General features: G+C 48.6%; 5 protein-coding genes across 13 annotated transcripts; 2 read left to right on the top strand and 3 right to left on the bottom strand.

Annotated features, from left to right (window-relative positions):
• Positions 1-5596: 5596 nt before the first annotated feature.
• DGCR2 (DiGeorge syndrome critical region gene 2) lies at positions 5597-79173 on the bottom strand. Of its 8 annotated transcripts, none has more exons than XM_016120129.2 (10): positions 78853-79173; positions 53456-53578; positions 33198-33323; positions 30648-30858; positions 28883-28959; positions 23081-23257; positions 16774-16977; positions 10847-10999; positions 9634-9870; positions 5597-8324 (listed from the first exon to the last, which is right to left on the bottom strand). In XM_016120129.2, exons 1-10 carry the CDS (start codon positions 78929-78931, stop codon positions 8068-8070), a joined length of 1644 nt encoding a protein of 547 aa, XP_015975615.1. In that variant the 5' UTR covers positions 78932-79173; the 3' UTR covers positions 5597-8067. The 8 variants fall into 8 exon arrangements, with proteins under 8 accessions (XP_015975615.1, XP_015975614.1, XP_036076035.1 ...); XM_016120128.2 differs by having other exon boundaries at positions 30648-30867; positions 78853-79172; XM_036220142.1 differs by lacking the exon at positions 78853-79173 and adding an exon at positions 53909-54128 and having other exon boundaries at positions 30648-30867.
• Positions 79174-81387: 2214 nt separating this feature from the next.
• Positions 81388-82744, top strand: TSSK1B (testis specific serine kinase 1B). Its single transcript, XM_016120134.2, has one exon. The coding sequence runs from the start codon at positions 81484-81486 to the stop codon at positions 82597-82599; it is 1116 nt and encodes a 371-aa protein (XP_015975620.1). The 5' UTR covers positions 81388-81483; the 3' UTR covers positions 82600-82744.
• A 4471-nt stretch (positions 82745-87215) lies between these two features.
• TSSK2 (testis specific serine kinase 2) lies at positions 87216-88527 on the top strand. Its single transcript, XM_016120136.2, has one exon. The coding sequence runs from the start codon at positions 87323-87325 to the stop codon at positions 88397-88399; it is 1077 nt and encodes a 358-aa protein (XP_015975622.1). The 5' UTR covers positions 87216-87322; the 3' UTR covers positions 88400-88527.
• Positions 88528-90337: 1810 nt separating this feature from the next.
• Positions 90338-99961, bottom strand: ESS2 (ess-2 splicing factor homolog). 2 transcript variants are annotated; one of them, XM_016120132.2, is made up of 10 exons: positions 99798-99961; positions 98645-98813; positions 98451-98552; positions 96425-96597; positions 96201-96318; positions 95750-95883; positions 94780-94882; positions 93451-93560; positions 91385-91500; positions 90338-90891 (listed from the first exon to the last, which is right to left on the bottom strand). In XM_016120132.2, the coding sequence occupies exons 1-10, from the start codon at positions 99936-99938 to the stop codon at positions 90612-90614; spliced, it is 1446 nt and encodes a 481-aa protein (XP_015975618.1). In that variant the 5' UTR covers positions 99939-99961; the 3' UTR covers positions 90338-90611. The 2 variants fall into 2 exon arrangements, with proteins under 2 accessions (XP_015975618.1, XP_015975619.1); XM_016120133.2 differs by having other exon boundaries at positions 96425-96594.
• A 3058-nt stretch (positions 99962-103019) lies between these two features.
• GSC2 (goosecoid homeobox 2) lies at positions 103020-104463 on the bottom strand. Its single transcript, XM_016120116.2, has 3 exons — positions 104205-104463; positions 103848-104101; positions 103020-103299 (listed from the first exon to the last, which is right to left on the bottom strand). The coding sequence occupies exons 1-3, from the start codon at positions 104461-104463 to the stop codon at positions 103195-103197; spliced, it is 618 nt and encodes a 205-aa protein (XP_015975602.2). The 3' UTR covers positions 103020-103194.
• Between the last annotated feature and the right edge of the window lie 2613 nt (positions 104464-107076).

Below are 107076 nucleotides of genomic sequence, written 5' to 3'. Positions count from 1 at the left end.
TGGGTCTCAGCCTTGCTGGGGTTCCCCGGGCCCCAGGCAGAATCCTCTGAGACCTTGGTCGTTCCCCACAGCCATCCCTGGGGCCCCCTCCACGGCGCGTCGCCCGGGCCCCAACAGTCGCTAGGCTGCGGGCTGAGCCTCTCGGCCATGCCTGGCGTTGGTAGCGCTGGCGGTGGCGGCGACAGCGAGATGGCAGCGGAGCCCGGGCGCTCGTGGGCCCAGGCGCGTAACGCGTACGGCGCGAACGAGGCACTGCGGCGAGGCGTGGGCCGCCGGCGAGACCCCGGATCGCAGCCCAACGGGCCGGGCCCTGAAGAAGCCCGCGCCCCAGGCCGCCTGGCTCGCCTGCGGGGCCAGCTCCGGGCCGAGGCGGAGGCACGGGCTGACGCGCCCCGGCTGCTGCGGCTGGTGGAGCGCGCTGCGGCCGGGGCCGGAGCGGCGGGGGCCGAGGCGCGAGCGGCGGGGGCCGGGGAGCGGGCGGACACGCGCAGCCGCGGCTCCGTGTGCTCCGTGTGCGGGGAGCCGCGCGGCGGGGCCACCTACCCGGCGGGCGTCCTGGAGGTGAGCGAGCGGCGGTTGCAGGAGGGCCTGGCGGCCGTGCGCGCGGAGCTGGGCGCGGGGCTCCAGGCGCTGCGCGCGGAGCTGCGGGCTGAGCTGGACGCTCTGCGCGCGCTGCTGCCGTCCCCGCCGCCGCCGCCCGCCCGCCGGGAGCCCCGCACTGTCGCCCGCGCTGCGCCCCGAGGGCCTGCCCTGCTGCGGGCTCTCGGCACCATGAATGCCCTGGCCGCTGTCACCAAGCCCACCGACGACGCCTCGGACGGCCCCGCCGATGGCGCGAACCCGGCTCCTGCCCGGAAGAACCTCAAGAAGACGCCGGTGCCGCCCCGGGCTTCGCAGGGCGGTGGGGACTGAGCGCGGGCGCGCGGAGGGTGGCCAGGGGCGCGGTGCTGGAGGCGCCGCAGGCTGGAGGGGCGAATGGACAGATCTGACCCCTCATGGAGCCTGGCTGGGAGAGGAAGGGTCCTAAGACGTCTGCGAGCTTTCTAGTATCGGTTGTGGGAGGCGTGGGATGGCGGCTGGGAAGTGCGGACAGCTTTGCGCAGCTCATGAACACCGCTGGAGACTGAGTCCGGGTTGGAGTAGAGCCTCCTCGGTCCGGGAGGGCAGGAGGGAGAGCTCCTTAGCCTAGGTGGAGGGTTTTGCGGGGTTTTGTGTGTGCGTGTGCTTTTTTCTTTAAGACCCTTGAGGAGGAGGCAAGGCCTCCTTGCACTGGGATATAGAGTGTGACCCACACACCAAGCAGCAGACAATCGTGTGACACCTGGACTCCGTTATCACTCAGATCAGTGTCACCCGGATTTATAACCACATTGCATGGGATACCAACTGGATAGCAGCCTGGCTCTGGCCAGCGTCCCTCTGCTGACGGCCAGACCCAGCGTCCACAGAAAAGCCGCCTGGACACAGACCATCTGGGCAGCAGCCACACCTGCAGCCTTAGCTTCGCTCTGGACAGTGATACCTAGGACACATAGCCCTTAACTTAGACTCACCACAGAGTCTCCCGGACACCGGTGTCTCTCCAGGAAGTGTCACCTATACTCAGATTCCACAATCTAACTTCCCAGAGTGTCACCTGGGTGTGGTTTCACTAGCTGTCCCTGTCGCCAGGACCCATCCACCCAGTGCAGCCTGCAGTGGATCCTGGAACCAGCGCTTCTCACCACCTGGCCTTGGGGAAACATCAGTTGGAGTCTTCATTTAACCACTCACAGTGACCTGGTGCCAGCTCGTTTTTGGAATAAAATGTGAATTTTAGGCTTTAGCATGTGGCATTTCTAGAACCTGCTAGTTTTTCTCCTTCCATCTGACCAGGGGTTTCAGACATAATGTATAGGTTGGGAGTGGGGGCAACTTCTTCCTGTGAGAGGGATCTGGGGGTTCTGGATGGGACTCTGAGTCTGGCTTGTGGTAGGGTTGGGGAGGGTTGCGAAGGCGTCTCCCTGTTGCATGGACAGGCACATTTTAACCTCAGTGTGGTTAAGGCCAGGAATCCTGCTTCCACGAGAGAAGCATGGCGTCCCAGTCCTCTTCCTCTTGCCTTCAGCTACATGAGTCCAAGGTCACTCTGTGAGTCATTTACTGCAGGAAAGTTCTCGTGTCTAGATTCTTAGGGTCCCTGCCAGAGCCCCAGGCCCAGCAGAACCCTGAGCACAGAGGATGAGCACGAGGGCCAACGGGTGGGTGTGGGGAGGGGTTGTTGCATGGATGGAGGTGCAGGAGGTCAGATGTTGTGCCTCCCAAGAGGCTGCTGCTGTGGTTGGAATTCTCCATGTGGGTGCAGGGTGGGAGCCTGGGGGCCCACCCTGAGGCAGGTCTGGAAATGGGCCACCTGAGGGTACAGAGCAGAGAAAGGTCAAGACGCAGACAGGCCAGGCTGTGGGAGGGCAGCTCAGCCCAGGAGAAAGGAAGCGGCTCCGCCTGCACGTGCCCAATGGACACCACGTCCTTGACAATCCAGGGCACCACCGGATCGCAGCCAGGCATGGTCAGTGACACAGCATCGTGGCAGTGGCGTGAGAGGCAGAAGACACCTGGCAGCAGCTAGGTTAGCAGACAAGTCAACAACAGAGTCAGAGACGCCTGGTAAGTGACAGAGGCGGGATTGGAACCAGCCTCCCTGGTGACGGAGGCCGTGCTCAGGGCCTGTGGAAGCGCAGCTGCAGTGGGCGGTAGGCAGGCGGGGGCAGCCCAGTTCCCACATCCCCAGAAGCCTCTGCGGGCCAGTGTCTACACTGGAGTAGCACTGATGGTGAGGGTGCACGTGACGCCTCTCTCTTCCCCTACCTACAAGCCTTGTGCCATTAGGGCTCCCCTCAGGCCAGTCTGCTCTGTGGAAAGAGGACCCACTTGGTGTCCAGGTCCCTCTGTTGACCAGTGGGGTGGGACTCCAAGGACTGCAGTGGAATCTCCACCCTGCATGCAGTCCTGACCCACCACAGCTGTGTGTGACTGTGAGGGCTGTGACTACTTCCAGGGCATGCTGGCACCTGACTCATGGTCCTGGGGGCAATGGCTGACTGCTGTTGGTAGGGGTCCTGCCCCATTGGGGGTGTCTGGACCCACGTCTGTGTGGGTTCCTGTGCCGTTTCCGAAGATTTTGATTCCTGTGTGCATGTGCGTGTTAATGGCAGGGTTCCCATCCTTGTGTAGAGGTGTTTAACCCATGACTTCTATTCGTGGAGGTTTCTGATTCCTGTGCATGTGGGGTCTTTGACCCTTGAAGTGTGAGGGTTTGCTAACTCTGTTCTGACCGTTTGCTGACCTATATGGCCATTATTTAGGATCCGTGGGCCTGGAGGTGCTGAATCATAGCTTTGGAAGATAAAGGATCCAAGCGTGGGGTCACACTGGACCGTGTGAAGGTCAATGTTGATGGAGAACTGGGCTGAGCCCCACAGGCAGGGGCCCTCTCCTTCCAGTGGGTGAGGCCCGAGGAAACGAGATCTGGGGTCTGTGGGGGTGGTGATCTGGGAGACAATTTGGAGGTATACAAAGGAAGGTGTCCCTCCCTCCCTCCCATACATAACCAGAGAAAAGTTCAGCTCCCCACTCTCCCAACACAGACAGGGTGCGACTACCACCCCTGCCCCAACCTGGCCTGGCCACAAAGCTTATACAGGCAGACACCACCTGACCTAGGCCATTCTCAGTTAGTCACCCAGGGAATGAGGGCAGAGGGTCTCCTAGCACATGGTCACACACCCACTGGTGACCTCTACCACCCACTCAGATGTGAGCTGGCCACACAGACAGGCTTACAAGCAGCTTGGCACACAGCAGGACTGGAGATCACAGCAGCCATGGACATGGACACATACACAGAGGGATGGTCACATGCATGCTGCCTGGTGTCCAGTTAGTTGCTGTGGCCCAAGAACCCACAGAAACCACAGAGGTGCAACATGCTGACCGTCTTGGGGCTATGAATGCACCAGACTGTCTAGTGGCCCAGGACACAGACCCATCCCAGTTTCATACAACACTGTCCTCACCACACTTCGGGGCGTGGGAGTCATAGCTCCAAGTGCCTGCGGACAGTGGACGGGGGACCGAGCTGAGGGAAAACCATCAGGGTCCTTTCTGAGCTCCATCCCAGCCAGGGTCCAAGAATGGGAGCGCAAGGCTTAGGCCAGGAGCCGCCTGCGCAGACCGAGCTCTCCCACGGCCCCAACCTCAGTATCTCCTCCTTGCAAGGAACTCCCCAGTATTGGGACTTAACGGGGGCAGAAGCAGCAAGGCAGAGTCCCAGGGCTCACCCTCCACTCCCACCACCAGCGCCACTGCAAGGAAGGCGGGTGCAAAACTGGGTGCCCATTCTGTGGCCTCTGGAAAAGGGCAGGAGGGGTGGTGCCCAGGTACGGCCACCTGCAGGGAAGAGGGAGCTCTGGGCTCGCCGGGCTGATCCCAGGGCCTCCTGCCGGTAACAGGCTCCAGCATTTCCCAGCGTTAAATGCTTTACGTGGATTCCCCCAATTAACCCTCCCAGGAGGGGGAGCTACAAAGATGCCCGTTTGCAGATTAGAAAATGAGGACTGGGGATCAGGAGTGACAAGAACAACAGCAGGGACAGAAATTCAAGGGGCAAGGTGCCTTGGAGCCCAGTGCCCTTGACTTGAGGGCTTGGGGTGGAGAGGGCATAGGAGGGAGTCTCTCCCGTCTGCCGAGGGCCTGGGATACCCCCTAGACCATAAGCCCTCCTACCCAGGCCCCTGCTGACCAGGCGCGGTGTGAGATGGAGCCATTTCCGGCTGCCCCCATTGGAGGACCTCTCCATCAACGGGTCACCGTGAAGTGCAGCCCACCCCCTTCATCCAGCCCAAGTGGGAACTCGACTTCCTCAGCAGCTCTAGAAGGGACCCCGGGTGGGAGCGGAGCCTCAGTTCATTCTCCTGGAAAGCGTGGCTGATTTCTCTGCCTCTTAGTATGACCAGGAGAGAAGGGGACACTGTCTGGAAAGGGATGTGAGCACCAGCAGGTTGAGTGCACAGAGGCAGGGTGGGTGGGGGTGGGGTACACCTCTGCACCGGCATCTCCTTACAATCTCCAGGTTGGGCTCTTCCCACTTTGGGGAAAGCGGACAGCCCCTACGTAGTGGCTGGGCACTGTCCACAGTGCTGACGACACCCAGGGTGCCTAGGACAGCCTGCTGCCCTGCAGATGTGTTCAGGAATGAAGTTCCTATTCCTGCCAGAGGACCCACCCATTCCTTTCCAAACCATGATCTCTTCCCCAACCCCACTTGGAGCACTTGGGCCAGGAGGCTGAATTAGGAAGGCCAGCACAAGGACCCGTCCAAGGTTGAGTCCCCTTGGTGCTCTCTTGTACCTCCTGCCTTCCTGTATCTGAATCATGTACCAGGAAATTATTGAAAAGATCATCGTATAAGAACGGAAAGGAAAAGACAGAGGGTCTCAGTGCCCTGAGCCTGCCCCTGGCTTCCACACATGGCCCAACTCCCCCATCCACCCATCCCCACACCCATGCCTTGGCCCTAACTTTGCCAGAGCCTCTCACTCTACCAAGACTAACCATGTCTCTTCCAGAACACAAATTTATTTGGCATTTGGATGAAATGGTTCTCACAGCATCTTAAGGATTAGTGTCAACCCAACCAAAAATAAACCCAAACTAAAAACCCTTAGTGAAAGGAAAACATAAAAAACAGGCATTGAGACAACGTACAGATTTAACATCCACCTCCACCAGGCAGGTCAGGTCTTGGGGAGGAAGCCCTGCCCGAGAGCTTGGACTGTTCCTCGTGGGGCCCAATGCATGTGGGGCGGGGCCCTGCCTCTCACAGGAGCACAAGAGTTTTAACCAGGGTTGGACCATGGAGCACAATCAGATTTTATAAAAGGTGGTGACCGGGCGGGAGGCAGGGAGGAATGGGCAGACCCCAGTTTCCCCCTCACTACCTCCCTCCAGCAGAGTTTGGCTACTGGGGCACCAACTCCTGGAGACACACTCTCAGACAGAACCCTAGCCAGTCCAGAAGCAGGCCCACTCTCTGGAGCCCCCATGGTCTGTTTGCTTTAGGCCACCCTCTCCTCAGGGCCTATGTGCTGGACCGTTCCCAGTAGTCCCTCATTCCCACACATTTCGTCCAGCCACCCTGCCCTGTACACATGGCCAGAGACACAGGCTGGAAGAGACCCTGGGCTGTGGGGTCCCAGCCCTATAGGGCTGTTGGGGTGGTCACCCCAAAGCAGGCCCAGTCAGGACCCACACCTGGTAGCAACAAGACCTGTGAGTGCTGCTCTGGAATTCAGCTGTCCTGTGCCTAGCATATGTTGGAGGCATGACAAGCTTCCTGCTTTATCTTAAGCAGCCAGTGGGGTACATGTGCCCAGACGCCACTCTCAAAGTATCAGTCCTTTGGCAAAGGGGGCCTCCTGTAGGCTGAGCCCAAAGATGAGTTCAGTGACAAAACACGTACCTCCAGCCAGCTCTGTGGAGCAACTCAAAAATCTCATTCCACACCTGGAGAAAACGTACTTCCAGTTAGAATACGAGAACACACCTAGAACTAGACTGTGCCACTGAGGTCTGTCACCACAAAGCACCACCACGGAAGGACCCACTTCAAGTCAGCCCTCCCCTTGCCGCATGCTGGTCTGGAAAGGCTGCAAGGGGGACCAGGAGCAGGCCTCTGCACTCTGACGAGGGGGAGAGGCACGGACCTGGCCCAGGAAGGCAAGGCCCAAGTTCCTGTGTTACTGCCACCACCTGCAAACACTTGGACACATACACACACACACACGGACACACACACACACACACACAAAGATCCAGACAGTCAACGTAGAAAAGATATGGATGTGCTGAAAATCGCACAGAACCCGCTTAATCTCCAAACCTCAGAAACGGTAAAAGTCCCATGTCAGGAGACAAGACCACTGCCCAGGAACAGGCAACAGGGTCCCTCGGTCAAATGGCCCCCGGGCAGGGCACCCAGCACTGTGCTGCTGAGGACAGGAAGGTGGCATGCAGTCACTGGGCACTCTGCTCTAGTGGTGGCGTGCAAGAAGTGGACTTTCGGGAGATGGGCAGAGCCCAGAATGTTAGTTACAGCCACCCCTCCCCCCAAAGAAATAACCCTTTATGGCACGAACAAGGTGGGGGTGGGTGTAGGCCAGGCCCAGGGGCAAATTCAACAGGAAGGGGGCTCCAGAAGGTAACAGGCAAGAGCCAGTTAGCCCCCAAGCCCCAGCAGAGGGTCCAGGGCCAGGACACTCATGCATAGCTAAGAGCTTCTGCCCAACTCCAGAGCTGCCTTCTGGGGGAGCCATGCACAGCAATGCTGAGGAGGAATCCGATAGGGTGAGGCCAGAGCCTCCTGGCACAGGAATGGGCTTCGCAGAGCCCAGCTAGAAAGATAGAGTGGAGAGTTCGACCTCCTTCCAAGCTTCCCTTCTCAGGGCTTTGGGCACCAGAGACCAAGGCCAGCCCCCAGCCTAGGGCAGGGTCACCTGCCATGTTCACAGCTGGACTTGTGGGGGCCATCCCCAGAGAAACTATTGTAGCAACCTCCAGACCCACCGCAAAGACGATCCTGACAGTCCACAAACACCCCGGAGCCAGAAGTGCAGCCCCGGGGCTCGGTGGCTGGGCTGCAGACTCCTCTGGGTGGTGTGCTGCAGTGAGCAAGCCCACCAAAGCCAGGTGTGATCTGGCCCCTGCCCAGGACCACAGTGACTTCTTTGTTCCCTACTTCTGAAACGTGTGGTTTGAATAAACTTTGTCATTCTTCTGCCATTTAAAAAGAAAAAAGCAGTGACCCAAAGCTATGCATGTCTTTGAAGCCCTCAAGGAGACTGGGTGCAGGTGCCTGCTCCCTCGGAAGGCTGGCACAGTCTCTGCACTCACACACACGCCTTCGTGGGGCGTACGGCAGTGCAGCTGGGTCCAAGCTCATGCAGGGGCCCCTCAAGTCTCTACAAGGATCAGTTTTCTTGACAACGAAAAGGTGCTCCCTGCGCCTCAGGGCCACAGGCCGGGCATCCTCTACACCACGGTATTGAGGGAGCTGCGGCTGTGGTGACCACCCCCTGACGGTGCCTCTGTGGCTGGGGCACTCCCCCTCTGGGCGGGGTCAGGGGGCTCGAGCAGGGCGCTGCTGCTGTCGGCCGAGTTGTTCAGGTCTGCCAGGGAGGCCCCTGCAGCGGGCAGAGGCTGCTCCAGGTGCCGGGGTGATGCACCTTCACTGTCACCGTCCCCTGGAGTCGGTGGACCAGCCTCTGCTGGCTCAAAGGCATTGTCATCTGCAGAAAAAGAGAAGGGTGTCAGCAGGGCAGTGGACACGGGGAAGAGGGTACAAGGACAGAACGAAGAGATACTCCCCCTGCCCGAATGCTGCCACCACTGCTAGGGGTCTGCCATGCTCACCCCTCGCCCTCCCAACAGTGGCAGGCTGTGGTGCAAGGTGCAGAGTGACAGCCACGGGCAAGCCCTGGTATGTGGTAGGGGAGAAAGAAACCCTCTCACATTCAGTGGGGGTCAAAGCAGGGGTCACTGGGCTGCAGGTAGATGGATGGAAGTGTTCACAGCTCCCAGCCTAGGAGCTGCGGCTGGAACACGGGGATGAGCATGAGCACGAGAGATGGGACCAGAGCAGCCGGCCCTGCCGCAAGCTCAGGTCTGACAGAGGCTCTGTGCAGCCCACTCACTTCGCCGGACCACTCCACATCACCACAGGCTCCATCTCTCCTTCAGCTCAGGGCTTGGAGCCCAATATGTGCCCCTCCCCTGGTCAAATGCTCAAGGCCCGAGGAGTCCTGTTGCCCTGCCCTGGGATCACTTGCTCCCCTGCAGCTCGGTTCGTGGAGGCTCTGAGCCTCGTAGCTCCCCAGCAGCATCCCTGGCAGGAAGCTCATTCTACTCTGGTCCCCATGACATGACAATCTGTCTTGAGAGCCAGGGTCAGATCCAGATCTCTCCTATGCAGGCGGACCACACAGGAGCGGTGCCAGCTAACCGAATGAATAAACAGGACCAAGAACACGGCAGTGCTGGCCTGACGGCGCCACCCTGCTGTGCTGTGCGGGTATGCAAGGAGCCGGCCGCCTCGAGGTGGGGCACTGCCTACGATGCATGGCAGGGGTGCGTGTGAGTTTCAGAGTGTGATGCACAGGAAAAAGGGGTGGGGCGTCTGCACCATACACAAAGGGTTGGGACAAGCCAGGCGATGGGCAAGGCTCCTGCATTTCCTTCCTTGCTGCACAGCCTTGAGAAACAAACTCAAGGAATCAGCCCAACATCACAGAAACAATGCCTGTTCCCCTGTCACAAAACTGCCTCAGGATACGAGGGGACGTCGAGGTGGTACCTCTTCAGTTTACCACATAGGTACATGCATCTTTACAGCCCAGCAATCACCTGCATGTGCAACCCTGTGAAGAGCTGCCCATTGATGGGTGGCAGCTGCACTTTAAAGGGAAAACTAGAGAGCAGGAGAAGGCTGGGGAGAAGCGGGGTTCACAGCCCTGTGCACTGGGGAGGCCCGCTGGGTAGCCAGCCTTGCAGGCCGGGTAACTGGTGCCAGGCTGCTCCTTCTCCCCGTGGGGGAAGCACCTGTGGGGTCGTAGAACACGCTGTCAGGGTTGATGGAGGCCTCGTAGGGTGGCGGCGGGTCATCGGGCTGGTCGATGTCCGGGTACTTGAATGCGGTGTATGGGGGTGGAGGGTCATGGAAGTGGAAAGTCCCGCCTTCTCCGTCGTCAGAAAGGTGTAGTGGCGTCAGGCCTGTGCCAAACCCGTCTGGGCCGTAATCGAAGCCAGGGATCCTGCGGCCGAGGTTGAAGTGGTGCACTGCACAATCCAAGCATGGAACAAGCAACAGGACCATGTCACTGGGAGACGCACTGCTCGGCTCCTGGGCCTTTCCCCGCGCCTCCGGGACCAGAGCGCTGGACATTCTGTTCCAGCCCTGTGCCCAGCTGCTCACCTGTCAGCCGTATTAGGGGCCCGCCTAAGAGCCCTGGAACTCGCTCAGGCCCCCTCCATTAGGACATCCTTGCCCCTCGCCCACATATATCCATCACTGCAGCCTGCCGCTTCTGCCGCCGGCCCAGCCTCAGGTCTGCCTGCTACGCAATAGCCATCGCCACGTCCCTCTAGTTCTAACATGTTTCTGGGTGTCTGATGACTGCCCTGGGGTTCTGCCCACCCTGTAGCTCAATGAGAACTGAGGGGGGTTTTGGGAAGAACTGTGTCGGCTCACACTGATGTGGGGACTTCAGACCTGGCCTGGGCTCCATGGGAGGTGCCAAGGTCCCTACAGAGTTCTCTGCATCTTCCTCAGCAGTTCTGCCATCTTGATTCTGAACCCTCCCTCACCTGCCAGCACCTGTCCCGCTCCGGCCAACATGGGACTGGGAAGGCCCAGTTTGCTCACTGAGACAAGGGGTGACTTCAGAAGCTCTACGGTGGGCTTGGGCTGCTGCAGGCAAATCGGGCTGAGGAGGGTGAGCCATACTCTCTAAGCTGTCTAATGGCCATGGTTATCTGCTGCTCCTTTACCTGGCAGGAGGCCCACACTCATGGCTGTCCTGTTTCAGAAGGCCAGGGCAAGGGCGGGGAAGCCCGGGGTGAGCTGGCACTGCAGGTGCGTCCTGCCTCCACGTGCCCGTGGTCTCTGATTTTGGGTCCCTTGGAAAGCTCCTCCAGTACCTCAGGTGTTAGCTCAGCCCAGGAGCGGGTGGGTAGGTGGGGCAGAAACACCCTGGGGGCACATTCAAGGGCCAGCTGCACAGTGACCATGATAGGCAGGGGCTGGGACACTCACGGTTTGCTCCAATCAGGGACTCGATGCGCTCCCGGCGTCTCTGGCGCAGCCGGTGAACCATGAAGAGCAGCAGGGACAGGATGAGGAAGGAAGAGATGCAGCTAACGATCAGACGCATCCCACTGGCCATGGAGTCGAACAGGCTGTTCCCATCTGTCAGACCAGGAAGGGAACCCGCCACTCTCAGAAAAAGAGGTCCTGACTCAAGGTGCTTAGTGCTATGAGAAGGCCATGGCCCTCCATTAAGCAACTACACGGAGAATGCAACTTGCTTTGTGATTCAACCTTAGGATAGATGGCAGAAACAAAATAGCTCAAGATCAAGAATACTGTGTTAACTCTACAGGAGAGCAGCAGGTCATGGGCCAGGGAAAAAATTTTTTTCAATTATAGTTAACATTCGACACTATTTTATGTTAGTTTCAGGTGTACAGCACGGTGGCTGTGCACTGACACAATCCACAAAGTGACCCCCCTCGACCAGTCCAGCACCCACCCAGCACCAGTCACCGCAACACCGCTAACCGCATGCCCCACGCTGCACCCTACATCTCCGTGACTATTTTGTAACTATCACTTTGTACTTAATCTTTCACCTTTTTCACACAGCTTCCAAACCCCCTTCCCATATAGCAACCATCAATTTCTCTGTATCTATGAGTTTGTTTCTGTTTTGTTTGTTCATTAATTTTGTTCCTTAGATTCCACATAAGTGAAATCATAGGAAAAAATCTTTTAATATGACATGGGCAATGAACCCCTCCACCTGCTTCAGGTGTCATGGGGGAGCCATCTCTCTGGTCAGAGAGGTAGCCTGGCCTTTCCCAGCTCATCTGTTTTGGGTGACTGGGCATCTTCAAGTGCTATAGGCCTCAGACACCTGCTGTGTGCAAATGCCCAGGACAGCCAGTGAGCAAGGAAGTCTTCTTCTTCCAGGATCAGCATTCCTAAGAGAGCAAGAGAGAGCCGTGCTCTACACACCCAGGGAGAAGTGACCCCTGCAGAGGCCACACGCTTCTCTCCAGGTATTGAGTATGAACCTTCCTGCTCGAAAGGTGGTCATGAGCATCCAGGAGACAAACTGAGGACCTGTCGACATCCCTGTCCTCACTGAGCTTCCATGCACACGAGACAGACAATAATGCTGTACATGAATCTAAATTATGTGAAGTACCCAACACAATGGAGCAGGGTAAAGGGATCAGAGGTGAAGGGGACATATGTTCTCTGATGTGGGGACAGGGAAGGCCTTCCCACAGACACAGGGAGGGAATGAGGGCAGGGGACCAGTGAACGGTTTGGCTGGGGCTGGGTCTCTGAGTTTTATTCTTATGTGACAGGAAGCCACTGGGGTTGGAGTAGGGAATGACACTTCCTGAGGGGTCTGGCTCAGGCAACGCTGCTCGGAGGATGGGCTGCAAGAGAAGGAGTGTGGGAGTGCTGGAGAAGCCGGTGAGGATGCACTGCAGCTCCTGTGGGAAGAAGTGACAGTGGCCTGGACTAGGGGCGCTGACAAAGGGAGAAATGACAGCAAGGTCCATTTTGGACTCGGATTTACATGCCTCACTGATGGGCCGAGAGTGGCTTCAGTCTGCAGCAACCGCTGGGGAAGGATGCTCGGCCTGGGCCTTGTCTTACAAATGAGACTCCACTGAAGCTGTCAATGAGCCCATCATCTCAATCCTTAAACCACGGCAGAGAAACACCCCTCCCATCTGACCCCAGCTCCGGGCACACACGGGAAAGTGAGCACTCACAAACATACATGCTGACCCTCACCACGCAGCATGTAGCACCAGGCCCCAGAGGCGCCCCAGCCTGGCTATGCCTCTGCTGCTGGATGTGGGGGGGGAAGGGGCCATGGGGCTGTCCGCTCAGTGTCCCTACAGTCAGCCAGCTCCATGGTGAAGGCTGTTGCACAGCAGCTTCAGCAGAAGGCTGGAGTCTGGTCTGCACTTGACATCTGGGGCACAGACAGTGGGGTTCCAGAGCCCAGGTATCAGCTCTGTGGGTGGCACTGGCCTCACCTTCTAGCCTAGCATTTTTAAGTCCTCACTGATGGGCTCCTTCTGCCTAAGCTCACTGGAGCCACAGCTAGAGGGCGCTGTCATAGGACCTGCACCCCACAACCACACAGAACAGAATCAGGCACTGTGACCAAGACCCTAGACCAAGGATTCCAGGGGTAACTCTGTACCCTCCAGGGTACATTTGGCAATGTCTGGAGGCACTTTTGGTGGTCACCAACCACTGGGGGTGATAATGTAGAGATGCTACCGGGATCTGGTGGGTAGAGACCAGGGACAATGCTCAACATCCTGTTGTGCACAAGACAGCCCCAAGACACAGCGTCTGGCCACAAATGTCAACAGTGGTGAGGTGGAGACACCCTGCTCTGCCCTGGCACACACTGGGGCATCTCAGGTGCTCAATACGGAGCCGCTAAAAGGATGCTTGTGGGACAAGGGTGAAGGAAGAAAACCTGCATTTGGCTGAGTGCCTATGATGAGATGGTCCTTTCCTGATGCTCTCACTGAGATGTAGTCCTTGGAAGCAAGATGACTCTGCATGGGTGGAAGGGCTGAGGGATGCTGACTCCCGCCTCTGTGACAGCCACATGGCAGGTTCCCAACTACCAGCCCTGGAGACACTTCACAGCCAACATGGCTTCCATGTGTGAGAGGCCAGGCTCCTAGGGCCCTCCTGCTACCCTGCTGGCCCAGCCTGGTCTGCAGGAACACAGATGGCCAGAACTCACTCTTGTCCTGTGCCCATGGAGCCAGAAAGCTTCCCCTAAAGCCGCATTTACTGCTGACAACACCTGTGGAAAGGATATGTCCTCTCACCAGTTAGCTTTCTGTGATGCCTCTGCTCCTCTTCCAATTTCAAGGGAACGTTTCATCCTTATCCATGGCAGGAGGTCTACCAGCTTGGGAAGCTACTGACATGTCTGTTAATGGGTGGCCAGCTCAGAGATCCCAGGGATGTATTTAAAGTAGTAGCCCCCCCTGCCATAACTAACTCTTAATTAGTTCTAAAATAGCCTACGGCCATGCCATCCTGAACAAGCCCGATCCTGTCTGATCTTGGAAGCTAAGCAGGGTCGGGCCTGGTTAGTACTTGGATGAAAGGCCACATAGGAAGATGCTGTAGGCATAAAAAAAATAAATAAATAAATAAAAATAAGAGTTTGTAAGCTGACAAGGTCCTTGCACTCTGTGAGGTCAACCAAGGGTTATCTCGTCTAAAAAAAATAAAAATAAAATAACATAAACCCAAGGACATGATCAAGATCCCTGACCACCCCTCCATGGTGGCTACCAGAAGGAAGCATGTCCTAGAACCAAGCCACCTGCAGTCAGGCACGAGGAAGAGAGAGGAGCCAGAGGCTGGCTCAGTAGTTCCTCAGGACCTCTGACATGGCTGTTCCTTCCACGTAACAATGGACTGTATGAGATGGGGCTGTCTTCTGTCTTCTAGGTTGCTGGTCCCTAGCTAGCCCTGGCCCCCAGAAGACATATCCTGTTGGGGTACATGCTGTTGGATTCAGGCAACATGAAGTCTACCTGGCCTGACCCTCGGTGTGATGCCTGGTCCTCCCCAGCGTGGGTGTGAAGAGCTCTACCATATCGCTGAACCTGGTTACGTGGAAATGGCTCCAAATCTCCGCTGAAGACAGCAGGGGGGGCCAGAAGCTTGTCAGAAGTGGAGGCCAGTGTCTTGGACCCCAATGTGTGCTCTGCTACTTGCTGTTGCATGACCAGGCACCTCATCTCACCTCTTTTAGACTTGCGGCCCCAGACTGCCCCAGGGCACTGATGGGACAGGAGAGAAGAGCACTGGGAGAGATGCAGTCATCTGTGACTTTACCTGCACATGGAGTTGTCAGCTATGTTATTTTAGCCTTTCCGTTACATGTGGTACCCCATATGGATTCAATTCGTTTCCTTATGAGCGCTGTTGAACATCCTTTCAGGTGTTTGGCTGCCAACCTGTATTTTCTTTGGTGAGGTATTATTTTAAATCTTTTTGTCTATTTTTAAATAGGATGGTTTGTTTTCTTATTATTGTGTTTTTAGAGTTCTTTATATACTCTGAACACAAAACCTGTCTCATTTGTGTTTTGCAAATATTTTTTCTTGATGGCTTATCTTTTCATTTTCTTAAGTATCTTTCAAAAAGTGGACATTTTCAATATTCTTAAAGTCTATTTATTTTTCTTTTTTGGGTCCTGCTTTTGATGTCATCTAAAAATGCTGCCTATCCCTTGTCAATGTCTATGAAAATGTATGCTAAAATTTTGACTGTGACTACAAAGAATCTACAGATAACTTGGAAAGAATTCACCTCCTAATGATACTGAGTCTTCTGATTCATGAACATGGTGTATCTCTCCTTTTATTTACACCTTTAGGTTTTTGCATAAGTGTTTCATCATTTGTAGCATATAGACAGTGCACACATTTTCTAAGATTTATACCTAGGTATTTCATGCTCTTTAGTGCTACTGTAAATGATACTCTTCTTAAAAATTCAATTTCCAACTGTTTGCAGGCAGCATATATAAACAGGATGGATTTTTTCATATTGACCTAATATCTGGAGCCATTGCTTATTAGTTTCCTGTAGATTCTCTGGGATTTTCTTTGCAATCATGCTGTCTGCAAAGAGAGATGATTTCATTCCCTTTCTTCTGGTCTTTTCATTTTCTGGCACTCCCCTTGATATCCTGTACAACCCTGAACAGTCTGGTGAGAACAAACGCCCTTGCCTTGTTAGAAGAAACACTTTCTCAGTGTCTCCAGTTTTGGTGGCAGCATCTTCATCCCTTGGGCCGTGTGGGTACTTCCCAAGAGAAGGCACTTGGCCTGGGAGGTTGTAAGGAACCTGCAGAAGCAAGGCTGGTGCAAGCGGCAGGGCAAGATCCTGGCTAAGCTGCTCTGGCTGGACAGAAGATGCCTGGGGGCGCTGCTCTGTTAAGTCCTCAGGGCTACATGGGCTCCCTGGAATACACATGTCCACAGACTGGTCATCCTTGTATGTGTCTGGTCATATATGGGCTCCTCACTCTCTGCAGCTGACTGTGCACCTTTGATGAGACATGTGTCAGAGCACCCGCTTCTGCTGAGCCCTGGCAGCCTTTGACTCTGCTCTGCCCTCTTGCCAGCAGCCTTCTTGGTATCAGGGACACTGACACTCGGGGAAAGCTCTCACTGTTGTGGCCCTCACATGCCAGCCCCAACTCCCTTCGCACTAGTACTAGGCAACCCAGCCCCAGGGCTACCATGTCCCACCCAAGCTGCTTTTCTGCAGGGTTCATGAGCCCGGGGGGTTTCCCCAAGCCCCTATCCACATCACTCTCATACTGTGGCAGCCAAGAAAAAAATAAAATCATACTTTTGATTTATATTTCTCCTGAGATCATGAATTCATACAGAGATGCCAACTGCACTGGTGTGGAGAATGAGCCAACATGCTACATGGAGTCTGATGCGCGCTAATGGTCCTAGAGAGCAGAAGCCCACCTGCTGCTCTTTTTTTGGAAGTGGAAGGAAGGCCACCCAGAGACCACATGCCTGCATAGTGTCCACCTGCACAGCACCACCTAGTGGGGAGTTTTACCCTGAAACTGAGGGTGATGTTTTATCTTTTTCTTTAAGATTCCAACAGTGACAAGTGATGACTATAAACAATGAAAACCATCATTCCCCACCATTTTGACATACTCAGAAAACATGAAGAGCTCAAATGGGGGGCAAGGTAACTGGAAGTCTTGCCTGTGAGATAGCTCTGTGAGCAAATGCTGCCACTGCTGCTACACCATGTGCCACAAACTCTCACAAGTCCCTGCCACAGAGGAAGCAACGTGCCATGTAGCTTCTGGCTCTGAACAAGGAGGCTGACTCATGACCCATCATCAGTCTCACCTGGGTCCAGGCACATGAACTTGCAGCACTCCTTGGGATCCTTGCGGTACTGCTGGCAGCCCTGGGGCCGCTCGCAGAGGGCGGCCACACACATTTCTGGTTCCCCTCTATGGCAGGTACAGCTCAAACATGGGTCGTCTCCTTTGGGGGTGAAGTAGAACCCTTCGTCCACCACGTTGTCCTTGATGTCGACACACGTTTGACCTGCAACAGGCACAGAGAAGCACACACATATGTGTCACCAGCAGAACTAGCCCTGACTTCTCCATGAACGTGACAACAGAGGAGTTGGCAAGTTCGACCTGAGAGCCCTCTGTGACCAGAAAAGACACTAAAGCACACTGGTAGGACAAGGCACACCTGGCCAGGGCTACGAGCTGGGACAGCTAGGATATAAGGATACAGGGAAGTGCCAGATTCCAGGGAAAAGCCCATGGGAAAGAGTCTGCTTTTAAGTTGCTTAAGCAATTTACTTACGAGTTCAATTCTAAGAAACAGATGTCATGCGTACTAACCATTTTAAAATCAGAATGTAATACACACACATACACACGCACACACACACACATACATACATACATACATACATTCATAAAAATAAAATCAGAATGTATCTTGAATGAGCTGCCCAAGAAGCTGCTGGTTCCGCTTGGGAAGATGGTCCACTCGGTCTACTACCAAGACACACACAGTAAACTCTGTGCAGAGCTGACCTGAGACTAGAGGAAGACAAATGGCCATGGCCAGATATAGGGGAGAGCTGACAACTCACAGCCTTAAGCTAGCAGGCACACATGACAGATGCCAGGGGATGGGATGCTGGATGAGGCAGAGGCAGTCTCCAAAGAAACCTGTGCTCAGTGAAAGACAAAGGGACATGAGAAGGAAGTCTGTTCCAGTCTCCAAACGTGGGTAGGAATGTCTAGAAAAGCTCTTTAGAAATTCCACAACCACAGGTCTGTGCCTCACTTAAGACTAGAGTCAAATCTAAGTGACTCTTGTAGTCAAGAACTTTCAGGGCAAGAAACTCACATAAAACTGTTCTCTGCTAGAACAGAGAAGAAAAGAATGAAGAGAAATGAGAGAGCCCTCAGAACAATGTGGGATACATCAAATGTATCAACATACATAAAACAAGAGGGCCAAGAGAAGGGAGACGAAGGAGTAGAAAAAATATCTAAAGAGATAATGACTGAAGACTTCCTAAATTCATTAAAATAAAAAACCTACACATCTGGGAAATGCAACGAACTCCAAAAGACCTAACACATCAGACAGAGACACCACAGTGAAAATGCTGAAAGTGAAAGGCCAGAGAAAAATTTTAAAAATAGCAAGTAAAAAACAACTCATTATTTATAAGGAAACCCCAATGAGATAAACAGCTGACTTCTCAGCAGAAACAATAGAGGCCAGAGGAAGTGAGATAACATTCAAAGTGTTCAAAGAAAAAAACTGTCAACCAAGAATCCTACATGCAGCAAGGCTATCTTTCAAAAAAATGAAGGCAAAATAAAGACTTTCCCAGATAAACAAAAACTTAGAGAATGTGTTGCTTTCAGACTCACCTTACTAGAAACATCAAAGGAAGTTCTTAAGGCTAAAAGCAAGTGTCTCTCAGAAAGTAATTTGAATCCATACATGAAAACAAAAAGCACCAGAAAAGGTAATTATGTAATTATAAAAGACAGTATTAATGAGTATTTTTCTTTTTATTAACTGACTAAAAAATTAATTATATCAAATAATATGTGTATAATATAGTGACCAGCCGATATATAACATATAGAAATGTAGATGTATTATATATTTCAATAACAGCACAAAGGAGGTATGTGGAAACAAAGGTGTACTGGGCTGAAGAAATGACTGAAGATGGTGATTACAACAATGTATTGTTGGGCTTGTAATGCTAAGAAATATAATGCATCTAATAATAGTATCACAAATGAATGAAAAGGAACAGAGGATTTATAAAAGTAACATTTCCACATATAACTAAAATTAACCCAGTATAAATCTAAAGCTGATTCTAACATGTATATGGCAAGATATGTAGGTATTTGGAATTAGACAGTGGCAATGGTTGCACATGTCTGTGAATATACTAGAAAACATTGATTGGTAGATAAATTTAAATGGGTGAATTATAAGGTCTGTGAATTATATCTTAATAAAGCTATTCAAAAAAGAAATAATTGCTGAGATTTTCCCATAATTAATCAAACAGATACATTTCCGGTATCCTAAAATGACAAACAGCTAGACACAATGTGATGAAATTTTAGTGTATCAAGAAAGAGAACTACTCTCAAAAGTAATAAGAAAGATAACCTCTCAAAGTAACAAGAAAGATGAAGATTACCTACTATTCTGTGTTCTTTTAGGCAAAGGTCAGTTGTGGCTATAAGAGGGGGCACAGGAAGGCTCAGGAAAACATAGTTTATTATACTCAGTAAATGAAGTTTATTATAGGTTCTAGAGAGACAGTCACCATATGCTGAGAGGGTCACATGGGAGGAGAACTAAAGGCATGGCTCAACCAAGTGAATGGGGAACTGAGGGAGAGGGAGAGGGGGACGGGGAGAGAGGATGAGGACATGCACTCATGTGCGAGAATCTGCAGCAAGGGCCTTTATCTGGAGTCAGGGTGGAGTACAAGAGCAAAGGCACAAAGGGATTTCACTGGAGCATTTGAATGTCACTAGGTCACAGTCAAGGAAAGGCGAGAAGGGGAACTTATGGCAAAGGCCAACCTTATTACACTGCTGCACCTTGCTACCTGGGTGGAGTGCACATAGCCTGTTTGTGGAGCACGAAGATAGGAAGTTTAATAGTTGATCCTTGAAAAACAAGGGGGTTAGGGGCCCTGACCCGTTGTACAGTAGAAAATCCATGTATAATTTAAGTTGGGCCTCTGCTTCTGTGATTCCCAACCATGCATCAAAACTACAGTCCATGTGTAAGTGGATCCATTAAGCTGAAATATATGTTGTTCAAGGGTCAACTGTACAGATTCGTCACACAGAGACTAAGAGAGTATAGCACTAACTCATCTCAAAGAGCTCTTGAAACTTGTATTTGAGGAATAAAACTGAGCCCAGAAGGAAGAATTGGGATGCAAGAAGAAATAATAAGCAAGAAACTGATAAACGTGAGGAGAAATCTAAATAAATATTGATCTCATAAAACAATAAATGATTCATTTGAAAAGCGTAAAAACAAATTAAGCATCTGCAAGTCAGAAGCTGGGGAACTACTGGAGCTAAAGCAATACAAGGTCCTACATTATTCGGAAGGAAGTTAGAGACACAATCTTCAGATTTAGAAAAAATCAATTATGCCCTTTAAAAAATGAAAGAGTAACCACCAAAAGGATAGGCATATATAATTTATGAACTAGAAAAGGAAAAAAAGAGACCTGAGAAAAGCTGACTAATTCCATAGAAGTCAGGAAAAGAGAAAAAAGAAGCAAAAAAAAAAAAAAAAAAAAAAAATCTTGAGTAAATAGCTCAAAATAAGATGCTAAAAATTAACTTAAATATTTAATTAAAAGAGCACAAAGACATATCAAAAGGAAGCTAACAAAAATATTATGTAATAATAAAAAGTTACTATATATTGAGAGCGTTTCATACAACTAGGAGTGTTCTTCACACTGTACATATTAACTAATTTCTCCCAACAACACAGTGAAGTGGGTGCTCTGCTACCCCCTTTCCCTGATTTGGGACCCAAGAGACAGAGCTCAAGAAACTTGCTCAAGGCCAAACCTAGATTAAACACTCTGGCTATCTGACAATTTAGCATGTTCTCTTAATACCATTTTACAGCAGCCACTGGAAAAGAACCTGAATTTATGTAAAACAAAGAGAAACTACTATGGATAAAAAGCATCATTTCATAATAATAAAAAGGTTTAATTCACCAGAAGACGTAACAATGATTAAGGGCTTACATCCCTCATAACATGATCTTAAGGCAGATAAAGCTAAAATTAGAAAATATCAGGAAAGAATGGATGAATCGATATCCATACTGAGATAGTATGTTTTTCAACAACTGATATATCATGCGGTCAGAAAACAGAGTAATACTATCAATAAGCCGGAGTTAATAAATGTATAAAGAATCCTACAGCCCAGAGTTCAAGCACATACAAAACAGTAACAAAAACAAACTCAATTCAAGGCCACAAAACAAATTCTTACAAAGAAAAAAGAACATAAATATCACCTTATTTGATCACAGTACATTTAAACCACAACATTAAATTAGAGACCATTACTAAATACGGTCTATATCTATGGTTAACCTATGATAGAATGGCTTCTGGGAAGACGGTAAATATATTGACTAGGTAGAGGCAGGAGGCTTCCTCTGGGGTGCCGGAAACATTCCACATCTTGACCTGGGAGGTGGTTATACATGTGTACAAATTAGTCAAACTTACACTTCAGATCTGGCACTTATACTGTTTGTATGTATGTATGTGTAGGGAAAACTGAAACTTAAGTGCTTCTTATTAGAAATACTAAAAATTAAGGAGCCGAGAATCTAACTCGAAGCTAAAAAAGTGTAAACCTAATGACAGTAAAAGGGTAGAGATTGGCAGCAAAAATTAATGGCACGGAAAACAGAGCACTGAGAATCAATTACCACCCAAAGCTAGTTCTTCATAAAGACGAACCATGGTGTCAAACGCCCAAGCAAGACTGAGCAAGAGGGAAGGAAGAAAATAAAAATAATATTAGAAATTAAAAGGTCATAATGATAGGCATAAAATGCTTCAAGAAATCATAAAAGAATTCTAAGAGAATTTTGTAACAATGAATTAGAAAATTTAGATTGCATCGGCAATGCCCTAAATATGACTACTGAAATGGACTCAAAAGTAACTAGAAAATTTGAATATGTCTATAATCATTAAAGAAACTAAATCAATATTTAAAATCAACATCCAAGATATCTGTACACATACACATGTGAACGCACAAACCTCTTAGCTCTGTCCATTGAGATGATGTAAAAGCAATGAGCATAACCAGTGCGCAGGTCCTCTAAGGCTCCTTGGAGAAAAGGCTGATTCTAGAGTATAATAAAATGAATCTGGAAATGCTCAAATAATGATGGGGACATGTCAAACGGACAGCTTGTAAAATAAAAACTGATAGAACTAAAAAGAGAAGTAGACAACTCCACAATTCAATTTTGTGGACTGCAATGCCTCCCTCTCAACAATCAACAGAACCCCTAGATAGTACCTTGGCAAAGACAATATTTGACTGACCACCACAATCAACCAATAAGATCTAATTCTCATTCTCTCTCTCTCTCTCTCTCTCTCACACACACACACACACACACACACATGCTCCCATGCCACACCCCCCGCCCCCCGCCTTACTTTCTCTCCACTCAACAGCAAAAAACACATTTTTGAAGCATCCATGAACATTCAGACAGTATCTGGGGGCATAAAACATACCTCAACAAATTTAAAATAACAGTTACCATACAGAACTCATTCTCTGACTATAATGGAATCAAACTTGAAATCAATAACAGAAAGACATAAGAAAAATGCTCTCAGCGTATGGAAATTGAATAACAACCCGCCTTTGCCTCACAGGCTGCATCTGGGCACGATTCCACCCTCCGTCCACAGCAGAGGGGACTGGGTGAGGTCAGGGAGCCCTGCCCTTGATAAGCACAACCACACTGCAAACCCCCTAAGCTGGAAGAGACCTCGATGTGGAATGTGGGCAAGAGAGCTGGCAGGACAGGGAAAGACTTGTGACACCACAGACTGAAGAAGGGAGTGGTCCAGACAGGGCAAATGGAGAAGCAGAGTGAGGGGTCTTAGAAGGACAGCAGAGAGCAGGGGAGGTGACCAAGGGAGTCAGAAGCTCCTAGATACCACCATATTTGGCAAGTACTCCCGTCACCATTCTCATTTAGTCTCCTAAGAACACCGAGCTGAGAAGAGCAGGAATCACTGCCTCTAGCCTGGGAAAGAGAAACGAGGGCCCGGGATGGCAATCACTGCCCAGGCCATAGAGCTAAGCAGCAGGCCGGCCAGGCTCGTACTCGCCTTGGGCCCCAGCCCAGGCTCTTGCTTTCACCCCCAAAGCACCTGTGCACCTTCCAGGTAAAGTGTGAGTCAGGCACAGTGCGCCTGCTGTCCACTACACAACAGTTACGTTCACTCGTGGTCAACATCAAGGTCCAGAAAGTAGAAAGTCACACTCACGATAAGCACTGCTCCCTACGGCTCACCACAGAAATCACGTTCAAGGTGGCTTACTTCTTTTACACAGAAACGAAGACTTCTCGTTGCAGTTCTCGGCATGCCAGCTGTGCAGATCGTGGTGGCGGAGGGTGGGGAAGTGGAAGCATTGTAGCTGGGCACAGAACATGTTGTCACTTTCTGACATTGCTGAGGCGAAGATGGGGTTTGGGGGCAGGAACACCTCTGAGGAACCTGTTGGTGAGACAAAAATGAGGGCTGGCCTTTACAACATAATGTCAGCATCCCAATCATGCGCAGTCTTCACGAGGACCACGACCCTTCCAAACTGACTATAATCAGAGAGCTCACGGACTGCTAAGTCTTAGCTGTACTGCACTTAAGGCATTCGTTCACTCATGACTTCCCTTAGCTCCTCTGAAAGTGGGTCTGGGCGCCTGGACTCCGGGGGGAGCTCCTGTGAGGCCAGGGAGGCAAGCACATGAAAGCGTCATACTGGGCCGAGAGCCAGGGGAGGACTTCCCTTTGCTGGGGACGTTTAAAGGTAGAGCAACAACATGAGGAGTGAGTGAAGTAATGGGTTATAACACAGTGAGGAGTTCATATGGACAAAATGAATAAATAAATAGAGGCAGGGATGGGAAGGTTCTCCCTGAAAACAGAGTATCAACTGAGAAATGGAGAATGACTTGATGATGCCTACTACACCTGCTAGGAATACACAATTCAGGCAGAACTGTGGCTCCCACACCAACCGGCACGTTGAACTCTTGGAAAATGCTGGCTCTCTGGGAGCCACCTCCAGCTCCAGGGAGACTCTTTGTCATCCTCTCAGCTCCTGCCTTCCAAGCTGGGGATGAGGTGATCAGAAATCACACTCCCTCGCAGCTCAGGGTGGAGAAGTAGGGGTGTTGGGGGAGAGGGCCATGAACCTCGAAGCCTTTCTTCTAGGTCCCAGGAATCTAACACAGCCTCCTAATCATTCTCCCTCTGACTGAACAAATATTGGCAAGCCCCAATCCTGGACACAGGTACTCAGGGCAGACTGGGAAAGGACAGCGGGCAAAGATCCTCGCTCTGTGGAGCCAACATCTGAGTGGGGTTTGTAAAGGGCAGAGACTGATGATGAAGAGAATAAGTGAAGTATACATGTCGGAAGGTCACGGCTGCTACAGCGAGAACGAAGCTGGAGCATGGAGGTGAGGGCAGGCCTCGGAGCAGACATGGGAGCAGAAGGTGGAGGGAGGGGGCGCAGCAAAATTCCTGACACTGCTTGTGTTGGAGGTCCCCCGCCATCCACAGGCTCACTGATTTCCTCATGGAATCCCACATCTAGCCATAGTCACAGCTAAGATTTATTATAGAGATGCAAGATACACCAGGGAAGGGACCGCTCAGATGGAGTCTGCAGGAAGCCAGGCTTCCCCGGAGCTCGCCCTGCCTGAGGGAAGGTGCCAAGGAGTGGGCCTTTGCCAGCAGCGCTGCAACATGCGGCGTTTCCGCCCAGGGAAGCCTGGGTGTCAACCCCCTGCCCACCGCAATTCCAGGCCCACCAAGGGAAGCAGGTGTTCACCAAAAATCCTACTGTTCTTGAGGTCCTGACAGAGCAGGCTCCACCTACTCCCCGGCAGGTCCCACATGCTGGCCAAGGCCAGGCCAGCCATGTTCCTTTCTTCTGCAGCAGAGTGCGCCCGGAAACGGGAAGCAGTAGCCCAGGGAGGGCTTCAGTGGGAGCAAAGGTGGCCCAAGGCACGAGCATGTGGCAAGAGCAGGCACCCCTGTGGCTGTAGAGAAGGGCTCAGGGCCTGGTGGGAGTGGTGGGCAGAGTTGGAAAACCCACTGCAGGTCTCAGTGAGGACCGTGCCTTTGTGGGGGCGGAGGAGGACCCTCAGGCAGCCATCTGAGGAGGCTGGAGTGGGTGGGGGTGGAAGCAAGGAGACCAGGCTGGTGGCGGTGGCTGAGGTAATTTAGGTGAGTGACGTCAGATCTGGGAGCTGTCACCTGGGGACAAATGATGAGATTCTGGACGTGTTTGAAAGGGTGTGAGGTGTGAGGGGTTGGCTAGGGAGCATCCGCATGTCTCCGGCTCCAGCAGATTCCTCTCCAGGGCCTGCCACTACTTCCTGACAACCTCTGCCATCAACATTCTGCTCCGCCTGAAGGACCTACATCTCGCAGGAAGGCACCGCAGTCATCCCAGGAGCCACGCAGGCATGGTGCCATCTCCTACCTGCAGACCCCCACTCATTTCTTCTGCCTTTACCTCTCCTGCACACCCATCAGGCGGCCACTCCCACCTCCTTGTCTCTGTGCCCTTGTTCCTTCGGCTTGAAGAATCACTTCTCCCACTCCCGTCCCCAATGCAGGACCTCGCCTTTTTATCTTGGTTCTGAGGCACTCTTATGGTTCACCTTCTTCACTAGGGCCCGCCAAGGGCCTGTGGATCCTCACAAATGCCCCGTCCTAGAGGCAGTGACCTCATTCCTGGGCTGCCTTCCCAAAGCGGAACTGCAGCATGATGGAGTCTAGCCTGACGGTCACCTACCGCAGGGGACATTGTCTCTGCCTTGCACCTTCTAGCGGCTGCTAGGCCAGCCCGAACCTGGTCCTTCCCCTCAACAGTCCCTTCTTCACTGCTGCTGACAGAGGCTTCTAGATCTGACGTCCCACGGGCAGGTTCTGGGTGGGTCAAGGGACACTAAAGGGTCACATCCTCCCAGGGTGTGGGCACCAGGGCTGAGAAGGGCTTCCTAAGCAGCACTTCTGATCTCAGCTCACCTGTGTCAGGAATGTGCCCCTAGAGGTACATACATGAGACGCAGTGCAGACAAGAAGGACAAAGTCGCCAAACATCTTAAATAAGCAAGTTACACAACACGTGGACACATCGAACACACAGCACGTTTGTTTTTATGTTTAAAATAAATACCAAGTGTAATAACCAGAAGCGGAAGTGACACCGTCATTGGAGGCTTGTGGGAAAACGTGGATGAGTCTCTAGGCAACATGGATCTGTTTTTTTCAAATTAGGGGCACACATGTTATGAAAACGATGGCCCCGCGTTCTCTGTGGTGGCTGCTCCTGGTCTCTAGCTTGCCAGGACCCGGCTGCAGTCACATCCTCAAGGTCTTACCATGGGGCAGGGCCGATGGGCTGGCAGACAGGGGCTCAGAGGCCACGCCTCCCATTCAGGGGAGAGGCCAGGGGACTGCGTTCCTGAAAGCCCTCTCCTGCTCAGTGCTCCAACTTAAAACGCACACGAGGAGTGCCTCGTCTGTGTTCACCAACAGTACCACTCACCCGCTACTGTGCCAATACATACCACACACACGCACAGGAAAATGTTGGACAAGATGTAGCTGAAACAAACATTTTAAACATTTTCCCATGGTAGCTTCCTACTACTATTAGCTAACATTTTCAGGATAATCTTGTCTTAGGGAAGGACTCATCATTACAGACCGAAGATTTAAACCCACTTCACACCATTTTTGTGGACATCCAACCTCCCAGACCTGGCTGGATCCCATTTTGTACCACCAGGTCACATTCCTCTTAGAAGCAGGACGGGGGCTCTGTCATTCTCTCGTTTGTTGGGGATTGTGTTCTCAGCATTCTTTTCACTCTGCAGTTTCTTAGCAGAAACCTTCAAATTACTTTTAATACAGAAATGTTCAAGTACACAGAGTAAATGAATGCCCTGCCCTCCATCCTGCAGTTTGGTTCATCCCTTCCCCCTCTCCCAGGGGGCTTCTCCCCCTGCAGACATCACACCCTACATACACACAGGTACTCATCTCCTAAAATCACACAACCACAATATTATCATCACGTCTAAGAAAATCAAGTCACTCTCTACTACAAACTCATATCTAATTCCCTTCACTGTTCCCGAGAAGTTTTTCATAACTCCCCTCCCAATCTAGGATGCCGTCAAGGTTCATGTGTTATATCTGGTTTTATGTTCCTTTAATGTCTTCGAATCTAGAACAACTCACGATGTTGAGCTGTGTCAAGTGTCCAGGCCAGTTATCGTGTACAGAAATCTTTTTTAGCCACACATTCATTTTGTGGCCACTACTTAAATCCTTAACAGAATTCCCAAGTCCATTTAAGCAGGCACAAGCAGCCAGCCACGCGCTGCACCATGCAGAGCTGCTGGACATCAGGGCCCCGCAGCGCTGCCTGTGTGGGTGGCATGCCTTGGGGCCCCCTACACACTGAACCACCACTGCCAGTGTTGACACACTCATTAATCTTTTTCTAAATTTCAGGTCCCGCTTCTCTTGCTCCCATGGGGCCACAGAGATAAGCGTGCTTATTAGAGTCCACCTAAGGCCCTTCCATTCCCATACTGCAGATAAGGGTACCACATCCCTCCTAGCTCAGAACATGCCATCATACCACGTAGACTCATGATTTCTCTTTTGAACTATCAGTATCAAGAAGATAACCATGGCCTGGAGTGTCTACACTGTCCTGAAGGCCAGCACCCTCTGTAGGGGCCTGGGCTCTGGCTTAGGATTCACCTCTGACAGCTGTGATTAGGGCAGATGAAAAACTACTAGGAGAATTATCTTCTGCAACGTACACTGTGACACTGGGGCCTGGAAACCCAAAAGCCACTTCCATTTATTTGTCAACTACTCCTGTGGGAAATCTAAACAATATTCTTACGAACTTTGGGATTGTCGGTGGTACTTTCAGTAGGACATTCGGAAGGTATGAGAATGTGGTAACATCCTAAAGCACGAGCAAGGGACAGTGGGTAAGGCCCTCTCTGCTGGGGCTTCCGTGGTCTCTACCTACACAAGCTGCCCCTTCCCAGGTGCCAGACTCATCACCCCCTGCCCCGTGGGGCCCTGCCTCTCTCCAGAGAAACCAGCTGTCCAGGGTCCTGTTTCTTCTCAACACAGATCCTATCTGCACCTTCACCCCCTCTGTGCAGAGACATAGCTGGTCACCTGCTACAAGGTCACTCAGGCTGGGGAAACAGGTAAGCTTTGCTTGAGCTCGATGCCCATTTGCTCTCTGCAGTGAGGTGACAGAACAAGATGCCTAGGGTCCCTGGGCTCCCCACTTCTCATTGGTCTTTCTCAGAGACACGTAAGACATCAACAGTAGGACTGGGATATGTTTGGGGAGAAAGAACAGGACCCAAGCTCAAGTCAGACACCCAAAGAGCAGCCCAATAGCTGAGGACTGATGAGGGACAGGGCGGGGGAATGTGGCTTGGGTGACAAGTAGAGAGGGGGCACATTCAGGGCCTGTGTGAAACCTGAGCTGGGGCAATGGGACTGGAGGGGAAGGACAGGCGGAGCAGGAGCTCAGTGCCCACACCAGCCAGGCCTCCTTCACGCTACCTTGGTATTTCCAAGAACTAAGCAAAAAACTCAAAAAGCAGCATGCTCACTCACACACACTCTCACACACACTCAATCTATTTTAATTCTATCTGCCGATAGCTTTCCTTCAAGCTTTGGTTTCTAATACTGGACTTCTCTGTCCTAGGAAGCTTGTCCTTCCCTCTCTGGTTCACGTTAGCAGCACACTTTGTATATTTATTTTGTGCCCCAATTAAAGTCCTTAACTTTAAAAGGAGAATGAACCGTCTAGAAATCTGACTAAGTGATAAGCTCCAGCCCTGCACGGAGCCTAGAAGAGGGGTCTGGCTCCAGGGCACCCACCTGTCATCACGGCCGTTCCGCGAACTGGGGCCCATTCCTCTCCATGTTTTTGCACAGGCACCCCTATTTGCCAGGAATTACCAATGAGAGGGGGGCAACTTGCCCCCTAGTCAGGATGGTATATCCAGACTTCAAACTCAACCACCTTTTTGAAAAACCAGAAAGGCTTACCTTTGAATGCGACCTCCCAGTGGCCTTCTAAAGAGCGGTTCCGGCCAGTGACGACATACCGGTAGCCAACCCACAACCTGCAGGAGGACAGAAACGCAGGGGACCTCAGCGTGGTGGCAGGGAAGCAGCCAGTGATTGTGCGTGAGTGTATCTTAATAATTACACCGTCCATTAAAGCAATGAACTTCTAAAACACTAATGATTTTTTAAACTTTTGATACTTAATTGTAATAATAAAATGCATTACAATTCTAAACAAATTCACAGGCCAGAAAAAGTTTTATCTTGGGAAACTCCTGCCAAGACTGTTCATATTAGTTGATTCAATATGGCTTTCACGTTCTAAGCAAGGCTAACCCTGTTTGGGGTGAACACAGAACCAACTGAATATAATTCTGTGAATGCACTAAAGGCACAGAATGGTACCCTCTAAAGGAGTGAATTTTATGGTATATAAATTACACATTTCAATAAAAATCAAACCCATGATTATACTGTGTGGTGGTGGATATAACATTGTGCACGGCCTCCCAGGGGGTCTCCAGATCAGAGCCAGCCTACCCATGCCTGTAGCTGCCCCGAAGTGCACGTCACAGCACTGAGGGGGCTGTGCCTGCAGACCTGGTCGACCGTCACAGCCACCTGCTCTGTGTGCGCCCCTCACCAGAGCAACCCTGGAGATGTCATCAGCAGGGCCACTGCCGCAGAGGGAGCCCTGGTACAGTGCCGCTCTGCCCGTCAGCCTACCACCATGCATACACCCACCCTGAGGAGATGAGTGTTTTCCTGCCCACTGGGACGAGCCCTCTCGCATCTCCATGGACTCGCAACTACCCTGTGAGCTAAGAGATATTTTTCTCACTTTGTAGCTGCAGAAGGAGAAATCGCACAGTCTCATGATTTGCCAGTGTCATGGTGAATGACAGTGGAGCCAAAACCCAGCTCAGGTCGTAAAAGCTCTCTCCCGCCTGACACAGTCCATCGCGCTCCTACGGCAGCATGACAGCCTGTACCATTGCTGGGAGTGGGGGGCACTGGCAATCTGGTGACCCCAGCAATTCCTGCCCGCACCAGTGGATGGGGCAGCACGAGCCTGCACACCACAAGCCTTGGCACACACCTGTCTCCCAAGCTGTGGTCTGGGAGATGCTGGCAGTCAGCCAGTTTCCATGCTTTTCCTCGACACTATATAGCCTCAGGGGTCAAGAGCCAGGCTTTGGAGTCAGGCTGCCCAGGCTGGAACACAGGCATACTCCAGCTAGTGTGTGGTCATGTGCTCGCTCACCTGGGCCCCAGTCTTCTCGCCCACTGGCCTCCTGTGTTTCTGGGGGAACTGAATGAGCAGGCCCCCAGAAGGCACAGAGCACAGGGCCTGGCAGAGCCCACTTTCTCAGAAGGAACTACTACCCACCTGCGTACCCCTCATGCTAGGCCCAGGATGGCCCATACCAAGCAGCCCCTCCTGACACAGTCCTGGTCCCCCTGCAAGTTAGCAACTAGAGCTGAACCCACATAGGGGGACCAGTGAAAGGGAGTGGCTCAAAGTGACAAGGTAGGAGCCTGTCTCTACCCCTCTGAGAGCCCCACCCCAACTCAATGCTCACTCTAAACCCCTGGACCTCCATTTGTTTCCAGTGGGAGGAGCTGTCCTCCTCCAGATGTCGACTGCTGACTATGCTTTAGGACTGCCACGGCTGCCAGGGGCCACGTGCTCAGTGGGCATTAGTCTGACCCCCAGATCCCTGGGTCCCCACCTAGAACTTACTTGTGCTGGTCCTGCCAAGCAAAACTCCGCTCCGGCTGGTCCCATTCCTGGGCCAGAACGAAGTGCAGCTCCTGGTCGGTGGAGAAGGTGGCGAGGGAGCCGTTGACGCGCTGGCAGGTCTGTGCGGCATCCCAGTAGTTCTCCCCGCCCAGGTAAACTCTATAGCAGCTGGCCGTGCCTTCGTAGTGGCGCCATCCTGTCGGGCACTTCCCTAAGAAACATGAAGGACGGAAGGGGATTGTCCCCCCCAAGTTAGGATCCTCACTCCAGAACGAAATTATCTATGCTGCTCTGAAATCGCCATCGCGAAACGAGGAAACTGAGGCTCAAGAGGAAAAGCTCTGCCTCTAAGACCATGTACTTTGTGTAATGCTCAAGTGTCTCTAAGACACAGATGCAGCCTAAGGTACAAGAATACTCAGTGATTCCTCCCATTTCTACAAGGTCTTTTAATTTACGTGGCAGTAAAGACTAGTTGCTGAATTCGTTCAGTAAAGTGAGTTTCATTCTCTGATTAAGTCTAGTTGACAAGACAGCAGAACTCCCACACCGGCTCACTGCAAGGCCTGGCAGGAGTGAGCAGGGAGGCTCCCCACCTACACTGCCCTTGCTGCCCCAATGCCAGCTCTCTAGCCACCCCGCCAGCAAGCCCACTGCTTCCGGAGCCTGGTCCTTGGCCCTCTTCTGTTTACGTGAGTGCTGGCCAGTACTCGCCTCAAACAGGCTCAAGAGATTAGAGCTGGAGGGGCCACTGAAATTGTAAGACCAACTCCTACTTCCCACAGATGAGTAAGAGGGCCAGGTATTCCATGGTGGGCAAAGGCCAAGTAGCCAGTTGGAGCCTGGGTCTTTGTCAGACAGGCCGGGCCAGACATCTTGCCAGGCAGATCCGCCCCAAGGGTTGAAAAGGCCCCCATCTCAAATGGCCAGCCTTGGGTAAGGGCAGCAGCTTGTTCTATAGAACCTAGAACTTTCAAATGCTGGGGTACTGCTTCTTAACTAAGAGTACACTGATGAAGACTAACAATCTTTAACAAAGTCAATTAACAAAATGCAATTTTTAAATAGATGGCCTCTGGAACTAGTAAACCTCTTAAAGATTGATGCTTGTGTCTTTATTACTTAGAGCACATGTGTGTGTAACTTATGAACACGAGGACAGAGATTAAAGGACAGGAAAGTCTGGTCCCCGAGCCAGTGAGGCACGCCACAGCACTGCTACAACACAGCGGGACAGCATCACCTGTCCATGGGGAGGGCCTGCTTACACAGGATGGAACACGCAGGAAGGCCTTCCCTGTAAACAGGAACCAGCCCTTAGGGCGCATCAAGCAGGGGACGGGAGGTACGCAGAGTGTGGCATGGGTGCGGGGGCAGGGGATCGTGAGGTAGCCTTTGCTGTGTGTTTCTAAGCCTCCTTCCCACAACGTGTTCGACCTTCCATACCCCCTGTGGGTGGACTCTGCCCTGTCTCCAGGTTAGAGCGGGTGAACACCGAGGTGTGCAGCAGCCGAGCATCTCGGCTGGCGAGTGGCAGTGCGGGCTTCCATCCTGGTGCCTCACCCACGTCTTGGGTCCAGAGGAAGCCCTCTGGGGACAGAAGACAGCGAGTGGGGGCAATGGAGGCAAGGAACATTAGTTTCTATTGGCGTATCTTTTTTTTATCTTTTGAATTTTGTCTCATTATTCCCTAGGCAGAAATATTACCTATTCAAAAGAAAGTAGGTAAATGACAAAAGTACACGGGACTAAGAATTGTGAGTCCATGGGGCTGAGTCCTGGAGTCACCTTCTGTGACCTCTCAGAGGTGCGGTCTCCTCACTCGCCAAGCTTACACTACACCCCTGCCAGATTGTATGTGCTGAAGCTGAGCACAACGTCGGGGCTCAGCGGCCGGCTGACTCCACTACCCTGGCTCGCACAGTTCCCATCAGAGAACCAAGGCTTCCCACGAGGTTGGAGGTATGGGGAGCACTGGTGGCCTAGCAGGGTGCAAGGAGACCTCAAAGGTACTTCCCGGTGCTGAGCGTCTGTGGGGTGAGGACTAACGACCATCCAGCGCTGAGGCTTAGGATTCCGTGTTGTTTCTTGCGCAGCAGTGAGTGTGCTCGTCATGCCTAAGCATGTCCGTTCGGCTGTGGTTTTCCTGCCTTTCAACTTTCCTTAATTTTGTTATGCTCCTTTAAAACCTTAATGTCACAGGGCATTCATTAAATACTCGTTTTTTTTTTAAAAAAAAACAGAGGTAGAGACTTCCCACACCATCAGCTGTACCTAGTCTCTTGGAGCCTGTTTCCAGCTACGGAAGGGCCGCTGCGGCCCAGCCCTGAGAGGTAGCCACCTCTTGAAAACAAGCAGCCTGGTTCCAGAGGCCAGGTTCACATCAAGGCTTCACCGCTCAGGGCCTGGATGGCCTTGCACAGCCTCCCTCACAAAGAAGGATGACAGTTCCCAACCGCCCTGAAGGGTCATTTTAAAAGACACCCTGCATACAACCATGTGGGGCCTCAAGGCTTAGGTCACGAACAGGCAGGCAGGTCTGCAACTTACTGCTGAAGCGGACGGGCTGCGCCACGTTCACCGCGTGGAAGTGCATGGGGTTGCCGCCTCGGGCCCTCCCTTGCCGCGGATCCACAGCTTCCTTCCCATGGTACGGACGAGACTCCCCAGTCACTTCTGAAAGCAAAATGAGAAGCGGGCTCTAAGCACCACCCCTACGGCAGCGCGGTCGGACTACTCGGGGCTGGGAGGAAGTGAGGTCTCCCCTTCACGGCACTTTCCAACAGGCTACTGCTGCCACAGCTCAGGGTGAGCCTTTCCTGCTGAAAACCTCTCAGTAGGCTTTAGCCCCATGGGGATTCTCTCCAGAACCCAGGCTGTCCTCCCGCCCCCAGCATGCCTGGGAGCCTCCCGTTAGCATGAAGGGGGATCCACTGTGTGTGATCCCTTCTGAAATGCTTGGCACTGGGCCCAAGTCACCGTCTGTCCACCTGACTGCTGGTCCCTCTCACAGCCCCAAGGCCAGGGCCTTAGTACATTCCTGACTGGTTCCCTGGCTCCTGCCACAGGCCCTAGTGTGTAGCGGGTCTCGATGCATGGTTGGAGGTGTGAACAGGAAGCTGCTGGTCTAATGGTCATTTGTAGGTCAGTCCTTCCATCCTCTTTTCTGTGTTCAGCCCCGAGAAAGGAGAATGACTCTCTTCCCTCTCAGAGAAGAGAACTTCGTCAAGGCATAGAACAGGAGAGAGCCAGAGGCGATGTCCCTCCTGGGCCGCCCTCCTCCCCACTCTGCCTGCATGGGGGGCATCAGTGAAAAATATCTGGTGCAAGGTCAGGACAGTGACAAATTTGGTCTGCAGAGTCACACAAACAGAACCACAGACACATGAGCCTTGATGTGCCTGGCTGGCCTGAGGCAAAGGACACAGGAAGTGGGCCTGGCTTGGCTTGGCAAGAGGGTGTGGCATGGCATGGGAGGTGGAGGAACATGATGGGTCAAGGTCAAGGCGTTGCGGGGCGGGGCAGCCTCCACTCTGGGGCTGGCAATTAGCCCCAGTGACTAAGGCTTCTCCAGCCGTCTGGTTCTGCTAGAATCACAGACTCTGATATTTTTATTTCAAAAATAATCTATTTTTTTCTCACAAGATAACAAATATTCAATGTAAAGTATTTGAGAAACATGACAGTTTGATAAGACAAAACATATTAACTATGTTAAAGTCCACCCTTCCAGTCTTTTTTCTGTATAAATCCTTAAAAATATTTGGATCACATCAAACACTACTTCAGAATTTGCTTTGTAAGCTTAAGACTATAAACTGCTTTCCATATTCTTAAATAGACTTAAAAAGATCACTTTTAATGGCTGCATAGTATTCCGTGAATGGATTTCTTTAATTACCACAATCTCCTATGGTTCAAGTTTAGGTCGTTTCTGTTCTTCCATTACTCTACAAAAGGTTGTACTGAAAAAAACTGGTACAGAAATCTGTGTGCCTCGTTATTTCCTTTGGATACCCTGGGCAGTCACGAGCCCTAGCAGCTTGGTTCTTTCCCCGACTGAGTGTTCAGGAGAGTACTTCCAGCTCCTTTCTTGTCACGGGATGGGGATCAGGTGCCATTAGATTGCGAATCACTCTAAAATATAAAATCTGCTACCAGTGTCTGAGATAAGCTCAATGTAAAGCAAAGACCTCGAAGGAGAAGCATCCTCAAGGTCTTTGGAGTGACCTTACCAACACAGCCATGTCATTTGCTGCTGACCCTGCAGAAGACGGTCTGTGGCTACAGCTACTCCCTTCTCACACCCAGCCCTAGGTGCCGGTGATACCAGTTCTCTAGGGCTGGGGTGCCCCGTGCCTATGTCCTGGCACCAATGTTCCCGGGAGGAGACTGGTGGCTCTGGAGCAGCGCTACACAGCCCTCCTCCACCCTTCCTGAGGCAGGCAGAGGATCAGGGAGATGCGTACCGGCCTTCTGAGGGAGGGTGGACTTACAATTGGGAGATGAGGGAGGGGAACGAAAGGGTGTCTCTGCAGATGGCATGGCTTGGGCAAAGGCGGGCATGTCTGGGACAGGCTTGAGGACAAGCTTGGGTGTGGTGGAAGTTACGCCTGAATTCACATCTCCCTTCTGTCTGTTCAAACGAGTAAGACCTGCGATTCTACTTTGTGTCTTGGCCTTTTCCCCAGACCGAGCATAGCACCTGGTATATGACAGGCCGTAATGCTCACAGAAAGACAGATGGATCTAGGACAGAGACGGGAAGAGAAAGAAAAGGTAACAGAGCACTCTGCTGGGTTGCATGGCACTGAACACCAGGTGGCCTAGATGCTGACTTTGCTGGAATAAAGCCATCTGCGGCCTGGGGGGTGGGGGTAAGGCAACCCGTGAAATAGTTAAAGAAAGCAAGCCTCGTGGAGATGGAGGAAGTTACTTTGTGCTGAGCAGGCTTCTCTGTGGTTCAGGTGGCAATTCTGAGCCCTTCTCTTTCCCATCATTTTTTTTTTTTTCCTATCCAAACACCCACGTCCATCTTCTCATCATTCATTTATTCGGTGCCCATTACAAGCAACCACAGAAACCCACCAGGACAGACACGGGCCTTTGCTAGCAAGAAGGGGAAGGGCTTAGCTGAGAGGATGGTGCCGATGACAGATCCTGAGTATGCTGGAAGAGCAGGAGACAGGGGTGGCCGGAGAAGAGGCAGAGCCTCCGACAATAAAGAATTTTCTTCTGAGACCCAGACAGCATTTTCCCCTTAGGCTCAGCTGGAGGGTGTGCAGCTATGTAGAGACCCCAAAGCAACTTTCCCTCCTCCTCCATCCTCTCTCCATCTCAGTGTGCCAGGGACTGTCCTAGCCATGGGGAACAGCAATAAACAGTGAAGAGAACAATAGATCACCCTGTCCCCCCTTAGAGGTGATAGCCTTCGGCCCTCCTTCTCTTGCGTCCAGCAACTGGTGGCCATTGAAATGGGGCCAAGTCCAAGTGCATAACACAACCCCGAGCCCACCACTGAAGTCTTCGAAAGAGTGCTTCTCCCTGAATCTAAGGCTGCTGTTTGTGCTCTTTTCTCTTTGGGTGTCCTCGCCAGGACTTCAGAGCAGTGCTGGCCACCCAAAACTGAATGGGAGCCCACGGAAGGAGATGTGAAACAAGGAGAAGCCAACATGGAGTAGCCAACATTCCTACTGAAGAAGTGAGGAAAAGGGAAATGTTTTACAGAGAGGAAGGCAGGCTCAGAAGTGTTGAGACTTGCTTCAGAGCAGAAGTGTAATAACACAAGGGAAGTGGGCGCTCCTCTTCCAAGTCCGCAAGACCTGAGCCACCCCCACCGACTGCATGGCCACCCGAAGTCTGTCTCCGTCTGATCCCCCAGGCAGCTGCCTCCTCTCCTGTCCTCTCCTGGCCTCCAGCTCCTGTGGGGGCACCAGGAATGCCAGGGTTTCTGCTTTCCCAGAAGAGACCTCCATGGAGACCTGGGGGGCTGCTGGAGAGCCTCAAGTCCAACAGAAAAAATGAGTCAGGGAAGGCAGTGGCATGCTTGCTTCCCAAGAGCATTTGGAGAGAAATGAGGATTATTTGCAAATAAAAGACAAAATGTGAGTGATTCTAACTTGTTTTTCTAGAAATTTAAAATCTGTCCAACTATGGCATTAGGGTCCAGAGAAGCTTGTAATTTCTCCAAAGGAAAAAGAAGGTGAGGCAGACTGGCGCCCCTTTAGCGCTACAAGGTGTCAGAACAAACATTACTCTCCTACTTTATACCAAAACAGGTTTAGAACCATGGTCAAAAATCACACGTCAGTAAGTCAAATAACACTTGCTTACCAAAGCAGGATTTCTAACATCAGAGCGCCTAAAAATATAAACTTAATGGTATTTCCGTCATGTCATATGTGTTCTTTAAATTGACTCCTTTCCCTCCCAGCTAGGGCCAGGGTGGCCTTACGAATGAGACACTCACTGAAGCTACAGGTTTGCTGGCCCAGTGACCACCACCTTTGACTCTGCCCTGCCAAGGTTTGAGACCTATGCTTTTGAAATACCAACACGAGCACTTTTGTTTCCCCATTTTACATCCACGTGGATGATATATAACGAAACAATAACTGCAAAAAGGCAGGCCTGTAAGCTCCAAATTCAAAACCTTCCTCCTTCCTGTTGCTCTTGGGTCCATGAATATCTCAGGCACAAGTTCACAGCGGGAATGTCCTACCTTCTGCTGTTGCCTAAGACAGAAGGTGAAGCTACCACACAGTCCTATGACACTCAAGGTGTGGCCTTGCATCTCAAAAAACCCATATGTATATTACAAGATGAAACAGAAAACCCTGCCTCCCCTCCTCTCAGTCTGCTTGCTCCTAACCAATTTCCCAGAGATACTTGTTTTATTTACTTCTTCTGATATTTATGGCCATAATTCCAAATTGGTTTACATGGCTATTTCTAGTTTTATCCACTTTAAATGTTACCCACTGACCTGTGCTAGGGTGGGTGACAATTTAACTCACATATACTCTTACTCACCTTCCCAACAGAGTAGAATAAATTTTGTAAAGTCAGTTGAATAATATAATAATGTAAGTATTCTTCACTTGTGAGTCAAAAAGCATACTAAAGTAATTTCAATTCTTGAACAACTTTGTTTTCTTCCTGGAGTTAACATTTTCAATTTTAAATTTTACTTGGTTTTCTGCATATCTACCAATTTTTCTGAGCTGCTACAGCAGATAATAAGGGCTAGCAATAAAAATTTTAAACACTCAACCTTGCAACAGGGTGTCCCGGCTCCTTAGTTTCCTGGGAAGCTCCTCCTACGCCCCCACCTTTCAGCAGCAGTGTAAGTGGGCTGCCCTCTGGGCCGGAGCCTGGCTGAGATCCTGGAGACCATTTGTAGCCCTCTTGTACCAGGATCCTGTTTCCCTGACCCCAGGCCATCTTCATTCTTGCTTTACCATCTCCTTTTACAAGATCGCATCTTCCTAAGAAAGGGTAGGGCAACTTTTTATGAGTTTGTCCATGTCTGAAAATTTTTTTATCCTCAGGTTCAAGTGGTTTCTCCAGGTATGAAAATCCCAGATTAATGTTTTTGAAGCTTCCGGTTAAAGATATCAGATTGAACAAACATATTTATTAACTTCTAGTTTCTCCTGAAACTCACTGAAACAAGAGTAATGGGGTTTTGAAAACGGCACAGTCACAAGGACAAACAGAACTGGGACGAAGATGACAAGGTTCTAAAAACGGGAATACAGAGGACAAAGTGATAAATAACTTAGAGAAGGCGACTATACATTGTAATTTGCCTGGGGACAATGCCTATTTAAGCTTGTTGTCCCAGCATCCTATCTTCAAGTTTACAGTATTTCTAAGTCTCAAAATGTTTTATTTTAGAAATATATCACTCTAAACTTACTTGAGGCCCAAAAGCTAAATCCTAAGCCAACATCTGGGAAAGTAAAAAAGTAGGGAATCTGGCAATATTTAGCAAAACTACATAGGTAATGACCCTTTTGACCCGGCAATCCAATATTTAAGAATTTTCACTTGAAGGTACATCTCCAACAATACAAGGTGGTGGTGGTGGGGGAAACATATACACAAGGTTATTTATTGTGGCATTACATTTAATAGCAAACCAATGAGAACAACCTGAAGGCCCACACACAGGAGACTGGTTAAATAAAGTATGGTATGTCCCTAAGATGGAGTGTAATATAGCTACAAAAAGTGAAAAAGATCCTATGAATTAATACAGAGTGTTTTCAAGATTATGTTAAATTAAAAAAAATTCAGTTGAGACAGAATATACACTGTAAGATATTTTTTATGTTATAAAGGGGCAAAGAGAAAGAAGTAAAAAATATATATATTTGTTTATCTTTGTATTAATAAAAAAAAAAAAAAGCAAAAACAAAGACAAGGAAAGATAAGCCTGAAACTAATCAAATTAGTTACCTGAAGGCTGTGAGTGGGAACAGGGCAAAGGGATAGGAAAGAAAATAAAACTTCTAAGAATATTTTTATAGAGTTATGATTTTTGAATCTTGTTTATGTTTTACATATTCTAAAAATAACTCAGTTATACACACTCTTGTAAATATCCTAAAAACCAAGAAACTATATTTTAAGAAGTAGTAAATTTTAGAGTACATGAATTTATATCTCAATAAAAAAGTTAAAAATAAATTAAATCAACAAGATGAGGAGGCAGTCCTCAAACTGGGTAGAAACAGAATAAATGTCAACATTATCCATAGAAGAAAAAAAAAGATGAATCTTAGTGATGTTTGACTTGTATACCCTCAGTGGGAAATAATCTAACAACATAAAGGACTGTAAAGAAGTCCTGGACTTTACCTAGTAGACTTGTTCTTAGTAGTGGTATAGTAGTAGTAATTCCCAAACTCTTTTATGTGTATTTTAGGATTGGTCAAATGAGTATATATACCAATGATGTTGGGAACCAGGGCACTTACTACTGGAAAAGAGAGATACAAGTATGAGATGGGAGGAGGAGAGAAGGAACTCTAGTGTAGATCAGGATCAGGGCTATCAATAAATATACACTTATTATTTTTTAAAAAAGGTTTTTTAGCTATACCCACTGAAAGTGCCTAGAAGTAGCGATATTGAAATAACCATGAGTGCAGATAACAGTCAGATCTTGGTTTTTATATACCATTACTTACTAAAAGGAGCGGGGCTCCTTAGAAAAAGGGTGATTTCATATCTAGAGAGCTAAGAAAGTACAAGATGAGCTTGGATCTTGTAGGCTATAAAATAGAAAGTTCTTTATAAAATAATATCATTTATTAAGTGTAGTGTGTAAGGCAGAATTACAAAATCACCATTTTTTAACCACCACTCTTATAAGTGATTCAGGCAAGAATCATCCACAAAACACTTGGGTGTAAGGCTGATGGAGAACACCTAAACTACTATACCACGGATTATTTATTCATTATTTATTCACTGAGTACTCTTCATTATGAAAGGGGAAAAATCATTTACAGTAGTGAAACCTGGCAGACATTAGCTCAACCAAGTGATCAACTAAACTTTCCCAATAATAGGACAAAAATGACCTCATGTACCCCCTGATGTGACAATTCATGACTTACTGAAAAAAATGTCTCACTTGAACCTAAACATGAGAAAAAAAGTCAAAAGTCAAAATTGAAGAACAATCTATAAAACTGGCCTGAATTCTTCAAATTCATCAATGTCATGTAAGATCAATAATAGTTTAAAAAAAAAAAAAGCTAGGGACACAAAGCAAGATAGCAAGAAAATACAATATGTAACTTTTGAACAAACCCTAAGGGAAAAAAAAAACCCCATAAAAGACATTTTTGGGACAACTGAAACAAATTTCAATATGCACTATCTATAACAGTATAATAGTAAGTTTTCTTGCATGTGAAAAGTATATTGTGGTTAAGGGATTATTCTTGTTCTTAAAATACAGATTCTGGAGTATTTAGGAGTAAAATATCATGATAGCAGTAACATTCTCAAAGGGTTCGGAAAAAAAAACAACTTAGGTAGAGAAAACAATTGTGACAAAATGCCATTAATTGCTGAATGCAGGCAAAAGCTATATGAGCATTCACTGTACTATTCTTGTACCTGCTCTGGAGATCTGAGATTTCTCATATTAAAAGTCAAGGAAGAAAGCAGCTAACCACCCAGATCCCACTCAGGCAACCCTGCCTGCCCACCACCCTAGCGAAACATGGGTGGGTTACTGATGAGAAGTAAAACAGATGAGTCGGGGGACAAGTTCAGCTGAAAGCCAAGGTTCTGTACTTAGGGAGGGGATGGCAGACTCCCAGCTCCCCGCCTCTGCTAAGCTCCCAGAACCTCAGTCTTCAGGCAGGTGGGAAAATTCCTCTATAAAATAATCTGGCCAGTCTAAGAAAAAGGTCCAAAAGGGGAGGAGAGCCCCAATGAAACGGTCCAGCGGGTTCACCCTCCAGAGAGGCCCATGGGCACAGAGCTTCAAGTCCCTCTGCCAAACAGCAGACAGGCCAGGACAACCACCTCTGAGGAGAGCCTTCAAAGGAAAGACCACAGAGGAAAACAACACAGAAGAAATGAGTACAGAGAGATGAAAAGTTAAACAAAGCATCCCATTGACATCCCTGAAGCGAGATTACATATATCCATAAAACAAGACAACATCTCCAAGAAAAAGCTCTCTTGGAAATAAATGCAAACACGACAACAAAATGAAAACTCCTTAAAAGACATGGTACGAGCAGAAATTTCCTGAAAGTGAAATAAAAAGACAAAGAGATAGAAAACTGGAGAGAATGAAAAAAATTGAAGATCAGTCCAAGAGGTCCAATTTCCAATAATAAGAGTTCTAGGAACACAGACTAGATAAGTGGAAGAGAACAAATTCTAATGGTTTCCTTCCTTAAACTGAAAAGTATGTTATTAAAGTAAAAAGATCCACTGCATGGCTAGCACTATGTGCCAAAATTACAATTTCCAGGAAGAAAACAGGTTACTTACATTCAAAGAACCAGGAATTATACCATCAGCGAAGTTGAAAGCTTGTTAAAAAAGAAAAAAAAAAAGGATAGAAGGACATTCTATAAAATGGAAGGACATTCTACAACATGGAAGGACATTCTTCATTCTACAACAAAATGGAGTGAAATCTTCAAAATTATAGAGGAAAAAAAATTTCTAGCTCCTAATTCTAAATGCAGCTAAATCTATCATGTGTGAGGATAAAGTTAAAGGTAAACAAGGAATAAAAAACTTTTGTCTCCTGTGTTCCTTTTCTACAGAATTACTGAAGGAGGCAGTACACCATTTAAATGAGGAAATAAACCCAAACAGGAAACCAGAAAAGAGAGGGACACACACAGGGAGAAATCAGATTCTCCCATGCTGATGGTGAAGGGAGACCCCAACAGGGCAGCTGGGAAGGTGGGCAGCAGGTGATGCCAGCACTAAACCAGACTGGCGAAGTCAGGGGGCTCTGGGAGAAAAGATTCCAAAATGGCTATGGCGGAATATGCGATGGATATACAATCGAGGAGAAATCAAGAAAGAGATCCTGCTAAGGTCACTTTTTAAAAAATGTAAATTTATAGTCACTTTGGAAAGCAATTTGGCAATATCTTAAAAATTTAAACCTAAATTTACATTAAGACCCAGAAATTCCACTCCTCCGTATTTGCACCAAGAGAAATGAAAGCATCTGTCTCATCAAAAACTTGAACACTAATGTTCATAGCCACTTTATTCAAAGTGGAAACAACTCAATTGCCCGTCACATAATGAATGGATAAACTAAATGTGGTATTATCCATATAATGGAATATTTGGCGAGGAAAAGGAGCACACTCCTGACACATGGATGAAACTCAAAAACACTACGCTAAATGAAAGTAGACAGACACAAAAGATCACAAATCGTATGATTTATTTTATCTCAAGTGCCCAGAAAAGCAAGTCCATAAGAGACAGAAAACAGATGAGTGCGTCCCTGGGCAAAGGGGAGGGAACAGTGAATAAATGCAAATGGACACAGGGATTTTTGGATGGAAATGTTCTAAAATTAACTGTGGTTAACGGCTGTAGAATTCTGTAAATTTACCAAAATTCATTGATTTGCACACTTTTAAAACCAGTGAATCTTATGGTAAATTATGTTAAAGCTGTTAAAAATTAAAAGCCTAAGAGGACACACAAAGGTTGTTTTCTTTTTAAAGTACATATACAGGTTAAAATAAAATAAAAAAATGACATGAATAAACCTTAGAAGCATTATGCTAAAAAAAAAAAAAAAAGGCATTATGCTATGTGAAAGAAACCAAACACAAAAGACCATATATTATATGATTCCTTTTCTATGAAATATGCAGAAGAGGCCAATCCAGAGAGACAGAAGGTAGATTAGTGATTACCGAGGGCTGAGGCTTTAAGAAGAAATGGTGGGTACTAGGTTTCATTTTGAGGTGACAAAAATGTTCTAAAATTGATTGTGCTGCTAATGGTTGCACAACTGTGAATATTTTCAAAAACATTTTCAACCAGCAAATTACACGGTATATGAATTACATCTCGATAAAGTTGTTATTTAAATAAACAGGATGATGATGGTGACAATGTTTGACTCTAGGGTAAAAACAAAATGTGCTGACAAAAAGGAAATGCAATCTTCCTCCATGGCCCAGCTAAAAGCAGCACGTGCAGAGAGAGAGAACTCTGGGAGTGGAAAGATGAAGGGGGAAAGAGTCAGCCACCTTGTTAAGGACAAGTCAACAGAGAATGCCTAAGACCATGGAGTTGACAGACACCAAGAAAAATATAAAATGAAATAGCTAAAGTAATCTCAAGTATTTGCTTCTGAGAAGTGGAAAGTGGAGGGGACCCACTGGGGTTGCTATTTTTTCAATACAAAGTCTTACAGAACTCTTTGAATATTCCAATCGTGTATATAAAGACCTTTGATAAAACCAAAACTAAAATTTTGATTTAGACAATTAAAATCAGTTGCTCTTTGGATCCAGGTGGAACTTACACCAGTGCTACTGTCACTCTGATTCCTGATCCTTTAATGGTGACCTGTGTTCTTACTCTTTGGGGCTGTAATGCTCTCTGTATTCCTGACATGCTGCAGTTACACAAGGAGGTATCTTGATTAGATCTTTTAAAAATTACTGTGCCCTTTTAATTCGAATCTATATGATTTCCTCGCTAACTCCCTCCTTTCCTTTTTTTTTTTTTTTTTTTCTATTTTCTTTAAAAGAACTCTTATCAATCAGATATTGAATTTTCTGGGCTCAATTTTTAATTTATAAGATCTCTTTCTATGCTGACTTGTTCCTTCTCATAACATTCTGTTTACATTTAGAAAACAGACTGTGTCTATTTCATTGTAGTAAAACATATACAATATAAAATTTTAGCTATTTTTTAAGTGTGCAGTTCAGAGATCCTGCTTTCAATTCTTTTGCGTGTATTCCCAGAAGTGGAATTGCTGAGTCAAATGGTAATTCTATTTTTAATTTTTTGAGGAACCACCATGCTGTTTTCCATAGTGGCCAAACTGTGCACAAGGGTTCCATTCTCTCCACATCCTCACCAACATATTTTGTTTTGTTTTTTATTGCAGCCACTCTTAACAATTGAGAAGTGGTATCGCTCTATGGTTTTGATTTGTAGTTCCCTAATGATTAGTCACGTTGAACATTTTTCATGTGCATATTGGTCATTTATATATCTTCTCTGAAAAAATTCAAGTCCTTTGCTCATTTACTAATTGGATCATTTTTGTTGTTGTTGAGTTGTAGAAATTCTTTATATATTCTGAATATTAACTCCTTATGAGAAATATGATTTACAAATACTTTCTCCCACTCCCTAGGCTGCCTTTTCATTCTGTTGAATGTTTCATTTAATGCAGTTTTAAATTTTGATGCAGACTAACTTTTTTCTTTTGTTGTCCCTGGTTTGGGTATCGCGTGTAAAAGGTCATTGTCAAATCCAATGTCATGAAGCTTTTTTCCTATTTTCTTCTAAGAGTTTTATAGTTTTAGCTTTTATATCTAGGTCTTTGACTCTGCAATATTGTTTTACAAGATATTTGGTCTTTGATCACAGTTCCTGGCTCACAGCTCCCCAAATCCTTAGAATTTAGAAGCTTTGAGAACGATTAAGGTGTCTTTTGTCATGTTAATGAGGCGACTAGAGGGCTGGTTGCCAGGAGAACCAACCATGAGATCAGAGGTTTGGAGCTTTCAGTCCTAGCCGCCATTCCCCCACCCCCCAACACATCTCCCGGGAGAGGAGAGGAGCTGGAGATTGAGTTCAGTTGCCAATCGCCACCAAAGACTTTGTCAATCATGACTAGGTAATGAAGCCTCCATAAAAACCCAGGAGAGACAGTTCATTAACCTAATGCGTCCATGTTGGCCTCAAGCACCTCTGTTTGAGACCCTGACCCAAGTCTCTCTTTATGTGGCTGCTGACTGTATCCTTTGCAATAAATTGGTAGTCTAGTGAGTATGGGTTTCCCTGAGTTCTGAGTCATTCATGCAAATTAACTGAACTAGGGAGGGAGTTGCTGAAACCTCCAAACTAAAGCTAGTTAGTTGGAAGCATAGGTAAGAGCCTGAGCTTGAGGCTGGTATTATGTTTAGTCTTGCCAAATGCTTTTTCAGCACCTAAACAATCATGTGGTGCCCCCGCCCCACACTGTGTTAGTGTGGTGTATTACATTGTTTTAGTTTGAACCAACCTTGCATTCTAAGAATAAGTCCATTATTATGGTCATGGTGTATGATCCTTCTAACGTGCTGTTAAATGGTTTGCTAGTACTCTGTTCAGGATTTTTACATCAGTGTTCGTGGGATATTAGCCTGTAATTTTCTATTGGCAGGTTCTGTGTTTTTAGGAATTTGTCCATTTCATTTGGTTTATCTAATTTGTTGGCATACGATTCTTCAGAGTACTCTGCTATAATCCTTTTCATTTCCGTAAAACTGTTAGTAATGTCCCAACTTTCATTTCTTGTTTTAGTTATTTGGATGTTCTCTCTTTAGTTAATCTAGCTAAAGGTTTGTCAGTTTTGTTGATCTTTGGTTTTACTGGTTTTCTCTATTGTTTTTCTATTTCCTATTTACCTTTTTCTACCTTTGAGTTTAGTTTATTCTCTTCTAGTTCCTTAAGGTATACAGTTAGGTTGCTGATTTGAGAGCCTTTTTTCTTTTGAAATTTAAGCATTTATAGCTATACATTTCCCTCTGAGCGCTGTTTTTACCACATCCCAGTTTTGGGTTGTTCTGTTTTCATTCTCATTTGCCTCAAGATATTTTCTAATTTCCTTTGTGATTTCTTCTTGATGCTGTTTAAGAGTGTGTCGTTGAATGTCATGTATTTGTGAATTTTCCAGTTTCCTTCTACTGTTGATTTCTAGTTTCATTCTGTTGTGATTAGAAAACATACCCTGTATGATCCTGATCTTTTAAATTTACTGAGATTGTTTTGTGGCCTAACATATGGTCTATTGTGGAGAATGTTCCATGTGCACGAGGAAAAAATGTGTATTCTGCTGTTGGGTGATTCTAAAAGTCTCCAAGGCTCTGTTCACCTTTCTTTGTTCATTTTGTTTCAAAGACTCTAATTTCAAACATCTTGTTTTCAAGTTCACTTAGCCTTTCTTCTGGCTGTGGGGCCTACTGTTGAACTCCTCTAGTGAATTCTTCAATTGTTATAGTATTTCTGCTTGATTCCTTTTCAAATTTCTTTCTCTTTGTTGGTATTTACATTTTGTTCACATATTGTGTTTTCCTGATTTCCTTTAATTCTTTGTGTTTTCCTTTAGCTCTTTAAGCATATTTAAGATAGTAGTTTTAAAGCCTTTGTCTGGTATGTCAAGAATAGCTTCTGCCACTTAATTTTATTCCTTTAAATGGGCTATGTTTTCCTGTTTCTTTGTATGCCTCGTGATTTTGCTGCTGTCATTGAAAATTAGGCATGTGAAGAAACAGCTACCTCTCCCAGTCTTTGCAGACTAGCTTTGCACTGAAGACCTCTACTAATTAGCAGGGCTTGGGACCAGCCTACAGTGAAAGCTGAAGGTTTTCTCCAGTCTTTTCTGCACTTGTATCTTACCTGGGCCTGTGTGTGCACTTTTTTTTTTGATTCCTAAACATACATGGCTTCTTTTAAATGCCTTAATTTCCCAGAGAGTGCCACACAGCTTCTCAAAGCCTTAGAAATTCTATTGTATTCCTCCACCCATAGTCCCTCGCCCCAGGCATCTGAAGCACTGTAGTTCTCCCCTCTCCCAATCTCCTCTCCATCTTCTCAGGGCTTTGCAGTTTTCCTGCATTTATCTTTGCCACTTTCATAGCTTTCCACAGCCTGAGTGAGATCAGAGCTGGGCTGGTTTTCTCTGTCTGAGCTCTGACTCAGACAAGGAAATCAGTCCCTAAGGCAGACAGGTCAGGCCACTGCAAATAGGGTCTGCCCTGCTCCCTCCAGTTACAGGCAGGGGACTTGTGTTGGGCTGTTGCTTTCTTAGGACCTTGTGTACCAGACAGAGAAGGGGTGGGGCAAAGGTAAGTAAAAATGCCACCAAACTTCCTGCCATGTCAATGTGGTTTTTTCTTGACGGGGTGTTCCTGTGGTTGCTGCAGACTGTTTTCCAGAGCTTCTACAAAGTTATTTTCGCCAGTCTCTAGTTGCTTTTTTAATGTATCTGTGAGGGAATGAGGGTTTGAACTTTTATAGACTGCCATTTTGCTGACCTCAGAATATACTTTTAAAGTTATTCCCTGAATAAGTAAAATAACAATAACTGATAATATATATTGAGGTGTTACCGTGTGCCATGCTCTGTTCTAAGCACTATGTGTCATGCTATTTAAACCTCATAACTTTAAAGAGGAAGGCACTATTATTTTCCTCATCTTACAGATTAGGGCGATGAAGTTCAAAAAGCATCTTGCCCACAGGACTATAGCCAGTTAAGTGGTGGAAGCAGGGTACCAACCCAGCAGCTTGGTTTTGAGCCCCCAGATTTAACCACCGTTTTACATGCAGCAGAGCTGGCAACCTCAAACCACTTTGCTCTGTCCCTTTTGGTCTAGGATGCTTTATCCAGAGTCTGGCGAGCATCCCATGGATGTTTTCTTCCAGAGTCTAGAGGGCACTGGCTGCCTTGCCTTTCATGTTTAAAAGGAAGGTAGTCCAGCCTACAAGAGGCTCTATGAGCACTAGGGCCCAGATGTTGGTGGGGTTAAGGTGAGTCTCAAGGGGAGAGCCCACAGTGAGAAAGCTGGCCTTTCAGCTGGGAACCCTCCATTACGTTGATCCCTCTTCTATTTCTTCCATGAAATGCCAGTTAATCCAGGAAAGACTCCTCCAATCTCCTACCTGGGAAAACAGACCTGGCTGCTGGCAACTGGGGAACAGCGCAGATGTGGCTGGGCGTCTCACTTGACCCCACAGAGAATTTCTCTTAATTACTTTTTTCAATCTCCATGGCTTCCCTGTGCTGGGCCTGGTATCTCCTACTTTGCTGACTTTAAGTCCAAGTTCTGCCTAATGGAAATATAATGCAAGCCACATTTCAACGAGAGATGAATTTTAATAATTTCATTGAACCCAATATACATGTATAAAAAACTAATTTCAACATGTAATCAATATAAAAAAATATTAATGAGACGTTTCACTTTTTTAAAAAAACTAAGTCTTTGATACCTGATGCGCACTTTATACTTGTAGTAGATCTTTGTTTGAAATGGCCACATTTCAAGTGCTCAACAGCCACAAGTGACTCACGGTACCATACTGGATAGTTTAGGTCTAGAAAATAAACTTCATGTCTACTGGTGGGGAAAAAAAGTCATCCAGCTTTGCGGAGTGAAGAAGAGAAAGGGGTGGTGAAAGAGAATTCCACCACCCTAATTCTATTTCCATACCAGATGCCCACTTGCCTCGGTATACAGAGCTTCCAAGCCTTTTGGGGTGCTAGTAGTCAAATGGGCCCATTTCCTGGCACTCTCTCTCTCAGACAGGCCTATGGTTGCAGCTTCTCTGCTATGCTAAGTCGGTGTTCACTCTTTCATCCATTGACTTTTCATTTAAAAAAAAATGTGTATACGAAATTTTAAAAAATATGTATAATATATATGTAAGAAATAAAGCCTAATAATACAGTTGTGAGCCCCTGCCCCAAACCTACTTAAGAAATCAAACGTCAGCTTAAGGTTTGAAGCTACATGGTTGCTTCTTGCAGTCTTATTTCTGTCTCCCCACCAGGGAGGAACCAGGGGCCTGATTTTTGTGTGTCACTGTTTTGCTTTTTTTTTTTCTTTTAGTTTATCATGCATATATATATCTACAAATAAAATAATGGTCAGTTTTGCTTGTGTTTATTGTGCTGTATGTACTTACTTTGTGGCAACTTGCCTTTGTTACCTACACTCTATTTTTAAGATTCACCCGTGTTGCTGCAAGAATCTAACATTCACTCACTGTTGTTGGTTCATAATACTACACCACGTGAATACAGACATTGGGTTGTTCCCAAGATATATATCAGTATGAGTGGTGCAGCACGAGTTTCTCTAGTTTCCCTAAATGGAAATCTAGGATCACGGAATATGAGAAGTTCCAAAGTGAGTGTATTGATTAATCCTCACCAGCAGCAGATAAGATTTCCAAGCCATCTATATCTCCCCCAACACTTGGTTTTGTCAGACATCTTAATTTTTGCCAATCTAAGTATTTGTAAGGTGATATCTCACAGTAGTCTAAGGATAGTAATAAGGTTGAACATCTTTTTATGTTTAACCACCACTCTTGACAATTTTACTGTGACATGCCATTTGTATTTTGTCCATTTGTAGGAGTTCTTCATATGTGCTAAATTATAATCTTTTATAGGCTTAAGTGTTGCAAATATCTCCACACTCTGGCTTGTCTGCTGACATTCTTTAGTGATACCTTTTGACAAAGGGAAGATCTGAATTTTAACTTGGTAAAACTGATCATTTTTATTTTATTTATAATCTTTATTTTTATGGTGACATTGGTTAACGAAATTGGGTTTCAGCTGTACATTTTAATAGTAAGGCATATATATATTTACATTGTGTTAACTTCTCAGAGACCATTTTTATTTTAGATTTAACATTTTTTGTGACTTAAAAAAAAATCCTTCCTTATCAAAGTTATAAAGGTATTCTCTATTGTATTCTAGAAGTTTTTCTTTAATTAATTTGAAACTTGATATTTCTGTATGACCCAATTTTATTCTTTTATGACTGTCATAGCACTATGTACTGGAGTCTAACCTTTGCACAGTATTATGTAATTCCACCTCTGTCATATATCAAGTTTCTCAGGTCTGTTTCTGGCAGATAAGTGCTCACTCCTTACTCCTCAATGTGCCCTAACAATATTAAGACATTATTCTTCAAACATTTTAGAACAGACTTGTGATATGTCCCAAAAAACCCTTTGGAGATGCACTGAATCCCCAGATCAACAGGCAGCTTTACCACATCAAGTCTTCCTAGCCAAGAACGTCCTGTCTCTATTTATTCAAGTCTTCTTTAATATCTTTTAATAAAGTTGTAAATTTTTCTCCATTAAATATTTTACACATCTTTTGTTAGTTCCCACTTACATCAAAGATGGTTCAGTCAAGAGAACAGAAACCATGTCAGGTATTTCGAACATGAAGGGATTTGATACAGGGAATTAGTGCTTTCAAAACAATTGAAAAGGCTACGGTGTGCGCACAAGTAAGTGAGACTCCTCGAACTGTCCATTTCACCTCTGCGGGTGTAGTCCAGCGAGCCAGGAAGCTGCCCTTGCCATCTATCTATAGATGAGGACACTGCAGAAAACTGCTGCCAGACCATGGTTACCCGGCAGCCCCGAGATGGCCCGTGGGGGATGTGGAAGCTACCGCAGTCACCTCTATCTAAAGCCCACACACCCACACCAGTGCTAGAGGAAGAAGGATTCTTCTACCTTCCTTTCACCTTCCAAATTTCATGGGAAGGATCTCATGGGTTAAATGATATTCAGAAGGCTGCTGGCAGTGGGGACTGAGCGTTATGGCTCCAGCCTTCCAGCCTTGCAATGTAGGGAATGGACTAAATGCCCAGACTATATTTAGCACGTCACCCATTTTCTGCCATCCAAAACCAGGCTGAAATTACTGATCTAGTCTTACATCTTTTCCCACTATCTTATCCCTGTGGTGTTGTATCTTTTATTGTAATTTTAGCAGGCCTTCAGCAGGGCAATGAAATGATCTTTTAAGGTCACTCCAGAAGTCCAGAAGTCCATGTTCAAAAGCGACCTGACCACGCACGGCTAAGGTTTCCTACAGGTTTAAACTCTTCCCACAGGTTGGAAGGCAAGAGCAAAGGTGATTATTAGTTAACTTCCTGTCTGCACTTCCCTCCCAAGAAAGACTTTTCTTCTTCCCTTTCTTTTTTCTTGGTAGGGGGAAATATTAATGAAGACCTGACCTTTATCCATGATGTTTTTAAAAATTAAGTTTAAAATAAACTAGAAAGAAATATGACAAAATTTCAGCAGTTATTAATTCAGGGAAGTGAGAAACAGTATACTATTCTTTGTATATTTTAACAACTTAAATTTCTCAGAATCTCAACTCTAAAAACAATCAGAAATCAACCTGCTTATCATACCTAGCTCAGCCATGGCACTATACCACAGGACAGGCACAGTACCAGGAGTCGAGGGAAAGCAGGAGGGAGCCAGGAGGTCCCACAGGGCCTCAGCCTCCTCGGCCTTCCTCCAGCACACCAGACCATCAGCCTCAGTGAGCTCAGATACACTGTCATTGTCATCACAACGACATCCTCGGGCACACCATCCACTCAGAACTCTCGGCTCCTGTAGAATAGACTTTATTTTTCTGTCTGGGGAGAAAATACAGTAACTTATGTAACTTCAAGTCAACACTTGTGTTGAGGGGACTTGTAACTCTCTGTGCTGACCATAGGACCCAAAAGAGAAAACAGAAGTAGTTGCTGCCTTCAGCACATCCACAGCACAAAGACAGATGAACAAGATGAACCATTAAGAGTACCTACCATAGTTTTCAGTGCCTATAATAGGTCAGTTATTACACACAACGTTACAAGCTAAACCAAAAGGTCCTTTGAGAAATAGATAAGCTGTGCTTCCACTTTAAAGCAAGCCAAGAACCATGTGGTCTTTGTTTAGAAAATTCTCTAGGAGGCTGGATATAAAGTCTCACCCCATTAAGTCAGGCCAGGGGATGCTCCCAGACACAGGGCTGTCCCAGAGGCTCCTGACTTGGCTGCCACCATTAAAACTCTAGGTTGGAAAGGCGATGTCTCAACCACAGACATGCACAACTCAATGAAGAATAGGCTCAAGGGACGATTAGGAAAGGTCTTGTTATAAGGGTCATCTTTACAGGCAAATACAGGCCGACCAGACCACCTCATTCCTTATGTTAAAACCCTCCCCTCAAAGAACTGTCCCAAGCTCAAATGTCACTTTCTACTTGATGTCCTACCTGAGCCCCCTGGGTTTTCTTGAAAACCTGGCCTACAGGAATTACAACACTCTTTTCACTTACTGAATGTTGCAAAGAACCCCTGTTCTAGGCCAGGTCCCTCCCCCTGAAGAAGAGGACAGGTCTCCCGCCCTTGGAGCGCTCAGTCTGGAAGGAGAGATCGAGTATGGGCACAGGTGATGGTGAGAATTACCAGCAGTTCTATGTGCAGTCAGAGAGGGACAGAGCTGGTGTTGGCAAAGCCAACCTACAACCAGAGAGCCCAGAGGTGCCCTGTTGCTGGAGCATCATCTAGCCATGTCTTGAAGGATGGGCAGGATCTGTCCATGAAGAAACAAAACAGGTGGATTCCAGGAAAAAAGAGAGGCATAAATGAAGCATATGGCTAGGAAATTCTTAATGGAGTGGGCAGCGTAGGAAACAGTTCGGCTGAGTCACTGAAGGGGAAATAGTGATAAAGCAAGTTGGCAGAAAACAAACAAGCCAGACTATGAAGAAATCCCAGGCCACAGAGTTTAGAGCTAAGATTCTCATGCTGGAGTAAGACATGCCTTCCTCTTGGGGCTTTATCAGGACCGCTTGGGTCTTGAACACATTAGTGTGTGTGTCTCTCTCACACACGCGACACTGCCCCTTCCACCCCAACCCAAGTCGAAAACCGGGGATGTACTGAACGCCATTACTCACGAGGTGTGTTACACTCCTTGAGGGTGCCAGAGCAGAAACCAAGGGGAGAGAGAGACTAACGCAGACTTTCTCTGACATCTGCACATGTCTTCAGGAGCATACGCATCACCAGGAGAAAACCCCCAAGTAAAAGATAACTAGTGACTGAGTGTGCAGGACAGAAAGGCAGAGTCAAAGGCCAGTCTGAATGACCCTTGTCAGGATTCTAGCCAAGTCGCAAAGGCGCCTACCCCCAGAGCCAGGCGCGGTGGCGGCACGAGGCCACCAGAGTACAGGGCGCTGCTCTTGGGGCCAGCAGGACCTCCCGAAATGTGGCACCCCGGGTGCCTCTCTTGCCTCACCAGAGCCCTGACTCTATCTTACGCGTTCTGAGATCTACCTGTGTTAGGCATCTATTTTTTAAAAAGATAGAAAAAGAAAGGGAGGGGAAGGGTTCAACTCAAAATAACGTTCCAGCACATGGCCACAGCACAGGGTACCAGTTGACACCATCTCCCCCCGACAGGAAGGACGGGGCCATGTGCGTCTGCCTGCCCGACACACTCACCTGGACAGTCGGCTTCGTCGCTCTTATCCTCACAAGTCACCCAGCCGTCACATTGCCAGGGGAGGGGGATGCACTGGATGGTGCCACTGCGACAGGCAAACTGCCCAGGGTTGCACCGCAGCTCTGTGGAACCAAAGGGCAAGAGGCCATTGAGGAAGTGGCAGTAGCAGTGGAGACCTGGAGTGGCCAGACCTGCCACCACCTGGTCCTGCCACTGCCTGGTCCCCACGAGCGTAAGCCAGATACCAGGCAGCCTGCCCACAGCCTGCCTCCTTAGAGGCCTGTATGTGTGCCCCGAGGAGGAGCCAAGAGCTGTGCCCACAACACAAGTCCCCAGAGCCTCGCACCCCTCAAGACACAGATCTTCATGTGCCACCTCAAACACACACTGCCACGTGTCAGGCTCTGTGCGGCCCTGCAGAGTAGACAGAAATAAGAGGGCACACCTCTCACCTCCTGAGGGATTCTGGGTCAACAGAGAGGACATACATAAACACACACTGGGGTTTCTGACAAAGCGCAGACAGAGGTCACCACCGCAGGAGTGTTCAAACAACGTGCTAAAACATGAAGGAAGGAGACACTGCCTCCGCCTCAGGGCTCTGGAATGCTTCTTAAAGAAGGTGGGATGTGAACATGGCTCCCAAGGCAGGTTGATGGCTTCAGAAGACACCTAAAATGTAACAGGAAAGGAAGAGCAGTTCAGAAAAAGCAGGCTTAAGGAAATACCACAGGGCAGTATAGCAGGCTAAACAAACTGTGTGTGAGATGACAGATGAGGAATAACTGGAGATAAGATCAGAAATATAAGAAGGTCAGATAGTGGAAATTTTGAAGGGAAGATAATTCTGACCTTTATTTGGTATGTTGTAGGGAACCAATAAATAACATGATAAGATTTGTGTTTTAAGCAGATATAACTGGCAACGGTTTCTGAAAAGTTAATTAAATAGGAGAACCAGACAAAAATATTAAATAACTCAGTAAAGTAAGGTTTTGAACTGTGGCAGGGGTTGGCAAATTATAGCCCAACGGGCCAACTCCTACTCTGCCCACCGGTTTTCAAAATAAAGTTTTATTGGAACACAGCCACAAGTATGTATTGTCTAAGGCTGCTTTCAAGCTGTTACAGCAGAGCTGAGTGGTTGCAAGAGAGACCACATGACCTGCAAGGCCAAAAATATTTACTCTCTGATCCTTCAAGGAAAAGTCAGCAGGCTCTGGAACCAAGGGGGCAGCTCATAAACGGGCAAACCTTGGAACCAAGGAAAAACAATGAGGTGTGAGGGATGGAGTCCTGCACACCAAAATGATGACACAGGAAGAGTGGAGTTACAGGGACAAATTTAACCACTCACCCACCTGAAACAACTAAGGACAAAATATAAGAAAACACCAGCTCTCCAAACAACGAAGGACAAAGATCTTGAGTTAGAGAACACGAGTGAACCTTACCACCTGAGGAATATTTCCAGGCTGCAGAGCAGAAGACTCTTGGGGCTGAGTGGATGCAACTAAAAACAGGGAAACCAAGGCAGGTAGTGCTCATAGGACAGCGCTCTGGAGAGCACACAAGAAGAAACAGCTGCATAGACAAGACTCCAGAGGTATACAGAGGGACCCCCCCCGGGGCAGTGAGCAGGGTGCTGATTAGTGCTGGGTGGGAGGAAATTACCCCAGGCCTGGGAAAGAATCACCCAACAGGACTGGAGGGAAGGAAACAAAGAAGTTCCGCAGGACCACAAACAGTGTCTATTCTGGAGCCAGACTGGAAAAACTCATAATTCGTGGGGCAGTGAGTCAAGTACTCAGAAGAGTCTTGCCTTGGTAGTGGGGAAAAATGAACTCCAGATAAAAGCTGCTCAGTCCTGCCTAACAAAGAGTAAAAGCAAGAGCTGACAAAATCATGTTACATCCTACAACAAAGCTCAAGAATATTATAGAAATGCAAAAATATGCAGCAGCAAAAAGGCAAAATTCATAAAGTCTAGCATTCAATAACAAATTACCAAACATGCAAAGAAACAGGAAATTACAAACAAAATGAGAAAAAATTCAGCCACTTAAAACTGACCAAGAAATGATACAAATGAGAATACAGACAAGTACGTTAAAAGTTATAACTGTACTGCAAATGCTTAAGAGGCTAGAGGAAAATTTAAGTAGAGATATGAAAGATTTATAAAAAGAAACTAACTTTCTGGAGATGAGAAGTACAGTGCCAGAGATGAAAAATGCACTGCGTAAGATTAATAGATACAGTTTTGTAGAGGAAAAGTTAGTGACTAGAAGATGAGAAAGATGTGCTACATTAAAACACGGAAAAAAAAAAAAAGAAACGGCTAGAAAAAATGAACTGTGAGCTGTGGGACAACTTCAAGCATCCTAACATATATGCACTTAGAGCGGGGAACGGATGAGACAGTTGAAGAAACAATGGCAGAAAAACTTCCCAATTTGATGGGCACTATAAACCCACGGATCTAAGAGTTCAATGAATCCCAAACACAAGAAATATAAAGAACACTACTCCAAGACACGTCATAATCAAACTGCTTAACACCAGTGATAAAGGAAAAAATCTTAAAAGTAGTCAGAGGAAAAAAAGCCATTATACACAGAGAAACAAAGATAAAGATGATGGTAGATTTCTCATTAGAAACAATACAAGCTGGAAGACAGCGGAGAAATTCTTTTAAGTTCTGAAAAGAAAAATAAGTTGTTAACTTAGAATTATTTAAAGCAAAATATGTACACTACATTGCAGGGTTTATACATATGTAGCAGTAAAACTCTGACAACAATAGCAACAAAAGTTATGAGAGAAGCAGGAGCATATTGTTTTAATGCTCCTATACTATAAAGTGATATGTCATGTGAAGGTAAACTGTAATAAGTTAAAGATAAACGCCATTAAACTAACACAAGAATTACAGCAAGTAACCCAACAAAGATGACAAAATGGAATAAAAATAAACCCAAAAGAAAGCAGAAAGAAAAGGAAATGAACAACAGATGGTACAAATTTAAAACAAATGACAAAATGATAGATTCTGATTAATTCTGCCTAATGGGCTGATCCAAACACGCCAATTAAAAGGCAAATTTATAACACAGGTAAAAAAGCAAGACCCAACTATATATTGCCTAAAAGAAACCCACTTTACCTAAGGACACAACTAGGTGAAAATAAAACATGGAAAAAGACATGGCATGCTAACGTTGACCAAAAGCTGGAGTGGTTATATTAGTACCACACAAAGCTGACTCCGAGGCACACAATATTACCGGGAATAAAGAAGGTGATTTAATAATGATAAAGAACAATAATCCTAAATGTTTATGCATCTATAGCAGAGCTTTAAAATACAAACGGAAAACTGTAGTAACTGCTAATAGACAAACTCATAAATATAGTCAGAGATTTCAATCTCCTCTCTCAATAACTGACAGAAACCAGCAAGGACACAGACACCTGAACACCACTATCAACCAACGGGACCTAACCAACATTAATAGCACTCTCCACTCAAAAACAGCAAAATATACAATTCTTTTTGTATGCATACATAATATTTACCATAACAGATATTATGGGCCATTAAACAAATTTCAGTAAATATATAACAATCCAAATCATACAAAGTATATTGTTTGATGACAACTGAATTAAATAAAAAATCAACTACATAAAGATATCTTGAAAATCCCCCCAACTGTATGGACACATGCCTAAATATCCTATAAGTCAAAGAAGAAATATGGGGCAAATAAGCACATATAAAATTCCTCAAAAGGCACAAACTACCAGAGTTCACTCAAAAAGAAGTCAATAACCTGTATGGCATTACAGCTATTAAAGAAACTGACTTTTTAGTTAAAAATCTTCACACAAAGAAAACTCCTAGCCCAGATGGTTTCACTGGAAAATTCTACCAAATATTTACGAAAAAAATAACACCAATTCCATACAAACTCTTCCAGAAACTTAAATACTAAAAAATTACCATAACGATTGTATTAAAAAATAGGAACTACTTAGGGACAAAGCTAATGACAGATGTGTAATAAGTCTTATACACTGAAAATTACTGAATATTACTAAGAAGAAATTTTTAAAGGCCTAAACCTGTGGGGATACATGAAGAGTTCATGAATAAACTCAATACTGTGAAGATATCAATTTTACCCAAATTCATCACAGATTAATGCAATCCCAATCAATATTCCAACAGGCCTTTCTATAGAAACTGACAAACTGACTCAAACTCATATGGAAATGCAAAGAACTTAGAATACCCAAGACAACTTTGAAAGGAAGAATGAAGTTGGAGGACTCACATTATTTGACTTGAGTACTTACTATAAAGGTATAGTAACAAGACAGAAAAAGACAATTCCCATATGATTTCATTTATATGTGGAATCTAATGAACAAAATAAACAAAATAAAAACAAACACATAGATACAGAGAACATTTTGATGGATGCCAGATGGGAAGGGGGTTTTGGGGTCTAGGTGAAAAAGGCGGAAGGGATTAAGTAGTACAAATTCAAAGTTACAAAACAGTCATGAAGATGTAAAGTACAGCATAAGGAATACAGCCAATAATATTGTAATACTATGTCGTCAGATGAGTACTAAATTTATCAGGGTGATCACTGTGTAAGTTATATAAATGTGTGATTATTAAGTTCTATACCTGAAACTAATATAATATTTATGTCAACTATAATTGAAATAAAAATTTTAAATTATTTTTAAAAAGTAAAAAAGAAGTTTGGCATAAGCATCAAGACAGATAGAAAGATCAATGGAACCAGAACAGAGTGTCCAGAAATAAGCCCACACATATGTGGGCAAATGATTTATGACAAAGGTGCAAACGCAATTCCCTGGAGAAAGAACAGTCCTCTCAACAAATGGTACTGGGACAACTGGATATCCATTTTTAAAAGAACTTTGATCCATTCTCTGTACCAAAAATTAACTCAAAATTGATCATAGATCTAAAAGGAAAACCTAAAACTACAAAACTTCTAAAAGAAAATATAGGAGAAAATCTTTGTGACCTTGGCTTAGGCAAAGATTTCTTAGATACATATACCAGAAGTACAATCCATAAAAGAAAAAGTTGATAAATTGGACTTCATCAAAATTGAGAACTTCTCTTTTTCAAAATATACTGTTAATAAAAAGACAAGTCACGTACTGGAAGAAAATATTTGTAAATGAAATATCTGATAAAGCACTTGTATCCAGAATATATATCTTGAATTTCAATAAAACCCACCTAATTTTAAAAATGGGCAAAAGATTTTAAAGAACACTTAACCAAAGAAAATATGGCAAATAAGCACATAAAAGAGTACTGTCATTAAAGAAACAGGAATTAAAGCCATGAGATACTATGACATACTTATGAGTGGCTAAAATTAAAAAGAACGATGATACTAAGTGTTGGCAAGTATGTAAAGTAATTGGAATTCTCCTGCATTACTAGTGAGAATGCAAAATGGTACAACTGCTTTGGAAAACAACTTGACAGTTTCTAAAAGGCTGAAAAACACACACACACACACACACACCCCTGCCATATGACTCAGTCATTCCACTCAGGTATGTACCCAAGAGAAATGAAAGTACATGGCCATATAAGGCCGTGTTCAGAATAATTTTATTTTTAATAGCCAAAAGCTAGAAACAATCTAAACGTCCGAAAGAAGTGAATGGATAAACAAGCGGCAGTATAGCCATACAATGGAATATTACTCAGCAATAAAAAGGAATGAAACACTGATATATACGACAACATGTAAAAACAAAACCAAACAACATAAAGTAGCCAGCTGCAGGCTGTAGTTTGCCAACCTGTGTTCTAGAGTTTAAGTGCAGGGATAACCCTCTTCCCTCCACCCCATACTCAACACCCAGCACAGGGAGGCACTCACTAAATGTCTGACAAACTGAAATGCTCAAAGATCATCCTCTATTCTTTAAGTCCATAGCAATGTGTCAAGAGCCTTCTGAAATCTCTTCTCCCTTCCTGATTCACTCATAGTGCAGGGGCTGTTCTGAAAGTAATCCAATGTGTGAGTCACTGGTTAACACATGTGAATCACTTATTCAGAAAATATTTACTGTGCACCTGCTTTGTGTCAGGCAACTCTCCAGGTGACTGGGCCAGAGCAGTAAACAAAGCAGGTAAACTCAGGACTTGCGTCGTGTGGCAGAGACTGATGTACAGTCAGCAGCATGGTATGTCAGCCAGTGATTCTGGTGGCTCTAACTGGCATTACTCTAGCTGTGAATCAGCATTCCCCTTTCTTCCTCAATATCTTCTTTAGGCCCTTTGTAAAGCATCAGCACAATTTCTGCCTCTAAGTTGTTCAAAGCAGTCGCTCCCTCTTCCCACTACTGGCTTTGCCAAGGTCCTGTTCCCGGCCTTCTGTTGTGATGACTGTCTTCTGACTATAAAAAGGGAGAGGTAGGTAGGCTCTTCCTAGCCAATAGATTGTTGACACTTTTTGAAATAAACCCATGGCCCCACAATATCAAAACGAGAATTGCGATCACACTCGCTGTTCTCAAATTTTTTCCTCTCGAGACCCCTTTACACTCTTAAAGTTTCTGAGGACCTCAAAAATCTTTTATTTATGTGAATTATATCCATTAACACTTATTGTATTAGAAATTAAAACTGAGAAATGTTTTTAAACAAAAGATTCCCAAGTACATGCTCAAAAGTTAAACAGAGCTACCATATGACCCAGCAATCCTACTCTTAGATATAACATCCAGAAGAACTGAAAGTGAGGACTCAAAACACATACCCATACGCTGATGTGCATAGCAGCATTACTCACAATTGCCAAGAGGTGGAAACAACTTAAGTGTTTATCAGCAGATGAGTGGATAAACAAAATGTGGTAGAACCATACTATGAGATATTATTGGATCATAAAAAAAAAAACAAAAAACCTGACACATGCTACAGCATGGATGAACCTCAAGGGCATTATGCTAGGTGAAATAAGCTAGACAGAGAAGAACAAATGCTGCATGATTTCATTTATGTCCATAAAGTAGTCAAATTCAGAGACAGAAAGTAGAACATAGGCTGCCAGGGGGTGGGGGAGGGGGATTTACCCTTTCATAGGTATAGAGTTTCGGTCTGGGAAGGTGAAAAAGTTCTGCAAATGGAGAGCGGTTGATAGTTGCACAACGTTGTTTACGTACTTAATGCCACTTAAGTGTACATCTAAAAATGGGTAAAGTGGTAAATTTTATGTCATGTGTATTTTATCACAAATGTTTAAAATCCCTTTAAAAAGAGAATCCCAAGTACATATCCCATTAGCTGTCACTACCTGTCAAGTAGCCTCTGGAAACGCCACCAATGCACTTTTGAGCATAATGAGAGAGGCAAATGACACCTCAGCATTATTATGAAAACAGCTTTGACCTCGCAGAGCCACCCAGGACCCCTGGCCACACTTGGAGAACTACTGCTTTAAACTCTGTAACGTGTGGAAATAAGAGGATTCACACCCTGTAGAAATTTATAAGTCTCTGCAACACAGTCTTTCTCTAGATTCCATTTCTCCTTTGTCAACAAGCCTGGACCTTGTTTTAAATTATGTAAACTGAGCTGTCTCAAATTACTGTGTGACATTTAATATGCTGCCTAAATTGTTTGGAACGGATTCTCAACATTTGCCCACAAAGAAATTGAGGAAGATAGAGTACAGTGGAAGCGTAGGTGTCCATAGCCGCACTGCTCAGGAAATCAAAAAATTTCCTGCCAAGAAGGCAGAAAAGAATTTCTACCCCATCTCTTCCCACTGCCCACAGCCCACACCAATGGCCTCCATTACTGGAGTGAGATTCTCAGATGCAGCCCCCATGTCCACCCAGGGACCAGAAGGTCTCAGATCCACAGTGTCAGTGCAGCCTCCATCAGAGTGTTGCGACATTCTTCCTTGGAAAGAGCTAACAACCACTTCCCAGCAGGGCAGGGTGTTCCCCCGGGTCCTCGTTTGGCCCTCTACACTGGGCAATACTGGGACAGAGATATTTATCAAGCATCACACTTAGAACCAGTGGAAGAAGGGCTAGGCCCTGCTGTACAAGTGACATGACAGCTCTAAACAGCCACCATGCGATGCTGGGTCTTGTCCTGCACCAGGGAACATGGGCCAGCCATCTCTCCTCTGGACACTTTTGAGAATGGTCAGAGACCACTGATGACAACATTGGTTACTAAAACACACAGCAGAGGGCATTCCTGCTAAGCAGGCCTTCCGAAGAAACGTTACCTGTGCTGAGGTAGGGGTGAGAATAGGAGCTTGAACTAGGCCTCAGGATGGACAGCACCTGAACCACCAGCAAACATGAGGAAAGCCTGCCTGTCAGGGACCAGCCTGGACAAGTGCCATCGAGCAGGAAAGGAGCACTCTGCTACACTGGGGCCCAGCGGGAGATAAGACCAAAGGGTACAGCAGGACCAGATGGCTCATGGACACACTACGGCTCCAGGAGTGGATGCCGCTGGCAGTGAAAGAGAGCTCCATCAGAACACCAATTGGCAGCAGGACGAAAAATGGATTTAGGAGGGCAGGACTAGGAGGTGAGGGAAAGCATTACCAGGCACCCGCAACAGTTCACAGGAGATCATTCCGGAATAAACTGTGACTGCAGTGAAGCCCCTATGTGCCACAACACCTACTCAATCTCAATGGCCTTCATTTCTTCACCTGTGAAACGTGGGGGTGATCATCCTTACTCTACTCTAACTTTCAGGGTGTGGGGTGGTCATGAGGCCCCCCAAAGAGAAAGCCACTAAAACAGTGCTTGGTTGCTGAACAGTTTCATGTATCCCGTTCCTTGGAATGAGTCTTGAGGCCCTCTGACAAGTCAAATGCTCTCAGAAGGACTCACAAGGGGGAAGAGAGAATGGGGGTAGGGACCAGGGACCAGAAGCTTTGTATAGCATGGTGTGCAACTGTGTCTCAGCAGCGAAGCCCAGTCAAGGCTGCTGTTAATGGTATGCCTGGGCGCCAGGGTTGCAGCAGGAATGATGCCAGTATCTGAACTTCAAGATGAAATGATCTCAGAGACCAGCTGGCTCCATGATTCTGACACCCGAGGGCCCAGAGTTCAAGAGGAAGTAAGACATGTGTGGCTCAGAGAAAGCTAAAGCACTTAAGTTTTATTACTAAAATTTAAAGGAAGACCAGAGACTGCTACAGTTATTGAAACATCTACCTAGTCCAGCCAGCTTATTTCACAAAATGGCCAACCTGTCTGCTCCATGTCTGATGTCAAGCTGGCAGCAGCAGAATGGGACCCAAAAACCAGGCTCTGAGCTCTTTCACCCAGATCTCCGTCCTGAAACCCAGTACAGCTAAGCAGGAATCAAGTCATGAATGGGACTGGAATGGCAGCTGCCCCCATCAGGAGGACCTTCTTTCTGATGTGGGGCATGGCCAACTCATTCTCCTTAAGAGGGCTGGGTTCAAACTTTCTGATTCTGACCCATTTCCTCTTTGGTAAGACAGAAGACAGGACTTAAGATATACTGTGACTCTGTAGAGCAGGTCACATAAAGCCCCAGGAAACTAGGAGTGCCCGACTACTTATGGCAACCTGAACAGCCAGGGATGTATTAAATATACTTAAAACATGAAAACACTCCTGTTATGGTTTTGAAATAGATCCACGAATTCTTTGACATGCTTTTCTAAATGCCAGTTGCTCCCCAGTCACTATGACCACCAAACCCACTTTCAAATAACCTCTGGGGCATGAGGAGAATTGCCCTCAGTCAGCCCTCCCTGTGGGAGAGGAGGCTCATCTGACTGCCGAGTCTGTGTGACAGTGCTCCCTGCTCCCTGACAGCGACAATTAGGTGACAAGTTGGGGGGGGGGGGCTGCCAAGCACAGGGGGATTGTTAGCTACTTTCTCCTATTAGCCAAGGAGTCACAGGGCTGACAGTGGAGAACGCCACACCAGAACTAAGTGACAGGGCTGAACTTCAGTATTTATTTCTCATAAATAACAAGCATTTGCTACATCCAAGAGATTAAGCTACCATCATCTGCTACATTCTTTCCTCAGACCCAGACACTGCCCAGATGGGACACTGGCTCGTCTGCCCTGCCCTCCAATTTCTCCTGATGCAGATACTTGGGGAAGGAGGCCCTGCTTAAAGTGAGTTATCCTAGAAGAGGAGAGACAGGCCTTAAGGCAAAGGATATGACTGGAGAGAAGAAGCAGGTTCACCAAGTGATTCTTTAAAATGAATAACACTTCAAGAAAAGAACAGCAACCTGCAATGAGTCCATATTTTATGAAGGTGGAGGTGGAGGATGGGGAGGTATACACTTGGGAATAAGACCAGGACAAGAGTGCAGGGCAGATCCGGAGTAATAGCTTTCTCGCATCTGGCATAACATCCAACACTCATTCCACATTTTGATGACAGTCACCAGTATAGTTCATCTCAAGAGAAACAACAGCTGTAGCAAAATCAGATTCTTGAATGCTCATTTTCCCTGTGCCAGGCAATGTATCAAGTGCCTTGAATACATTCTTATATTTAAATTCTTAAGGCAAACTGTTAACTCCTTTGAACAAACAAGGCCAGGATCAGGCGCTATGCTAGAGGCAAGCAAGAAGAGCAGAATGAAAAACACAAAGTCTCTGGCCTTCATGGAGCTCAAAGTCAAATAAGGAGGCAGAATATCTTCCTAACTTTCGGGCAGGGAAAGATTTCAGAGGGAAACATAAAAAGCATAACTGTTAAAAATTTTTTAAAAAAATGATAAACTTCTTTAAAATTATCTTTCATCAAAAGTTCCCTCAAGATACATAGATCAATGGAGCAGAACAGAGAAGCTAGATATAGATCACACAAATGTGACCAACTGATTTTTGCCAAAGTTGCAAAGATAATTAATGAAGAAAGGAAATCTCTCAACCAGTGATAACAGGACAACTGGACATCCATATAGCAAAAGCGAACCTCAACCCATACCTCATATCAGATATAACAATTCATTCAAAACCGATCAAAGACTTAAATGTAAAACTTAACATTATAAAACTTTTAGCAGAAAATCTTCGTGAACCTGGGTAAGGCCGAGTGCTTACATACATCACCGAAAGCATGATTTAGAAAAGAAAAAATGTTGTAGACTGGACTTCACCAAAAGGTCAGTGGGTGCCAGGTGGGAACCTCAAAGTAAGGGGAGGTCTGACTCCAAAGTGACAACACAAGGGAAATGGTCATGGAACGGTGTTTTGCATCTTGAATGTGGTGATGGTTACATGACTCTACACATTTGTCAAAGCTCGAAGAATGATATATTAAAAAGAGTGAATTTTAGGGTACAAAATTAAAAAATAAAACACAGATACTTTTAAAAGTACGGCTAAGCAAATACATGGGGAAGTCATTGAGAAAATATCTGCGACATATCTAAGAACTTTTATCTGGAATATACAAAGAACATCTACAACTTGATAATAAATATAAATAAAAAGGCAAACAATCTCTTAAGAATGAGCAAAAGATTTGAAGAGATACTTCTCAAAAGAAGATATATGAATGGTTAAAAAAACAAAAAAGTGCTCAATACCATCGCTCATAGGAAAATGCAATTAAAACCACATGAGGTCTCATTTACACAACACAATGGCTAAACTTAAAAAGTCTGACAATACCAAATGCTGACGAGATTATAGAACAACTGGAATTCATATAATATTGATGGGAATGTAAAATGGCACAACTACTTTGAAAATACATCTCACAGTTTCTTACAATGTCAAATCTTGTTATATTCAACACAGTATTAGAAGTACTAGCTAGTACAATTAGGCAAGAAAAAGAAAAAAAAAAAAAGGCATCCAAACTAGAAAGGAAGAAACAAAATGATCTTTGTTTGCAGATAGCATCTTATATGTCATGTCTAAAGACACACACACACATACACACGCACGCACGCATTAGCACTAATAAATTCAGCAAAATTGCAGGATACAAATGTCAGACAAAAATGAGTTATAATTCTATATACTAACAATGAACAACCTGAAAAGGAAATAAAACAATTCCATTTACAATAGCAAAAAGAATGAAATACTTAGGAATAATCCATGGAGGTAAAAGAGTAGTACATTGCAAACTATAAAACACTGCAAAATTTAAAAAGACACAATTGAAAGGCATCCCATGTTCACGAACTGGAAGACTTAAGATTTCGATACTATGCAATCTATAGATTTGCTGTAATCCTTATCGAAATGCCAATGACATTTTTTTTTTGTCGAAATAGAAAAATCCATCCTAAAATTAATATGGAAATTCAAAGGACCCCGAACAGCCAAAACAATCTTGAGAAAGAAACTAACAACGCTGGAGGCCTGATTTCAAAACATATTATGTGTCCTGACCTCAAAACATATTGCAAAGACACAGTAATCAAAACACTGTGGCATAAACATTGATATATAGGCCAAAAGAACAGAATAGAGAACCCTGAAGGATATGGTCAAATGACCTCAGACAAGGGTGCCAAGGCCATATAATGGGAAAAAAATAGTCACTGCAACAAATAGTGCTGGGGAACTGGCCATCCTCTTGCAAAGGAATGCAGCTGAACCATTACTGTACATCATATACAGAATCAACTCAAAATAATTAAAGACCTAAATGTAAGATCTGAAACTATAAAATTTCTAGAAGAAAACAGGAGAAAAGCTTCATGACACTGGATCTAACCATGATTTTTCAGATATGACACCAAAAGCACAGGTAACGAATGCAAGAGCAAACAAAGGGGATTCCATCAAACTGGAAGAAACAACAAAGTGAAAACGCAACCTACAGAATGAGAAAGTATTTGCAAATTATATATCTGAGGTATCAGTATCGAGAACATATAGAGGACTAAAACTCAACAACATAAAAACAAACAACTGATTCTAAAATCGACAAAAGACAAACATTTCTCTAAAGATGTACAAATCGCCAACAAGAATATGAAAAGATGATCAACATCACCAAACACCAGGGAAATGCAATTCAAAGCCACGAGATATTAATTATCCCATGCCCTTTAGAATGGCCAATATTTAGAAACAAAACAAAACAAAAAACAAAAATAACAACTGTTGGTGAGAATATGAAGATATTGGAACCTTTGTGCACTCATGGTGGGACTGTAAAATGGTACAGTCACCATGGAAAACATTATGGGGGTTCCTAATAAATTAAAAATAGAATTAGCCATGTGATCCAGCAATCCCAATTCTGGGTATGCATCAAAAAGAATCAAAAAAAGCAAATACTACATAATTCCACTTATATGAGGTACCTAAAATAGTCAGGCTTCTAGAAATGGAAAATAGAATGGTGGTTGCAAAGGGCTAGGGGAAGGGGGAAAAGAAAAATTGTTCAATGGGTATTGAATTTGTTTTGCAGGATAAAAGAATTATAGAGATCTGTTGTACAACAGGATGTATATAGTTAACACTGCTGTATTGTACACTTAAAAAGGTTAAGAGTGTATATTTTATATAATTTTTTTTTTTAACCACACTTGAAAAGAAAATTGAAACTTATTTCCCTGAATCTAGCCAACAATCCTCTGAGGTCGGTTTTATTACTATCTCCATTTAGAAAAGGAAAATGAGGTCTCTTCATGTCCCTCTCCAGAACAGTTTCCCATGTGTAAATGAGGGATTTTAAAGTCACATGGGCAATAATAAAACCAAATAAACTCCTGCAGGAAAGGAGGCCTGTGAATCTGAGGCATCCTAAAAAGAGATCCAGCCATGAGTGGGGAGGCCTGCCCTTGGCTCCCCGCTCAGGCTAGTTCGGCACCCACATGAACTCTCACCTGAGTTACACCTGCAAAAGCACAAAGCTTATCATTAGTGGGCTTCTTTAAAGAATGCTCAAAGATAACATTTACAGCCTGAGAGTTCATTTCATACACTTATTTCAGAACTAAAATCAAGAGTAAGAGTCAACACACCCAAAACTCTACCAAGAGTAGGGGTATAGTTAGAGTTAATTAAGTTATTGTATACCAAGTGCTTAGCAGAGTGCATGATTCTCAGCAGTAGGGAGTAGGGTGGCGGATGGTGGTGGTAGTGGTGATATTGATAACGACAACAGCAGAAGCTAAGAACCAAGACCACAGGACCAGGCCAGCAGAGGATGCTTTCAGCTCCGATAGGCCAAGTGTGAGGCACCCTGAAGGGCATTCCTGAAAACACAGTTGAGGGCAGGGGCCAGGTGAGATGGAAAGTTAGCACTAGCACTCAGTGGTAGCCAAGGCCATGGGAGGGAGATGAGAAAAGCAAGGGGGTTCAAGTTGAAAAGGCAGGAGGATAAAGATGAGAAAGGACAGATGGCCAAAGAGCTGAGGATAATGGACTTATTGAAGATGTGCAATATCAGAGCATAAACACTAGGTTGCCCAGGTTTTAAATACTGACGAGCTGCATGACTCTAGGCAAGTCACTTATTCTCCCAAGCTCTGTTTCTTCACCTGTAAAATAAGGCTGATATGAGTACCTGCATATATCATCTAGACAGAATTTTATAACACTGTTTATTGAGTGTCCTATTCACAATAATAATGAACCTATTTTTTACAAGTATTATCAGTTTTACATTTAAGTATATGAAATATTTATTTTAGAATTCCTTTTTCTGATTACTTTTTATTAATGCTTCATAAGAGGTTATGTATACACATGGTTCAAAATCCATGAGGTGAGAGGTAAGATACTAAAAAGCTTCTCAAGCTTCTCGAAACGTACATTTTCTTTGGATTGCAATCACAAGGTCGTGAAGTGACCAAGGTAGACCACTACAAGGCCAACTCCCTGAACTGGTCTGCTGGGTCCAAAGAGCTGTGACAGTGTCAGTGTCCACACAAGACGGTGGTGGCGCTGGAGGCCATGAGCACTGAGAAGGTGCCTCCTCCTCTTTGCAGGTGGGCACCAGATGGTACATCTCCACTGCTCCCTGCACCCATGCGGCTCTTTCATCTTATTTTGGAATCCTGTAGGAGACAGGGCACCTGGCTCAACATACTAGTCCTCAGTTTCTTGTTTCTGCCTCTTCTACTTAAAAGCTAGTGATGCTACCAGGTAAGATAATTATTCTCCCTGGGCCTTGGCATCCTTATCTGCACAAGGGACCCAACACGGGCCTCACTGCCTCCCCACAAATGGTGTTGTCAGATATATCATGTGTAAGACTACAGCCAAACCCCCAGGCCAAGCTCAGCCCCCCACCTTCAGACAGCATCACCCATACCCACTGCACAAGCCAGAACTACAAGAGCACAGACATGTGGCATGGGGAGGACAGGAAATGCAAAAGGTGACAGATCATGGGGCTAGGAGCTTATTAAACGAACTGAGCCCAAATGACTCCAGGACATCTAAGCCCTCCATTTATTTTCTCCAGGAAGCAACTGAGATCAAAAAGAGTAATTCGCCAAAATCTCAACGAATGACAAAACTGGGACGACCAGGTCTAAGGATTCTCAGAAATGAAAATTCATAATTAAGCATCCAATTATTATCACAAAATAACTTTTTAAATCAACTTTTGAATCTAGGATAATTTTAGGGGTTTACAGAAAAGGTCCCATATACCCCTCAGCCAGTTTCCCCCGTTGTTAACCTTGCTCTGCCAGGCACATTTGTTACGACTAGGAAAACAACAGTGGTACATTTCTATGAAATGAACTACAGACTATTCAAATTTTACTAGTTGTTCCACCAAAGTCCTTTTCTTGTTCCAGGATTAAATCCAGGACAAAACACTGACATTAGTGTTGTAAAATAATTTCTAATAAAGTCCATCAGAAGATTTTAATGTCAGAAAAATAAAACAATTAGTTAATATCATTTACTAATGCGGAAATCTAAAGAATATAATTGTTAAAATTTTAGTTGGCCTTTCTTTTTACTGATGCTAAGTGATCATTTATTTACCATACATAATTCTCTTCATATCACAGAAGCAAAATTGGGAAAAAATATTTTAAGCAAATAGCAATATATACTCATGAGAGTATTGACATGTTAAAACTGTAACTATCTATTCTAAAAAATAATTTTTTAATTCACTGAGGAAAACGGTACAACCCATTTGAAAACAAAATGTTTTCCTTACCAATTATTACTATGATGAAATAGAAGCTTGTTATAAAAATGAGATTATAGTAAATACCTCTTCTCAATATTATTTAATAGAGGTGGTTTCAAAACAATATGGTTTTGAACCTAACTGTATAATCAACATGCAGAAGAGAGAAGAGAAGGAATCCAAGCAGCTTCTGGACCCAGGACTTTTGAGTATATACTACCAGTATAAATACAAAAAGAGTTGAAAAAAAAATTTCCAAACTCTACTCAGTTGGTTTGCTGTTGGTAATGGTAATAGATGTTGCACTTCTGAAACTGTTCTGTGAGCACTGCAGGATTAAGCAAGTGAGTAAATCTACTGATGTTGGAAGCCAGAGTTCTCAACTGTTAAAAAAGGGAAATACAAATATGAAACAGGGAAAGAAAACAAGATCCCGTGATGCCGCACCAGAACTAAAACAAGTATGAAGTTACACAACAAGAGACACACAGACACATGTACACAGAGATGGACACTGTACATGCGCACATGCGCCCTAATTGGACTGCAAGTTCTAGAAGCAGCGACATCCTTGTAGGGGGTAAATACACCTAGTACCAGAATCTTGGTTTCTAAATACCATCGCCCACTAAAAGGAACCAGTGCTCTGTGGAAAAATGCCTGGGGCAGGAAAGACACAAGATGAGCTTGGTAATAAGGAATGTTCAGAATGGATGGGGACACGTCAGAAAGATAAAGAAGCCAGCCTGAGGGGTTTCCATTGACCAAATTACGATTTAAATATCAAAATGAATAATGACGATAATAGATTATAACATAGTAAATAAAAGGAATCCATGAATCCATACTGATACTAAAAAATAATCTCTTTTTTATAGTAGACTACTACTAAAAAAATAAGAGAAAATCGCCATTTAGCAAGCATCACAGTGGTAACTGATTCAGAACCACTTGGTGAGGCTACTTCCCTACCAGCTACCTGCCAACCACAAAGGGGGAAAAGCACCTTTCCAGCAGAGAAATGCAGCTGAAGCCACCCACCATGGTCAAGGTTAACATCACCATCCTGGGGCAAACTGATGAGCTGTGCCTCCAGATGCACACACTGAGGAGGACTCAGTGTCCTAAAAGATCACTCTTGCCAAAAATTCATCAACTGAATCTGATCACAAGGAACAAAATCTTAAAAACTCAAAATGAGAAATATTTGTTCCATAAAATGACTGGCCTGTACTCTTTAAAAAGTCCATGCCATGAAAGATAAAGAAAGCTATTCCAGATTTTAAAAAGAGTAAATGCATATGACAATTAAATGTAACACATGATCCCAGACTGGATCCTGGACTGAGGAAAAAATACGGTGTAAATGAACAACTGGCAAAATGGAAGACATAGCTAATAGTACTATGACCAATGTTAAACTTCCTAAACCTCATAACGGTACCATGCTTATAAGAGAATGGCCTTGTTCTTAGGAAATATAAACTGAGGGATTTAGAAATGAAGGGTCATGATGTCTACAACTTAGTTTCCAGTAGTTCCACAAAAAAAAAAAAAAAAAAAGTGCCCGTGCATACAGATATACTTTACTTCTACATGTATACACACAGAAAGCAAGTGCAAATACGTGGTCAGATGTTCACAACTGGTGAATATAGGTGAACTGTATACAGCTGGAGATCACATTACCATTCTTGTAACTTTTCTGTAGGTATAAAATGTTTCCAAAGTAAAGTTTTCTTAAAGAAGAATGAAATAGCCCCTGTTTCACTCTGAAGTAAGAGGTTTTGAAATCTCAATTCTTTCTGGAATTAAGGCCTTCTCATACAAATGAAAAAATGCAGACCATGAGCTTCTTAGGATTTGGTTTCATTTTTGCTCTTAAGGCACCTCTCGACTGAATAATTTTGCTCACGTCGAAGTTCCCCTAAATGGTCATTCTAATTCTAAATTATCTTTGGTGAAATTATGCCATTTAGATAAATAAGCACACGAATTTGAGTTATAGCATAAAGATAGTAAAAACCAGGAGTTCAACTTAGACTTGCTGCAGATACAGTTTTTGACTGAGACAAAATCCATGAGTCTTGGAACGGTCAGCTGAAAGCATTGCATGAATAACTTTCTGAGTTAGGTCTCCCAAGCATATTGGACACACCATCACTAACTATAAATTTCACTAAACTGCAGTTTCTGGTTGATGCAAAGTTTTGATAAAAGGTCTCTCCCAGAACCATATCCCATGGACAAAACAAAGTTGAGATTGAGGAAAGTTCTCACCAAGTCTTACTAAAGGAAAGAAAAGAATGAGGTAAAGCGTTATGTAGTAACTTACAAAGACCTCCAAAACACTTAAATAAAAATATCAAAAAATTGTATAAAAAGTATGATTTCATTTAGGTAAAATATGGTACGTATGAATGTTTTCCCTACTGTCCTAGGCTTTCATTGTGGCCAACCACGCAGTCAGCACGTGCGTCCTTCACACTGATGGTGTGAGAGGAATCTGAAGACCGTCTTTCCCTCCCAAGAGCCACCAAAAAACCACTGAGGGCTCAACAAAAGCCTGCCTGGGCCACTGGTGAGTCTCACCCCTTTCAGGTACTTCTGGTCCTCTTTTCTGCCTTCTAAGACTAAAAAGCTTTGTCGGTACTCAAACAGACTCAGGGACCCTAGGAGGTAACCAGTGGCACTCACAAGGCCTCTACATCAGGAGACCCGATGTCAACCTCAGTGTGCGGGGGTCCTGGAAGCTCACATCTTATGACTGGCCCTCCAGAGGCCCTCATCGGTGTCTCCTGCCTCTTGTCCAGCACCCCAGGTGGCCCCAAGAAATCCTCTCCACAGCGATGAACTCCTAAGGAAAGTGCCCCCGACAAGGAACAAGGTGTCTGAGACAGGGTGGGAGAACGATGGATGGAGTCCCTCCTGGTCCCACATACTCAACAGGGCTCTACTCTAAGCTCTGTTCTGTCCGACACAGAGCAGTCAGCAGATGAGGGCAGACAGACAGATGGTAGCTGCCAAGAATCCAGAAGCCAGCCTACGGAGAAGGATCAGAAGGGGACAGTGGCTGACTAAGGACAACGACCAGCCCAGGCTCACTGAAGTGATACAGAGAGGAGGGAGAGAAAGCCAAGAGGCAAGTGGGAACAGCTCCCCACACCACTGGCTCTTAAGCAAGGCTTGTACCGTGCAGTGGCCTGGGGAAGGACAGGTGGCTTCCTCATGCAGGGGGCGGTCCAATTCTCAGTGTCAAACAAGTCCATAAGAGAGGCAGCCAGCCCCCAGGGCTCCAAACTGCAGGAGCCCCCAGTGCCTTCCAACCCCAGGCTGGGTGGCTAGGTGAACTTTAGTGAGGATCCACATTTGTGAGAAGCTCTCACCTGCTCTTACCTCTCAGCCCAGCTACATCTGCAGAAGGAACCGCCCACGAGTGTGAGGCCCATGCCAGCTGGCTCTGCAGCATCCCCCCCCCCCCGCCCCCACACACACACCAGTACTCTATAGTTCTTGCAAGGCTGCCACAAGGCCGTCGTCCTCGCCACTACCTGCCCCCCCGCCATCCAGGGGCAGCTGCAAGGCCCGCTGGCTAAGGGAGCTGTTGATCTTTATATCAAAATATAAACAGCCATTTGTGCATTTACTCAATAACTGATTTCTGAGTGCCTACTCTGTGCCAGACCAGGCCCAGCGGACACAGCATGAACGTGACAAAGAGAAAAACGTGTCAGTATGAACAATCCTAGCCCTGTCCAAAGTGCTGTGGCTGTTTTGGGGGCTCTCTGCAAGCTACACACACACCCTCTCAGAGCATTAAAATGGCTAGACTCATTTAGCACTCACCATGCCTGAGACACTGCTCAAAGCCACTGTGCTCTGTTGCATCCTGGGGCAGGGAATGGAGGACAGACTGGACCCTCTCCTGAGATATATGCCCTTGTGTGGCTTACATGCACATGCATGGAGTCTTGCTTACAGTTTAAGGGGGGAGGGTCCCTATACTCCCTGAAGTCCATTCGTGGATAACATTACAAAAGTTGGCCTTTTTGAAGTATTTGGTTTATGTCAGACACTTCTTAGAACATTATACATACCCACTTTAAATCTCAGATCTCTATGAAATAAGTTATTATATCCACATTACGGACAAGGAAACTAAAGCATAAAGGAGTCACAAAGCAAGACTTGATCCCAAGCAGTATGACACTAGAGTCCATGTTCTTAAACCACCATCCTGGACTTGCCTTAATCAAACTGCGGCCACTCCTTCTACAGACAGCTCATGTAAAGTAACACCAGACCTCAGCTTTCCTTCCTCCCAGGAGGCTTGCCCAGAAGCCCCAGGATACTCTGGATCTCCTGCTCACTGCGCTCTGACAGTAGCCCATGTGCCATTCACCCTCCCCTGGTCCTGCCCTGCCAAGAGTGGCCCATCTTGGATCAGCAGGACTGTCTTTTACTAAGCATTCCAAGTCAACTGGTAAATCGCACCAGAAACAAAAATATTGATGTCACATAAAAACCATGTTGTGATCACACCCATTCCTCTGGCAAACTGTTGGCCCAAAACTGAGCTCTCGAAATTACTGACCTGCACTTTGGACAGGAGGGAGAAGGGGCTGGTCACCACCTCTTTAGTACCTGAATAGAAAAGCACATATGGGGAGGTAACAGTCTAGCAGCACCAAAGAAAAGACATTTAATCAGTCTCTTGCAATCTACTAAGTCCTAAAGGTTGCCACTGACACATTCCACCTAAGAGTGAAGAATCTACTAGGTGTCCCTGAGCCAAGGAGAGGAAGAGGTAAGATCATGCATGCAGGGAGAGCCCACAGCTAGATCACCTCCTCAGAAGTGTTAAGTGCTGCGGAACAGCAGTGGGGGTGGGGTGGGCGGGGCAGGTGATCAGCTGGGCCTGAGAAACAGGACAAGGCTGCAGGGAAGAGTGATCTGGGCCAGAGGAACAGAAAAGATGCGGCTCTAACAGTGGCGAGAAGGTATAAGCACATTTGCCAAAATGTGCAACAGCAGCACATCCTTCATTCCTAAAACTAGAACCACAAATGAAATATTAGCCCTCACTAGCTGCCACCTGGGGCAACCAGAGCTTTAACCCCGGCATGGCCTGTGCCCTCAAGACCATCTTGTGGTGACAGAGTGCCTGGCACACAGATTGTGGTAGTGAGGGTTCGTTACAGAGGGAATGCAAGGGTGGGGAACATCACCTTACATCTCCCAGAGGCACCAAGTCCCAGGAGCCTCCTCCTGCTTTCCGAAGTGACCAAAGTGTTCAGGGGGAAAGAGCCATGACATATGCAACTTACTTTCAAATGGTTCAGAAAAAAATTATATGTATGTATATGTATCTATGCAAGAGCACACAGACATGGAGTGGGGGGATAAGACAAAATAAAATGCTAACAACAGGTACATCTAATATAGGATATGCAGGTGTTCTTTGCACTGATGTTATTCTTGAGACTTTCTCGTAAGTTTAAAATTCTTGTAAGTTTAAAATTCTTCCTGCAAAAAATGTTTCTTTATTTTAAAAAAACATACAATTCATTAGCTAGTGAGGTTGGAAAGTGTTACACTACTTTCCAACTAAAAAGAATGAAACTGTAAAGCCCAAAGCCCAATCTGCCAGTGAGGCAAGTTCTACAGTGTTATGGGCGAAGTGGTGAGCTACAGAAGGAAGAGCTCCAAACTCAGAAGGCACCTGGCAAGCCCAGGGCAGGCTCAACTTTCCAGCTACTGTATGAGCTTTGGCCACTTTTGCTCATAAACTCATCCTATTCGCTAACCTACGTGTTGCCCCAGAAGCAAGGTGCTACAGCCACTTGTCAGCTTACTGAGGACTTACCAGTTTGGCACAGCCAGAAGGCCCCTCCTGGTCCTTAATGGCGAAGAGGAAAGAACCCTGAACTAAGAGCCAATTCACCCGGGGGGTCTGAATTCCAGCTACGTAGCTCACCAGCTGTGTGACCTTACGCAAGTCATTTGACTCTCGCAGCCAGTTTTCTTTTTCCCAAGGAAGACAGCTCAGTACTGTTACCTCACCAGGCGGCCTAGCCAAGCATAAGACTTTTACAGGGCTGGGGACCTTGGCCAAGGCAGTGCTCACTCAGGGAAGACAAATGGTTTTTAGCCATGTATGGTGGGGTCACCCTGGAGGCAGCTGTGGATGAAAACCGTGGCATGATTTTCTTTCATAACTCATGCTAGAAAAACATAGTTTTGGAATTAGCAACTGATGCTGCACTCCTTGTACATTAGAGAAACGGTCACTGAGATATCAGTCAGCTGGCCCTTAATTTCCCCTCTATGTTTGTTGGTCACTGACAGAAGTCTTCAACCTTTCTTTTTCACTATACTCCCGGGGGACACAATTCACATCTTTGTTGGTCACTGTGGCTAACCATAGAAGGAATCTGGAGGTAGGAGGGTTGGTTCTCTCCCTCAGACCAGAGTATTTAGATGGAAAAAGGTTCGCTGTCTCCACCGGTAAAACCACTGCGTCAATCAGAAGAGAAGCGGCCTGGGGCTCCATGGTTGGGGTTAAGGATGGCCAAGGCAGGACACTCACAGCTGGAGTGAACAGAGCCCTAGCCAAGAATGCATGAGAGGACAGGCCAGACTTCTAGAATGAATCTTGCCTCAGCCACTCAGCTTGATGAGTTCTCTGTATTTCAATTTTCCCATCTGTACATGGGGCTAATAACACAGTATCTACCTCACAGAGACCGCCTGAGAGTTAAATTAATCAATACGTGTGTTAGAGCTAGAACAGTACCTGGCAAGTAACTAAGATCAGATACACATTTAAAAGAAACTTTGACAAAAGGTCAAGGTCAGCACTTTGTGTTGCCCACTGCCCCCACTCCATGAAAGGCCTCATGCTCTGGCCTGCATCACAGAGGAGCATAAAGGGGCTTGGTCCCTGTCCAAGTAAGGGTCTAAGCCAGTATAGTATTCCAACAGAATGAATGCAGGCTAAGACCAAAGCAGCACTCCCTCGAAAGTGCCAGCAGACACCCTGCGTAGGACACAAAGCACACACAAGCACACAAGGAGATTATCTGATCCAGAGAGAGAAGTGTGCCCTCAATTCCCAAACTCAGGCAGGCAGTTGAAGCCCCGCAGATTTTGCAAGGTAAGTCAAGAAACCACTAAAGCCACTATAAAGTTCTGCTCTGGAGAGTCATGGAATGGAATGCTCCCTCTGCCAGAGCCATCTCCTTGCCTCGACTTAGACCTAAGCGTGACATCTTTGGTGAAGCCCTCCCGTGCTTCACAGGTACAAACAGTTGGCCATGTCTGCCACCTGCCTGGACCCCCACACTCAGTGAACTGATTTATACCTTGTCTGTTTCCACACCCAATGGGCACTCCCAGAGAGAAGGGTTTATCTTTTTCATTTGAGAATTCCTAGTGATGGGCAGACAGTAAGCACTTGAAGATGCTTGCTGAATTACTGCAGGCCAGTTGCCAGGATATGTGGACAGACAGTAAAGGAAAAGGAGTTGAGGACATTGGTCACCTCCATCATCTAGGCGGGAGATACTAGACTTGGAACCAGAGGCACCCCAAGAAAGATAGGCATGATGCATGGCTTCACCCTTCAGGGTCCAGTGACCTAATATGCAAAACTGAGACCCAGAAGCCAAAACAGATCATGTCTCACCTCTTTACACAGGTATAGACATGTTTTCTGAAGGACTTAACACAACAACCCACAAATGCACTGACTCTGGTTCCCAAGAGCCTATGCAGTAACTCCCTTGAAAGGTGGCCCTTTTCCTGGCTTCTATTCCTACCAATGCTCTCCTACTGTCAGAAACTGGTTAGCATAGTAACCCTACTACTGAGAGAATAGCAAAAGCAGTGAGCAACCAGTTCTACTTGGGAAGCCCAGAGGGGCATCACTGGAGAGACTCCAGGTTGTATGTGGGTCCAGGGCCTTGGCCACCAGTAGACACTGGGGAATAGAGGCTTAGCGTGTCTAGAATGGGAGCCTGGCTAGGGCATGCTGGAGACCCACACACCGCTGTACTTCCCAGCCTGCCTTTACTCACTGGCAGTACTCAAAGATGGCCCTGGGCACTTCTACCTTCACGGCCCCTACGTGCATTAAAAGAAATGTTAAGAATCATACCTTTCAACTATGTTGTTACAGAGATGAATGTGTTTGTACAAATGTGTTTTCCTGCTGATTTTAAATCAAACATTTTCACAGGACACTAAAAGCATTGTGGGGCCCCCAGCACCGGGTCTCCTGTGCCTGAGAGATAAATCGGCCCTGCATCAGGGTATTTGATTTTCTTGCTGTAGTTCAAAGGAAGAGCAGTGGACCAGATACAGAGATAAAAATTGTCTGGGATCATCTAGCTGACATGATGCTGATACCCTACCACATGCTTTCTTATAAAAACACAGGTTCCAAAGGAAGTTCCAAAGGAATTTAATGATCACATTCAAGGAGTACTCCTAAGTACGTGGCACTGTCCAGGCTCCAACCGACGGCGACGACACGGCCTCGGGGCAGCGCGTCAGTCTCTGCCCCAAGAAGCTTGCTTCCCGCGCGCGATGCTAGACAGACTTCTAGTACCTCCTCGGGGCCGATGTCTGAGCTGAGTACTTCTCAAGTGCAACACCTCACTGAGTGACAATAAGCGACACGGCTACTGCTTTCCAATCGAGGGATTCCAGGGTTGAGACGCCAGAGGAGGCACCAAGCCACTGCTGGGCAGAATCAAGGGAAACCAGGTGCCTGCCTCCGCGAGCTGCTCTCTCGACCCCCAGCACTCTAGCCTGACCCAGCCGCTGGGCTAACAGGGAGGGCATGCCCCAGGCTCAGCCCCTCGGCCAGAGAATTCCCAGGCCCCAGAAGTTAGGTCGAGCCCCGCACATGACTCTCGCTTCCGTCAACCTCAAAACACGCAGTGCTCCACAGACGTGGATCCAAAGGCAACATCTCTCGAGAACAAAGTTCCACGGTGTATGGGGCTCTCGAGCCCAGGTAAACTCACAGCACGGTCCCGGCGGGCCACGGACCCGGGCGGGGGACGCGGCGGCCAGCAGGCAGGCCTCGGCTGGCGCCCTCCCTGGACGCGGCCCCGCGGGGTGGAAGGAGGTCCTGGGCGACCACAGCCCAGCACGCCATCCGCCCCGCCCCCAGCCGCCCGCCCCGCCTCGCCCCCCGCGCCGCGCACCTGGTCGCAGCGGCTCGGTGACGGTGAGTACGAGCAGGAAGAGCAGCAGGAAGGCACCGCTGTCTGCCTTGGGCACCATTTATCCTCCGTTCATCGTCCCCGGGGCAGACGCGTGACCCCGCGGGGAGGCTGGGCCGGGCCGGGCTGAGAATCGGGGGGCTGGAGTGGGTCTGGGCGCGGGAAGGCGGCGGGAAAGAGTTCCGGCCGGGCCACGGCTGCACTGGCCACGGGCTCACGCACACTCTCGGTCGCAACCTCGGGTTCCGACTCCGGCTCTGCGCAAGATGGCGGCCGTCCTGTTCGGCCCCGCACCACCCCGCCTCTTGCCCGCAACGCGGCGCCAGCCAATGAGCGCCGAGAGGGGGCGGGGCCTACGCGTTCCCAGTGCGTGCGGACCAGTAACCTAACAGGGGCGGAGCCTGGGCAGTAGTGTACAAAAGGGGCGAGGCCTAAGGTCGGGACCGGCCCGGCGGGGGGCGGGATTATAAGAAGTGAAATGTGCCATAGGCTAAACAGAGAGGTGGGGCTCGGAAGGACCTAGGATCTGAGGGCTAAGGGCGGGGGGGAGGGGCAATGGACCCTAGATGACGGACACAGAAAGGGGCGGGGCTCAGTTAAGCCCAGGGGTAGGGAGCAGAGGAGCCGGGAGTGGCCCAAGGGGCTAAGCATAAAGGAAGAGGACAAAAAGGGAGCCGAGAGGAACGAGGACACAAAAGGGTCTTCCTTCCCACTTTGCACACCTGCAGGCCGACCTCCGGTCTGTGACCCAAGAGTGCTCCCTAAACTGGTCTTTTTAAAGCCGAAGCGCAGAGAAAGGATGAGGGAAACTGGAGGGGTCCACACTATCCTTGAGGTGGTTCTTGGGGTGGGGAAGGAGAATCGACGCTGCACATACAACTGAAAAATGTTTCGAAACAGATGAGGAAGTAGCCTAAAGGCGTGTCATACAAAGAGAGCTGACAGAGAAGCGGTGGTTATAGAGACTGGAGCAAAGCTGGCTTCTGGAGAAAGCCCTGCCTACACAATGGCGGAGGAGGGGAAGGTAAGGCTGGACACAGCTGGTGCACGACCATGAGAGGGGACAGAGCAGATAGTGTCCTCAGCAGGAGAGAGGAGCAAGCTGTCCAAAGGAAGCTGTGCCAAAGCCTGACACAGGGTGTCAGGATTGGAAAAGAGTGTGAAGATGGGTGCAGACAAAAGGGAGACAGGCCAGAGGTGGTACAGGCCTATTCTTGCCCCATCCACCTCCGGCCCCACCAACTCACTCCCCAAAAGCAGTCTTCCCAAGCCCCATCAAGGTATGATTCTTTTGAGTGTCCCAGAATTCAAACCTGTGACACCCAGGGTCACCTGAGAGAGAGGCATCCACACTCCCTCTGGGTGGATATGGCCAAGGTTAAACCCAAGGCTAGGCCAGACCTGCCTGTTCCTGTTCCTCAGGGCGTGGCCTGGAGCAGGTGCTAGACAAAGGGGCTATCACAATAGAGAGCCTCCACTGCACACAGAGACTAGTCCTTGTCCAATGCTGACCTTTCTATTTGCGCCATCCTCAGGGAGCATTCCAGGAGCAGCTGCTGGCACTCTAGGCCTGGCCTTCTGCCTCCCAGCCCCAGATCTGCCCTGGGAGTGCATCGAGGGCTACAGTCTGGGAAGAGGCCCCCAGGAAGAAACAAAGCCAAGAGCAGAAATCTCTTCCAGTCATCCCCTGCGCAGCAGAGCCACTGTCAGGCAGACTGGCAAAGGTTTGAATGAGAAAAGAAAAGTAAAAGGAGGTGAAATGTCCAGCCAAACCATGCAAGAAGGCAGAGCCCCAGCTTTCCAAAGTCAGTGACCCCAGGCCACTGACCCACCTCCAAACTTTCTCAGCCTGGCAGGCCGCTTGTGTGAACACCAGTAAAAGTTTCCAGGACTAAAGGGAGGGAGAAGTTAAGGATGTTTCTCCTCAGCTCCTTCCCTGTGGAGTCACTGCGGCCTCCACTTAAGGTCACTGCCTCTCTCAAAGTGGCCCCATTTATACTCTCCCCAGGTTCCAGTGACCACTGCTCCCTTCTTTTAGCAATCTATGACAATCACTGGAGTTTCCTACACTCTGCTCCCACCTTTGTAAATTATGCCCTTAATAAACCCTTCTTGGACTGCCCTAACTGGAGTATGTCTTGTTTGCTGCTGGGACCCAGAGTGACACAAACACCTGCCCTGGATTTCCTGGGATGCCTGAGTTGCAGAAATCAGCCCCACCACTCCACAAGCAGTCCTGGCTCCAGATCTGGAGGCATGGGCAGACTGATGTGTCCCCACAGCCCTCTCCTACCTCAGGTCCCAGCCAAATGCAAAGCCACTCTCCAAAGGCCTTCGGTCTGCTCCAGCTCACTGGCCGGCATTCCGGGGATCCACGTTCAAGTGGCTCAGGCCAGAGCCTCATTCCCCCAGGGCACTCCTCCTTTATGACTTCACCCACTGAAGTCACCTGGGAGACAATGCCGAACCTTCTACCCTAGAGTATGGGCCTCTAGGAGGCAGGGACGGCAGGCCCAGCCAGCCCAGAGGACACTCTGTCCACAGTTTAAATGAGGACGCTGCCGGCCCACGTCTCGCAGGGCAGCCTCAGAGGCACTGGGTGCTCCTGGAACCATGGATGATGCTGCCATCCTCAAGCGACGAGGCTACATCATGGGGATAAATTTGGGAGAGGGCTCGTACGCAAAAGTCAAATCCGCTTACTCTGAGCGCCTGAAGTTCAATGTGGCAGTCAAGATCATTGACCGGAAGAAAGCCCCCACAGACTTCTTGGAGAAATTCCTTCCCCGGGAAATTGAAATTCTGGCCATGCTAAACCACCGCTCCATCATCAAGACCTACGAGATCTTTGAGACTTCGGATGGCAAGGTCTACATTGTCATGGAGCTCGGGGTCCAGGGCGACCTCCTTGAGTTCATTAAAAACCGGGGAGCCCTGCATGAAGATGATGCTCGAAAGAAGTTCCACCAGCTCTCCTCGGCCATAAAGTACTGCCATGACCTAGACGTTGTACACCGAGACCTCAAGTGTGAGAACCTTCTCCTCGACAAAGACTTCAACATCAAGCTATCTGACTTTGGCTTCTCCAAGCGTTGCCTGAGGGATGACAGTGGCCAACTGACACTGAGCCAGACCTTCTGTGGGTCAGCAGCATACGCAGCCCCTGAGGTGCTGCAGGGCATCCCCTACCAGCCCAAGGTCTATGACATCTGGAGCCTCGGCGTGATCCTCTACATCATGGTCTGTGGTTCCATGCCCTATGATGACTCCAACATCAAAAAGATGCTGCGCATCCAAAAGGAGCACCGTGTCAACTTCCCGCGCTCCAAGAACCTAACAGGCGAGTGCAAGGACCTCATCTACCGCATGCTACAGCCAGATGTCAACCGGCGGTTGCACATTGACGAGATCCTCAGCCACTGCTGGGTGCAGCCCAAGGCCCAGGGCCTGTCCTCTGCAGCCATTAACAAGAAGGGGGAGAGTTCCCGGAGCACTGAGCCCTCATGGACCCCTGAGCCTGGCTCCAATAAGAAGTCTGCCACCAAACTGGAACCCCAGGAGGAGGCACGGCCTGAGGCAAGGCCTGAGTCGAAACCCGAGGAAGAGACGCTGAAAGAGCAGGCATCAAGGCAGTTGGAGACCACAGGCCTCACCTTCACAGGCGAACAGATGAATATGGAGATAGCGGAAGAGGTCCCCCCACAGCCTTCAGAGATGCACACCCAGTGAGCCTTTCTCACAGCCAAGGCGATGAGGCAGAGGTCACAGCTTCGAGCCTGAGCTCCAGAAAAGCCAAGAGATGAGCCAGAGAAGGAAGACAGTCCCAGATAAGGCACTATTTTCATCAGTTTCTATACCCTCCCGTTGAACTTGGTAATCTACATGGCTAAAGAAGCAATAAATCACTATATTAGTGCAGTCCCCTACATGAATGTCTTTGCCCTGGCTGACTGCGGTCATCCAGGGAAAGGATCCCCCACCCCCACTCCACCAACACTTTGAAAAATATATTTCAGTGTGCCCAGCCCTGACTGTGACCTGACCATAACCTCAGGCCCTGCACCAGAGCCAAGAGCTGAGTGAGGAAGATGCTGCTTCAAGAGGGAGGCCATGAGTACAGTGCTGGGGGGTGGGGGAATAGGAATAGGACAGGAGGATGAAAAGGCTGTCCGAAGAGGAGGGGTGGGAGAAGGCCCCACAAGGCTGCCAGTGGGGAGGGACGTGCAGAGGGCAGGTGGACCAGCCTCTCAGCCTCTCTTGGGCTCCCCACCCTGATAAGAAACTCAATTTTTCAGTTCTGTCCACCAGGGGTTCCCTCGTGTCCAGCTGGCATCCAGTTCTCAATGATACCCTGAGTTGTCCTGCCCCATAGTCATTCCCCCGGCTCAGGGGAAGCAGGGGGCTCTGCTGGACAGCACAGCCACACTCCAGCCTGCATGTCCCACAACAACTGTGTGGCCCTGACTACACTCTGTTCCCCTCTAGTCCCAGTCTGTCCCCAGGTACGACGCTCCCCGCCAGATTAGATAAGCTGACACTGGTGAGGAGACAGGACAGGTGTCCTCACAATGCATGCCTGGCCACCATAGCCACTGGTGTCCCACAGAGGCAGCAGGCCTGTAGTTAGCATCACTGGCTGCTGTATGTGGCGGAGCCCTGCCCACCGTTTCTTAGGCAGTCCTCACCTCAGCGTGATGGCCCTTTCTCCTCCTGCTCTGCACTCACTCTGATAACCTCTTGTGGACCTGCGGGGTTAACACACCAAGAGGACAAGAACCTTCAGATTCAACCCCCAATCTCCACGCCCTTTCCCACATCTCTGTCTTGGGGTGACCCCCAACCACTAGCCCTCTGGGAGAAGGGAGACCCAGTGAGTGCCTGAGACCTGCCTTCTGCAACCCTCCCCACATCTGGGCCACAGCTCTGGCTCCTCCCTCCCTATAGCCACTTTCACATATTGTGTCCTCATACCTCTGTTTCTATGTGTCACGGCTCAGCCACCACCGAGGCTTCCATCCCTGCCTTCCCATCACCTCAAGTAGCACCCAGTCTGGCTCCCTCTGCCCACAAAGGATCCCAGTGCCCTGCCTTTGAGGTCTTCCCAATTCTGGTCTCCTAGCTTCCCAGCTCCCTCCCTCACCTCACATCCCACTCATACATACCATAATCATGCTTGTGGACGTGTCCTTGCAGATCTTGCCCATATCTCCAGGCTTGGTCGAGGGGCCGTGCCCTCCACGAGGCCTTCTGTGGGCCCCTAACAGTGCTCAGCAGCCAGACAGCAAGTGCCCAGGGGCCAGGCACAGAACGGGCTCTAGAAATACTGGAGCAGCCACCCAGTTTTTCCAGTGAAGACTAAAGGCCCCAGGAGCCCAGAGTCATGCAGCTAGTCTGGTGATGGAATGGAGTTGCAGAGCACTTAGGGCCAGCTGGAATGGGGAGGTCTTGATGAGATGCTCATGAATTCCTCCCCCTGGTCATCTCTGCAGCCTTCCTTGGTCCTCAGGGCAGTGAACAGTGTGAGGCAAGAGGGCCTGGGAGTCTAACTGTAGCCCAGCCAGGAGGTGAGCCTGGGTGGGAGGAACCACAGGAAGGAGCACCTACTGTGTGCTTTCCAGGTAGGGATTATTTCAGAGAGGGTACACACCTGCCTGAACCGCACAGCATGGAGTGACCACCTCGGGTGACTGAAGCCATGCCTCCCCAGGTGGTCACATGCTGGCCACTCCTGTGAGCTGCTCAACCCACTGGACTTGGTCCTGGCTTGGACCCCTTCAGTGAACCTCCGCGCCACCCCCCGCCCCGCCCAAGGCTTTAGGATCAAGACCCTCATAATGGACACTGAGGCCCACAGTGCTTCCTCCCACCCCCACACTCTCTCACCATGCTGTCCTTTCAGACCAACGTGTGCACTAGCAGTCCTCATCCTCCTCTGTGCGGCTGACTCAGCCCTCAACCTTCCCAGCCTCCCCAAGTCCAGCCCTCAGTTCTGTCCTCACTGCTCCATGTTCCTCAGTGTCATGGCACAGTCACCACTGTGTATTCACATTCATTAGTATGACATTGAATCTCCCAGGTCTCTGGGCTTCAGGAAAGCATAGGCCCTGCCTCGTTCATCAGTGTACCCCAGTACCTGGAACTGACCATCGAATGCCTATGGGGTAAATAGACAAGTGGGTGCTCACTCTACAGAGAAAACCAAAGCTCAGAAGGGGTGGCCTACCTAGAGTCTACAGGTCTTTGGCTCACAGGAATGCAGGTTGGGAGTCTCTTGGAGGTCCCCTGGTCCAACTTAACACTCTCACCTCCAAGACACAAGGAGACACTGCCTCAGTGTGCACATGCTGTGTGAAGCCACCCACTCCAGATGCTCCAGCTCTACCTGCATGGTGCTGAGACCTGCCTCCTCCACCATGTCCCCAAGAATCAAAGAGGCCAAACTGTCGGGGCAAGGGCAGGGTATGAGGGGGCAGACTCCACAGAGGGGGTCCATGGAGTGAGCCAAGAAGGCAGACATGCAAGGGCACCCCAGACAGAACATTTGGGACACAGGAGAAGGGGGGGTCATACTACTGGACCTAGCTGCGAATCCCCACAGCCCCTTCTGGGACACGAAGGAGTGAACTTCTGGTCATTTAAGCCAAAAAGAGCCCCCAGGAGAAAGGTAGGCATTAGCTAAAGCTATTAACAATGGAAGTGCTAATGAGCTGAGATCAGGCTTCAGAGAGGCCTGGCTGCTAGAGGGCAGTTGCTGCTGTGGGCCTGCCGTGCTGGGGCCAGGCACCTGGACTCTGGCTCCCCTGCTCCCACCATCTTCCACACAGACCTCCAGACACAGGAAGCTCCCCGTGCGCTCTAGGTACATCCATACAGCCATGCTCTGGCCAACACATTACGTCTGCCTGGCACCATCTGCCTCCTGTCAACCTGGAAGAGCCCTACTGATCCTCTGTGTGCCATCTTCATCATCAGCACTAACTACCCACACAGAAGCAAGCCTTTTCCCTCTTTCCCATACACCAAGCACATGGCGCTCTTGTCCTGGCAACTTACTACATGTCGGCACAGGATGCCTGTGACCGAGGACAAATGAACAGCGGGGCTTCAGAAGTACCTAAAGAGATGCATACAGGAGGCTGTTTTCCAAAGCAGAACTGAAAAAGGGGTTTCACATTGTTTCCAGCTGCAAAAGATGATCTGAAAATTGCAAACAATGTGCTTTCCCAGGGTTCCAACAGCCGCACCACACCACACCTCACCAAGTCCCAGAGACATAATTTAGGACACCTCTTCACCTAGGTGCTTGTTCTTAACAGTCGACACTCTGGGTGCCGCCAGGAACCCCAGCACTGCCCGGGGCCCCACCCACCAGCTAACCAGAGTGCCAGAGCCTCCTCTGTCTCCCTCTGCTGTCTGGTCTTCAGAGGGCCATGCTGGTCCAGCCTGCTCTTGCACGGTCAAAGGCTTCCACTCACCCCAAAGGCCTTTCTCTAAGCTGACATCTTAAAACATGACTTGAGTCATGGCTCTTCCTGCCCCGAGCCCTGCAATGACTGCCCATCACTCAGGGAAAAGCTTCCACTTACCTTCTCTCCACCTCCATCCTGATTGTGGGACTCAGCCATTCTCCAAACAAGCCCTTTCCTCTCCCAGGCTCTTCCCTGCCTGGATGCCTCACTACCTTCTCTACTTAACTGAAGCCTAGCCCATCCTCCAGGCCTGCCCCAGCTCTCAGAACGCATATATGCCGGCCCGGGGTCCACAGCACCCCAAGGCTGCCTGCTCTTCCACCCCACACACATCTGCTCACCGCAGCAGGAGCAGCGGCACTTATCCACCCAGCTCTCCACTCCAAACAGGAGTTGCTCTTGTCCACCAAGTGTGGAACCACCACGGGCCTAACCAGACTAGGGCAGTCCCTCCCAGGCACCGCTAGCTCCAAGGACACAAGTCCTAGATGGGGTTTTCCTCACATCCCAAAGAAGCTGCAGGAAAATCAGCCCTAGTGCGACATGGACCAATGCAGGGTCAGCCCCACAGCCAGGAGAGGGAAACTGGGATGAGGCTGGCACTCTGGCTGGACCTGGGAAGCCCCACTTCGGGCCTGACTCATGGCGGGGAAGCCACGGCAAGGAGGAAGAGCAGGGAGGGTTACCGCAGTCCTGAGTGTTGGCTTTTTTCCAGTGGGTGGGGAGTGAGCGTTCCTGCCAGGCCAGCTGGGCTTCCATGGTTCCAGGGGCCCCATTCCCCCCAGCCCAGTCCCCACTCCCGGCAGCCTGGCTTTATGACTTCACATGCTGAAGTCACGCGGAGACAATGCTGAACGTTCCACCCCTTTAAGTCCAGGCCAGCCCAGCCAGACCGGCTCCCCACACTGTAAATGAGGACAATGCCTGCTAGTCCACGTGGGGAGGGGATGTAGAGGACAGCGGCGCCAGCCGTTCCTGGCACCATGGACGATGCCGCGGTCCTAAGGAAGAAGGGTTACATCGTGGGCATCAATCTTGGCAAGGGCTCCTATGCAAAAGTCAAATCCGCCTACTCTGAGCGCCTCAAGTTCAACGTGGCAGTCAAGATCATCGACCGCAAAAAAACACCCACCGACTTTGTGGAGAGATTCCTTCCTCGGGAGATGGACATCCTGGCAACTGTCAACCACCGCTCCATCATCAAGACCTACGAGATCTTTGAGACCTCGGATGGGCGCATCTACATCGTCATGGAACTCGGCGTCCAGGGTGACCTCCTTGAGTTCATCAAGTGCCGGGGGGCCCTGCATGAGGATGTGGCACGCAAGATGTTCCGCCAGCTCTCCTCAGCCGTCAAGTACTGCCACGACCTAGACGTTGTACACCGAGACCTCAAGTGTGAGAACCTTCTCCTCGACAAAGACTTCAACATCAAACTATCTGACTTCGGCTTCTCCAAGCGCTGCCTGCGGGATGGCAGTGGGCGCATCATCCTCAGCAAGACCTTCTGTGGGTCAGCGGCGTACGCGGCCCCCGAGGTGCTGCAGGGCATCCCCTACCAGCCCAAGGTCTATGACATCTGGAGCCTGGGTGTGATCCTCTACATCATGGTCTGCGGTTCCATGCCCTATGATGATTCCAATATTAAGAAGATGCTGCGCATCCAGAAGGAGCACCGTGTGGACTTCCCACGCTCCAAGAACCTAACGGGCGAGTGCAAGGACCTCATCTACCGCATCCTGCAGCCAGATGTCAACCGGCGGCTGCAGATTGATGAGATCCTCAGCCACTCGTGGCTGCAGCCCCCCAAGCCCAAGGCCATGTCTTCTGCTTCCTTCAAGAGGGAGGGTGAAGGCAAGTACCGAGCCGAGTGCAAACTGGACACCCGGCCAGGCTCTCGGCCTGAGCACCGGCCTGACCACAAGCTGGGGGCCAAAACCCAGCACCGGCTGCTGGTGGTGCCTGAAAACGAGGACAGGATGGAGGACAGGCTGGCCGAGACCTCCAGGGTAAAAGAGCATCATGTCTCCGGAGCTGAGGTGGGGAAGGCAGGCACCTAGGGTGCTGAGGGCCGGGGGGTGTGGTGCATGGTGGCGCCCACATAAACTAAGTAGGCAGGTAGGAGCTGAAGAAGGCACAGGTGCAAGGAACAAGTAAAATCCATCAATTAAACCACTATTTTGATTACGTTCTATTAGCTTTCTTCCACTTAGTAGCAAAGACAATAATTACTGACCACCAAATAAACCACAAAGTGTAAACAAGCATTGAGAGTGCCCCCTGAGGAGTCTTTTTCTCTAGGACCCAGCCAACCACCCTCCCTGCGGCGCGGGGGTCTTCAGTGTAGGGGTCCATGGACCAGTGCTCAGGCACAGGTACTCATGGAGAGGCTTCCTGGGAGAGGAGAATATTATGGCTAGGGCCCACCTGCGAGGCCCCAACTGGTCTCCCTCTGACCTGCCCATGCCCAGTGCCTCCAGGGCTAGCCAGGTGTACATGTCTCCACCTGAGGTGCAGCACAGCCCACCCTGACCCTGTTCCACTCCCTCAGTCAGCCCTTCCTTCCTCCTCCTCTCCCTCCCTCTCTCCCCTCCTTCCCAGCACCCCCTCTGAGACCTCTGACCTGTACCTTCTCCACTGCTTCCTAATTACACCACACAGTAGCCATCACTATTTTGTTACTCATCACTACCCAGGGCGCACTCCCTACAGGCCAACCAAGTGTGGGAGGTGGTCAGCACCTGGCCTTAGGATGCCTTACCTGGACAGTTTCCCTCTCCGCCCCTCACTTATCCCCACTAAGACCTCTGTCTCCTCCCCACTTCCTGGAGGCACCCTTGGACCCAAGGCCACCCTTCTCTAAGGGAGAAAAGCACCAAAACCCAAATTTTCCTGACCCCAAGCAGTCCCAGCCCTTGCTCCAAGCTCACCTGCTGAGCCCATCCCCAGTCCCACTGGTGGTTCACAAGGCAGAGCCAGGGCACAGCCCTGGGAGCTTGCAAGAACTGTCAAGGAGCGCAGGCTAGCAGTACCCAGGCAGGCGGCAGGCCCTGTACCAGCCTCCAGAGGACACTGGCATGCATGGTGGGTATAAGACTGATGCAGGAGCACCTGGGAAGATGGCGTGTGCTCAAAGCAGGACTCCGGTCTAAGCAATTCCAGGTTGTCTCCCTGAGCAGTGAGCTCCCCCAAGGGTACAACCTGACCCCACCTGAGGCCAGAAGAGACCCATGTGGCAAGAAGCCATGGTCCTGGGACTCCCCCGCTCCATGTAAGGCAGCGGGCCTCAGGCCTCTTGGGGATCAGGCACCAACGGCCTCAGACCAGGTGGCAAGTGCTGTGGCACACATGGCACTGTCAGGCCCATGGAGCCAGGCCCCATTGTTTTTGACTCTGTGGCCCAGGTTACTGTTACCTGGGGCTCTTGCTGGTGGGAATGACAACGAGGTGACCAGTGACTCAGCAGCCTATGGCAGTTAGTGCCTGGAGCACTGTGGGAGGGCAAGAAGATGGAGACAGCCCTGCCCCACCTGAGCTGGAACCAGGTGTTTGGAAGTCTTGGTGAGGATACTGGGAAGGTTTCTCACTCAGGAGTGTGGCCTGACACCCACTTAGGACCCATGCAGCCCTGTCACTGGCAAACCATGCAAGCGAAGCCTAGCTAGGGAGGCTATAGACCTGGGTCCAGAGTCCCAGGTAAACCCAAAGAGCTCAACTCCCAAGGGCTCTTTCTCTCCCTCAGACAAACTAAATTGGGTGCGGGGAGGGGGGGTGGAGGGAGGGGTGGCAACATGATGTGAGCTAAGGTCAGAAGGCAGGTTCCAGTTTCCACGGAAAGCTATGTAGGTGGTGGCAGAAAAGACCAGACACCCTGGCCCTCCAAGGGTCACTCCACACAGCAACTTCTTCCCTGGGAGGCCCATAGTCCTGAGACCATGATGTAGGTACAAAGGCCATGTAGGGGCCACGTGAACAGCAGGATGAAAAGGTGGCCTGCAGACTGTGCTAGGTGTTATTTAATGCTGGTTAAATAGAAATGGGCAGGGGTTCCATAGAAAAAAGTACCAGCAAGGCCTTGGGATGAACCCCAAGGGCCGTGGGGCAGGTCCTGTGCCAGCCTGGCCAAGGCATGGCATCTTTCTTCTGTGGCTCCTGGGATAGTTACTGCTTTTGGCCTGGGCCTGGGTCTCCAGAAGGCCAGAATCCTCTGCTGGGTGGATAGCTGCTCTGCAGGCTCCACAGATCTCCCACAGGCCCAGCCCAGGCCTGGCCCTAAAAGAAATCTGAGGCTTTGCGCCGGGCAGGGAGCTGCAGCAAGTTGTCTGTGATGGAGGCTGGGTCCTGGCTGAGGGGGGTGCGTGTGGCAGAGCCTGGAGCTGGTGTGCTCGTTGGAGTCTGGGGCCCTCCGGCTGGGGTCTTGAGGTGGGTCGAGCGTGCTGGAGATGGTGTGTAGCTGGCCCGCAGGGCCCGGTCTGTGTACTTGCTGGCCGTCCTGCTCACAAGGCGCTGCAGGGCTGGGGACATGGCTGGGCTCAGGCCTTTGGGGGTGAGGCTGAGGTGGAAGCGGTAGGCAAGAGAGGCAGGATTAGCCCGGATGCGGAACCACCAGCAGCAAGCCTGACACAGCTCCACAGGAAGATGCATGGGAGACTTGTGGTAATTCTGGGCTGAGGACACCGGTAGACTGGTATTCATCAGTGTGGCCAAACAAGGTCAAGTGCTGGTGTTGCCCTTGGCTGTGGGACTGGGGTGGATCATAATTCTCTCTAAAGGGAATGAGGATACCTGTCTCCCATAGGGCTGACAGAAACTCATAGTGGGACAACAGGCCTAAAGGTACTGCTTAGGGATGTGCCTAAGAGGTTGAAGAAAAGATGGAGGGGGACCCTGCATCCCAATTCACACAGGGCCTCGCTCTGGACCAGAACAGCTGCCACAGGACCCACTACAGAACCCCTGGATCTGTCCTGTAGGTGTCCACACTGCAGGGGATGGGGCTGAGCGGAACCAGAGAGAGACTTCCACATGGGTTAGGTGCCTCTCACCTGGCCAGGTTCTCCGTCACTCTCCTCAAGGCCTCCTGCTTTTTGGCTCGGTTCTTGGCAGCAGCTTCGTTGGCCATCTTCAGCCCCAGCCGCTCCCTGCGGCCCGGCTCCAAGATCTATGAAGTAGGAGTGTCAGTGGCCTGCACTGGCCCATCACTGAGCCAGGCACTCCCTTGCTGCTGGGGGAAGTGTGCTTCTTCCCATGGCCCCTACGATCCCTGAAACCCCTAATCGCCTCCCCTAAAAGCTCACCAAAAGTCCATAACCAGCCAGGCCTGCCTAAGCTGCCCACCTGCCAAGGGCCCAGCTCAATCCACCTGTCATCATGGTCTTCTCAAAACCAGCACTGCTGAGTTAGGAACCTCACAATCTTTTAGGAAAGGAGAGGGTCTTGTCTTAATCTGCTTCCCTCTGAATATCTTTGTCTTTATTGACCTTCGGTATTTCTTTTGAGTACTTCCCAAAATGTTTCTTTGGCCTATTTTTCTAACAAGGTGCTTACCTTGTTTTTTTGTTTTGCTTTTTTACTTATAGAAGCTTATATTAAGCTATGCCATCCAAATTCCTTTTCAATTGTTTGTTTTTAGTTTTATGTGTGATGTTTTCTGCTGTATTTGTCATTTCTATGTAGCATAAACTATTACTTCCCTTTGTAATTTATTCCTTTGTTATGTTTAAAAAATCTTTTCTATCTTAAGATCAGATTAAACCAGATTAAATATCGACCGTTATTTTCCTCTACTTGTTTTATGCTTATTGTTTTATGTTTAACTTTTCAACTTTCTAAACTACATCCTGCTATACAGATTGAAGAATTACTTTACTTCATTTCCAAATTACTATTCAGCACAATTTGAGTTGCTACCTCCAACACACCCTAAATTCTGATTTGGATTGAGATTTTTTTTTCAGAATTTCTCCTCTTTTTTATTGACCTGGAGGTTCTGGGAACAGTGGCATACTTCTGACTAGTATGCTTTAGTATCTGACAGCACAGACTCCTCTCTGTTATCCCTCTCTCAAGTTTTTCTTGGTTATCCTTGCATCCCAGACAAATTTGAAAACTTAGGTACCAAAAACCTGTGTGTACATTCTGTCTGGGTATGGGTTACCTCTCCAAACTATTCAAAGCAGGCTAACCGGTGCTACACTGGGGAGACCCCACACCTTCAGGTGGGGCCGGTTAGTGGTGTTCTTATGTAAGCCTGTGGTTTCTTTACAAAAGCTAAGTTATTCTTAGTTACTCTAAATTTCTGTTGCTACAGTGAGTGATATCTCTTTTCCTGTTGCATTTCAAACTGATCAACACCAGCTTTTAAGGGACTGGTTCAAGATGACGCTGACCCAGGTCCCTACACAGGCCTTTTGCATTAAGCCCACCCTCCATGCCCAATTCTTTGGGGTTTCAGAGCAGGTGATATAATCCTGCACCCTTTGTCTTAACACCACCAATCTCTGCCTCCATGGGAGTCCCAGCACTCCACGGTTGGTTCAGGCAGAGGCCCGTAACCGCAACAAGACTAAATGCTCTCAAACTGTGTGCAACCTACAGAGCCTGATCTTCCCGATACCACTCTGAGGCCCCAGCTGCTTGCCCACCTGCCCACACCATCCTGGGCCACCCTGATTTCTGCAAGAGGTCTCTCTCTGCAAGCATACAGCCTGAGGACACAAACCACTTCCCACAGAATGCTTATGGGACCCTTCTCTGTATTCATGCCTGTAGCCCAGTAGGAGCTCTGGGTCTGCCTCTGAGACCACCCCTCATCTTTAAGCAGCCCTGTCCTCCAGGCTCAGAGACCATGGCCATTCCCTTGGTGCTTTGGCTCCATCCTGTCAATCCCTCCCTGACAAAACCACTTGTTTGCCTGTATCTGTTCTCACTGCCCTGGCACCATTCAGAAGAGCAATGCCCGAGCAGGCGTGCAGCCTGACATGTGGGCTGGCCTGGTCAGCTTTGCTTTGACCGTGGCAGCTGGGCCACTCTCTGTACACTGAGTTATACGTGCTCAGAAGACCACGGGTCCACTTGGGGTCCCACCCATAGTCCCCTCACCATGACCTACCTTGAAGGCTGGTCCCGGTGTCCTGTCCACGTAGGGAGTTTCCGATCCTTCAATTCTCAAAGGTGTATTCTCAACCTCCCCCCAGGTCATCAGCGGGGATTCATTCACACCTGCAGATGGAGAACCCACAGTCACCTCAGGCTAGGGGACACAGGTGGGGCCACCGCTCAGGCCCTCCTTCCTGCTGTAGCCATTTCACCACCATGCACATTCCAGCTAACAAACACCAAGGGTGGAAGCTGGCCCTCTCTCCTTCCCCAGGACTCTGGAACACTGACATCTCTGCCCTCTGAGAGGAAAATACCAAGGCCACTGTGGGCCCGAGGCAGGTCTAGGCCCCAACAGCCATAAGGCTTAGCTTAAAGTAGGGGGCCTCCTTAGGGAAACAGGCTACTGAGTCAGCAAGGCCTCCTTCCTAGGACTGGGCCAGGGGAGACTCTTGGAGATCACTGATGGCACTCCACTCCAAGGGAAGAGACACTCAGGGGCTCCCAGAGCTCCCCATATCTCTCAGGACCCTGGGCAAATCTGTGGTGCCTGAACATACCCTAACACTGTAATGGCAACCTGTACCTTGGAGCATAGGGGCCAGTGTGTGGGAAGGCAGATGGACAGCGCGTGCCTGCAAGACCATCCCCAAAGCTCATGTATCACCTGTGTGAAGGAGATGGAGGCCTGAGGCTCAGAGACCCCTCTCTGGAGCTAAGTTTGTAAGCATGATGCACCTGCTGACATGAGACCCAGAACTAGGAAATGTTACCCCAGCGCTAAGAGGGCATCCAGCCCCAGCCCAAGCCAGTGGCTGGAGGCAGGTAGCCTGAGGGAGGAGCACACAACCCTGCAGCTCCCCCTCAAGACTGTCCTGCCCACCCCACACAGGCCAGGCACAGCCCCTTGAGGCCCTAGGTACACCCAGCTTCCAGCACACTGCAGTCTGCCTTCCACACACATCATGTACACAGGGAGATGCCTGCCAGGCAGCCAGCCCAATAGGCTCTGCTGCCCTTACTGCAAATCGGGTCCTGGGCCTTACCCTGCATTCCTCAGCACACTCTCTATGCCAGTCTCTCCAGCGGAGGCCCAATACCCATGGTTCCGGCAAACCCAGTCTGTCCTGTCGTTTAGAGTGAGGGATGGAGACCCCTCAGCTAAATGGGCCAGACCCCACATTTCTCAGAGTGGGTCTGCCTGAGAGTCCAGCCCTGTCATTGTGGATGGGACACTGGGTTCCCGAGTCACACAAGACCCTGTGGGAGTGCCAAGAGTGGCCAGGGCCAACAAAGCAGCCCCCTTCCCCCCAGGCTATCCCAAAGTGGGTGCATTTCTCACCAGGGGCAGGAGAAGGGGTGGCCACAAATCCAAATCCACCCACTCGGGGGGACTCCTGGGGGATCAGCTCCTTGCCGTCGGGGCCCACTTTGCCCTGTTTGTGCTGGAACAATCAGAGAGACTAGTGTCAGTCGGCCTGAGACCACCCTTCCCCACTGGTGAACGGGCCGGTAAACAGGAACATGCTGGAAACACTTCCCCTCTCAGGGCAGAGCCAGGGCTCTGGGGCTGACAACCCTTGAGGAAAAAGAGGGAGAACCCTGGCCCCTGCAAAGACCTTGAGGATTTGTAAAGCAGTCATCCAAGAGAGGAAAGCTCTCCCCGCTCACCCCCATGCAGGGTGGGGCTCAGCAACACCCCACACAGGCTACTTTCAGGGATAAGTGACTTTAGGTCCCTGAATGGGGCTACATTATTATGGACACCTGTGAGCTGATCTCTTCCCACGAGGCCCTGTAAACGCCTCCAGAGCAGTCTCCCCACCTCCTGTCTCCCACCCTTCAACCCTATGACCACCAGAGCCACCATCAGAAAGGAACTCCTAGGCTTGGAAACTCTCTGCTGGTTTACCATGCCAAGTCCCCCACCGCAGCCTGGCCCACTCCCTGTTCAACCCCTCATTCACCTCCCTTTCACCCTCCCCCCCCCCATCCACCCCCATCCCTGCCTGGTACAGGGGTGTAGGTCTGACCAAACTGGTCTGGCTCCCAGCAGCTGCTTTTCTCTCATGCTCTTACCTCCCAATGGAGCTGACACAGATCTGGACCCAGAGAATGTGTCTGACCAAAACAGCACCCCAAAGGAAGCTCACGGGGTTGAAAAAAGACTTGGGACCCTGCCACACGGGAACCCTAAATACTCCTGTACTGCCAAGCTCTGCCAAGTCTAAGAACAGTGTTAAGAGGGGCAGCTAAGATGAAAGAGGTCATTTTTGCCCACAGCCAGGCCCCTGCTGGCCCCCGCCACCCACCTGGGCATTGAGGGCAGCGGCCTGCTGCAGCTGAGACCGGCTCAGGGCCTGGCTGAAGGGGTCCCTCAGGAAGCGAGTATTCTTATGCACCACCTGCCGGGGCTTCTTAAACAGCTGTTCTTCATCAGGGACGCCTGGCAGGCCAAGAAGAGATGGCAGCAGGTATCAGAGGGGCGGGCAGGCCCCACCTCTGCCTCACGCACAGGGCCTGAGGGAGAGGCCAAGTCACTCCCTGCTGAACAGAAGCATGAAGCCTACTTCAGTCTCCATGTCACAGAACCTGAATAAAGTTGGGGAGAGGTCCTCACTCCCTCACTGACTTCACACACAGACCCGCCTACCCCAAGACAGACCAGGACCCCTCCCAGACCAGAATGCAAGGGAGCACAGACACACACCAAGAGCCAGATCCAAACACACAGCCCCGCTCGCTGCCCACAGTACCGCTTACCCTCTGGATAGTACATGAGAGAGTTCTTGGCCTTGTACTTCCAGGTCTCCACGCCGGCCTGGCTGCTCTCAATAGCTTGGTGCTCTGCCGGTGGGAGTGTGAGATTATCTTTCTGCCTCTGCGTCACACAGGAAAAAGGGAGGGTCAGAAAGGCCGCTAGGCACTGTGGCCTGGCCCTGGGGCTCCCCTACCCCAACAGAAGGCACCCTTGCACCCAGGAACACCTTTTCAAACTCCTCCTCGGCTTGGTAGAGCCAGGCATGACGTGCCCGGTTCTTCTCCTTGGCCACCTCCATGATCTCCTGGAAGGAAGCGTTGTCCTCACTTGTGTAACGGCTCAGAAAAACATCCAGGCTGGGCAGGGGCTCCTTCTCCTCCTCCTCTCCAGCCTCTCCTGCTTAGGGGTGCAGGTGGGTTGACACAGAATCATAAATAGCATAAACACCACTTTGCGGTCATGTGGTCCTGGGAACTACACTGTCCCAGAAGGAGGGCTAGAACCCTCGCCCCTGGTCCTGGGTCTATGAAAGCCACGTTGCCAAACAACTCCTCACCGAGGGGCAAAATCAACCACCCCAAATGCTCAGGGAGCCTACAGGGGCTCTCATCTGCTAGATGTCAAGTGAAGTGTGTGATCTGACTCAGACTGGATGGGGAGCATCCAGGTGTTTGAAAAAGAGCAGGTGATTACAGTGTATCCTCCCCTGCCAAAACTGTGCCAGTCTTATAGGACCTACCTCCAAAGTCCTGGGCTTTTCTCTCTATCCCTGGCATTTCCTTACTCCGACTGCTCTCCTATTCTTGTACCTGGGCTACATGTGGGTGGCTGTCACCTAAGACCCCTCACCTGCTAGTGGGCCTAATGGCTATGACTTCATGAGATCTAATGCTCTAAATGGGGCCTCACAGACACTGGGCCACACCACCAACAGACCCACCACCGCCACTGAAAGTGGCACCCCTAGAGGCGGTGCCATTGCATTGTGCTCAGCAGTGTAGATTTTAGTGGGGCCATCAGGAGGAGAACCTTTTCTTCTACTCTAGTGACAGTCTTGACCAGCTACTGTGGGCTAGACTATGCACAAAGAACAGTGGCTAAAAGTTCAAGACTTGGGGTCAGAAAATGAGGACTCAAACCCTATTCTGCCATGACCAGCTCTGACACCTGCAGAAGTTCCTGCCTTCCTGAGCTTCAGTTTCATCTGTCACCATGAATAACAATGGTCCCTACCTCCTAGATTACTGAAAGGATTTCTGTGTTTACTGACAAGTAAAAGATATTTAAAGTAAAAGAATCTGCAAATCGCCTGTGATTCATGTACAATACTGCAACGGAGAATCACTCTGCAAGGGCACAACACAATGGACTGTGTTAATGCCCAAAAGAGCTAAGTTTTAAAGCAGAAAACAGCATGTTAGCACAGAGGACATCTATGTTATTACAGCATATCACAAACCAGAACCTAGTACAGAAAAGCATCTCATCTATCTGCATGGGGACTAACATTCTATTACAGACAAGAACACTGACTATGACAATTCTCATAGCATGGGGTATACTTATGTCAACAGGACTCAGAATGCCCTGTCCTAGAAAGATACCCTTGTAAAAGGACTTAGTAAATGTGTTGAAAAAGACAACTTATTTATTTGTTCTACTCGTATTTACGTGAGACCCGCAACACACCATGTACAGTTCTAGATGCAGAGCATACAAACAGGAAAAAAACAAAGAACCTGCTCTCGTGGAGGGGAGAGACAATGAACAAACAGAAATGACTTTTAAAGTGTCATGTCTTTCAGTAAGAAAACAAAACCAAGAAAGCACAGAGCATCAGGGGTGATGTGACTTTATACTGGGAGGTCAGAAAAAGGTTCCCTGAATGGGTAGCATCTGAACAAAGACCTAGAAAAGAGGAGCTGGGCAGTTACCCAAGGGAAATGGCCAACTTGAAAGAAATGTGCATGAGCCCTAGGCATGTTAAAGAGACAGGAAGGAAAGGAGCACTCCAAGGCCCATGAACAAGATTTCCACACCATGGAGGAGGGCCGGTGCCTCATAGGACTGAGCCACATTTGGGAGCTAGTCCCAGATCATCTGCATCCTAGACCAGTGCTCTTTGACTCCATGGGTTTCCACTTAGGCAAGGAGACTCCTCAGGTACAAGTTGTGACCTGCCTCTGAACCACTCTCACAGCGGTGAGATTCCCTGGCAATCCTGACCGTCCAAAAAGAGAATACTCACTCACCATCGCCATCCTCCAGACCTCGGCTCCGGCCCCGCGTCTTGTTGCCCACCATTCCAGTGCCTGTATGCACCTCAGGTGTTTCAAACGTGGCTGGGGTGACATCTGGGATAAGAGAAGGGAAAGAGATTAGAGCAAGTCTGAGGCAACAGTTTAGCAGGCATTCCCCTCTTTGCCACCCACAGGAGTCCTCTTACAAGGCGGCGGAGGCTCTTGGGACATTTTTCCCAGGGCAGAGCCAAACTTGATGGCAATCTGGCGCATCCGTTCCAGGTCTCCATTCTCCTCAGCCTCCAGGTACTCCTTCTGTGCCTGCAGCTTCTCTACATCAGGAAAGAAGTCCCTCTGGATGACTGTCTGGAGGCCCTGATAGGAGAGATCAGGACAAAAATCAGAGATGCCATCTGGGGGCTCCTGCCTTTCAGTCCACCAATACTCATGCTAAGGCAATTGCTGAACCCCACCCCCCAATCTATCCAGCCCAATGATCCCCAGAGTTTAGGAGCGTTTTCTAAGGAAGATGACATCCTATAAGGCCTTGCTGCAAAATCTAACATTACTAATCTAACATTGCTTTCCCTCTCCCTTCACTAATTGGTCATTTTCATTCTTTACTAGCCCCACCTCCACAGCAGCTGGACCAATGTGGGTGTTGCACTTTAATGCCATTCATGACCGCCTATTTCCAATCTGAACTCTTTACCTGGATGATTTCAGCCATTCATCCTCACCAACTCTGAGATTCCCAACTCTGCACTTCCAGCCAGACCTTGCTCCCGAGTTGCACAACTGGGTACCTAGCAGTCCACTAATGCCACCTGCCTGTATATCCCAGAGACCTCCCAAATATAACCAGTCCCAAACCAAACCGACTTCCTCCAATCTCTGTACCAGTTCCTCCTCCAGTGTGTTTGCGACAGGGTTAAAACCTACTTCAAGGGTCGTCGGAGACCCACTCACTGAATGATGCTGCCACAATCGCAACCTGTTTCCAAGACCCCGAGACTCTGCACTTGCTAACACTGCTCTCTAGAAAGTTCTCTTTGCCGCCATCCTTCCAAACTCTTACGCTTTAACAGAAAAGCTTGTTTCCCTGATCCCTCACCATATATAAACAAAACCAGCCCCTCTCTGCCGTGGCAACACTGCTAGCGCCTTTCCCACCAAAAACACTCCCTTCTGCATTGTGCTTATTTGGCTCTCGGACTGTCCACACCCCAAGGTTAGAGACTCGGGCCGTTCCACCTCTGCGAAGGGATGAGACTGCCACCGCCTGAGAGGAGGGACCCAAGAGGAGCGCGAGGCGAGGTAGGGACCTAAATGTCGCTGGCGTCCGCACTCAAGTCTTACCTCGATGTACTCTTCCTCGTCCAAGATTCTTTGCTTGCCTATCGCAGCCCCGACCTCCTCTGTCGCGCGTTTCCTCCGGGGCCCCGACGCGGTGGGAAGCAACTGGGCCGGCGGCGACGCACCGGGAGTCTCCATCGCCATCCCAGGACCGTTCGGGAAGCGCGTCATAGCGTCATAGGGGCGGGACTCCGCCAACTGCGCAGGCGCTTCCAACAGTCGGCCAATGGGGGAGCTGCGCGCTTCGAAGGCGGGCCCGCGCTCCGCCCTGACGTCACAACAAGCCCTCTCCCTTATGGGAGTTTTCTTCCCGCCCCTTGCTGGTGATGTGTATCTGGGCCGTGGGCACCAGGGGGCGCTGTGGTGGTAGGGCTAAGGGGCGTGTCATTCAGGCTAATTGTGAAAAATTTCTGCACCGAGGAATTGGAAAGCCTTGGAATTCCAATTTCTCGTAAATAATCACTGCGTATGCTTCTATATTATTAACAAAAAACACCAGAAAAATTGGTTATATACGCGTCTCAAAGCTTTTATTCAAACTTTATGCAGAAAAAGTCATTTCTAATAGTTATCTTACAAAAGAAAAAGGAAAAGAAAGAAAAATAAGATGGCTCAATAAAGAAATATCTGGTTAAAAATTATCAAGTCCCTGAATGCCAGAGTAAGCTTCCCAGAAGAGGGCTAATTCTCATTGAAGTGAATGAGAAAACTGCCTAAGCATTTTTCAGGACTGATCATTTCTTCCCAAAATGAGTTTATGAATTATGTCAAATAATTAAGTTCTGCCCCCAGAATGATTTAGTACACCCTAGTGATGGTTCCTTCTCTCCTAGAGCTGACAGCCCAATTTAGGTTATCCCATAAGCAAGCTCAGAGCTGCAGGTGGCAGGTTCAAGAAAAGAGTTTGTACTTGAGGAATCTTATCTAGGAGCAGAAGGGAAAGTTTCCTGAGGCAGGATGTGATTGTAGATCCAAAAGATGAACAGGCATTGATCAGGGAGAGAGGGAAAAGCATGGGCAAAGGCTCAACAGCAGGAAGAAGACTTTTGGATACACATGGAGTATAAGGAGCAGTGAGGTGTAAGATGATGCCAGAGCAGCAGGCCAGGCTGTACGTGGCCTTGTGAATCATGGTGTGTTTTGTCTTTTCTATAGGAGCAATGGGAATCCTTGGAATGCTGTAAGCAGGGGAGAGGAAGGTTCAGACTTGCACTGTGGCTTTTATGGAGACTGAATTAAAGAAGAACCAGAGTGGGTACAAGACTTAAGGTGGCTGCAATGGTCAAGGTGAGAAATAACAGAGGCTTTCATCAGGTTGGTGCAATTAAAGCTGGGGATTGTTCTGGGAGATGAAATTGACTTGGTGTTGGCCAGGGTCTGGTGAATGAGGGGGAGGAGGAGGCAGGATAATTGCCTGCCCTCTGGCTTGTGCGCCTGGTATGTACAAGGGAAGAGGTTGCCTTCCCAGGACGAGGTGACTTAGAGGGGCCATAGGCTTACAAGTGGAGCGGTGAAAGGGACAATTAGACATAAACATCTAGCTCAGGAGAGAGGCCTGGGCTGGAGACATAAGCATAGCAGAGAGAATGGGAATTGGAGCCTGAGGATGGAAGAGATAAACCAAGGTAAGAATGGAGATGAGAGAGAAGTGCCTGGGACTTGACATCAAGGACATTTATGTTAATGGCCAGTTATGGGGGTGAGCCTGCCTAAGAGCAGCTAGAAAGGAGAAAACTCAGGAAGGCAATGTAGTCATTGATCCCATGCAGGTGGAGCTCTGATTCCTACTGCCCCACACAATGACAAATAGCCACTCAGTCAAGGAGGGTGTAGGTCCTGGAACCCAGAGATGCAAGCATCCCAGCCTGCAGGTGAGCTCCGCAGGAAGGCTGTGCAGTGGCCAAGGATAAGACCAGGATTCAGGGAGAAGAGTTTTGAGACAGCCAGAAACGTGAAGTGAGGCAACAGCTGTTATCCTGGAGGCACCTTAGTGTTAGGGCAGCCCTGGCTGGGGACACAATACCTGCTTTGTGTGATCTGAGCTGGCCAGTCTTGGACAGTCCCAGGAACTAAAGCCTTGATTTCTGTACTTTTTATGCATGGACTGTGTCTCTGACGGGTCCCCACCCCCACTTGCTCCAGGACCTGTGAGGGGCAGAACAAGGTCCCCAAGCGAGAGAAGGGGGGTGTCAGGTTCCTTGGGCTCACGGTTCAGGTCTTCTTGGGGAAATGAAGTCATATTTTCACATTATCCTTCACCATGGGGCCAGGATGATGGAGGGGATAGCAGACATTTTCCAAGGCAGTGTTGGGGGTTCTCCTCAACTGAGTTTCTTCTTGCCCCACAGGGTGGCAGAGATTGACTGTTGTGACGGAGGCAGACACCACAGCATGGAAATCCCCACCAGGGAGAAAGCCAGAAAGCCAAGGACCCCCACCCATAAAGCAGCAACTAGAGGCTGTGTGTGTGTGTGTGTGTGTGTGCGCGCGCGCGCATGGGTGTATGTGCAAGCGCACTCCAATGTGCCAGGCCACTATCCATGGGGCAGTCTGCTCTGCTGGGAGGGTGCCCTGGCACAGGGACTGAGTACTCACTGGGTTGTGCTCTCCAAGCCAAGCCAGCCCCCTGCTCCCTGGGAAGCAGATCAGAGGGGCAGGTCCCAGTTGGGTGTGAGTGGAGCCAGGGCAGACTTCTGACTTGACTACTTTTATGGTTTGTAGTTGCTTGTTTATTTTTCCATGTCTGAGTAAGGCTCACAGGATTAAAGAGCAGGGCCTGGGGCAACGGGGCAGAGGTGTGTGTTGCGGAGAGATTCTGGAGAGACCTCACCCAACTTTCTTATTCTACAGGTCTGGACATAGAACCCAGTGCAGGACCTGGGAACTGGCAGCAACCCCAGGATGCACAGGGGACTGTAAGCCAGGTTGGGGAGGAGGCATGTTCAGGCTGAGGAGAGGAGGGAGGCCAGCTTGCGGGATAAAGGGGGGGCAGGGAAGAGGGCTTCTAGGTCCCGGGTGTTGACGAGGTGTGGTTCCGTCCTGGGCCAAGGTTAGTGCCTAGGAGCAGGGGTGAGGAAGGGGACCTGCTCTGTGCATCACTCCCTCCCCCCTGGAGAATCTCCACGGTCCTCCTGCCCGATCCTCCTGCGGGGTAGCACTCTCCATTAGGGAGGAGAGTGCACCTTCTACTAGGTGTTCTCTTCTTTCACCCTGCAGATGGTTCAGCGACGCACATGCTCCTGCAGAGGGGCTCCTGTGGGGAGCCTCAGCTCCAGCACGCAGGAAGCTGTGCAGATGGGAAGAGGCAGGTGTCCTCCTTCAGCTCCTTTCCAGGTAGGACTGCTGACTCTCTGATTCGGCCCCAGTGGACGAGGCCAAGCCCAGGAGTAGCTCACAGACATCAGCAGCTTTCCTTGGGGGTCTTCTTGGCTCCTGGCAGGAGCCTCGCCGACGCTGATGCGCGCTTCTGGTGTCGCCACTTGGCCCTGCGATTCTTGAACCAGACCTGAGAAGAAGGGACTGCTCAGGCAGGACTCGCATCCCACCGGGCTCCCAAAGGTGGACCTAGAGGTGATGGTGGTGGTGGTGGTGGGGGGGTGGTGGTGGGGGTTCCCGACAGGCGTGTGGGGTGACGAGAGCTGCTCTTATCTGCTGCAGATAGAGAGGGTGGCTCCGGCCGCGGGATGGGAACCCCTTCCCACCCCCCACCTCCACCCCGCGGCGCCCAGGGCACCCCTTCCTAAATTCTACAACACGAACATAAGCTTTATTTACCATCAGGAAAAAAAAAATAGTTTAAAACAAATGGGATAAAAAGCAGCCTTCCCTTCCCTCCAGTTCCAGTGACACCTTCCCGTACTTACCTGCACCCGCCTGCCCCCCGCCCCGGAACCGGCCCTGCGCGCACAGCAGTCCCGGGGCCTCTCACGCCGCCCCCTCCCCGCCGCCGCGCCGGCGCCTGGCGCCAGGGCCGTCTTTTCCAAAGAGGGAAGAAAGAAGCCAGCCGGCCCGAACCTCCTCAGAGCCTCCGGCCGTCCAGCGCGCGGGCCCTACCTCCACGCGCTCCTCGCGCAGGCGGATGCGGCCGGCTAGGCGCTCGCGTGTGCCCACGTCGGGGTACTGGTTCTGCACGAAGAGCGCTTCCAGCGCCTGCAGCTGCTCTTCGCTGAAGATGGTGCGGTGACGCCGCGTGCGGCGCTGCGGGCCCGGGCCGCCGGCGCCGGGCAGCACCTCGGAGCCTCCAGGCGGCGCGGCCAAGGGCAGGGGCGCCGAGGGCCCCAGCCTCAGGGGCCACGGCAGCCGTGCGCCTGCGGGGCGAGGGCGCGGTGAGGCGCGCGGCCGGGGCCCGAGCTCTACACAGACAGCGCCGCGCCCCGGGGCCGCCCACGCCCAGGACCCGCGCCCACTCACCCAGCCCAGCGGCCGGCTCCGCGGGCCCGCCGGGCACGACGCGGGCGCCGCAGCAGCAGCAGCAGGCGCAGGGAGCGCCCTTGGGCGTCCCGGTCTCCCCGGGCTCTGCGGGGCTCTGGCGGCCGGCCGGCTGCGGCGGGCGGGCGGGCCGGGCAGGGGGACTCCGCTCCGGCAGGCTGGAGAGGATGTGCTCGATGGAGAAGGGGCAGGGCCGCCCGTGGCCCCTGCGGCTCGCCGCGCCCCCCGCCGCCGCCGCCATACCGGCCCCGCACTGCCGCCGCCGCCGCGGGAATATATACGTCGGGGGGGAGCGCGCCGTAATCCCCGGGCCGGGCGCCGGGTCCACGCGGGCTAATCCTACCGTGCGGTCGGAGCGTGCTAATCCCCGACCGCGGCGGCGGGAAATCCTGCTCCGCATCGGCGCGCGGGGGCTGGCCGGGCCACGGGGAGGGGGCCTGCAGGAAGCCATGTGTCACAGTGCACCCCCCTGTCCGACCAGGGAGACGCCGCTGGGAAGGTGTGGGGAGGGGCACCTCCCACAGCCTGCGGGGCCTGGGGGTCCTCGCCCTGTCACTGGGGCTGCCGTCCAGGGGACGCCCCGACCCTGGGCGCAGCGGTGCCTCCTGGCCAGACCCTGGATGCCCTCCTCCTTCAGCCACAGTGTCCAGAGTTGCTCCTCATCCCCTTCGGGGTCCTGCCGAAGCAGATGAACAAGTCTGGAGAAACTTGTCCAAACTGCGCAGTCTCCTGGCTCCCAAACTGCTGGGCTCCAACCTTAAAGCAGGCCCAAACCACGCACAACCCCGTGATCCCACAGGTCTTCCCCTCCAAGCCTCCAACTCCCTTTGGGGACCAGGTCTCTGCCTCTTGGAGGAAATGGGGGGCGCCGACAGGAAGCTCAGTCTGCTGATAACCAAACCGCAACCCCACTGCCCCTACACCCCTATTCCCTGCCTTCTCCTGGGTCAGAAGAGCCTTCCTGACTCCATCCAAGGCCCAAGTGCTTTTGAGCCACCAATTCTCCTGCTTTTCTGTATGTCCCAAGATTGCCCAAGAGACATTAAACACCCTGGCCCCACTCTCCTCACAGCCATGCTTCTCAAGAGCTGAGTCGGGTGGGCTCTCCACCTCCTTACTCTTCAGGCCAGTCAGACTTTGTTTGCACGGCTAAGACAGGAGAAACAGTGACAGCTGTCAGGAAGGCCGCGCCCTCCTCCCAGCCTTGACCGTTCCTTCATCCCTACCCATTCTCATCCTTGGTGACCTCCAGTCTCGAAGCTTCAGACACCATCTCTGTGACAGTGACTCCCAAGGGGGCACCTCTGGTCTGACCTCTTCCTGCTCTGCTCCAGGCTGGCATCTCCCTGGAGTCTGCTCCGTTTCTCCATTTTGCTCACTAATAAACATCTCCCAGCCACCACACCCAGAGCATACTCAAGATCTCAAAATCCATCTCTTGCCTGATATTCTCCACCTTGAGGAGTGGCACACCTATCACCTATCCACCTGGGTCAACGCACCCTCTCACCACCTGTCCACTTTTGCATATGTCCCATCTCTTTGCCAGCACACCTTGGTAAGGGGCCCACTGTGTTACTTTTCAAATATGCCAGTGAATTATTCACCACTCCTTCCCTCAAGAGGTGAAATCTAGTTCCCTCATTCTTGAACATGGGCTGGCTGAAGAACTCACTTCTAACCTCTAACATGCACCAGAAGAGACACTAATTTCTGAGACTGGGTCATACAACTAGGTAATACAGCTTCTCTCTCTGTCTCTGCCTCTCTGTCTCTCTGTTTGTGTCTGCCTCTGTGTATGTCTGTCTCTCTCTCTCTTCCTCCATATGGTTGCTCTTAGAATCCAAAGAGGTACCTTCAAAAGAGGTACCAGTATCTACAGAAGAGAACATGCAGTTCCAGCTAGCAGCTCCAACTGAAGGGCCAGTCAACAACCAGCAGAGCATCACGAATGAGGAAGCCTTTGGGGTGGCTTCTGTACCAGGTGCCATCGACTGCCACTGCACAAGAAACCAGGAGTGAGATCTGCAAGACCATAAATTTGAGGTGGTTGGTTATGTACTTCTAGATAACCAGACGGGTTTGGTACTGGAAAGGGGATGTTGCCTATACAAACCCTAAATCACATAGCACTGGCTTTGGGACTGGGCGGTGGGTGGAAGCTAGAAGGACCTCCTGAGACTGACAGTGTGTCATAGAGGAAAGGGAGGAACATGTTATTGGAAGATGGAGGGGAGGAAGCCCTTATTATGGAGCAGCAAGAAGTTTGGCAACATTGTCATCTGCAGTAGAACAGAAAATAGGAAATTGAAAATGTACTTAATGAATGAGATGTCCAGAGGGGCCATTGAAGGAGCTGCTTGGCTACCTACAATGAACAGAGAGGGGAAAACTGAGCCACAGAGGGTCTTGGGGATTCACCCCAGAGAAGTAAAAACTGTTCACACAAAATGCTGCCCACAAGTGTTTAGAGCAGCTCTTTTCACATCATCGCCAAAATCTGGAAACAATCCAGAAGCCCATCAGCTGGTGAGTGAATGAACACGCCACAGTCCACCATGCAAGGGAGGAGCCCGGAATGACAGTGACACACACAATACAATGGATCTTAAAGACATTGTGCCATGTGAAAGAAGCCAGTCTCAAAAGGCTCCATTAATGTTGTCTCAAAAGGCAACATTAGCGTTGAAGTGGGGGAGGACCAGGAGGGAGGTTTTTTTTTTGGGGGGGGGGGGTGAAGGAGCATCTGAGGGAGACGAGAGAGGAAGAGAAGATGCTGAGAGTGAGGCCAGCTCCACTCTAGCTTGGGGATGTGTGTCTTGAGGCCACCTTGAGTGAGGTCAGGGTGTATAGC

The sequence above is a fragment of the Rousettus aegyptiacus genome, unplaced genomic scaffold, assembly GCF_014176215.1.
Source record: "Rousettus aegyptiacus isolate mRouAeg1 unplaced genomic scaffold, mRouAeg1.p scaffold_m13_p_5, whole genome shotgun sequence".
Classification (NCBI taxonomy): Eukaryota; Metazoa; Chordata; class Mammalia; order Chiroptera; family Pteropodidae; genus Rousettus; species Rousettus aegyptiacus.
This window is presented reverse-complemented; position numbering and strand designations above follow the sequence as displayed.

Excerpts from the sequence above, each read along its gene's own strand:
- DGCR2 (XM_016120124.2), bottom strand. The coding sequence starts at position 53,942 with ATGTCCTCTCTGTTGACCCAGAATCCCTCAGGAGGTGAGAGGTGTGCC. Across the intron at positions 16,978-23,080 it reads TTCGTTTCTGTGTAAAAGAA|GTCAAACGTGTGTCGACATC; the intron begins GTAAGCCACCTT and ends TGCCTGTTGCAG. Across the intron at positions 8,325-9,633 it reads CGTGTTCTACGACCCCACAG|ATGACAATGCCTTTGAGCCA; the intron begins GTGCTTCCCCCA and ends CTTTTTCTGCAG.
- TSSK1B (XM_016120134.2), top strand. The coding sequence starts at position 81,484 with ATGGATGATGCTGCCATCCTCAAGCGACGAGGCTACATCATGGGGATA.
- TSSK2 (XM_016120136.2), top strand. The coding sequence starts at position 87,323 with ATGGACGATGCCGCGGTCCTAAGGAAGAAGGGTTACATCGTGGGCATC.
- ESS2 (XM_016120132.2), bottom strand. The coding sequence starts at position 99,938 with ATGGCGATGGAGACTCCCGGTGCGTCGCCGCCGGCCCAGTTGCTTCCC. Across the intron at positions 96,319-96,424 it reads CCGAGGAGGAGTTTGAAAAG|AGGCAGAAAGATAATCTCAC; the intron begins GTGTTCCTGGGT and ends TGTGTGACGCAG. Across the intron at positions 90,892-91,384 it reads GTGACGGAGAACCTGGCCAG|CCTCACCCCCAAAGGCCTGA; the intron begins GTGAGAGGCACC and ends CTTCCACCTCAG.
- GSC2 (XM_016120116.2), bottom strand. The coding sequence starts at position 104,463 with ATGGCGGCGGCGGCGGGGGGCGCGGCGAGCCGCAGGGGCCACGGGCGG. Across the intron at positions 104,102-104,204 it reads GGAGCCGGCCGCTGGGCTGG|GCGCACGGCTGCCGTGGCCC; the intron begins GTGAGTGGGCGC and ends CTCGCCCCGCAG. Across the intron at positions 103,300-103,847 it reads TGCGCGAGGAGCGCGTGGAG|GTCTGGTTCAAGAATCGCAG; the intron begins GTAGGGCCCGCG and ends CCTTCTTCTCAG.